This window comes from Anomaloglossus baeobatrachus, chromosome 5 (assembly GCF_048569485.1).
Source record: "Anomaloglossus baeobatrachus isolate aAnoBae1 chromosome 5, aAnoBae1.hap1, whole genome shotgun sequence".
Taxonomy (NCBI): domain Eukaryota; kingdom Metazoa; phylum Chordata; class Amphibia; order Anura; family Aromobatidae; genus Anomaloglossus; species Anomaloglossus baeobatrachus.
Genome location: NC_134357.1, coordinates 332,371,739 through 332,515,917, shown reverse-complemented (window position 1 = coordinate 332,515,917; position 144,179 = coordinate 332,371,739). Strand labels below are relative to the sequence as shown.

The 144,179-nt window shown below is 47.7% G+C and overlaps 2 protein-coding genes across 4 annotated transcripts; one reads left to right on the top strand and one right to left on the bottom strand.

The window, feature by feature from the left end:
* Window positions 1-39,047: 39,047 nt before the first annotated feature.
* SRC (SRC proto-oncogene, non-receptor tyrosine kinase) lies at window positions 39,048-101,255 on the top strand. Of its 2 annotated transcripts, XM_075349812.1 has the most exons (13): window positions 39,048-39,430; window positions 64,010-64,247; window positions 71,245-71,344; window positions 84,147-84,161; window positions 84,263-84,361; window positions 85,706-85,809; window positions 91,147-91,296; window positions 94,470-94,625; window positions 95,050-95,229; window positions 95,317-95,393; window positions 95,497-95,650; window positions 97,683-97,814; window positions 97,891-101,255. In XM_075349812.1, the coding sequence occupies exons 2-13, from the start codon at window positions 64,010-64,012 to the stop codon at window positions 98,097-98,099; spliced, it is 1,614 nt and encodes a 537-aa protein (XP_075205927.1). In that variant the 5' UTR covers window positions 39,048-39,430; the 3' UTR covers window positions 98,100-101,255. The 2 variants fall into 2 exon arrangements, with proteins under 2 accessions (XP_075205927.1, XP_075205929.1); XM_075349814.1 differs by lacking the exon at window positions 84,147-84,161 and having other exon boundaries at window positions 39,051-39,430.
* Window positions 101,256-118,396: 17,141 nt separating this feature from the next.
* BLCAP (BLCAP apoptosis inducing factor) lies at window positions 118,397-123,352 on the bottom strand. 2 transcript variants are annotated; one of them, XM_075347545.1, is made up of 2 exons: window positions 123,252-123,352; window positions 118,397-119,389 (listed from the first exon to the last, which is right to left on the bottom strand). In XM_075347545.1, exon 2 carries the CDS (start codon window positions 119,360-119,362, stop codon window positions 119,099-119,101), a length of 264 nt encoding a protein of 87 aa, XP_075203660.1. In that variant the 5' UTR covers window positions 119,363-119,389; window positions 123,252-123,352; the 3' UTR covers window positions 118,397-119,098. The 2 variants fall into 2 exon arrangements, with proteins under 2 accessions (XP_075203660.1, XP_075203661.1); XM_075347546.1 differs by having other exon boundaries at window positions 123,265-123,340.
* Window positions 123,353-144,179: the final 20,827 nt, after the last annotated feature.

The window sequence follows — 144,179 nt, the reverse complement described above, 5'->3', positions numbered from 1 at the left end:
AAAGTTTAAACAGTCAAACATAATGAAAAGAGAGAAAAAAAGGGTCACATATAATTTATGAAAAAATAAAGAAAATAGTTATATTTCATATAATTATAGCTTTTTTTTACTATTTAGCGGTAAAATAGCAATAAATTAATATTTTTCATTAATTTAATTGTCGGACTATGTGTGTGTGTAAAGGGACATATCAAATCTTTGTTTTGATGTCCAAAAAGCATGCGTTTAGTTAGTCCAAAACGCTTGTTTTCTGCACATAAAAAGCATGTAAAACGCTGGCATTTTGATATTTCTTGCGTTTTGATACTTCTCATTGACTTCAATGTTATCAAAACGCTGCAGAAATGGCAAAAACAATTGACATGCTGCTTATTTGAACACATGGTTTTTGCCGCAAAATATGCAAATTAAACGCAGCGTTTTGAAACGCAAAGTGCGGACGGAAAATCATCCTTTTCCATAGACTATTATAGAAAATCAAAACGCATGCTTTTTGGCATGAAAACGCTGCAGATCAAAACGGACCTTAAAAGCACCTGAAACGCAGGTGGAAACGCAAAGTGCGGTAGAGTCATCAGATTGTGCATGTAGAGTAATTCACTTTGGGGATATCTTACTGGGGGCAAATTTGTTGGCATCATACTTTATAAGGCTATGAAAGGTGTACCTTAGTGTGTGGGAACACAAAGGGGCTTCAATACGGGCAAAATTACTTTGTCAGGACTGCAAAGTTGTTGGATATGCTCTTCTGTAACTCCACCATACGTAATTTTTTATTTTTTTGTATTGGGGAACAATGATTTCTATGTACGCACCTGGTGAGAACGTATGCTAAGGAGGATGTTGGCGAGGACCTGTTCCAAAACACTCCTCAAAAAGCTGAGTGAACATAACTACAGCCACTTTCACCCAACAGTAGTTTGTGAGGGACAACCAGGAGTGTGTCCAAAATACAGAAGAGAGGGCAATCTATCCATTATAATTTCTTTGTTTATGTCACTGCTGGTTTTGGGTAACAAATATTAAAGTAAAATAGTGAGCACAATATGTCCATGCCAAACTGTCCCTGAAGATTACTTTTCAAAGCTCATTGTCTCTGGACCACAGATACTAGATTTGCATTTGTCAATTAATGCTCCTTCAATCTATTAGCAGTTATGGTGCATTTGTGCCGCCCCCGTGCCAGCAGCCGGCGCTGCTCGGATCCGGGCCTTCTGGGGTGGTGGCTCGAGGGTCTCCGGACCCGGGGATCTCGCGGACACGCCGAATAAATGGGGGGACGTAGATGTACGGGCTAGCCCGTATTAAGTTCGTGACGCCACCCACGGTGCGTGGTGAGTTGGGACACCACCGCTGCTGTTATGGGGCACCCGGGGAAGATGTAGTGGCAGATAAATGTTAACCCCTCCGTGGGTAGGGATGGTTGCCCCGGGACCCAGTGTCTTGTGCAAGGTATAGCGACGGCAAGGGGATGCTTGATTTCTCACAGTCAATAAATCACACGAGTCTCTGGTAAACCAAGGTGCTGGTGGCCGGCGCCGCGGCCGGTTGCATTCGGATTCCCCACCCGGGCTGGTGGTCTCTATCCTTTTCCTCTACACTGACTTTGTGTAAGATGGACTTCCTAGTCTGGAACTCAGGAGTCCGCTCCCGGCTGGATGTGGCCTAAGGAGCTGTGCCCGCAGACGCTGGCCCGTGGGATCTATGGGCCCTGGCGGTGACCTCTTATCCCTATCGGTGGGCTGTTGTCTTCTATGAGGGACTTTGGGTGGGACAGGACCTATAATCTTAGCCTCAATCGGTTAATTAACCAGGTCGCTTGTTTCCGGTCCATGCTTCAGGGTCCGGTACCCCCCTTGTGCTCCGGTTTCCGGGTCAGTTCCCTGTGTCGGTACCGGCGGGCTACAACCCTGTCCTGGTCCACCTCGGTTCTGCCGAGCCGTCTTCCCGTCTCCTGCTGACGGAGACCACCATCTGCCACCTAGCAAAGGCACAAGGGCTTCTACCCTGGCACCGTTCAACTTGAACCTCCTCTGCTGGAGCTACACCTAGCTCCAGCCCACACTCCTCTCAACTTGAACTCTAGATTAGACTGCTTGTTTTCCCGCCCCGGGCTGTCTATACCCCTGGGTGGGCGTGTCCAACCACCTGGTCCCGCCCACTGGTGTGTCTATCTTTCCCTAAGGGGGGTGACTAGGGTTTCAGACCGGCTGTGTGTTTCCTAAGTGAGGGAAGGTGTTATGCAGGGGCCTATCTGTGACTACCTGGTTTTGCCAGGGCATCACACATTTACAGTGTTTTTGCAGTTGGAGGTATACATTGAAAAAAAATTCTACATGTAGAATAAACCTTGATGTATACTTAGGATACAATGTAATGGTGTCCAATGTCGATAGACTTCCATTGTAACAAAAAAAAAAAAGTATACTTCATAGTGATTGGGGTTTTTTTTGTACTAAATACCCATGTGTAAAATTGGGCAGAAATCTGAACAATTCAATACAACAGAAAAGAAAGTTACTTATATCTGCCTGCCTGAGTCCAAAATAACACTTTTTTGGCCATCACAAAACCCAATTTTTAGGTGCGGTTTATATAAACTCTGCCCTATATCTGCCTAGGTGTCCTGGGAAATCCAAGGCATTTGACAAGTGTGCTTAAACACTAGAACTGAGCGGACTCGCAAAAATACCTGCTCACTTTCTTAAAAAATCTGGATCCGGTCGGGAATCCGGTACCCATATAAGTCTATGGGAACCAGAATCCGGGGGATTAAAAATGTTTGTGGAAGGGATAGGGGGATAGGAGCGCATGCGGTGTAGTCACCCATGCTCCGTGTTAGGCAGCAAGCTGCTTCCAGATTCATACCTTCCAACTTTTGAAGAAAGGAGAGAGGGACAAAGTCTGCGATTTTTGACCACACCCATAGCCACACCCATTTAGCAGTAAGGGTCATTCAGCAGATGCCCCGGACTGTTCTTTCATAGTCATAGCAGCCACAATTTTCTTATATTTCTATGTGTCACTATATGACATGTTTCTTATTTGTGCTTATAAGGCCGTGGTGACACGCTGCATAAATTCTGTTTCTTTTTGTTTCTGCCACTGTCTGCACCAAACTACACAATAACAATCTTCTCTGTTTTTTCCATTTTTGCTGCATCTTTTCTGCCTTTTCTCCATTATTTAATGCGTTTTTCGTTCAGATGTGAATCTGCGTTTTTATTGTACAGAGAAGCTTTTTCCTGCGTTTTATTAAGCTCCACATAGAAACCTCCAGAAAAAAAAACCCCAAACTGCAGAGTTCAGCGGCGTCTTCTCATGGAATCACATCCACTTTGCTTGGACAATTAAACACAGCAGAATAAATGAGCAAAAAACAGCAGAAAAAAATGCAGCATTTACACTACATGTGAACATGGACTAAATTCCAAGCAAAGTGGATGAGACATAATGAAATCTCCGGCCCTTTTACGTCGAAAGACGCCGCTGAACTGTGCGCATTTGGTGTTTTTTTTCTTTATAAGCTTCAGGATTCACATCTGCCCCAAACCTGTATCAAATAAGGGGACAATGCATAAAAAATACCGCAGACACGCAATAATCAGAGAAGAATGTTATCGCGCTCGTGGTGCAGACACCTGCAGCAAAAACGTTTACACTATGTGTGAACACGGCCTCAGTGATACATTTTTATTACATTTTTTATGGGTTTTAATGATGAAAAATAATAAATTGCGCCTTTTTTTACGCCATTTACCGATCCCCATCAATAATCTGATCGCTGCGTTGTTCGGGTTGTTACGATTACAGGGACACCAGATATGTCCATGTTATTTGCGGATTTGTGATGTTTATTATTTTATTAAAAAAAAAAATGTGTTAAAATTATATTATTCTATTTTTTTTATTATTTTTAGTAATTTTATTAGAAGAAAAAAACACCTCTTTTCCTCTCCCTCTAGAATACAGGTCACAGAGACACTGCTCTGTACAATGGAGCTCTGTGTCCTGTGTGAGAGGCTGCATTGTAAGTCCATATATGTAAAATCCTCCCTCTGACATTGTCATTTTTAGTGGCTCAACAGCTTAGATCAGCTAGAAAAGCTAGGAGACTGCTGGACATGTTTGAAAATTGCTGGTTTGACTCCAAGGTGGTGAACATAAAAAACATTTTGTATATTTTTTTTCCCTCATTTCTTTATAGTAGTTTTATGGGAACAAATGAATATGACTCTTTCCTTCACCTACAAAGAGATGCAGTATTTATCTATCTATCCATCTATCTATCCCTCTATATTTTATATATTTATCATTTATCTATCTATCATGTTTGTATATATATATATATATATATATATATATATATATCCATCCCTCCCTCCCTCCATCCCTTCATCCCTCCCTCCATCCCTCCATCCATCCATCCCTCCATTCATGCCTCCATTCATCCATCCCTCCATCCATCCCTCCTTGGCTTCATCCATCCCTCCCTCCCTCACCTCCCTCCCTCCCTCCCTCCATCCCTTCATCCATCCCTTCGTCCTCCCTCCATCCCTCCGTCTTCCCTCCCTCCATCCCTCCCTCCATCCCTTCCTCCATCCCTTCCTCCATCCCTTCCTCCATCCCTTCCTCCATCCCTTCCCTCCATCCCTTCCCTCCATCCCTTCCCTCCATCCCTTCCCTCCATCCCTTCCTCCATCCCTTCCTCCATCCCTTCCTCCATCCATCTCTCCATTCATCCATCCATTCATCCATCCATTCATCCATCCATTCATCCATCCATTCATCCATTCCTCCATCCCTCCCTCTCTCCATCCATCCCTCCATTCATCCATCCATCCATCCCTCTCTCCATCCATCCCTCCCTCCATTCATCCATCCATCCCTTTATCCATCCATCCCTCCCTCTCTCCATCCATCCATCCCTCCCTCCATTCCTCCCTCCCTCCATTCATCCATCCCTCCATCCATCCATCCATTCATTCATCCATCCCTCCATCTATCCATGCCTCCATCCATCTTTGCAGCTGAATAATCTGCTTCTGGTTTCTCAACTGCAATATAGAGGTCAAGATAACCAAAACTTCCTATGCTTTTCAATACAGGCAGTGCCTCAGTGGTAGAGCTGCTTCCTATGGAACAATGAGCTTCACAGCTCCCAGGTTCGAGTCCCGGCCGCCCCGATAATACCGAGCCGATGAGAATTTAATTTAATTTATTCACTGCACTGAGGGGCGGGACCGTGACATCAGCTGTGAGCCCGCGGGACTGCGGGACAGACCTGAAAAATTGGGGCAATCCCGGAGAAACCGGGACGGTTGGGAGGTATGCAGATTGCGCATTCACTTTTGGAGCTGTGTGGGTCTAGATCGTGCACTAAAAGTGAAAGGTAGATGCTAGAATGTATGGGCTCCTTCCACATATGATGTAATTTGTCACATGATGGGGGGCATGTTCAAAATGCAGCCCTCGCGATGTGTCCTGCTCTGCTCAGCATGAGCGGCATGCTTCATAAAGCAGGCAGCCCAGGGTGAGCCACGCTGGCGATATTTCCTCCTCTGCGCAGCCTGGGCCTCCTGGTGCATGAATCATGCAGTTGGAGGCCCAGAATGAGCCGCGCCGGTGATAATTCCCCCTCTGCTCAGCCTGCACCTCCCGATGTATGAATCGTGCACTGGAAGGCCCAGGATGAGCTGCGCCAGCGATGACCCGCAGACAGCATCTGTGAGCATAAACAGACGCTGTCACAAAGGCTGGGGGTGCGTCTGACTGCACCAATCACAGACATCAGGCTGGCCGGTGAGTGAGGAAAGCCGTACATATGAAATGAGCGGCCCAGGGAGGAGCAGTGTACAGCCGGGCCAGAGCCTGGGTAAGAAGCTCTTGCTTTATTCTTATTTTCTTTATCTTTCCTTTATTTTTTTTTATTTTCTTGAGTGCCGTATCCGGATCAAACACCCGGAATCCCAGGCCTGGGCAGCCGGGCAACTTTGAAACCGCGCGGATCCGGACTTTTACAGTCCGGGTCCGCTCAGCCCTTATAAGGACGCATTTCTTGTTTTTTTATGTGTTTTCACTTTTTCTTCCTCTTTTTCCAAGAAGCATAACTTTTTTTATTTTTCATGTGTGGCGCCCTGGACTAGCCAGGTCGTCACAGGTACTACAACATACACCCTCATCCTGAGACAGGCACATCAGCCAGACACAAAATCCTTGTTGCCCCCCTCCAGGGGCTGATGTCCACACTAGTTGGGGTGGAGCCAGGTGGTTGGCCCCACCCACTGAGGAGTTCACAGTCCTGTAGGCGGGAGAAGGAAGGGAGTTCAGTTAGGGGAGTGGTAGGAGAGGAGCAAACTGACCGTGTCCGAGTGTGTGGCCCGGGCACTAAGAGCAAGGTTGGCAGACAGTGGTGGCCATCTGCAGGAGAGGCAGATCAACGCGGAACCGTAGGACCGGGGACGGGCGGTGGCCCGCCGGTACCGAATCGGGGAGCGAAGTGAAGCCAGCACACACAGGCAGGGCCTACGGACCCCGACCAGGCTTGGAGTCGCCATTAGAGGTCAAATCCGTCAGTGACCGGAACCTCAGGGGTTTCCTAACAGCCAAGACCCGATTGAAGGCAACCGTCCAACCAACAGAAGGAAATACAGCTACCGCCACAGCTAGAGTTCCAAGGGCCAGAGCCTGCGGGCAAAAGGGCTCCTCTGGCACATATATACGCTGGGGAGCGGGTTACCGGTGGGAATCCATCGGGACCGAACATACACAAAGGTGCAGGGAAAGGCAGCCACCACTAACCGTCCAGGAGAAGCCACAGCAGCCGGCTGCGGGACCCGTCCATCCAGCCGTTTGGTTTACCAGAGACTTTGCGTACCTTTGTGGCTGAGTGAGTACTACCGTGCCGTCTGGCACCGCGCTGCGCAGTCCAAGCGACCCTGCACCCATCCAACCCTGCCTCCCCGTCATCTCACCGGGCCCCGGGACCACCAACCCCTACCCACGGAGGGGGAAAACAACATCCCAGCTGCTCCCTGCCATCGCTCCCGGGATCCCCGTCACCAGCAGCGGTGGTGCCCAACCTCACCACAACCCATGGGTGGCGTCACGGACCAAATCCCCAAACCAAACTACCCCCCTTTCACTCACGGGCAAGGAGCGCCGCTCGAGTCCCCGGATCCGGCCCACCGCTCGAGCCACCGAGCAGCCATCGCATCAGTGCCGGAACCGAGCGTTAGCGAGCGCAGCACAGCGCAGCGGCGTCCTTCCCCGCCCGCGACACATGGTTGTTTGAGGGCTTGTTTTATTCATGACACAAGATCTAGCTTTGAAGCCTAGCATTCATTTTACCATATAATGCACTGATGAAGAAGAAAAAATTAAAAATATAGTCTAATGGTAACAAAATCCCACAATTCTGCTATTGTTTTTTATATTATTATTATTTCGGCATTCATTGTGCAGTACAAATGACCTGACAACATTTTACAGGTCAGTACGATTACGGCAATATTAAACATATACAATTTTTATTTTTTTTGTACAGTTCAGAACTTTAAGGGTATGCTAACACGAGCATACAGAAAAAAAAATGGTCAAATTTTCATGCAGAAAAGTAAGATGATTTTTTCTTACTTGTCATGAGTGTACTGTCCGTATGCAGTCTGTTTTTTTCTCAGCAACTATTATTCATTTGCAATCATTTACAGGATCAGTAAAAGTTTTCTTTGCTACAGAAGGTATGGTATCCGTAAAAAATGAATGCCACTAGGATGGTCCATGTGTGACATCCAAATTTTTTCTCGCACCCAGTTTTAAGCTGGCTTTACACGCTCCGACATAGCTAGCATCGGCTAGCGATGTCGAGCGCAATAGCACCCGCCCCCGTTGTACGTGCGATATTGTGTGATCGCTGCCGTAGCGAACATTATAGCTACGGCAGCGTCACACGCACATACCTGTGCAGCGACTTCGTTATGACCGCCGAACAATACCTCCCTCAAGGGGGCGGTGTGTTTGGCGTCATAGCGACGTCACTGCGGCGTCACTAAGCGGCGGGCCAATGGAAGCGGAGGGGCGGAGATGACCAGTATGTAACATCCCACCCACCTCCTTCCTTCCGCATTGCCGGTGGACGGAGGTTAGGAGATGTTCACCGCTCCTGCGGTGTCACACACAGCAATGTGTGCTGCCGCAGGAACGACGAACAACATTGCTAATAAGCAATTAACAATTTTTTGATTGAGGACGACCTCTCCGTGGCGAACGATTTTGGCCACTTTTGCGATCGACTAAGGTCGCTCGTACGTGTCACATGCTGCGATGTTGTTAACGTCACCGGATGTGCGTCACAAACACTGTGACCCCGACGTTAACGATATTGTAGCATGTAAAGCCGGCTTTAGTCCATTCATCCTAATAGAGCTTCAATGAATAAAAAGGATAAGTCCTTAAATTTGAAGTATTTGTTCTTAAATACCAAATCCTAAGCAAAAAAAAAAACACATATAAAGCATATAAAGTGTTTCAAAACCAGGGTAAAGCAAATGTCCAAAAAAGTGATGCCGATCACTCATCAACAGATCTCAATTCAGAAAATAGCATATCAATGTGACTTGAGCCATTTTCATAGATCTCTTGTCCAAGTTTAACCATAGTTAAGCCTCGGTCACACAAGCGTATGTATTGGACAAGTGCAATGCGAGAAAATAAAGCCTCGCATTACATTCCATCCAATGTTACTCAATGAGGCAGAACAGATCTGCAGTTCTTTTTTCATGCCGAATCAGCATGATAGAAATATCGCAGCATGCTGCGATTGGCAGTGTATCTTTCCTCACATGCATCCATACAAACCTATGAGTGCATGGAGATCATCAAACCGCCCTCGGATGACATCCGAGTGCAGTCCGAAATATGCAGAGACAAACAATGGAGAAAATGGAGAAATTAATCACTCCTTCTCCACACCAATGATTCGATTTTCATATGCGATCCATTCTAACGGATGATTACAGGACATCATCAGCTTCATCACACAGATACGACTCCACCATTCAATTCCAAACCAAGCAATCAAGCGGCTTCATGCACTGTACTCTGTAATCTGTCTGGATGCTAACTTGACTCAACAGTATCCCATGCACAACTCCAGCACTCGAGCTGCTTGGTGCAGCTCTCCACCAGCTGCAACTTTGTAAAGGGCCTTTTTCAAGCCATAAAGGGTCTTTGTCGGCCGAAACGTTGTTTTTTTTGCACTTTTTCCTTCTGTATGATGGAACAAATAAAGATTTATAAACAGAGAAGAGCTTCTCGGTACCTTGGAAATTTTTGGATTCTGTCTGGATGCTAAGACATATAGTGCAGAATAACTAGATTATATACACAGTATATAATATATATATTATATACTAGAAGGTGGCCCGATTCTACGCATCGGGTATTCTAGAATTTACGTATTGTGTAGTTCATGTATGATTTTTGTTATATATATATATATATATATAGATGTTGTTGTGTGTAGTTACCAAGTGTTTGTGTAGGGCGCTGTACATGTTCTGGGTGTGGAGGGGGGTGAGAGCGGTGTTGTGCGTGTGTTGCGTTGTTTGTGGAGCGCTGTGTGTCTGTAGCGTTGTGTGTGTTGTGCGGTTTGTGTGTGTGTGGTGTGTTTTGGGGGGAGGTATGTTTTGAGCAATGTGTGTGTTGTGCGGTATGTGTGTATATTTGTGTGTGCTGCGGTGTTTGTGTGTTGGGTGTTGTGTGTGTGCAGCGTTGTCTGTGTGTGTGGGTGTCTGTGTAGGGCGTTGTTTGTGGTTCCCAGTGTGTGTGTGTTGTGCAGTGCGCGTGTTTGTGTTGGGGGGAGGTGTGCACCCCCCATCGTGCTCCATCCCCCATGCAGCGCACTCCCCATCGTGCTGCATCCCCCATGCTGCGCACTCCCAAACGTGCTCCATCCGCCATGCTGCGCACTCCCAAACGTGGTCCATCCGCCATGCTGCGCACTCCCAAACGTGCTCCATCCGCCATACTGCGCACTCCCCATCGTGCTGCATCCCCCATGCTGCGCACTCCCAAACGTGCTCCATCCGCCATACTGCGCACTCCCCATCGTGCTGCATCCCCCATGCTGCGCACTCCCAAACGTGGTCCATCCGCCATGCTGCGCACTCCCAAACGTGGTCCATCCGCCATGCTGCGCACTCCCAAACGTGCTCCATCCGCCATGCTGCGCACTCCCAAACGTGCTCCATCCGCCATGCTGCGCACTCCCAAACGTGCTCCATCCGCCATGCTGCGCACTCCCAAACGTGCTCCATCCGCCATGCTGCTCACTCCCAAACGTGCTCCATCCGCCATGCTGCGCACTCCCAAACGTGCTCCATCCTCCATGCTGCGCACTCCCAAACGTGGTCCATCCGCCATGCTGCGCACTCCCAAACGTGCTCCATCCCCCATGCTGCGCACTCCCCATCGTGCTCCATCCCCCATGCTGCGCACCCCCCATCGTGCTCCATTCCCCATGCTGCACCAGCATCAGCCTCTCTGCCCGCAGCATCAGCCTCTCTGCCCGCAGCATTAGCCTCTCTGCACACAGCATCAGCCTCTCTCCACACAGCATCAGCCTCTCTCCACACAGCATCAGCCTCTCTCCTCCCAGCATCAGCCTCTCTCCTCCCAGCATCAGCCTTTTCTGTCCCTAGCATCAGCCTCTCTCCTCCCAGCCTACTCCAGCCTCAGCCTCCCTCAGCATCAGCCTCTCTTCTCTCAGCCTCCCCCTCCCAGCCTTCCCCAGGATCAGCCTCTCTCATCCCAGCATCAGCCTCTCTCCTCCCAGCATCAGCCTCTCCTCTCTGTCCCCAGCATCAGCCTCTCTCCTCCCAGCCTTCCCCAGCATCAGCCTCTCTCCTCCCAGCCTCTCTCTCTTCCCAGCCTCCCCCAGCATCAGCCTCCCTCTCCCAGCCTTCCCCAGGATCAGCCTCTCTCCTCCCAGCCTCCCCCAGCATCAGCCTCCCCCAGCATCACCCTCTCTCCTTCCAGCCTCCCCCAGCATCAGCCTCCCTCTCCCAGCCTTCCCCAGGATCAGCCTCTCTCCTCCCAGCCTCCGTCCTCCCAGCCTTCCCCAGCATCAGCTTTCCCCTCCCAGCCTCCCTCAGCATCAGCCTTCCCTAGCATCAGCCTCTCTCCTCCCAGCCTCAGCCTCTCTCCTTCCAGCCTTCCCCAGCATCAGCCTCTCTCCTCCCAGCCTCAGCCTCTCTCCTTCCAGCCTCCCTCAGCATCAGCCTCCCCTTCCCAGCCTTCCCCAGGATCAGCCTCTCTCCTCCCAGCCTCCTTCAGCATCAGCCTTCCCCTCCCAGTCTCCCCCAGCATCAGCCTCCCCCTCCCAGCCTTCCCCAAGATCAGCCTCTCTGCTCCCAGCCTCCTCCAGCACGCCGTGCTCCTCTGCCGACACTCACACACACAACCGATCGCATACACTCACCCACACCCGATCGCATACACTCACACACACCCGATCGCATACACTCACACACACAGACACTGACGAAATCGCACATACGCGCTGATACTCACAACATCCGGAGATACCATATGCTTCTGGCCATGTGATCCTCCGTCAGGTCCTGGAAGCTCACAGCACAGTATCGCCGCCGAGAAGCAAGCGATATCCCAGGATGTTGTGAGTATGTGGATGCGATGTGATGTGTGTGTGATGTGTGTGTGTGATGTGTGTGTGAGGGTGAGTGTGATCTGATTTGTGTGTATGTGTGTGTGTGTGCATGTGTGTATGTTCCGCCGCTGCAAGACCTTGATGTGTGGATGCGATGTGATGTGTGTGTGATGTGTGTGTGAGAGTGAGTGTGAGCCGGTGTACACTGGTAACTATGATACACATCGGGTAACTAAGGGACCTTAGTTACCCGATGTGTATAATGGTTACCAGCTTTCACGGCCTCCTTCAAGATCCCAGCATCGCAAGGTTATGTCTGGCGCTGCTGGGATCCTGACGGAGGCGGTGTAGAAGCAAGCGATATCCCAGGATGTTGTGATGTGTGAGAGTGAGTGTGATCTGATGTGTGTGTGTGTACTCACCTGGGAATCGGAGCTCCGTGTCAGTTGGGCCAGAGCGAGCGTGCATTGCGTGAGGGGGGCGGGGCCTGCAGAGAGTCGGGGCGAGAGGCCAATCAGTGTGGGGGGGCGGGGCCATGGCAAGCCCAGCGGCCAATCAGCTTTGTGTCACCGTAAGGACACAATTTTGAAGCATGACAGACAGACAGACAGACAGACAGACAGAATAAGGCAATTATATATATAGATAGCAGTGATTTATTAGCTATATTTATAAAAGTACATTAAAAAATCCTTCAATAAAAGCAATGCTTAGCCCGACCAAGGGTTTCACCCACAATACTGGCCATTTCTGGGGCATGATCAGGTTTTGGATAATACTCTATCCATTCACAGCATTTTTAATGTTAGGGGTACTTTGCACGTTGCGACATCGCTACTGCGATCTCGTCAGAGTCAAATCAAAAGTGACGCACATCCGGTGCCGGTAACGACGTCACAACGTGTAAAGCCTAGAAGCTCCAATAAACGATCGCAAAAGCGTCGAAAATCGGTGATCTGTGTAGTGTCGGTTACTTACATAATTTCGCTGCAGCGACAGGTACGATTTTGCTCCTCGTTCCTGCGGCAGCACACATCGCTGAGCATGAAGCCGCAGGAGCGAGGAACATCTCCTAACCTGCGTCCCGCCGGCAATGAGGAAGGAAGGAGGTGGGCGGAATGTTTACGTCCCGCTCATCTCCGCCCCTCCGCTTCTATTGGCCGCCTGCCGTGTGACGTCGCTGTGACGCCGCATGACCCGCTCCCTTAGGAAGGAGGTGGGTCGCCGGCCAGAGCGACGTCGCACGGCAGGTAAGTCCGTGTGAAGCTGCCGTAGCAATAATGTTCGCTACGGCAGCTATCCCAAGATATCGCATCTGCGACGGGGGCGGGGACTATCGCGCTCGGCATCGCTACAATTGGCTAGCGATGTCGCAGTGTGCAAAGTACCCCTTAGTTTCAAATACACATAAAATGCCTCTTAGGCCTCATTCAGACATCTGTGTTTGTTCACGTCTGCAAAAAATAATATGAATGTCAGATCTGAATGTTTTGGATCTTAGTGTCAGCAGTGTTTTGTCAGTGCCAGTTTTTTTCATGAGTGATTAAATTGTATAAAATTATTAAATAAATGAAAAAGCTTCTCCTATACATTGCACTGTTGGGCCGGGGCCACATGGGGACTACTGCGATCCTCGCAGGACACTCAGCTCACACTGGCAGCACAGCAGGAGCTGAGAGTCATGGGAGTGTCATTACGACTGACGACCAATCCTGCGATCGGACCACAGCTGCAGGCTGACACTGAGGAGGGGTGGGCCGGCACTGAGGAGGGGAGAGCTGGCGCTGAGGAGGGGGGGAGGGACTTATCTCCCTCTCTCCTCCGTTGCTGGCTATTGCCAGTCTTGTTCTGCACTCGCATTACACCAGTGTAATGCGAGTGCAGTGCGATGTTTCTTTCGCCACATAGACTTGCATGGGTGCGAGAGAAACAGGATCGCATTGCACCAGCAGCATGCTGCGACTGTTTTCTAGGTCCAATTAGGGCTGAGATAATAGTCGCTCATGTGTGCTGGCACATAGGTTAATATTGGTCCGAGTGGAATGCGATATTTTATCGCATTCCACTCGCTCCGATTTTCACGCTGTGGGTCTCAGGCCTTAATCACAGACTGTACACTGATGCCATCCATGATTTTCACATTTAGACTTGTATTGGCACTTACATACGTGATGAAAAACATATAAAAAACGGACACATCTCTGTAATTTTTGCACAGACACACAGCCAGCATAAAAACACAGATATGTGAACAGTTCCATAGACAATAATGGGCATGTGTTCTATCTGTGAAAATCACAGACAGAACATGTACATGAAACACAGAGGTCTGAATGAGGCCCTATACTGTCTTAAAACTTATAAAAAATACAATTCATAAATCTAAAACTTTCAATTCCCCAATATATGGCCACAAATCCTGCTGGAGTAAGAATTGTGCTATAGTGAACGCTGCCGCTAGTCATGAATCTGACGAGTGACAGTCCCCACGCATCGCCTAAGCTCCACCTGCCCTGCCTGAGCTGGGCAATAATACTGTGAGAATGGCAAAAGATGCAAAATTTTAGAGTAGCCTTCAATGAGAACAAAATTAAGTAAGAGTCTAAGCTGAACAGGTTAAGCAGAGAACCGCATAACAGTGATTGGGCCATGAGTAAAATGGATGAGGATTGGTGGTTATAGGGTTAGTCACAAAGTTGGGGGGGGGGGCAAGTAAGATGAGGTATTTAAGGGAAAAGCATGGGAAAGGGGGCCATTTTAGGGAGACTTTAAAGTGAAGTGGCCCATCTGCCTACCCTATTTGCAATTTGCCATTCAGTATAGTGTGGCGCCCTGGACAAGCCAGGACGTCACAGGTACTACAACAACACACCCCACACCCCGGCTAGGCACACCGAAGCCAAACACAAATCCTTGTTGCCTCCCTCCAGGGGCTGATGTCCACAGCAGGCGGTGGGCCAAGCGGTTGGCCCCGCCCACCGAGGAGTTCACAGTCCTGGAGGCGGGAAAAGGAGTCAGATTAGTTTTGGAGTTGGAGAAGTGAAGTGGTAGAGGAGCGGCCTGACTGTGTCCGTGTGTGTGGCCCGGGCACATACAGCAAAGTTGGCAGACGGTGGTGACTGTCTGCAGGAGAGGCTGATTGGAGTGAACCGTAAGGACCGGGGACGGGCGGTGGCCCGCCGGTACCGGATCGGGGAGTGAAGAGAAGCCAGCACCATTCGGCAGGGCCTACGGACCCTGACCACGCTAGGAGTCGACATAAAACTGGTTAAATCCGTTAGCGAAGGGAACCTCCGGGGTTTCCCAGCAGTCAAGACCCGATTGAAGGCAACAGCTCACACCGTAAAGGAAAACACAGTCACCGCCAAGGCTACAGTTCCCAGGGCCAGAGCCTGCGGGCAAAAGGGGCTCCCTCAGCATCCATCCAAGCTGGGGAGCGGGTTACCGGTGGGAAGCCATTGGAACCGTAAACACAACACAGGTGCAGGGAAAGGCAGTCACCATCAACCTACCAGGAGGAGAACAACCGCAGCCGTCTGTGGGACCCGTCCATCTTGCCGTTTGTTTGACCAGAGACTCTGTGTAAATTACTGGCTGAGTGAGTACCACCGTGCCGTGCGGCACAGTGCTGCCCCCGCGACCCTGCACCTCACCAGGCCCCGTAACCCGCCTGTCATCCCTAACCCTCACCGGGGCCCCTGGACAACTAACCCCCCTACCCACGGAGGGGAGAAACAACATCCAAGCTGCTCCCTGTCATCGCTCCCGGGATCCCCGTCCAGAGCAGCAGTGGTGTCACAACTTCACCACAACCGTGGGTGGCGTCACGGACAATATCCCCAAAACCACACACCACCCCCCCCTTTCACTCACGGGCGAGGAACGCCACTCGAGTCCCCAGGATCCGGCCCACCGCTCGAGCCACCACCGAGCAGCAGCAGCCGGACCCGAGCAGTGGGTGAGCGCAGCGTACCCTCCTCCGCCCGCGACAATAGCATAATTTAAAATTTGGTGTTGTGCTTTCAAATTTAATTGGTAATGTGGTGTTGTGTTTTGGTGACCGAACAGTGTCGGAGGGGGTCCTTGGAGTTGGACAATTTTGTGGTGGAGTGAATGATATGGATGGTTCCCTTCAGGAGGGAATTATGATTTGTTGATCTGGCAGTTATTTTGGCTCTGGACAAGGGGTGCACCCTTGGGAACCGGTGGTGGTGTTCATTTTACCACTAATGGTGGTGTGGTGCCCTTGAGCTTGGGATCACGGCTGGGGGTAAAATAATGGTGTGTTAGAATATTTTTGGTTACATGTGCCAAGTCTAGGAGCTCCAAGAACCTCTTCCAACTTTTCAGTAAAACATAACATAGAGTTATATATATTTCCTATTATTGTTGTATGTTAATAAAGTTACCATGTGGCCAATTATATAAAAAAAGTAGTCCGAGTTTTAATAGGATTGAAGAAGACGATATTGTGGGATAAGAAATGGAAAGGTGAATGCAACAAACTGGGTCATAGGCTGTCATGCGATTTTTCAAAACTGTTTATTCCAAAATACTACCGTAAAATCTTTGATGAATTGGGCCCTGTGTCTGTATAACACTACACAATAAACAGCTACATCAACTATAATGTGGCCATGAATCAGTAAGGGACAGAAATTCCATACCTAATTGTAGCCACCATTCCGTCAACAGATCTGTGCTGTGCAGCTCTGCAACTGAATAATTCTGGCCAGCGGTGGCAGCACCAGCAATAGCTAATTGGTGAGTGAGTTGCACCCTCACCGATCAGACATTGATGACCTATCCTAACATCAATACTGTTGAGCAAGCGTGCTCGCCACTGTTCGGTACTTGATCGAGCATCGGGGTGCTTGGGTACTTGCAGTGCTCGGCCGAGTATCACGGGTGCTTGGATGTGTCGACCATGAAACAACATCCACAGAGCAGAGGCTTGGTTTATTGCATGATGTGTGCAGGCACCCCAGTGAGAGCCATTTGTTGTCTCTGAATGGCTCTCACTGGGGTTGAAACAATGGTTTCGGATGTGGCATATCAAAGGGAAATTAAAAAAAAAAAATCCCTCATCATCCCTCTCGCCGGATATGCTCTTTTTATGGCTGCCTGGATGTATGAAGAGCGAAGTGCCCAATCAGTGATTTCCATTATACTTGTTACACAAATTGATCACATTAAGATGACTTTATGGCTAGCTGTATGTGCGCGGAGAGCTGAACTGTCCAATCAGTGACTTCCATTATACTCATTAGTCGAGGTTGAGCACTTTCAGAGCATCTGACCTGCTTGATTCAAGGATCGAGCATTTTAGTGTTCGTCCATGAATAGTCATCAATGTTAAAGTCCTGGACAAACCCTTTAAATGGTCAATTTCAGACATGACCCTGGAATTGTAGATCCCGGAATTTTTCCCAACGACATCCCACACCTATCTAGTAATAACTACTCCGAGACCATTTCTTTTGGATAATTTTGGCCATAGCAGCCATTTTATTAAACAAATACATAACACAAAAAATACAGTGAAAAACTAGGTAAGGTCCTTGAAACTATAAAACCCTGGTGATTCACATAACCAAACCGTAAACCAACGTGCTAGAAGCCGTTACCCACACAGGCTCGGGAGCACCAAAACAGTGTTATTTTCTCTATTAACCAAAACACACACAGGGGCCTGACAGACTCCGTCGGCATCCCTCCCAAAATCACCAAGTGACCAACCATTCTTTGCCAATGAGGGGATCCATATCTGGATGGATCCACTGAACTAATTTAAACAACTTCAAGGTCCCACCAAAAAACCAGCTCAAAGCCACTACAACCCGATAACCACCCCCACCCAAAACTTGACAGCCCATTGCAAATAAGATTTTTTTCGAGAGGACGGGTGGGACTTTCACACTGTGCCAAAAGAGCGGGAATGGTACCGCTCCACCCCCGTTTCACCCTTTTAAAAACCCTGCACGGGGCCCACTCCTCCCCCCACGAGAGATGGGCCTGACCTCTCCTCCAATCCGGGTCATGCCAGCCTCCGCCCATGGCCTGGAGGATAGTGCCACGGCCTGGTTTGACCTTAGAATTGTAGATTCCGGAATTTTTCCCAATGACATCCCGCCCCTCTGTTCCCATTTTATCTAGTAATAACTACTTCGACACCATTTCTTCTTGATAATTTTGGCCACAGCAGCCATTTTATTAAACAAGTGCATAACAGAAAAAATATACAGTGAAAAACTAGGTAAGGTCCTTGAAGCTATAAAACCCTGGTAATTCACAGCTCCCAGCCGGTACCCATACAGGCTCGGGAGCACCAAAACAGTAAAGTGCACCTTACACACTGCGATATCGCTATCGATATCGCTAGCGAGCGTACCCGCCCCCATCGGTTGTGCGTCACGGGCAAATCGCTGCCCGTGGCGTACAACATCGCTTACACCTGTCACACATACTTACCTGCCTAGTGACGTCGCTGTGGCCGGTGAACCGCCTCCTTTCTAAGGGGGTGGTCCGTTCGGCGTCACAGCGACGTCACTAAGTGGCCGCCCAATAGAAGCGGAGGGGCGGAGATGAGCGGGCGGAACATCCCGTCCACCTCCTTCCTTCCTCATTGCCGCGACCACAGGTAAGGTGATGTTCCTAGTTCTTGCGGTGTCACACATAGCAATGTGTGCTGCCGCAGGAACGACGAACAACCTGCGTCCTGCAACAGCAACGATAATTGGGAATAGAACAACGCGTCAACGATCAACGATAAGGTAAGTAATTTTGATCGTTAACGGTCGTTCGTGCGTGTCACACGCAACGACGTCACTAACGAGGCCGGATGTGTGTCACGAATTCCGTGTCCCCAACGACATGTTAGCGATGTCGTTGCGTGTAAAGCGGCCTTAAGTGTTATTTTCTCCAGTAAGCAAAACACACACGGAGGCCCGTCAGACTTCGTCGGGATCCCCTGCAAAATCACCATTCTTTGCCAATGAGGGGATCCATACCCGGATGGATCCACCGAACCAGTTTACACAACTTCACGGACCCACCCAAAACCTGCCACAACAAGGGCACCTTGATAACCTTCAAGTGCCCAAGACCCCCCCGCAACAGCAAAGCCCGCTCAATACCTCCTTGCAATCCAAGTGGCCACAAATCAATCCCCATTGCATTCAGATGTACCCCATCCGCCAAGCAAAATTCTTCATCCCTCCGCTTTAGCTCAAAATGTCGGACTGCAACCCCGCCGTTATGGCTAAGAAATTTTAATATAGCACTGTTGATTCTCACCCGCGCCTTATTCAACTTCTCCACAGATTGCGCTTTCTGCCAAGTTCTCTTCAGAACCATTTCTGACCAGACTGTTATCATACCTGGGGAAAAAAAAAAACACAATCCCAACAAACCGTGCTTGATATCTTTGACCAAAATGTGAAAAAGATGCTCACCTAAGTCGCTTCCACCAATGTGCAACACAAGAATGTCAGGGGGCCTGCTAAATGGATATACCTATTAAATTCTTGCAGCACCCTATTCCACCCCATACCCCTGATCCCGAGCCACCTGATTAGGATCGCTTCCCTCGCGAAGCCGAGCTGTCTACCACTCCTTCTAGCATCTGCTCAAATCACTCCCCGATAAACATAGGAATGGGCCAAGATCCAAACTAGACAAGGGGGGGGGGGGTTCTGTAATACAAAACACACAAATTAGTTCCAGGACTAAAAAGGAGGTGAAACTCCCTCCCCTTCTTCCCCCCATCCATTTCGACTGGCACCAATTAGTTGCCCACCACTGCCTGAGGGCGAACAAAAGACTTAAAATGCTGAGACTTATGCGGGCGTGACAGGGGACGATAAATCGTCAACTAGTTGCCCGTGGCGCACAAAGTCGTTAACCCCCGTCACACACACTTACCTCCCGGGCGACGTCACTGTGGGCGGCGAACATCCTCTTCCTGAAGGGGGAAGAGACGTTCGGCACCACAGCGACATCACATGGCAGCCGCGCAATAGAAGCGGAGATGAGCGGGACGTAAACATCCCGCCCACCTCCTTCCTTCCGCATTGCCGGCGGGACGCAGGTAAGCTGTGTTCGTCGTTCCCGGGGTGTCACACTGAGCGATGTGTGCTGCCTCGGGAACGACGAACAATCGGCGCACAGAAGGAAGAACGACATTATGAAAATGAACGACGTGTCAACGAGCAACGATAAGGTGAGTATTTTTGCTCGTTCACAGTCATTCAGAGGTGTCACACGGTACGACATCTCTGACAATGCCGGATGTGCGTCACGGAATCCGTGACCCCGACGAAATATCGCCAGATATATCGTACCGTGTGACGCCCGCATTACACCATCCAATACACCGAACTGCATCCACAGGAAAACTACACATTGAAGAGTCTGTCGCAGCCCAGATGCGGAAAGAGTGAGAAGCAAAACTTCCCAGATGCAAACCCAGCAAACACAGACATGCCCGAAAAACGCTAAGGAATTGATATGTGGTCAAAAAGGAATGTCTTCATGAAATAACAAGGGGCCGTCCCGACTTGGGCGAACCATGCCAAAATGCAAAAAACACTTTAACGGGCATATACCCTTTGAAGAAACGGCACCTAAATGGACTCACCTTCCTGAGCCAACTTGATCAGTTTATGATATCAAGATCCAAAATTCTATTCCATCATCCAAAGCGATAATGTCGCCATGTCCTAAGCCCCTGGGAGACGTCTTGCTGGGGGACACTAATTCGCTGACCCGCAATATCCCCAAAAAAGCCAGCGAAAAGCTAGACGAAACAATAATGCCTCGAAAGTTGATGTACAAACTGACCCCAACTCCCTACCCAAACATTCCAACAAGCTGAAAGACACAGGCCGTCTCTCATCAATCGACCTATGGCCCTTGTGGAAACCCTTCAACGCTTGTTTTACCCAAAAATTCTTTGACAAGTCTCGCAAACCTCAAAACCTGAAACCAAATGCCAAACCTGCAATAAAACGACTCACTTTTGAGGAAGACCAACCTGCAACCGCCACCTCGTCCAATTTCACTAGCAATATTCCTACCTGCTCTTCCTCGGGCAACAACTGGCCAGCTGCCAGAACCCATGTTGAATGATATGCAGTCCACGTGTTACCAGCCAAAGAAGCCCGAATCAGCGGTCCTGCTGCTTGAAGACACCGTTCCAGAGCTGTGTGGGGCACTCCAAGCCGTTGGCATCTGCCTCCAGGGCGAAAACCGAAAACGATCCCACTGAAAATGAGAGAGGGAATCGGCAATTAAGTTCTCCACTCCTGGCACCTGAGCAGCCGTCACACACGCATTGATCGCCAAGCAAATCAACACAAGTTGCCACAACACCCGAACAACTGGCGGGGATGATGCCGAGACATTATTAATCAACACCACCACCCCCATGTTGTCATAATTAAAATTAATTCTCTTGTTCACCAGTTGATCCTTCCACAGAAGCAGCGCAACCAAGATTGGAAAAATTTCCAGCAAGGCCACATTCTTGGTAAGGCCCCCCTAACCCACCTCTCTGGCCACCGAGCAGCACACCACTGATCCTGAAGTAGGCCCTAAAACCTGAGCTGCATGCAGCATCCATGTATAATTCCAGCTCAAAATTGTCCACTACTCCGTTCATCAGCAGCGAACGACTGTTGTACCGCTTCAGACCGATAAGTCCACACTATGTTCCTCAGGCAAACGTACCCCTGCCGTGGCACAAGCTAAACTCCGAGAGAAAACCTTGCCCATGGATATTACCTGACATGCAAAATTGAGTTTTCTTAAGAGAGATTGAACTTCCCTCCCTCAACTGCAGTGCCTTCACACAGCATGCCCTAGCCACTTTCAACAAAGCAACCTTATCATCCAATTGAGCCAATCACGATGCCCAAAAAACAGATACAAGTAGTCGGGCGCAAAAGGAACCCCAAAACACCTCGATACCCACTCCATGGCTCCAAGAATGCTAGAGCATTGCGTCAAATCAGCATGTCCCACACACAAAAAATCATCCAAGTAGTGCACAAGTGAGTCCAGACCAGAAATGTCCCAAACCGCCCATTCCAAAAAGGAACTAAACATTTCAAAGAATGAGCACAATATCGAACAACCCATGGGCAGGCAAAGATCCACAAATAATTCCCCCTCCCATAAACGTAACTTAACGCTGTCCGGATGCACCAGCAAGAGCTGAAAGACTGACTCAATATCGGTCTTTGCAATCAACATATCCCTGCCACTTTTTGTACCCACTTTGTGGCCTCGTTAAATGACATATAGACCACCAAACAAAGCTCTGGTGGTATACTGTCATTGACTGACCTGCTCGAGGGTAAGACAAACGGTGAATCAGCTGGAACTTCCCCGGCTGCTTCTTAGGCATGACTCCCAAAAGGTGTAATCACCAAGTCAGGAAAAGGAAGGACCCAAAATGGGCCCGCTATTCTTCAAAAAGCTACCTTCTCCAGTTTTTCATTCACGACTGCTTTGTGTTGATACGCTGAGTGGAGGTTTTTAGTTGTCCTCGGAACCACAAAAATGAGAGCAGGAATCCTGAAACTGTGGGTCACTTGCATACTAACTCAGTCCAATAACGCTGACACAGACAACTTTAGTAAACCAAAGTTCTGGACACTGCTGCCGCTGAGGGGGAGCACGTTTGGGTCCCGTTTCTGCTGGTGTTGCCTATTGATCTGTGACCTTTCCCTTGGCACTTTGTTTCCTTCTAGTTGGTCCATGTAGCTTGAAACTAGTCGGGTCCCGCTCCCCAGTATGGCTAACTGAGGGAGCTTGCTCACAGGGTTCATGCTTGTGATTTCCTGGACCGTATGTGTGAAAAGTCCTATCCCCCTCATTGCTCTAGTACCCCGATTTTGGAGCGGGTGGAGAGTGGATCTTGAAGGCTCCGTTCTCGTCGGGCGAATTGTCAGGTTGCTTGAAGCTACTCCCTGACCTAGGGTCCACATACCCAGTCGTGCCCTTGTTCCAGCCCGGGTGATGGTACAAGGCCGCCGGCTGTCCTCCACGACAATGCCGTGCCCCTTGTCACGATCCCCTGCGACCGGGGGTCCAGCTCCTACCAGGCCCAGACAAATGTCTGCTACCTAGTAGTTCCAAGGGGCCCAGCTCCTGACCTCCTCTCTCTTTCACCTCCAACACTACACTCTCCCTTCCTCTGACTGACTCCTGACACTCCTGACCTTCCCTTAACCAACCCCCAAGTGGGCGACCCTATTCCACTCAGGCTGTCCACTGGTGTGTCTGGTGGGTGTTGTGCAGAGTGTTCCTAGGATTTTGATTAGCTGGTTTTGGCAACACCATTGGTTAGGGACCCGTAACCAAGGAGAAGGTGGATACTGCACAGAAGGGCAGATTGCACAATACCCGGTGATGACCTGATAGGCCAGGGTGTCACATTCCCCCTTGGTTAAACGTAGCTCGTCCCCGAGCTACAGGACATCAGAGGTTTATTTATTTATTTATTTATTTATTTAAAGAACATTTTTATTTACACAGGTTCATCCCACAATAGGGAGGCTTGTCACTTAAACGTTACTTAACACTTTATGAGTTCATCTTTCCAACGGTGGAACGCCACCGGTTTCAGTAGTAGCGGAGGCTCAACCTGTCCCAATGTCCCGGATCCCATTAACTCGCCACCCAAACAACCTGACCCCCTGCAAACCTATGGTGGGTCCGTGACCAGGTTAAGGTCCCGGGCGTTGTGATAGATGACTCTTGTGGGCACAGGAGGTGCAACTATTTACAAAACACAAGTTCGTGTTGATCACAACCAGTCCTGTGACCGTGGTCCATTATTTACTTATATATAACTAACACAGTCCATGTACCGGGGTACACATTATAACAAATCTTCTCGTAAATCTGGTAATTTTCACTCTTTCATTCAGACCCAGTTGATTAGGTGCTTATCTTCTAACATTTTCTTTATGAAAATTAATAAACTTAGAAAAACAATAAACAAAGGCACAGATACCTAACACTTTCTGCTAAAATACTGGTTCCCATAGCCACGCTTCCTTGCGGCTACGTATTATCAATGCCGGCACAGACTCTTCTTCCGGCATACAATGCTTGGTCACCTCTAGGGCATACCAACCCCGCTCTCCACAATGCCGGGTGTAGGTGACCATATCTTCTGGTTGCAGATTTCGCTCAGGGTGTCCCTTGGGGAGGTGCTGCGCCACATCCAGTCGTGACACGAACACGCTAGCTGTGAGGCCTGCCTCCCGAAAGAACCCCCATCCCTGTACGGGGTCAAAACGGTCTAACAGACCACGGCACTGTGGCCCTCGGACTCGTGAAGCAGCACTCCTCACCTGCTCCTTCTCCTCACGGTTGCGGGTGGCAAGCTTCCGTCATCGCCGGTTTCGTGTCGTAATCTCCGCTTGTAATTGTTCATGATGTCATTCCTAGTAGGGGGTGTCGGCATCCGGCCTCATCTCCGTAGCTGGCTCTGGCTTCAGGTACGCTCTTGCGGCCCTAACAGCCGTTGGGATGCTGCGCTTCTGTGGAACCGGCAGCTCTCCAGGCTCCACTTCTGCCTTGGGTAACAAAAGGACCGACTGCTCCGCAGCCGGGGTTGCAGAGTCCGGGTGTTCCGCCTCTGAGGACGGGCCCGGTGATGCGGCCGGGTCTGGTCTGGCCGGTGTCGGGGTGACCGCTCACGTGACTGGGTCGAGGGACAGAACCGGGGTTTCTGCAGCTGGAGCTTCACACAGACACCGAAGGTTCCGCTGCCAGGGTAGAAGTGGGCAGCTCGGCGTCCGCCGAGGACAGGGTTGGTGGCGGTGGAGTGCTCACCGGGAGCGGGAGCGGTCCAGATCCCACAGCCGCATTGGCCGGAATAGTTAATCAATAGGGACTGGGTAACCGCTTACCCTCTCTTCTCATGAGATCTCTATCTCATGGGCTCGCACCACCATCGCCAGGCTCATCTCTTCCCTCCAGTGATCCAGGATGAATAGGAACTGCGTCCGCATCCTCCCACACAGCTGCTCTGTCTCCTCCTCAATCCAGGTCCCGGGAACAGCACGTTCCTGTGACCAGCTCAGCTCCGCCATCTTGCTTCTGCGCTGTCCAGGAACGTTTATGGCAGAGTCTTGGAGTCTCTGCTTCTGTTCCACTGTAGTTACATTCCGGCACGCCCCCTCATTTTTCACTCTCCACTCCTCTTGATGCTCTGGCCCTCTGGGAACTTCCGGTTCCGGCCTCACGCTCAGGATTAAGGGCGGGGCTTCTGCTTCGCGCGCTTTCGCAGGGAAGATGGCGTTTTTGGCACGAGAAGATGGCGGAATTGGCGGGAACGGGATTTTGACTCGCGGTCTTCGGTCTTCAAGCCGCACGTCACCCAGGTAAGTGGGTCCTGCTCGTATCCTGTTCGTGACGCCAAGTTTTTCAAGGATGTGCCGCCCCCGTGTCAACAACCGAGCTGCTTGGATTCGGATCCGTGGTGGCTCGAGGGGCGTCCGGATCCAGGGGTCTCGCGGCCACTTGAAAGAAGCTGGTATTTACAGGGGATGGTGTATTTAAAGTTCGTGACGCCACCCGTGGTGTGTGGTAAGGTGGAGTACCATCGCTGCGGCTGGGAGTACCCGGTGGCGATGGAGTGGGCAGCCAGATGTTTAACCCCTCCACGGGTAGGGGAAATGCCCCGGGACTCAGTGGCGGTGACAGGGAGATGCCGTTGGGGAGGAAAGGGTCACTTGCGTACTCACTCAGTCCAATAACGCTGACACAGACAACTTTAGTAAACCAAAGTTCTGGACACTGCTGCCGCTGAGGGGGAGCACGTTTCGGTCCCCTTTCTGCTGGTGTTGCCTATTGATCTGTGACCTTTCCCTTGGCACTTTGTTTCCTTCTAGTTGGTCCCTGTAGCTTGAAACTAGTCGGGTCCCGCTCCCCAGTATGGCTAACTGAGGGAGCTTGCTCACAGGGTTCATGCTTGTGATTTCCTGGACCGTATGTGTGAAAAGTCCTATCCCCCTTGTTGCGCTAGTACCCCGATTTTGGAGTGGGTGGAGAGTGGATCTTGAAGGCTCCGTTCTCATCGGGCGAATTGTCAGGTTGCTTGAAGCTACTCCCTGACCTAGGGTCCACATACCCAGTCGTGCCCTGGTCCAGCCCGGGTGATGGTACAAGGCCGCCGGCTGTCCTCCACGACAATGCCGTGCCCTTTGTCACAATCCCCTGCGACCGGGGGTCCAGCTCCTACCAGGCCCAGACAAATGTCTGCTACCTAGTAGTTCCAAGGGGCCAAGCTCCTGACCTCCTCTCTCTTTCACCTCCAACACTACACTCTCCCTTTCTCTGACTGACTCCTGACCTTCCCTTAACCAACCCCCAAGTGGGCGCCCCTATTCCACTCAGGCTGTCCACTGGTGTGTTTGGTGGGTGTGGTGCAGAGTGTTCCTAGGATTTTGATTAGCTGGTTTTGGCAACACCATTGATTAGGGACCCGTAACCAAGGAGGAGATGGATACTGCACAGAAGGGCAAATTGCACAATACCCTGTGACGACCTGATGGGTTTTGAGAAAGTCCAGGGCGTCACAAAACCTAACTTCAAAAACTTCAGCTTTTCCCCTTATTAGGGTACCTATTTAGGTACGGAAGCATCGTGGTTAATCTCACCGGCGTCTGACCCTTGGGTATTAAGAGGCCGCAGGCTTGGGCTTACCCTTCTTAAAATACCGGGACACCCCAACGGAAGCTCCGTTGCAATGTGAGCAGAGATGTTTGAAGTGGCAAGTGGTGCCGAACTTGCATTGGCCTTTATTAAACTGCCAACACAAACCGGGCTTCTGGGAAACTACCTACCGCCCGGAAAGGACTGCCCATACCTGGCCGGTGCCATCACCTGCAACCACAACGCTATGCCTTTTTGATCCCATCTAATGGAAGGACGAATAGCCTTATGTTGATGAAATTGTTCGTCATAGCGGAGCCAGGTCTGCCCCCATAAACTCTATAGACCTCACCAATCGAGTTCATGTAACAGAACAATTATTCACCAATTACACTAGCTAATATCTTGAATGCATGCAACCGATTTGCAAATGTCTGAGGAATCAAGCGCCACCGGCGCTTCTCCCCATCCTCCTTCTTGCTGTCCTCCTTTTCCTTATCCATATTTAACTTGCCAGTGGGAGGAGGGAAAAAAATCTCAACGTATTTGTCTTTCCATATCTTTTCCCTCACTACCTTCTTGAGATGGGAACCCAGGAGGCCCTAAAAACACATGTAAACTTCGCCATGCGCCCGATCATCCAAATGAATGCTATCCTCCTTAGCTTTTTCTGTCTGGACCGACACCGGAGAAGAGACATTATAGTAACCAGGGCCTTGTTCGCCGCATCGACGTTCGTATTAACCCAAGCTGCCAACTCCCTAGGCCCCCCAATACGGGCCAGCAAATCTCGAATGCTACCCAGAAGCTCCACTAACCCCCCATCTGCGCCTAGCGGGAGCTTCCCTAGACCCGTCTACACCCTTGGCTCTGACCCAAACTGTCTGCCCCCTCCCCCACACTGTGTGCCCAACTAGCCTGTTAAGCCAAACATGACATAGACCTATACTCACCAGGCTGCGCAAGGGCAGAAACCCCGCCAGCTGGAGCTCCCGTATCCTGTTGTCCATCTTGCCGATCCGTCCCAACATGGCTTCTCAAGACTGGCTCCCCGATGGGAATCACTGATGCTGTAAAGCTGGAGGACCCTTCAGGCTGCAAATCCCACTCCTGCCACCAATCCACGGAGCTGGCAGGACCAGAATGCTGCACACTTTGTCCAGGACTTCTCTAGCGCAGCCATCTGTCTGCTCCCCACGAAGCCCCAGGCCCAGGCACGGCCTCAGATACCGGTGAAGAGGTGCGCACTCTTTGATGACGTCATCACGCTGCGCGCGCCTGTGTCATTTCAAAAGTACCCGGGAGCTGGGAAGTGAAGAGACGGCACGGAGTTTTTTTTTGTTTTTTTTTTATTTTTTTGTTTTGTAATTAGACTGAGGAGGGGATAATAGGGAGGGGGCGGATCGGGATTCGTAGAGGGATTAAGGGACCTCCAGCAGCATTCACACACACACACAGTCATATGAAAAAGTTTGGGCACCCCTATTAATGTTAACCTTTTTTCTTTATAACAATTTGGGTTTTTGCAACAGCTATTTCAGTTTCATATATGTAATAAGTGATGGACTGAGTAATATTTCTGGATTGAAATGAGGTTTATTGTACTAACAGAAAATGTGCAATCCGCATTTAAACAAAATTTGACCAGTGCAAAAGTATGGGCACCTCAACATAAAAGTGACATTAATATTTTGTAGATCCTCCTTTTGCAAAACTAACAGCCTCTAGTCACTTCCTGTAGCTTTTAATGAGTTACTGGATCCTGGATGAAGGTGTATTTGACCATTACGGTTTACAAAACAATTCCAGTTGAATAAAGTTTGATGGTCGCCGAGCATGGACAGCACGCTACAAATCATCCCACAGATTTTCAATGATATTCAGGTCTGGGGACTGGGATGGCCATTCCAGAACATTGTAATTGTTCCTCTGCATGAATGCCTGAGTAGATTTGGAGCGGTGTTTTGGATCATTGCCATGCTAAAATATCCATCCCCTGCGTAATTTCAACTTCGTCACTGAGTCTTGCACATTATTGTCTAGAATCTGCTGATACTGAGTTGAATCCATGCGACCCTCAACTTTAACAAGATTCCCGGTGCCGGCATTGGCCACACAGCCCCAAAGCATGATGGAACCTCCACCAAATTTTACTGTGGGTAGCAAGTGCTTTTCTTGAAATGCCGTGTTTTTTGCCTCCATGCATAACACCTTTTTGTATGACCAAACAACTCAATCTTTGTTTCATCAGTCCACAGGAGCTTCTTCCAAAATGTAACTGGCTTGTCCAAATGTGTTTTTGCAAACCTCAGGCGACTCTTTTTGTGGCGTGCTTGCAGAAACGGCTTCTTTCACATCACTCTCTCATACAGCTTCTCCTTGTGCAACATGCGCTGTATTGTTGACCGATGCACATTGACACCATCTGCAGCAAGATGATGCTGCAGGTCTTTGGAGGTGGTCTGTGGATTGTCCTTGACTGTTCTCACCATTCTTCTTCTCTGCCTTTCTGATATTTTTCTTGGCCTGCCAATTCTGGGCTTATCAAGAACTGTACCTGTGTTCTTCCATTTCCTTACTATGTTCCTCACAGTGGAAACTGACAGTTTAAATCTCTGAGACAACTTTTTGTATCCTTCCCCTGAACAACTATGTTGAATAATCTTTGTTTTCAGATCATTTGAGAGTTGTTTTGAGGAGCCCATGATGCCACTTTTCATAGGAGATTCAAATAGGAGAACAACTTGCAAGTGGCCACCTTAAATACCTTTTCTCATGATTGAATACACCTGCCTATGAAGTTCAACGCTCTATGAGGTTCCAAAACCAATTTAGTGCTTCAATAAGTCAGTAAAAAGTAGTTAGGAGTGATCAAATCAAGAAATTGATAAAGGTGCCTATACTTTTCCACTAGTCAAATTTAGTTTAAATGCGGCTTACACATTTTCTGTTGGTACAATAAACCTCATTTCAATCCAGAAATATTACTCAGTCCATCAGTTATTAGATATATGAAACTGAAATAGCTGTTGCAAAACCCAAATTGTTATAAAGAAAAAAGGTTAACATTAATAGGGGTGCCCAAACTTTTTCATATGACTGTATAATGGTATAATATATATATATATAGATCTCAGAATTCCCTGCCTCATCAGCTTTGATAGCAGCTGTTTCTGCGCTAATTAGGCCTTTGACTAGTTGCAGGGGCCATTGTTTCCCCAGACTAGTTGGCCATCTTTCCATGCTATACCACCTCTGTGGGCATAATAGCATGATTTCCACAAGTCGGCGTCACCGCTGTCTCCTGGAAATTTTGCACATGCCCGCCGCTGTGCTCACTCACCCACACGTCCCGGCTACAGAGAGGCGCACTGAGCATGGTCAGAGGTGCAGAAGCTGTTCCTCCGATCATGTGCAGTGCGCCTCTCTGTAGCCGGGACGTGTACACCCAACTTCAGATGAGGCTCAATGTGAGAGAACACAGCGGCGCATGCGCAAAATTTCCAGGGGCTGACGATGACCCAGGCTTGTGGAAATCATGTTATTATGTCCACAGGGGTGTGATAGTATGGAAAGAGGGCCAACTAGTCTAAAGGCCCCTTTACACACTGCAACATCGCTAACGACATCGCTGTAACGTCACCAGTTTTCTGATGATGTGATGATCACCAGCGTCATTCAAGTACCCGCCCATAATCTCACGCCTGCGCAATACGATCACCGGCGCTAGCAATTTGAAGTGTGCTCAGTCCCGCGATGCTGCCACTGGGCCTGTGCCAGACTTCAGGAGCACTGAGTAACAGGAGAGCGGCGGCGTCATCTGTCAATCAACACTGGGGGACGGCGAACAGCGGCAGGAGGGGGGGAATAACGGACACAATACAGCCCGCCCCCGTGGCCATAAAACATCATTAGCATACCAAAAGGTAAGATTTTATAGTGTTTATTTAGGTCTGAAAGGGGGGCCAGTAGGAAGAGGAACCTTTCTAGAATGCAGCCCAGGAGCTGAAGAAGGGGATTATTTTAGTTTAATAGGGAAATGTCAGGTGACAGGTTCCCTTTAAAACGGTTTGAGTAATTGTTAGGGAGCGGCAAAAGAAAGCAAAATGGGGGTAAGATCAGGACAATTACCCTACAAACAAATGTGGATAGGGAAATTACTTAAAGGGGATCTGTCACCCTAGCAATCATGGTTAAATAGGAAGTAAATTAAAAAAAAAATGTTAAGAGTGCCCCCACAGACCCTGTTTTCAGTTCTTCAATGGAGCCCAAATTATAAGAGTGCCACCCCAGAGCCTTTTTCAGAGTTACCCCACAGAGTCAAAATTTTAAGAGTGATGCCACAGAGCCTTTTTTTCAAGAGTACCCCCTTTTTAAAGGAAACCTGTCAGGTGCAATTTACACACACAGTTCAGGGTGCATATTGCTAATCCCTGCCTAACCGTCCCTGTATACACTAGCATAGATAAAGGGATCTATAGAAAAAGTATTTCTAAAGATCTGATATCGTATGCTAATGAGCGCAGGGACTAGTCATGAGGGCGTTACTTCCCCCGATTAGCCATCCTCTTAGCATATTAGTATGCCAACGGGTGCGCTACTAACATGCTATTCAATGCAACATCACCAGCGTTGCCGCGAGTACCGGTGTGCGCTGTGCCCGCTGATCTGAATGCCCGGCTCTTCTGGTCATGAGCAGTATGAAATTGAGTGTACGTGTCCCGGCTTCAGACAGGTCTAGTGCGCATGACCAGAAGTGCTGGACATTCAGCTCAGCAGTCACCACGGACATAGGTAAGCACATCACTACTGGAGACGCTGCAGTGAATATGTGGCGCCCCTGACCTGGTCAGGCACCACTGAGTACTGCACCCATGCTGGGGACAGTACAACACAGGTAATCCAGAAGGCTGACTGGGGTGTGGAACACAGGCGCATAGTGACCAGGTCTCACACATGTACCTTTGAGAGGACCCCTGGGGATTCCAGGAGGGGGCAAAGCCTTGACCTTCACTGGAATAGTGGAGGGGGCCAAAAGCCTCCATCTCCTCTCAAGGGGTGTGGTGGAGAGTCTGGTTGCTAGGTGGCGTAGGCAAGAACAGGAGAGGAGGAGCAGTGAGTCAGTTAGAGGAGAACTCCAGAGGGCTCAGTGAGGAGCAGACCTGTGGGGTTGATGCTGTCTAACAGCGCCCGCGCAGTGGCTACTGACGGGGGAGAACGGTCAACTAGGAGTGCTACCTGAAAGCCAGCTTCAGCTAGAGAGAAAGCACGGAGTGGGAAGTAAGGAGACTGCTAGAGAGCACCAGGCCCAACCGGGCGGCAGATCCCGAAGCGAAGATAGATCCAGCTTTCTTCTGCTAAACCTGCCGGTGTGGGGCTCTCAAAGCCCACACCACAACACCACAAAAGCCGCAGCCACGTAACCGCAGTGAGGGCCCATAGGTCACAGGAGGCAAGCAGCTGGAGTGGCCTGGTCCGGGGAACAAGCAAACGGCAAACCAACAGGGGGAGAGAGGCTGCAGCATCTTCCCTGGGCGACCCCCATAGGGACTCAAAGTCGGGGTCACCCCAAACCACCAAGGGCTAAGGAAGGCGAGTCAGTAGTCCCCCTCATAAAGTCAGCCTGAAGGATACCTGGTTCCCATCTGGTTCATCCCAGCTACGCCCGGGCTACTCACCCTGCCATCAAATGTGAGTAAAGCCCTTGAAAGACATTTCTGACTGTGTTGAGTTATTCTGCGACTTGTGGTACTACCAACCCACACCGGGCCCTGGGGCTTGCCTCACTCTCTACTACATCCGACTGCACCCACCATCAGCCCCAGGCGTCCCCTAACCTGCAGTGGCGGTCCCCACTGACCGCAATACTGAGAGTGGCGTCACGATCAAAACCGAAGATTCCCTACCTGTGACCAGCACCAGCTACGTGGAGTCCCGGAAGGTATGCACCGATACAGCACCTGTGGGGCTTCACATCTGGCGTCACGAACAGGATAAGGACTAGACCTGTTCAGACAGGTGACCATGTGCCTAGGCGGTCCGCTTGAAAAATTGGAAGCGCCGCCATATTGCCACCATGAAAAGCGCGCTGAAAAACAACAGCAGCCCGCGCTGGAAGAAGTTACCGCCCACGAAGAGGTGTGGCTACCCAGAGATCCCCCGGAGAGTTCTGACCTTGCCAGCTATGAGAGTGGAAGCGTCCAGAGACGGCGGGAAGGAAAGGAAGCCACAAGCCTGCTGCTGGGAGAAGAGCTGCTGAAAAAAGCAGAGCAAAAACTGCGCAGCTTGTTATCAGAGGCAACGGCGAGTCCACAGCTGGAGAGTCGTGCAGAAGAGGGCGCAGAAGAAATGGCGTCTGACCGCAGAAATCCAGAACCGGGCTCCGCTGCCTGGTGGTATCGGGAGCTGGCCCAGTTCTGTGACCGACTGGAGACCCGGGTTGTGGAGCAGATCCGGGAAGAACGAATGGAAATGCTGGAGATGACCGCGGCGGTTCGGGCCTATGAAAGGAGAGCCGCGCGCCGAGTGCCAGACAGGACGGCGACGACGCAGACCCCGATGCTGCCACCGGTGGGTGAGTCGAGTGATGCCCCGGCCAGCGCAAGTGCCCCGACCCCTGCTGCCACGCCCGCGGTCCCCGAGGAGGCGTCCGGTGCGGCGACGCTGAAGCAGGCCGCAGCCACGCCAGGTACGGCCTTCCAAGCTCCAGCGGCCGCAGCGATGCCCTGCTCGGCCCACCAAGACCCGGTCCCTGCAGCAACGCCCAGTCCGGCCCGCAAAGAACCGGCTGCCACCGCGACCCTCATCCGCGTCGCAGGCGTAACGCTGACCCAGGCCGCCGCCCTGCTAGGCCCGGCCCGCCGAGACCCCACCGCCGCAGCAACGCTCGTCCGCGCCGCAAGTGAGGTGCTGAACCAGGCCGCAGCCACGCCAGGCGCGGCCCGCCAAGCCCAGACTGCTGCAGCGACGTCCAGCCCAGCCTGCACAGATTCCATCACAGCTGCGACGCCGATCCAGGCCGCCGCCATGCCGGGCGCGGCCCGCCAAGACCAGGCCGCCGCCATGCCGGGCGCGGCCCGCCAAGACCAGGCCGCCGCCATGCCGGGCGCGGCCCGCCAAGACCAGGCCGCCGCCATGCCGGGCGCGGCCCGCCAAGACCAGGCCGCCGCCATGCCGGGCGCGGCCCGCCAAGACCAGGCCGCCGCCATGCCGGGCGCGGCCCGCCAAGACCAGGCCGCCGCCAAACAGGGCGTGGCCCGCCAAGACCAGGCCGCCGCCATGCCAGGCGCGGCCCGCCAAGAAGAGATTACCTCATCATTTACCCCGGCCTGCAAGGCCAGAGCAGACACCGCTCCCCAGTCCAAAGAGGTCCCTGCTAGGAAGACCCTGATAGGAGAGGACCCCGAATACTGGAAGCTGAAGGCTGACCTAGAGGCCCAGTTCCCACAAGAGATGGTGGATCGGTATCTGCTCCCTCCGCATACCCCCAAGGAGATTCAGGCAACCCCTGCAGCCGCGCCAGAGAGTCCACCGCCCAGACCAGCTGAGGACCACTCATCTCCAGCGCTACCACAACCAGAGTGCAGCGAAGAACTAAGGGGGAGAGGAGGCCAGAAAGCTGAGGAGCTGACTCCGGAGCCACCGGCAGTGGAGCAATACTCAGAGCCGGAGATGTTACCCTATTCCCGTTGGGATGAGGAGGACTTGACACCGTCTGCAGATGAAGATCAGCCCAGAAACCTCACCTGGGGCCCTGCAGGTATTGAGGTAACAGCCCAGCAGAACCCAGCCCGCAAGACAAGGCGTCGCAACAGAGCAACACTGTCCCCTGCACCACAGTCTCCAGAGCAGAGAGAGGTCACAGCCAGAGACCTGCAGGAGAAAAGATTACTGAGAAGGTCTAGAGCCCAGGTCAGAGGACCCTTTTGCAGAGGAGTAGTAGAGGACTTTAACTTGAAAAGCGGATATGGATTCATTGTAGCCCCTGGCATCAAAGAAGGGATATTTGTCAACAGAAGAGATGTGAACGCTCATCTGCCTAGAGGACACCCTGGCAGAAATCTAAAGATGGGAGATACAGTACAATTCACTATGCATGAAGGCGAACGAGGATTGTATGCGCTTGATGTACCACCATGTCCCAAAGAAGAAAGAAAATACAGAGATAAAGAAACAGATGAAGATCAAGAAAGAAAAGACAAGGAACCTACAGATGAAACTACCACCGACGACGACAAAGAGCCAGAAAGCAACAGGTGCCGCAGCCCAGCAGGCCCAAGCCCTGGTAAAGAGTAAAGTAAAGTAAAGAAAGAAGTTATCAGTTAAAGTTTTGAAAAAGTTTGTTTTGCAACGTTCTCAAGTTCAAGCATGTGCCCACAAAAACTATTGTGAGAAAACCATAAACCTTAAGGCTATGAACTGGCTATAGCCACAAACTCTCGCAGTGTAAATAGTTACACCAGAGGGCACCACCACCACCAGAGTCAGCCTGTTTAGGGGCTTGGCTCGCCTGCAACCAGAGAGCACGCCTGTTTATGGGGCCTTGGCTCACCACCACAAAGAGGGTACCTGGTCAGCACCAACTGTGGAGGCCGCCTCTGCATCCTGCCAGAAGAGGCTGAAGGCGCGGATCCACCAGGCCAGGTATACCCTGAAGACCACCAGCCCATGAAAGCCGCCTCTACATCCTGCCAGAAGTGGCTGAAGTCGCGGCCAACGTGAAAGGGTTTTGGGTGGGTTAACGGACTTGTGGGTGGAGGGTGGTGATGTATGGTACCTGGTGCTTTTGAAAATGTTTTACATGTTTTACTGTTTTATGCATTTTAAAATGTTGTCTTGCAGCCCGAGGACGTGCTGGTGATAACTAAGGGGGAATGTGGCGCCCCTGACCTGGTCAGGCACCACTGAGTACTGCACCCATGCTGGGGACAGTACAACACAGGTAATCCAGAAGGCTGACTGGGGTGTGGAACACAGGCGCATAGTGACCAGGTCTCACACATGTACCTTTGAGAGGACCCCTGGGGATTCCAGGAGGGGGCAAAGCCTTGACCTTCACTGGAATAGTGGAGGGGGCCAAAAGCCTCCATCTCCTCTCAAGGGGTGTGGTGGAGAGTCTGGTTGCTAGGTGGCGTAGGCAAGAACAGGAGAGGAGGAGCAGTGAGTCAGTTAGAGGAGAACTCCAGAGGGCTCAGTGAGGAGCAGACCTGTGGGGTTGATGCTGTCTAACAGCGCCCGCGCAGTGGCTACTGACGGGGGAGAACGGTCAACTAGGAGTGCTACCTGAAAGCCAGCTTCAGCTAGAGAGAAAGCACGGAGTGGGAAGTAAGGAGACTGCTAGAGAGCACCAGGCCCAACCGGGCGGCAGATCCCGAAGCGAAGATAGATCCAGCTTTCTTCTGCTAAACCTGCCGGTGTGGGGCTCTCAAAGCCCACACCACAACACCACAAAAGCCGCAGCCACGTAACCGCAGTGAGGGCCCATAGGTCACAGGAGGCAAGCAGCTGGAGTGGCCTGGTCCGGGGAACAAGCAAACGGCAAACCAACAGGGGGAGAGAGGCTGCAGCATCTTCCCTGGGCGACCCCCATAGGGACTCAAAGTCGGGGTCACCCCAAACCACCAAGGGCTAAGGAAGGCGAGTCAGTAGTCACCCTCATAAAGTCAGCCTGAAGGATACCTGGTTCCCATCTGGTTCATCCCAGCTACGCCCGGGCTACTCACCCTGCCATCAAATGTGAGTAAAGCCCTTGAAAGACATTTCTGACTGTGTTGAGTTATTCTGCGACTTGTGGTACTACCAACCCACACCGGGCCCTGGGGCTTGCCTCACTCTCAGGAGGCTACTACATCCGACTGCACCCACCATCAGCCCCAGGCGTCCCCTAACCTGCAGTGGCGGTCCCCACTGACCGCAATACTGAGAGTGGCGTCACGATCAAAACCGAAGATTCCCTACCTGTGACCAGCACCAGCTACGTGGAGTCCCGGAAGGTATGCACCGATACAGCACCTGTGGGGCTTCACAAATACCATGTTAGCACGCCCCTAACATGCTAAGAGGGCAACTACCTTGGGGAAGTAACGACCTTGCGGCTAGTCCCCTGCGCTCATTAGCATATCATAAATGATCTTTAGAAATACTTTTTCTAAAGACCTCTTTATCTATGCTAGTGTATACAGGGACGGTTAGGCAGGGATTAGCAATATACACCCAGAACTGCTCATGGTTCTAAGTGCATATTGCACCTGACAGGTTCCCTTTAAGAGTATTCCCACAGAGACTTTTTAAGAGTATCACCAAAGAGCCTTTTTTTAACAGTACCTTCACATAGTCTGGAACAGAGTGCCCACGTTGAAAAAAAGGCTCTAGGTACCCCAGAACCTTTTTAGGAGGACCATCACAAAGCATTTTTTAAGAGTACCCCCACAGAGCCTGGTACAGAGTGGCCACATGTACCCTTTTTTTTTCCAGAGTACCCCCACAGAGCCTGGCAGAGTGGCCACATCGACCCTTTTTTCAGAGGACCCCCACAGAGCCTGGCGCAGAGTGGTCACACAGAGCCTATATTCAGAGGACCCCCACAGAGTCTGAGGCAGAGTGGTCACACAGAGCCTATATTCAGAGGACCCCCACAGAGTCTGGGGCAGAGTGGTCACACAGAGCCGATATTCAGAGGACCCCCACAGAGCCTGGTAGAGTGGTCACACAGAGCTGATATTCAGAGTACCCCCACAGAGCCTGGTAGAGTGGTCACACAGAGCTGATATTCAGAGGACCCCCACAGAGCCTGGTAGAGTGGTCACACAGAGGTGATATTCAGAGGACCCCCACAGAGCCTGGTAGAGTGGTCACACAGAGCCCATATTCAGAGGACCCCCACAGAGCCTGGTAGAGTGGTCACACAGAGCCCATATTCAGAGGACCCCCACAGAGCCTGGTAGAGTGGTCACACAGAGCTGATATTCAGAGGACCCCCATAGAGCCTGGTAGAGTGGTCACACAGAGCTGATATTCAGAGGACCCCCACAGAGCCTGGTGCAGAGTGGTCACACAGAGCTGATATTCAGAGTACCCCCACAGAGCCTGGCGCAGAGTGGTCACACAGAGCCCATATTCAGAGGACCCCCACAGAGGCTGGTAGAGTGGTCACACAGAGCTGATATTCAGAGGACCCCCACAGAGCCTGGCGCAGAGTGGTCACACAGAGCCCATATTCAGAGGACCCCCACAGAGCCTGGTGCAGAGTGGTCACACAGAGCCCATATTCAGAGGACCCCCACAGAGCCTGGCGCAGAGTGGTCACACAGAGCTGATATTCAGAGGACCCCCACAGAGCCTGGCGCAGAGTGGTCACACAGAGCCCATATTCAGAGGACCCCCACAGAGCCTGGTGCAGAGTGGTCACACAGAGCCCATATTCAGAGGACCCCCACAGAGCCTGGTAGAGTGGTCACACAGAGCTGATATTCAGAGGACCCCCATAGAGCCTGGTAGAGTGGTCACACAGAGCTGATATTCAGAGGACCCCCACAGAGCCTGGTGCAGAGTGGTCACACAGAGCTGATATTCAGAGTACCCCCACAGAGCCTGGCGCAGAGTGGTCACACAGAGCCCATATTCAGAGGACCCCCACAGAGCCTGGTAGAGTGGTCACACAGAGCTGATATTCAGAGGACCCCCACAGAGCCTGGCGCAGAGTGGTCACACAGAGCCCATATTCAGAGGACCCCCACAGAGCCTGGTGCAGAGTGGTCACACAGAGCCCATATTCAGAGGACCCCCACAGAGCCTGGCGCAGAGTGGTCACACAGAGCTGATATTCAGAGGACCCCCACAGAGCCTGGTGCAGAGTGGTCACACAGAGCCCATATTCAGAGGACCCCCACAGAGCCTGGTGCAGAGTGGTCACACAGAGCCCATATTCAGAGGACCCCCACAGAGCCTGGTAGAGTGGTCACACAGAGCTGATATTCAGAGTACCCCCACAGAGCCTGGCGCAGAGTGGTCACACAGAGCCCATATTCAGAGGACCCCCACAGAGCCTGGTGCAGAGTGGTCACACAGAGCCCATATTCAGAGGACCCCCACAAAGTTTCTTCAGCTATAAATAAAAAAAAATAGATCCCTTAAAAAAAATTTACAGACGGCAAAAAAAAGTGCCCTATTATTACGGACTGTCCTGATATTTCTGAATGATTGGCAACCTACGGTAAATGATGGAGCAATATAAGGAAGAGGAGGGATATAAATGTGCACTTGTGACGTGTCCATGGTCTGGATACCTGCATGAGTCTACCTTAGGATTGCACTTCCTCTATGCCATGTGTCAGCACTGCCCATGTGTGCATCCATACTGGGGGGATGTGTCACACTCAATGAATCAACACTCCTATTCATTAGGAAAGAATGAGAGAGCAGGAAAAAGAGGCTCAGGCTGGAAGGGAGGAGGAGAAGGAGGGCTGTACCCCAGGGAGGAGAAAGAGGGCTACACCCCAGGGAGGAGGAGGAGGAGGAGGGCTGCACTACAGCGAGGAGAAGGAGGGCTACACCCCAGGGAGGAGGAGAAGGAGGGCTACACCCCAGGGAGGAGGAGAAGGAGGGCTACACCCCAGGGAGGAGGAGAAGGAGGGCTACACCCCAGGGAGGAGGAGAAGGAGGGCTACACACTAGGGAGGAGCAGAACATGAAGAAAGGACAAGGGGAGGCTGGCAGGGGGCGGGACATATGCTGAGTGACACACGGTGCAGCCGCCTGTATGTTATTGCGTACAGAGCGAGCGATGGCCAGCAGGGGGCGCAGGAGACACGGAGTCATACACACATGGAGGGACGGACTGGCTCATCTCCGCCTCCCGGGGGTGGCTTGAATGCAGTCGGTCGGTAGGAGGGAGTCATCACCGGCCGGGCGTGAACCTCAATCCAAGGAGAGACACAAACTTCTCGGCCAGAGCATCAGGGGCTCAATGGGAAAGTGATAGGAACGCAGGCGGAGGCTGAGTCCGTGGAAGCGCTCCTCACCCCCCTCTGATTGAGGGGGGTCCCCGGAGACTACAACACCCAGCACTACCCCCTTGTGGGACACAACAAGGTGAGCATTGGGGATCGGTGGTGGGCGGCTCTGGGTGGGGGCTGTAATCTGGGCATGCTTGTGTGCGGTGCATTGTACTCATTCATGAGGGGCTCAGGGCAGGGTGGGCTTGTCAGGCTCCTGTACACTTGTGTCAGCAGGGGATAATCATGTCCTTACCTATATACACCTGGATGTACACATGGGCACAAGATGTCAGGAACTTCATGCCATTGTATGGCCATGGCAGCCTCAGCCCGGACCCCGGGTCCATTGTATGGCCATGCCAGCCTCAGCCCGGACCCCGGGTCCATTGTATGGCCATGCCAGCCTCAGCCCGGACCCCGGGTCCATTGTATGGCCATGGCAGCCTCAGCCCGGACCCCGGGTCCATTGTATGGCCATGCCAGCCTCAGCCCGGACCCCGGGTCCATTGTATGGCCATGGCAGCCTCAGCCCGGACCCCGGGTCCATTGTATGGCCATGGCAGCCTCAGCCCGGACCCCGGGTCCATTGTATGGCCATGCCAGCCTCAGCCCGGACCCCGGGTCCATTGTATGGCCATGCCAGCCTCAGCCCGGACCCCGGGTCCATTGTATGGCCATGCCAGCCTCAGCCCGGACCCCGGGTCCATTGTATGGCCATGCCAGCCTCAGCCCGGACCCCGGGTCCATTGTATGGCCATGCCAGCCTCAGCCCGGACCCCGGGTCCATTGTATGGCCATGCCAGCCTCAGCCCGGACCCCGGGTCCATTGTATGGCCATGCCAGCCTCAGCCCGGACCCCGGGTCCATTGTATGGCCATGCCAGCCTCAGCCCGGACCCCGGGTCCATTGTATGGCCATGGCAGCCTCAGCCCGGACCCCGGGTCCATTGTATGGCCATGCCAGCCTCAGCCCGGACCCCGGGTCCATTGTATGGCCATGCCAGCCTCAGCCCGGACCCCGGGTCCATTGTATGGCCATGCCAGCCTCAGCCCGGACCCCGGGTCCATTGTATGGCCATGCCAGCCTCAGCCCGGACCCCGGGTCCATTGTATGGCTATGCCAGCCTCAGCCCGGACCCCGGGTCCATTGTATGGCCATGGCAGCCTCAGCCCGGACCCCGGGTCCATTGTATGGCCATGCCAGCCTCTGGCTAGACCCCAGGCCGTGTGGAGGTCATATGTGAGCCCTATGGGTGTGTAAGCCGCCATGTGCTCATATAGGGCTAGGCACATGCCGACTTTGGCCATTTAGTCCCCTCTCCTAGTATAATGGACGCTCTGGCAAGCTGAGCGTCCATGTGTATGTGTAAATAGTGGTGCAGTCCCCGCAGCAAAATAGGTGAGATTTTACCGTTAACCACACACTGCCGACCAGTATCCTCGGTAGTTAGCGTGCGGTGATGATTTTTGAGCTACCTGCAAGAGTGAAATCTGCAACAGAATCTGCATGGGTTTACAGCGAAATCCGCAACAGATTTGTCTCTTGTGGTTGCCCCCTTAAGTTTCCATAGAAGAGAAAGTACAAATGTTTTTGTTTTGTTTTTAATCCAAAATTGCACTTGCGCTCGTCTGACAAGCTGCACGCAATTTTTTTCTCCCGCAAAACGGAAATGCGCTACCTGAGGCACCTATGGGCGCACAATAGCGCAGTCTTACACACCGTACTGTGGGATACACCGCGCTGTGATCCCGACTGTTAGTAGTGCCGCCATTCACTGCTCTCATCGCCATTTATCACTCACTTCCATTTCGTCACATTCTCCATCCCTGTAAAAGAGCTGACAATCAGATTAGAGGTTTTCCTCCATTTTCCTGTTAATCTTCAGGTCATATTTCTGCCAAACTTTTTAATATTTAGGTCTATGGTTATTATCTAGGCCAAAATATTCCGTGTCCCACCTCCCCCTCAGCGGCGTGTTCCCGGCAGGTTGCGGCTTGTCTTCTCTCTGGAAGTATTGCACATAGCTCTCCTGTTCTCCAGCTGCAGGGCACCGGGGGATTGCTCTCATACGGCCCTGGAATCTCTGAGAAGACGGAATAGTGACGCGTATGAGTATATGGTATACAGAGAAGGGCAGTATATATTACGGTATACGGGCTGCAGCAGTGTATCATATGTGTATTATTCTTTGGTTCTGTTGGGTATTACCCAGCACCATATTACGGTCACACATTGTAATGACACGGGTGCAGACAGATTTGCTAGTCCTATAAATCTATCTATATCCATACTGTCCTGGTCACCATCTTATTTCATTACACTAGGAAAAGAACATTTTTTGTTTTTTCATGCTTTTTTCCCCCATCGATACAGTTTGGCAACATCCAGAACTGAAATTTTCTGTGTACTCATTCTTAGGCCGTTGTGCACATGTTGCGCTTTTTTTCCCGTGTTTTTTGGGTGCAGTTTTGGTGGCAACTGCATGCATTTCCTTCCCCAGCAAAGTCTGAGTTTTTATTTTTGATGTGCATACATTGCAGTTTGTTGTTGTGTTTTTTTTTTTTTTTTGGCTGGATCTTTGTGGTGACCAGAATTTGGTGGAAAGGGGTAGCAGCAAGTGCTTCATACTTACCGAGTCTCTGGGGCGGCTGTCATACTGTTCCCAGGGCCTCTCATTCTTCCCAGGCCGCTCAGTAGGCTCATAAATATTCACTGCTTCCCCCGCCCACCGGTGTCTGTGGTTGGTTGCAGTCAAACGAACCCCCATGCTGGGTGATGGCGTGTCTGAGGCTTCCATTCATAGACGCCGGTGGGCTGGTCTTTATCGTACTCTAAAATAAATAAATAAAAAAAATTGGCATAGGGTCCCCCATACTTTGATTCCAGCACAAATAAAGGCCGACAGTTGGGGGCTGGTATTCTCAGGCTGGGGATACCCATGATTATTGGGCACCCCCCAGCCTAAAAATATCAGCCAACAGCGACCCTTAATTGCCGCATTCATTAGATGCGACAGTCCCAGCACTTTACCCGACTCTTTCCAATTTGCCATAGTGTGGTTGCAATTGGGGTAATAAGGGAGTTAATGGCTACTGGATTAGTAATGGCAGGCGTCTATCACTAAACTGTAAGTGAAAGTAAAAATGTATTATTATTATTATTATTATTATTATTATTATTATTATTATTATTATTATTATTAATGCGCCATTAATTCCATGGTGCTTTACAAGTGAAATAAGGTATACGTAAAAACTAGTACAGCAATCATTAACAGTACAAAACAGACTGGTACAGGAGGAGAGAGGACCCTGCCCGCGAGGGCTTACAGTAAATAAACACAAACGCCGAAAAAATCCTTTATTTGAGATAAAGGACAAAAAACGCACCATCTTTCACCCCTTTATTAACACCCCTGCAGTTCTGACGCAAGTCACACGAGGTCCCACAATGCTTCCACCACTGCTACATCTGAAGCTCACAGCGAGCACCATAGAACATGACTGCCCGCTGTGAGCGCCACGCAGCGACTGAAGTGAGCCGCGCGATCAGCGGTGATGTCACTCAGGTTAGCCGCGGTCAAAGCTGGAGTCCTCCACCTGTGACCTCAAGTCACCTGACCTGTGACCGCAAATCACCTGAGTGACGTCACCGCTGATTGTGTGGCTCACTTCAGTTGTGTTCTGTGGTGCTCGCTGTAAGCTTCAGATGTAGTGTTTTTGCCATGGGTGCAAATCCTGTAGAAATACCATAAATGTCTGTCATGAGAAAACCCCTTTTAAGCTGATTTGTCACACTATTTCTTAAACTACATGTTATCAGATGGATCTTTTAGATCTGAGGAGACCGGTGTGTTTACTTTGAAACTCCATGTTGGCTGTGTAATCATTTTGGAAGTATGCTGGAGGAGATAAGAGGTTGAAGTCAGTCAGCCGGTGGTGGTGTTCTCTTCAGCTGGTGTCACACTAAACGACAGCGACAACGACGTCGCTGTTACGTCACCATTTTCGGTGACGTAGCAGCGACCTTGTAAGTCGCTGTTATGATCGCTGCTTAGCTGTCAAACACAGCAGAAGCAGCGATCATAACGTCGCTGTGCTACATGTGCAGAGAGCAGGGAGCCGCGCTTAGCGCTGGCTCTTTGCTCTCCTGCAGCACACATCGGGTTAATTAACCCGATGTGTGCTGCAGCTACATGTCACAGTTCAGAGAGCAGGGAGCCGCGCTTAGCGCTGGCTCCTTGCTCTCCTGCAGCACACATCGGGTTAATTAACCCGATGTGTGCTGCAGCTACATGTCACAGTGCAGAGAGCAGGGAGCCGCGCGCACTGCTTAGCGCTGGCTCCTTGCTCTCCTGCAGCACACATCGGGTTAATTAACCCGATGTGTGCTGCAGCTACATGTCACAGTGCAGAGAGCAGGGAGCCGCGCGCACTGCTTAGCGCTGGCTCCTTGCTCTCCTTGCTACAGCACACATCGGGTTAATTACCCGATGCGTACTGCAGCCACATGTCACAGTGCAGGAGCCGGCGCTGGCAGCAAGAGCGGAGGCTGGTAACCAGCGTAAACATCGGGTAACCAGGGAAAGGTCTTCCCTTGGTTACCCGATGTTTACGCTGGTTACAGCTTACCGCAGCTGCCAGTGCCGGCTCCTGATCGCTTCATTTCGTCGCTCTCTCGCTGTCACACACAGCGATGTGTGTGTCACAGCGGGAGAGTGACGACCAAAAAATGAAGCTGGACATTCAGCAACGACCGGCGACCTCACAGCAGGGGCCAGGTCGTTGCTGGATGTCACACACAGCGACAGCGACGGGACGTCGCTGCAACGTCACAGAAAATGGTGACGTAGCAGCGACGTCGTTGTCGTCGTCGTTATGTGTGACACCAGCTTTATCCTTTGACCATGTCTGCCGTTAGTCTTTAGACATACAGCAGATTGTGTCTGATGTATTGATTATGAAATTGTTTTTGTTTATAAAGGAAATATTGTTATTGAAGGGGTCATCCACTAGTCAGAAAACCCACTCTCGATTATCAAATGTCCCCATGTTAAATTAAAACAGCCTGTACCTGCCTCAGGTGCTTGCGCTATTCCAGCAATGTTGGTGCTTGGGTCTCCTGGGGCTCAAGTGACATTTTGTGACGTGAGACCTGCAGCCAATCGGAAACCGCTTAGGCTGCTTTTACACTGTTTTTTTAGCATGCGTCATGACCGTTTTTTTTTTTTTTTTTGCTGCAAAAGCAGATCCTGTTTTTGCAGAGAAAAACGCATGTGTTATTTCCCAGGATCCTGTCACTTGACGTTTATGGGCGGGCATTGGAGTAATGTGATCGGGAGTGAGGGGAACTGAACGTGAGACTGGGAGTCGGCATCTGACAGCTGCGGTAAGCTGTAACCAAGGTGAATATCGGGTAACTAAGTGAAGTGCTTTGCTTGAATACCCGATATTTACCTTGGTTACGAGCGTCCGCAGCTGCTAGGAGCCGGTTCCCTGCACACGTAACCAAGGTAAACATCCGGTAACTAAGAAGCGCTTTGCTTGGTTACCCGATATTTACCTTGGTTACGAGCGTCCGCCGCTCTCAGGCGAGCGAGGGAGGGAGGGGGAGAGAGACTGATCACGCCAGGCTGGTTTCTGGGCATGCTCAGTAGAGCAAGCAGGATCCTGTCTATCAGTATGTCACAGTTCACATGCGTCTGCATGCTTTTTAGTCAGGATCCAGCAATTTGCAGTATTTGGATGCAGCTCAAAAACGCTACAAGTAGCGTTTTTGAAAAAACTTAAAAAACTGCATGTCGCTGGATCCTCACTATAACGCACGCAAACGCATGTGAACGCATATTGACGCGAGTCCATTGCAAATGCATTGAAATTAAAACGCATTTGCACTGGATCCGTTTTTGCTTTAAAAAAACGTTCATGACGCATGTTAAAAAAACGTAGTGTGAAAGCAGCCTTAACTTGCGATTCGTTCAGACAAAGCGAATGCCTGCAGAAAGTCAGAACTACTACTGGTCTCACTTCCTCCGGATGTCAGTTTTTGACGAAGGAAGTGAGCAAAGCAGCCATTGATTGGCTGCAGGACTCACGTGATGTATCACGTGAGCCCCAGGAGACCAAGTGCCAACATTGCTTGAATGGTGGCAACATCAGGCAGTTTTAATTTGATATGGGAGGAATATGGTATTTGAGAAGCGATTTTCTGAGTAGTGGATAACCCCCTTTAAATAAAGTATATTAGTGAACTCTTACATATGTGGATTGCAGTACACTTCTCCTATGTGGAGCTACACTGAGAAGTCCTGACTTGTACAGAATATACTAATGTAGATTCAGTATGGATCTGCAGTAATTGGGAAGTCTGTATACAGTCATGGGCAAACATTTAGAGGCTGTCACAAATTTTCATTAAATTTGTTGCTTAAAGGGGTTTTCTGGTCTAAAATGACAACTCTGCATTGACAAAAAGCTGTGAGTATTCTCTGGTGTCAGAACAGCGCGGTCATATGGCCACAAGTAATTGACATGCATATCCCACCAACATCCCAACTAGATGGGCACATCCTCAATCAATGCAAGTGTATTGTGCAAGTTTGCGCCCATCTAGTTGGATTCTGGCCGGGAGTAAGCATATTGCATACTCTCAGCCATGTGACCGCCATTCCCAGCACTGACACCAGCGAATCTTCACAGCGCACTGTGTTCAATGTGAGGATTCACAAGTCTACAGACACATAGTGACTGCAATCTTGTTGTGTTGGATCAGACAACCCCTTTAAGTGTTTCCAGATTTACTTTATATTTTTTTTTAGGCAAGGTTCACATCTGGTGATGAGCGAGCACTACCATGTTCAGGTGCTTGGTACTCGTTAAGAGCAGTTGGATGCTCGGATGGGCGTGAATCAAGTGCCAGAGTATAATGGAAGTCTTCCAGAAAAATGCTAGAGTCCCCCTTGGTCTTCCATTATACCTGGGTACTCAAGTCACGCCCATGCGACGTCCAACTGCTGTTAATGAGCATAGTAGTGCTCGCTCATCACTATTCACATCACCAAATAAAATAGCAACGTATAGGAGCATGTTCACACTGTGGCCATTTATCAGACAAAACCTACCTAAGCTAGAAACAAAATGAGTAAGTAAATAGTAATAGTATATATAAATAAGATAGGGTACTTGGTAAAACTGTTTTTGACCGCAAAAGCATAAAAGCCATCCCACCAAAACAAGGTGTACCTCAATTAGTTCTACTCTCGTATTAAACCCATTACCGTGTGTCAACCGACCTCAATGTAGATGTTGGCAGAGCAGGACCGGGTCCTGTATAAACAGAGGCATGGCCCCATTTTTGAGCTTGGCATTTTATTTATATAGCTTTCCATGGGCAGGTGTCTGAACTAGTTGGGGCAGGAGCTCTGCCCCCATCTACATCGGCATAGTCAAGTATGACGCAGTAGCTGTGGACATCGCGTCATACCTGACTACGCCAGTTGCCAAGTTGCTATACGTTCTGAGGACCCTCTGCACACACTGATGTAGGTCTTTGATCGAAACGTCTGTGCTTGTGCTGGTCCTACAAGTTCTTCTCAAAGACCACTATTCACATTTTTATCTCGACAGGTTTGGACCCTACTTGAGCACCGCCCCAGAAGTGTCGTGTGTATCAACTCACTGGCAGCTAGATGTAGACCATTACATTTTGCTGCCCACCTGAACTAAACATATACAGCTGAAAATGATGTAAGACCAAGCACACTGTGACTGTGTCCTCATCATTAGTCAATGACCCCGCCGGCGCACACACTCAAATCTCATTTTGTGAGGCTTCGGACTTTAGTCCTGATGTGGGCCACTGAACGTAGGGACACATGCTTTTTGATCGTAACCTTAGTCAGATGTTTCTATGGTTACTTAAGTACAATTATAAACATTTTAATACATTTTTAAACTTTTATCGACAAGTACATCAAGTTTATACAAAGACTTGACCCTTCTTATTCAGGACTTCTGCCCTTCAGTCTATCATGCAGAATATCCACTTCTGGGCCAAATCCTGGCTGATGACCACCCATTTTTGCCTATCGGTGCTTGGTGCTTATCACAAATTTCGTGTCTTTGTTTGACCAGCCACTTTTTGTGGATTGACCAATGAGACTGAGATCTGGGGAATTTCCTGGACATGGATCCAAAACATAAATGTTTTGTTCACTGAGTCATTTAATTGTCACTTTGCCTTGTGACATGGCCTCAATCATGCTGGATAAAGAAATGTTCATAACCAAATTGCTCCTAGTAGAAATTTCTCTTGGAGGATAATTAGATGCCATTCTTTATTCATTGCAGTGTTCTTAGTAGAGATGAGGAGACCCGTGGATATTCGGGTCTGACGAATTTGTATGGACTTGACATAAAAAAAGGTTTGGCTCTGGAGCTGAACTTCACCCAGTACGACAAACCCTATACAAGTCAATGGGGATCCTATATTTTTTGCTGAAAAATGGTTGTAAAATGGTCGTTGTAAGGGCTAGGGGGATGCAAAAGGAAGCAAAATGTGGGTAAGAGAAGGACAGTTATACATACCATGTTTCCAGGAAGATAACACAGCATTCACTTTTTCTGGGCCCATATTCACTGCTTCCACCACCCAACCTCTTTGGCAGCATCTGTGATTGGTTGCAGACCAGTTTGCTGTACTGTAGTGTAAAAATAAAATAATAAAAAAAAGGCGTGTGCTCCCACCCTATTTGTGATAACAAGTGCAAGTAAAACACAGCAGTGGGCTGCAACCCCCAGCTGTCAGCTTTTACCTTGGCTGGTTATCTCAAACAAAGGGGTTCCCACTGCATTTATTTTTAAATAATAAAAAAAAAAAAGAGGTAAAGCGGACCATTGAGGGTTGGTATTATCAGGCTGGGGAGAGCCATGGTTATTGGCCCATCCCAGCCTAAAATAGCAGCTCACAGTCGCTTCAGAATTGGTGCACCCATTAAATGTGCCAATTCTGATGCTTTACGTGGCTCATCCTGATTGCCCTGGTGAGATGACAATTGGGATAATATATTGGGTTGATGATAGCTGTGATTAGTCAAAATTCACAGCTGCCTGCAATCCCTAGGTTAGTAATGGGGAGGGGGCGGGGCCCCTCCCACTACTAACCTGTAAGTCCAAAGAAATACACAGAAAAATCGTTTATTTGAAATAAAGACACCCTCTTTCACCCCTTTATTAATTCCCAAAATGCCCCCTCAGGTCTGACGTGATCCACACGACTTCCTACGACGCTCCTCTGCTCTGCTACATCCAGTGGCTGCAGTGACTGTACCGGTCCCTGCAACCTCAGAGACACACTGAGTGCAGCAGGTTAGTTAGGTCACAGCTGGGGGTTCCCATACTACCCTCTGTGACTTCATCTGATCTCACTGCCGTATTGCCGGACTGCTCTGCCGCCATGTCACGCAATCCAGCAGCAAGTTCAGCTGAGGTCACAATTGGCGATTCACACTGCACTGAGGGTAGCATTAGAGCCACCAGCTTTGACCTCAGTTGAACTCTGTTGGATTGCATGACACGGTGACAGAGTAGTCCGGCAATCCGTCAGCAGCTTCAGCTGAGGTAATAGCTGTTAGTTCCCACGTCACCCTCTGTAACCTCAATTGAACTCTTTGCTGGACTATGCTGCCATGTCACGCAATACAACAATCTGGCAGCGAGTTCAACTCAGGTCACTGTTGGCAGCTCAGACAGCACAAACTGTAGTGTGGGAACACCTGCTGTGACCGGAGTTGAACTCGTTACCAGACTGTTGGAATGCATGACACAGCGGCAGAGCAATCCGGTAGCACTTTCACCAGTGGTCACAGTTCGTACCATAGGAGTTTTCGGCTATTGATTCTGGTGACCTGACGTCACCGCTTCTCACAGCCGGGGGGGTCCATCGCTGCCCTCAGTTTGTACCAGAGGCTGCAGTGACCGGTAACGTTTCCTGTCACTGCAGCCTCTGAATGTAGGAAAGCAGAGGATCGTTGTGGGTCGTTGTGTGGCTTACATCTGACCTGCAGGGTTGTTTTTTGGGTTAATAAAGGCATGAAAGACAGTCTCTGTCTGTATTTTTAGTTTCAAATAAAGGATTTTTTTTTTTGACTTACAAGGTAAGAGGGGTGTTTCGTAGACACCTCCCCATTACAAACCTATGGGATTTTTGACAAGTCACAGCTATCAGCCCCATATATTACCCTGATTACCACCACACCAGGGCAATCTGTATGAGCCGGGTAAAGTGCCAGAATTGGCGCATCTAATGGATACCCCAATTCTGGGGTGGCTGCGGGCTACAATATTTAGGCTGGGACAATCAATAACCATGGCCCTTCTCACCTCATAATACCAGCCCCTAGCTTTATCTTGGATGATTAAAAAAAAAAAAAAAAAAATAGGGGGGACCCCATGTCATTTTTTTTTTTTTTTTAATTTATTTAAATAACAAAAATACAGCATGGCATCCCCTCTATTTTTGATAGCCAGTCAAGGTAAAACTGGCAGCTGGTTGGTTGCAGCCTGTAGTTGTCTGTTTTACTTACAGTGGTTATCAATAATTGTTGAATTTTGGTTTTATATTTATGATTATATATTATGATTTTTTTTTTTTTTAAATTTACAGTGGTGCGCCGGCCAATCACAGCCATGCCAATACGTGACATGGCTGTGATGGGGCTGGAAGTGCCCACATCGGAAAAGCTTGTCGATTGGCTGCTCTACAACTTTTCGACTAGCCAAAATTGTGAGTGAGCCCACTCCGTTGGTTGAAAAGCAACCCCACACATTAATGGCCTCAGGATGCTTTACTTTTGGCATGACACAGGATGGTAGTGCTCACCTTTTCTTTTCTGAAGAGTCATTCTTCTAGTTGTCCCAAACCGTCTGAAGGGGGCTTCATCACAGAAAATAATCCTACTCCAGTCCCTGCCCTTCCTGCAAAATTTCAGTTTCTGTCCCTGACAGAAGTGACAAGTGACTTCTTTGCCTCCCTTCTTGACACTAGGCCAGCTTCCTAAAAGGCTTTGCCTCTTTGCGCGTGCAGATGCGCTGACTGCCTGCTGCCATTCCAGGGCAAGTTCTGCATTGTGAGGAACTGATCCCATAGATGAATGCTCTTCAGGATACAGTCCTAGCACTTGCTGACCTTCTTTGAGCAACCTCTTTTTCACAGTAATTGAACCTCTTTGAAGTTCTTAATGATCTAATAAATGGTTGCTAGTTGTAAAAATTGCCCCTAAATCAATATCCTTGCCTGTAAAGCCCTTTTGATGCAAAGTAATAACTGCATGTTTCCTTGGAGGTAATGATGAAAATGGTTTCAAGCACCAGCCTCATTTATAAAGCAACCAGTGTTTACATCCATGACATTTACAGAAATGGTTGCACTACATAGTTTAACTCTCGTACACAAAATGATGATTAATATATTAGTGGGCTGCTGATATATGGCTCATTGTCAGATGACTGCAAAAAGAAATATTTTATTTTAAGTATTCCATTCTTATGTTTAAAGAAGGCAGGATTCGTATGCACCACATGTCCTATCCTTTGCGTGGAAGTGTCTTGCACATATTAGTTGCTCATACATGATCTGAGTGATGTGGTAGTGCGCACAGCTGAGGATGCAGAACAGTGTGCTTCTTAGCCATGCAGCACAGTATCACCCTGCGTCGTCCTTATGTATGCGCACCCCAATGAAGTACAATCTAAAGTAATGCATAGCACTAGTGGATCGTAAACTTTTCCTGCTCCCTAGGATATGTTCACATGTTAAATCACCACTTCAGTATTTTTTTTTTAAGTGGTGCTCTACATCTAAGGTCCTTCCATTCAACCTTTATAATCCATCCTCCGGCATTTTTACGTTTTTTTTGGCTTCACTATGGTCCAGCGGGGTAACCTTTGACTGGTTGGAAGTTTCCTCACAAGCTGTCAATGCTAGTCTATGAGAGCCAGAATGTGGATCTCATAGACTTACTCACTTCTTAAACACTGGAGCAATCAGCAGGTCACAAACTGCTGAAGACCGGCAGGAGTGACACGGATAACTGATAAAGACGCCATTGGGCGAGTATAAAGGTCCAGTCACACTAAGCAACTTACCAGCGATCCCAACAACGATAGGGATCGCTGGTAAGTTGCTAGGAGGTTGCTGGTGAGATGTCACACTGCGACGCTCCAGCGATCCCACCAGCAACCTGACCTGGCAGGGATCGCTGGAGCGTGGCTACACGAGTTGCTGGTGAGCTCACCAGCAACCAGTGACCAGCCCCCAGTCTCCTAGTTACAGCACACATCAGGTTAATTAACCCGATGTGTGCTGCAGCTAAATGTGCACAGAGCAGGGAGCAGCGCACAATGCTTAGCGCTGGCTCCTTGCTCTCCTAGTTACAGCACACATCGGGTTAATTGCCTGATGTGTGCTGCAGCTACATGTGCACAGAGCAGGGAGCAGCGCACAATGCTTAGCGCTGGCTCCTTGCTCTCCTAGTTACAGCACACATCGGGTTAATTGCCTGATGTGTGCTGCAGCTACATGTGCACAGAGCAGGGAGCAGCGCACAATGCTTAGCGCTGGCTCCTTGCTCTTCACTGCACATTAGTTGTTGCTGTCTCGCTGTCACACACAGCGATCTGTGCTTCACAGCGGGACAGCAACAACTTAAAAAATGGCCCAGGACATTCAGCAACAACCAACGACCTCACAGCAGGGGCCAGGTTGTTGCTGGATGTCCCACACAGCGACATCACTAGCAACGTCACAAAAGTTGTTCGTTACCAGCGATGTTGCTAGCGATGTTGCTTAGTGTGACGGGGCCTTAAGGCCCCCCTCACATGTCAGTGTTTACAGTATGTGTGGTATCTGTTCTCACACATACTGGAAACCCATTCACATGCACCCCCAATAAAATCTACGGTGATTGTCCCACATCCGTGCTTTCACATGGATCTATACAAGTCAGTGGGTACATTAAAAACGCCTATAGCACATGACGGGCATCATGTCTGTCTGCCTTAGCACATCTTTAACATGCAAAAACCAATCATTTCAGTGGTATGTGTTACACGGTCAACACACGGATGGTCAAAATGGAATGTGCACATGAGTGGTTTTTTTTTTTTTATGCCCATATGTGAAGGGGGACCTAAGACAGGGCAAGGGGGTTTAGATTTACAGAACCACTCCAGTGGTGAAATTTAAAAACGCAAAACAAAGAGTGGTGCTTTTAAGTATTTAATACAGACATGTCTGCATTCAAAAAATGTAAAGAAAACAAACAAACAAACAAACCCCCCCCCCCCCCAACCCGCATTAAATAAGCAGGTTTTCTCTAGTCCCTTCCACGACAGCATAGGAGGTTGTCTCTCCACGCCCTAATTGGGACAGGAAGTTCAAGAGGTTTAAAAGGACCCTCCCACCTCCCACAGCCAGTGTCTTTCCTGTCCCCATGGGGCATGGAGAGGTTTTGTTTTTCTCCTATGCTGTGGTGGCCGGCGAACTACAGTATATTTTATTTTTTTTTTTTGTTTCCTTCTTCCCCTGTTACCTGAAGCCGGACAGCATCGGTCGGGCCTTCACCGCACCTCCCTTGCTGTTCCCTCACGCTGTGGGGGACCGCTGCTCCAGCCTTCCGGATCCTCCTGAGGGGTGATGCAGGCTGTTGAGCTCCCCGGCCGGCGTCCTCCCTGAGCCGCCGGCCGCTTCCCGCATGCACGCTGCCGGAGCGATCCGGAAGTGCTCCCGGGGGCGGGACTTCCGGTCTTGCGGACTTCCGGTCGAGCGCTTCCGGTTTTGCGGAGGCAGCGTGGAGGCACGCCGACGGTGACACGGCCTGCCCAGGACCGGATGCGGGAGGCGGGGAACGTGCACCGTCACTGGGGGGGCAGGCCCTTTTGCATAAGGGCTGCCACGAAGACATCAGATCATGGTCATGTCTTCCGCTGCAGCTGCATCTGCAGAACCCAGTGTGCCCCCTGCTACTGTGAGTATGGAGGGGAATGGTCCCTCGGACATAGGTCTCATCAGGTGATTTATGGCTCTATGGTCTGTGTTTTCTAGGAGGACAGGGCCACCAAGAAAACTGACAGAAATGAAAAATCAGAGAAGCCTGAGAAGTCAGAAAAAGCTGACAAGTCCGATAAGCCTGATAGACCTGACAGAGTGGAAAAAATTAAAAAATGTCCTATCTGTATAAAAAAGCTCCCTGCAGTATGGGATAAAAAGCTTTGCCAGCAATGTACGGACCAGATTATTAGGGCCGAACAACCATCTCTGATAGATGAGTTGCGGTCCATGATGAAACAGGAGATTAGGGCCTCTCTGGCCTCCCTTCCTGCTCCTGGCCCTGCTCCTGGACCCTCTCCTCCAAAAAAGAGGAGACTCCAGTCGACCCCATCTTATCAGGAGGACGCTGATTCCACCTCTGAGGGTCCTGATGAAGGATTTCCATCTGGGGGGTCTGACCAGTCCTTTCTATTTCACTCAGAAGAGTTGGGGGATCTTATTGGGGCAGTTCGGAGCACTATGGGTTTAGAGGAAGTGCAGTCTCTTCCTTCAATCCAGGACGAAATGTTTGCTGGCCTGAAGTCAGTCAAACAGTTGGGATTCCCAGTTCATGCCAATGTTTTGGATATTGTCTCTCAGGAATGGGAATTTCCTGAGAGGCGGGTACGGAGTGACCTTAGACGCCGGTTTCCTCTGGAACCTTCGGGACTACATTGGGAGGTCCCAAGAGTAGACGTTCAGGTGGCTAGGGTAGCTAAGCAAACGGCTCTTCCCTTTGAGGATACTTCCCAACTGAAGGATCAGATGGATAGGAAGGTAGAGGGCCTGATGAAGCGGTCCTGGGAGGCATCGTCTTCCTCTATTCAAGCCAACATTGCCTCCACCTGCGTATCCAGGTCCCTAATTAGGTGGTTAGACCAGTTGGAGGCTCATATTTCCCAAGGGACCCCTAGGGAGGAATTACTGGAATCCCTTCCCTTGCTTAGGAAGGCTACCTGTTTTCTGGCAGATACCTCAGTGGAATCTGTCCGCCTGGCAGCCAGGACCTCGGTGCTTTCTAACTCTGCCCGACGTGCCCTCTGGCTTAAGGCCTGGAGCGGAGACTCCACCTCCAAAATGAGGCTTTGTTCGCTTCCGTTTAAAGGGGATTTAGTGTTTGGGCCTGCCCTGGATGATATCCTGGACAAGGCGACCGATCGTAAGGCCTTGCCCGATCCTAGACCTAACAGGAAGCGGCCCTTTCGTCCCTCGATGCCTCAGGCCTCCCAGCCCAGAGGGAAAGGGAAGGCTGGCATGTGGAGCTATCCCAAAGGTAGAGGGAGAAACATCCTCATCCCTCCCCATCAGCAACGTCCTCAGCAGGACAAACAGTGACTCGGCCCGGGTGGGGGGAAGACTCTCAGCGTTTCTTCCCCAGTGGCAGTCCATAACCACTTGCCAATGGGTTCTGAAGATCATCTCGGACGGTCTTCTCATAGAATTCCTTTCCCCCCCTCTTCCGGGTCTCCGAGTCACCGCGCTGGCGTCACCGGGGTCACAGGCTCTGTTGTACACAAAGATTATAGAGCTAGTGCACTCGGGGGTCGTTTCCCCTGTCCCGAGTCAGGAAGAAGGGGTAGGACACTACTCCCGTCTCTTCCTGGTCAAGAAGCCATCCGGCGACGTCCGTATAATTATCAATTTAAAACGTCTAAACCGTCAGGTCAGGTACCGGCGGTTCAAGATGGAGTCGGTGAAATCAGCTATTCCCCTGATAGGTCTACACCATCAGATGGCCTCTATAGATCTGAAAGACGCCTACTTCCATGTACCCGTCCATCCGGGACACAGGCAATACCTCAGGTTTGTGGTGCTTCACGGGGAGGACGTACTTCATTTCCAATTCAATGTACTTCCCTTCGGAATCTCCTCAGCTCCAAGGATCTTTTCCAAGATCATGGCAGAGGTGGTCGCCTTCATAAGATTGCAGGGTATCTGTCTGGTTCCATATTTGGACGACTTTCTTCTCATGGCTCCATCTGCTCCAACCCTCCGGAGCCATGTGGAAAGGTCTTTGGGAATCCTTCGGTCTCTGGGATGGATTCCCAATCTCAAAAAATCACAGTTAACCCCCTCCTCCACTCGGCAGTTTCTCGGAGTGCTGCTGGACTCCGACAGACAGGCATCTTTTCTCCCGGAGGGCCACAAGGTAGCTCTGTTAGCCAAAATATCAAAGCTTCGCAGGCAGGCTCGCCCGACGCTTCGAGCAGCTATGTCAGCTCTGGGTTCCATGACATCCTGCATTCCTTCAGTCAGGTGGGCTCAGGCCCATTCTCGGTGTCTCCAGGATCATATCCTGGCACATTGGGACAGACTCCCGTCATCCCTAAACAGACAGTTTCGCCTCTCGGAGTCCGTCTCCTCTTCCCTTCTCTGGTGCCTGAGTCCCGCCAACCTGCAGGTGGGGGTTGCCTGGACTCAGAAACCCCTGGTTACATTGACCACAGATGCCAGCCTACGAGGATGGGGGGCAATGGTGGCAAATTCCCCATTTCAAGGGGTCTGGAGTCCTTACGTCAGCTCCCAATCCTCCAACTACCGGGAGCTCAGGGCAGTCAGGGAAGCCCTCCTTGCGGCTCAGGACCTCGTCCGGGACTCTCACGTCCTGGTATATTCAGACAATGTCACAACAGTGGCACATCTCCGCCATCAGGGCAGTACACGCTCAGGCGCCCTGAAGTCAGTATCCTCCCGAATCTTTCAATGGGCAGAACAATCTCTGCTCTCCCTTTCTGCTGTCCATCTGAAGGGCTCCCTCAATCTTCAGGCGGATTTCCTGAGTCGTCGGGATGTTCATCCAGGGGAATGGAGCCTGGATCAGGCGGTGTTCTGCTCTCTAGTGGCAAGGTGGGGTGCACCAGAGGTGGACCTCTTTGCCTCGGCAGGGAATCGCAAGGTCGCAACATATTTCTCCCTGAACCCAAGGGACGAGGCGTTAGGGGTAGACGCTTTCTGCCACAGATGGTCCTTTCGCCTCGCTTACGCATTCCCCCCTCTTCCTCTTCTTGCACGGGCCCTGAGGAAGATCAGAGACGAGGGGGTCCCAACCATACTGGTAGCCCCTCTGTGGCCCCGGAGGAGTTGGTACAGCCTGGTCATGACGCTAGGAATCGACGGCCCAGTCCTCTTAGGTTCGGACCCCAGCTTACTGTCACAGGGTCCGATTTTCCATCCGGCTCCCCAGAAACTCAACTTGGCTGCCTGGCTTCTGAAGCCCGGGCACTGAAGGCCCAAGGGCTTTCTGACAAAGTTGTGGCTACACTACAGAAGAACCGTAAACCTGTGACTAATAGTATATACAACAAAATCTGGAAGAGATTTTCCTCCTGGTGTGGTTCTCGGCCTCCTGACCCTCTTCGGCCTAATATTGCGCAGATTCTGGACTTTCTCCAGAGTGGGTTAGACTTAGGTCTTAGGCCTAGCACCCTGAAAGTTCAGGTGTCAGCACTCAGTGCAGTCTTTGACACGGCTCTGGCAGATCATCGTTGGATCCGTCGGTTCTTTGTGTCCGCTAGTAGACTCTGTCCACGTCAGAGGGTCCTGACGCCTCGCTGGGATCTCAATGCGGTCCTTACAGGACTATCTCAGTCTCCGTTTGAACCTCTGTGCTCTTGTAACATTCGTTCCCTTTCTCACAAGACTGCTTTTCTTGTGGCTATTACATCGGCTCGCAGAGTCGGCGAACTTCAGGCTTTGTCTGTTAGGGAACCTTACCTGACCATCAGAGAGGACAGCATTGTGTTTCAGCTGGATCCTTCCTTCCTTCCCAAGGTGGTTTCGGATTTTCACCGTTCGCAGTCCATCGTCCTGCCTTCCTTCTGTCAGAATCCTCGGACTCCGGGTGAGGAAGTGTTTCATTCTTTGGATGTCCGTCGGATAGTGTTGCACTACCTAGAGGTTACTGCTTCTTGGCGCCTTGATTCTAACCTGTTCATCCAGCCCTTTGGCCGCAATAAGGGCAAGAAGGTGGCTAAGAGTACCGTCGCCAACTGGATTGTGCGGGCAACTAGAGATGCATACCTCGCTCAGCATCTCTCTCCACCTACTGGATTCACGGCGCACTCCACCAGGGCTACCTCTGCCTCCTGGGCCGAACGGGCAGGGGCTTCTCCTGAGCAGATCTGCAAGGCGGCTACGTGGTCTTCCCTCCATACTTTCACGAAGCATTATCGTCTGGATCTGGATTCCAACAGGGATTTGGCCTTTGGCAGGAAAGTCCTGCAGGCTGTGGTCCCCCCCTAGGTATCAATTCTTTGGTATTCCTCCTATGCTGTCGTGGAAGGGACTAGAGAAATAAGAATTATTCTTACCGATAATTCGGTTTCTAGGACCTTCCACGACAGCAGGTAATTCCCTCCCCTATGTATTCATATATTCCTGAATGTGTAGTAATTCTCATATGCTATGGATTCTTTGTAAGACACTGGCTGTGGGAGGTGGGAGGGTCCTTTTAAACCTCTTGAACTTCCTGTCCCAATTAGGGCGTGGAGAGACAACCTCCTATGCTGTCGTGGAAGGTCCTAGAAACCGAATTATCGGTAAGAATAATTCTTATTTTCTATGCAGCATTTTTCCATTTTCGAAAACACACACACACACACACACACACACACACACACACACACACACACACACACACACACACACACACACACACACACACACACACACACACACATATCTATATCTATATATATATATATATATATATATATATATATATATATATATATATATACATACATACATACACACACACTGTAAAGGCACATGTGAGCATACCCTTCAGATGAGATGTGTTGTTTGTTTTTTGTTTTTTCCTTGCCTTACACTGGCAAATACCAAAGTAGGATATGTCTGCTTTTTTTTTTTTTTTTTGCAAAGACCTATCAAAAGTCACTGATTGTAATGGGTCTGTAATCTATCTGTAAAAAGAATGTATGGCATCTTTAGAAGAAAAGAAGCAGACTTGTGAAACCGACCTCGGAATCTGATTCAGATGGCAGATTTGCACTGATTGAACTCACAGCTATATGGTTTATGGGCAGTTCCCATGCCCAAATTTATTTATTTTTCTCCCGACATTGATCAATATCAACCATGCACGTTTGAGTGAGTGATAAACACGCACACTGGCATAAGAAGCTGGAGAAACTGGGTGGTCACATAAAGTATGAGGCTAGATCTACATATCCGTATTTTACAGCCCCTGTATGGGCCGGTGGTAATGACCCAAGCACAGGTTTCATGTCACAGCCTCATAGGGTCATTCCAGACTGTGGATGTGGCCTTTATTGTGTAATGTGTCATTTTGGCATATTTATGGCAGGTTTCTATCTGAATCAAAGTCTATATTCTCTTCCTCATTCCTGTAGTCTTTTTTTGGTGTGGTTTACAGTTGCAGAAATGATCCCTTTTTTTTTTTTTTTTCTTTCATATATGACAAATCTTGTTGTAAAATAATGTGACAATCTGATTTATGGCGGCTGTTAAGGGACTTAAACTTCCTAAGGTTACCTTCCACCAGCTGCTTTATGTAGTGGTTCCCAAATTACGGCAATTTGGCAGAATCTTTTAAGGCTGAGTTCACACAATTGAGTGAAGTTTTGGGCCAGTCTTCAGGTTTTATGGACGTGACTGCAGTCCGTGCACTGTTCTGTGGGCCATTGGCATAATTCTGATACCAGACTTGCTTCCACAATTCACCTGCATTGTGGTGTCTGGTGTGAACAGTGACTTTTATCAGTCTGGGTGCTGCCCAAGTGCCGTAACTCAGCCTAAGCAGAGGGGACAGAGGAGTGGTCCCACCAATGGTGCCATCAGGAGATCCTTCCATCACATCTACGCAGCCTGAGAGGTATGGTCAACTGGATCAGTGGCCTTGTTCCTCTTCTGGAAAGTGGTGACCAGAAGGAAACTGTCTGGAAACTAATTTGACCTTGTGTTGATGAGTATCGCTTTGGGGAATTTCCTCCAACTATATATAAAGTCAGGTGACTGCTGCTTCCTTGTGTCTTTATAAAAAAAGCAGAATTTGGGAAGCGATCACCACTTCACTCTTGGCGTATGGGCACAACCCCTTTTAGACACTGATGTGCCCATTGAGCCTTTGAAGCAGAAGATGCTTCAGAAGACCTCTGGTGGTGCTTTCCTGAATGTCTTATTTTTTTTTTTGTATATAAACTAGTGACTGTCATCCAAACGGCCTGAAGAGTGGTCAGGTCATTTGTTTTAGCCACTTCACAGCTCTCGAAGCCTGAGGCCAAGAAGATCATAAAGATGGAGCATAGGAACAAGTCATTAGACATTGAGATGTTCATTCCTTTTAACGGTTTCAAAACTTTTTGACTAATTTCTTGCAGAATCGTCAACTTAAATGTCGCGAGCACATACCTTAAAGATTTGAGGCGACTTAAAGATTCGATACCTTAAAGATTTACCCATTTGATGTGGCCAATGGTCACACGATTGGTGGCATAATCATGTGGCCATGGGCTGATGCAGATGAGCAGAGCTTCAGCCTCTAGACCCCTCACATGGGCAGTAGTTTGTGGATAATCATTTATATGATCACTGATCCAAGCACAGTCAGTGTGCTCCGCGTATGGGGACAGAACAAGCTTTTTTTTAACAATTCTGTCGCCATATAGTTTGTTTTGGCCTAAACAAATCACATTATGGGCAGAAATGTGTCTATGTAGTGGAGAGTGTCGAATGGCTTGTGTACCCGGGTGGGACCCTCTTGCTCCCTCTCGGAGTCTGTAGGAGTGAGTTATTGAAAAACTACCCCATAGGCACCAAATCCTCCCTCTGGCTCTGTCTCCTAGTATTAGCTGTGGGGCTGACGGAGGGGCACAGTCGTGCAGATGTTGAAGAACACATGTTGCTTTCTATTCTAGGAGGTGCTCTGCTATGTGCACGTGTATCCTCACTGCCGGGAGGGCAAAATGTCTGTGTACTACTGCTCTTCATAGTGTGACTCCATAATTCCCAGTCTGGCCAGTGCAGTCGTTTATGACTTATCCCATGATGCTCTAGGAGCCCCTATTCGGGTTGATTTCAGCATTGTGCATGTGTGTGCTGTGACAGTAAGGATTGTCTATTGACGTGCCCACACCTCGGCGTGACAAAGAGTGGTGTCACCGGGTGCTGATGAATCACTGTGCAGTGTTTAGAAGGATTTATTATATTGATGTGGAAATGCATTTTATGTTTACACTAAAGATAAAGTAATATATAGCCCTGTTGTAAAGCAAGGCTTTCTATAGATTAACCGATAAAGGAGATGAAAATGTCAGGACTGGGCATCGTCTGACTGCTGGATGCAGTCCTGGCAATGGGGCTCTGCAGAGCCTTGTCCGAATGGAGCGAGGTATAGCATACTTGCCTCACTTCATTCATTGTCCATAGGACAAGATGCATACCTGACTCACTTCATTCATTGTCCATAGGACCAGATGCATACCCGCCTCACTTCATTCATTGTCTATAGGACAAGATGCATACCCGTCTCACTTCATTCATTGTCCATAGGACCAGATGCATGCCTGCCTCACTTCATTCATTGTCTATAGGACAAGATGCATACCCGTCTCACTTCATTCATTGTCCATAGGACCAGATGCATACCCGCCTCACTTCATTCATTGTCTATAGGACAAGATGCATACCCGTCTCACTTCATTCATTGTCCATAGGACCAGATGCATACCCGCCTCACTTCATTCATTGTCTATAGGACAAGATGCATACCCGTCTCACTTCATTCATTGTCCATAGGACCAGATGCATACCCGCCTCACTTCATTCATTGTCCATAGGACCAGATGCATACCCGCCTCACTTCATTCATTGTTTATAGGACCAGATGCATACCCGCCTCACTTCATTCATTGTTTATAGGACAAGATGCATACCCGCCTCACTTCATTCATTGCCTATAGGACAAGATGCATACCTGACTCCATTCATTGCCTATGGGACAAGATACATGCCCACCTCACTTCATTCATTGTCTATCGGACAAGATGCATACCCGACTCACTTCATTCAATGCCTATGGGACAAGATACATGCCCACCTCACTTCATTCATTGTCCATAGGACCAGATGCATGCCTGCCTCACTTCCTTCATTGTCTGTGGGGCAAAATTCCCGAGATAGATGAGCATGGATTTGGGGAAAATTTGCCCTCTTTATACAAAAAACACTGGGATTTCACACGTAAAAGCATAACTGAGTTTTTTTGCGTGTTTCTTCAGGCTCTCAATGAAGCAAAGTTAACACACATCAGGTTCTGTATTAGTTTCCATGACTAGTGTTGAGCAGATCCGGATCGGCAAAATCCGGATCCGCACGGTTTGAGTACCCGATCAGAGTCCGACCCGGATGCGGGATTCCGGGTGCACAATCCGGATCCTTTGTGTGTGTGTGGTGGTTTTTTTTTTGTTTTTTCGCTCTCTTTCGCTCTCTTTCGCCCTCTTTCGCTCTCTTTCGCTCTCTTTCGCTCTCTTTCGCTCTCTTTCGCTCTCTTTCGCTCTCTTTCGCTCTCTTTCGCTCTCTTTCGCTCTTTCGCTCTCTTTCGCTCTCTTTCGCTCTCTTTCGCTCTCTTTCGCTCTCTTTCGCTCTCTTTCGCTCTCTCTCAGCAATCCGCTCAACTCTATTCATGACGTCACATCCACTTTGACCTGTTTAGTTTTGATGTGTTGACACTAAGGCCTCAGTCAGATATCCATACGTTTGATCATTGTTTTTCACAGAACGCACAACCATTCTAGCCTGGGAAGCTGTTCACGTGTCTGGCTTTTTCTTTTCTATCCCCCCCCCCCCCCCCCCAAGTCATGTCCATTTTTGCTCTCGAACATGAATCACTTTCAAACATTGCGCACAGTGGTGGCAACCTGTATCATTCATATATATATTATAGAGGGAGAGATAAAGCGGGTGTATATATGTAACATATATACCGTGTGTGTGTATAATAATATTTATTTTTATTTTTTTTTTCCTCCATACGAGAGAACTTGACTAGAGACTGATGGTAAAAGTGACACTTTGACCAATTTCCATCGGTTTTTAGATCAATGCCTGTTCAGTTTTCACTTGTCCTATCATGACCCCGCACGTGTTGATGTCAGGTTACTGGGCTGAGCAGCTGGTTCAAGCATTTATTTTCAGCCATTCATATAGTCACAAACTGTAATATCGTGATAAAACCTTTTCAATGGTAGACCTTCAGTATGACGGGTGCAAAAGAGTAGAGACCAGTAAATGGAGGGTCTCCGAGACAGTCTCTAATATGACTCTATAGGCAAATACTCTTTGGAAAAATCTAGACTGGTAGGGAACCCGGTGAGCAATGCTTTCCGTGCGGCTCATATAGCAGAGGTATTATTTCTCCATGTTTCAGCATTAAAGCTACAGTGTGCTAATCCTGGAACTGCGATGTCTGCTTCCTCACGGCAGTTATCACACGTGCCAGGCTTTCCGACTGCTGCCAAATTTAGCAGTGGCTGGTATACTAGTGGTGTGTTGGATGTCCACCATGGAGGTGTATATACATTTGTCAGTAACACCCATGACCTGGTGAGTGATGTCACGCCTGCATGTATATGAGCATACAGCACCCCACAGCGCTTCCTGGAGTCTCGGAGGCAGCAGCGAGACCGTACCTGCCCGGAATGTTCTTCATGTTTGTGTCATTCCTTAGGCCCATATACCGTAACCTTTGTGAATGTGATAGCTCGTGTTTGCACATATTATGTCAGCATATATTATATATAATATAAATCGTCAACTTCCCCATTTCTGTGGCTTTCTTCGTAACCACCAACTAGTTTGATTGACATCTAACAAAGAAGTTTTTGGGAAGCTAGACGTCCACGGCACTGCTGGGGCTTGTGGTGTTATTGGTCATCGCTGATGCAGATGGATGATGGCATGGTTGGTCGGGCACGATGAGCTGGTACAGTGTCACATTAGATTTGCTCCAGTGTATCTCCACAGGGACAGGAACTGATGTGAATGAATAAATCAATTCTCTAGTTCTGTATAGTGGATTTCTTTATGCCCTCTGTGTTGTCACCCTTGATCTCTCCCAGACGTCTTCTCCTTTCACTCTTCTCGTTACTTCTTGCGTTCGCTATCAATCAATAACTCACTGTTCATCGCCATTCTGCTTGCTGATCACGTCCATTTTACCACCTGTTGTTCCTTCATTCCTCCTCTCACCCTTCTTCTTCCCATGCCAACCTCCCCCTTTTTTTTTTCTTCTCTTTCTTCCTCTGGTTTTGCCGTCACAGCACATTCCAAGACTTTCAATTAACTCTCCCCCCCACATTCACATTTCTGCTTTGAGGGGTGGGAGGTAAAGGATCACATTTAGCATGTTCACAAGGTGGGTCATGACCTCATTTAGGGGTACAAGAGACACCCATCTACTTTACATTAATTGTATTTCAATCAAGAAAATATATCCTACGGTCTCCTGAGCTGTCAATGTTCTCTTCTGCAGGCACGTGACGCATTCTTGGGTAGATTGTAGTATCTTGTCATAATACTTACACACTACTCTTTATCCATGTAACAGATGGGCGGTACGAAAAGTAAGCCACGGGAAGGTGGGCCACGGAGCCGAAGTCTGGATATTGCCGAAGGATCACATACACCTTTCCCTTCTCTCTCGGCGTCTCAGACTCCCAGCAAGAGCCTCGACTCACATCGTCCTTCTAACCAACCGTTTGGGGGCAACTGTGATCTTACACCATTTGGAGGGGTCAACTTCTCAGACACCATCACTTCACCCCAAAGGACTGGACCATTATCAGGTGTGTACATGGGATTGAGTATGAACTACAACATCTGGAGCTGCAAGATGTGATGACAGGTGTCTTGGTATTCCCCTCTAAGTATTTTGCTAAGATTTCCTCTTGTATTGGGAATAAAGGGGTTCTCTGTTTTGGTTAATCTTGCATTTTAGATGAGCCCCTACACAATAAATTACTAACAATGTGTCAGCCTGTTGGGGTGTCAAGCCATCAGTTTTGATCTGTGGGTAAACTGGATAGTAAAGGTCTGTTTACATGGTCCAACATGGGGCCCTAAGCGACCAATGATCAGCTGCTTGTTTGCCGATCATTAGTGATGAGAGGTCACCACCATGCGCTGTTATCTTCCGGAAAAATGCTCAAGTTCCCTGTTGACTTCCATTATACTCAGTACTTAAGTCTCGCCAGTCCAAGCATCCATCTGCTCGTTACGAGTACTGAGCTCCCGAGTATGGTAGTGCCCGCTCATCACTACTTGTTACAAGTACCGAGCACCTGAGCATGGTAGTGCTTGCTCATCACTACTGATCATTCATTTAGTAGCCGAAATACACAGGTTGACCCAGCTCCAGAGGAACATTGAATGGTCTGTAATAAGATGTCATTGTTCTTGACAGTGCTAGACCTATTGACACAATATGCTGCCGAGAATGTAACCTGACGAATGAGTATTTTCCTAGTTCGTTAGTTGATTAACAACTTAGTAAGCTCATTTATGATAATCTTGCAGTGTAAGTGCACCTTAAAGAGAACCAGTCACCATCTGAAACGTGCACTTATTTTCATGGTCTTTACCAAGGGGGTCTTGCTAATGAAGTAATAATATTGAGCAGCCTAAATCCCCCTGTCCCCTCCAAGAAAACCATAAGTCACATATACTTGGTAAAGAACCATACAAAATTCGCAGCGACAACAAGACCGAAAACTGGTCACTTCTGACTTGGTGACAGGTCCTCTTTAAGTGTTTAATTACTCTTTAGCACCACAACAGGGGAAAGTAAATATTACACAGTGGCCATTCAGGTGAACAGATTGTCTGTGTAGTGCAGGAGATGGCCACCAGAGTGGAAGAAGTTCTTTTTAGACCATCCCCACTTTGGACAAGAGATTAGGATCCTACATATGATATCTCTATTAGCTCAGTTCCCAAGGAGGGTATATAGAAAGCCCCTTATAAAAGAATTTGTCTCAAAGGCAGTCTCTATGAACTTCAATGAGTAGTTGTAGTCTTTAGGGTGCCTTCACACTTTAGCGATGCAGCAGCGATCCGACCAGCGATCTGACCTGTCAGGATCGCTGCTGCATCGCTACATGGTCGCTGGTGAGCTGTCAAACAGGCAGATCTCACCAGCGACCAGTGACCAGCCCCCAGCCAGCAGCGACGTGCAAGCGACGCTGCGCTTGCACGGAGTCGGCGTCTGGAAGCTGCGGACACTGGTAACTAAGGTAAACATCGGGTATGGTTACCCGATGTTTACCTTAGTTACCAGCGCACACCGCTTAGCTTAGCGTGTGCAGGGAGCAGGAGCCGGCACTGGTAGCGTGAGAGCTGCGGAGGCTGGTAACGAAGGTAAATATCGGGTAACCACCTTGGTTACCCGATGTTTACCTTGGTTACAGCTTACCGCAGGCTGTCAGACGCCGGCTCCTGCTCCCTGCACATTCAGGATTGTTGCTCTCTCGCTGTCACACACAGCGATGTGTGCTTATCAGCGGGAGAGCAACAATAAAAAAACGAACCAGGGCTGTGTGTAACGAGCAGCGATCTAGCAGCAGGGGCCAGATCGCTGCTCAGTGTCACACACAGCGAGATCACTAATGAGGTCACAAAAACCGTGACTCAGCAGCGATCTCAGTAGTGATCTCGCTGTGTGTGAAGTACCCCTTAGTCGGGTACTTCCTAACCTGAAGGTCTGAACAGGTGCATACTGAACAATAACATATACGATCACAATTGCACTCAAGCAAGAGGGGAAAAAAGGCTGAAGGATAGAAACTGAACACAGGAATGTGAACATGCATTACTGTTTAGAAAAATCATGAAAAAAAGTATTTTTGAAAATAATAAGATGCTTAACAGATAATCTTTTCAAAATGGATGTTCACATTCCTGTGTTCCCTGATTCCATCCTTCAGCTTTTTTCCCTCTTGCTTGAGTGCAACTGTAAGGCCCTGTGCCCACGCTGCGGATTTTGACGTGTATTTTCAGACATTTGCAGCAAAATCTGCATGTCCATTGTGAAGCCAGCAAAGTATGAGAATTAAGAGTGATGTGCCCACGTTGAGTATTTTTCCTTTGCGTATTTGGTGCAGATTTCTTTTTTTCTGCACTAAATACGCAAGGGAAAAATAAGCAACGTGGGCATAGCACTGCTGAATTCTCATAGACTTTGCTGGCTTCACAATGAACATGCAGCTTTCTGAAAATACGCGTCAAAACTACACAGCATGGACACTGGGCCTTATAGAGAAGCAAACTATAGACTGATGGAAACCACTAAAATTTAAAAGGGGTTAAACTTGTTTCCAAATTATAGCACTTAATAGTATTAAATGGATCCGGGTGGTAACCATGCAGTTTTTTTCATTTTATGATGCAGTGGAGCTGTATGGCCTCTGCTGTCTTTCCTGGATCTGTACACAGATACTTTGCTTGATATGCACTGTATACATTGTGTGATACCTCATATTGGTGCAGGAAATTATTTAGGAAGGCATATTATCTAATAAAATAAAGCCCAAAAATGTAATCAACTGCTTATTCCATATTGTTTGAAAGAAAATACTCGATGGATGCAGAGGTTGTGGGGAGAAGGTAGTCCGCCCCTGCTACTACATATGCTGGCAGTCCTGGTCCGCTCATCAGCTCAGTAAAGGGGAAAACAAGTAGCTGATTATGGGGATGTCTTTACAAATGGGCACAAAGCACCTATTAATGATTCACTGGTGTGTTATTTGCCATTCATTATGTCTGTAGGATTTTTTTTTTTTTGGGATAATCCCCCTCCAAAACTGAATGCATTATATTACAATCAGTTCCACTGTGAAGAAGAGCAGTTTTGTTAAGTGTTTCAGATCACTAAAAGTGTATTTAAAGAAGAACCTTAACACTTTTTTTTTTACTTTTTTATTTTATTTTAATAGAGTAGATAATTCCTTTTAGCTCCTCCGACTCCGAAGCGCCATCTTCTGGCGCTGTATCCAACTCTTCCAGCTACCCTGGTGACTGTGGCTCGCTGGGTAATAATGGAGTTAGGGCTAGCTGTATATTATCAGCTGGCCCTAAGCCCGAAATTCATGGTGTCACGCCAATATTAGACATGGCCACCATGAATTTCTAGTAAAGCTAAAAAAAAACACAACACAGAAAAATATTTTTATTAGAAATAAAACACAACACAATTAGTGACTCCATCTTTATTGAAATAAACCCCCCTCCGCAGTAATCCTGGGTCAAGGGTCCCGTGCCGTCCAATCCGGATCCAATATCATCTGATCGGTTTGCTGGAAGGCAAAGCGATCAGATGATGTGTCAGGTTCTAGGGGCTGAAGCACATCACACATCAGCTGATTGTATAAAAGCCGATTATACAATCAGATGATGCATCGGTGCAAAAAAAAAAAATAAAAAAAAAAAATACTCACGTCTGTGCCGATTACCGGCAGCTCCTGGAGCGATCGGATAAGAGTCTGATCCTGTCCCATCGCTGCAGGAGCTGCCCGGTAATCAGCTAATGAAGTCTCCTGACGGCAGGATCAGCTGATAGCCGGCCGGGTGCGAAAAAGCCAGCGACACCGCGAGAATTACGATCAGCTGATGCGTCAGGTGACTGCATCAGGTGATCCACCGCCAGGTCCTGCAAGCTTCGTACGTGCCCCGGGGAGACTGCACACAGCCAAAGCGGCGGTACCGGGACAGGAGCTGGGAGCGGGCATGGCACGGGGACCCTGCAGACAGGTGAGTATATATGACATATATTTTTTTTTTTTTCTACTGTTCACTTTTGTTTTCGCCGCTGCCTCCACCTCCCGCCCAGACATGGCGCCGCACGGAGCTGACATGGCAACGGGCGGGTTGTGGACGCAGCGGTGACGGTATCGGGAGGATTCATGCTTCTGTGTTTACCAACAGAAAGAATCCTCTTCCTGTACACGTCACTATACTGCCCACCCCTTGCGTTTATAGCTGCGTTTTTAGTCATAGAAACGAAGCTATATGTGTTTTTCATTGCGTTGTTGAACATCTCATTGAACTCAATGGGTGAAAAACGCAGTGAAAAACTCAGAAATAATTGACATGCTGCATTTTTGTGGTCACCACAAAAACGCAGCTAAAAAAAACGCTGTGTGCGGACAGCACTTCTGAAAACCCATAGACATTGCTGGGGAAGCAATTTCACTGCGTTTTCAGCACAAAAACGCGGTAAAAAACGCCGCTAAAAACGCCTAGTGCGCACAAGGCCTTAATCTATACAAACCTAGTGCAGCTGTGCTGTTCCCGGCTGGTCACCTGATAGTGTTGGCACTACCAGTTCAGCGAGGGTAAGGGTGGTGTCACACACAGCGACGACCACAACAACGTCGCTGCTACGTCACCATTTTCTGTGACGTTGCAGCGACGTCGCTGTGTGTGACATCCAGCAACGACCTGGCCCCTGCTGTGAGGTCGTTGCTCGTTGCTGAATGTCCAGCTTCATTTTTTGGTCGCCGCTCTCCCGCTGTGACGCACACATCGCTGTGTGTGACAGCGAGAGAGCGACGAAATGAAGCGAGCAGGGCGCAAGAGCCGGCATCTGGCAGCTGCGGTAAGCTGTAACCAGGGTAAACATCGGGTAACCAAGGGAAGACCTTTCCCTGGTTACCCGATATTTACCTTCGTTACCAGCGTCCGCCGCTCTCGCTGCCAGTGCCAGCTCCTGCTCTGTGCACATGTAGCTGCAGTACACATCGGGTAATTAACCCGATGTGTACTGTAGCTAGGAGTGCAGGGAGCCAGCGCTAAGCAGTATGCGCGGCTCCCTGCACATGTAGCTGCAGTACACATCGGGTAATTAACCCGATGTGTACTGTAGCTAGGAGTGCAGGGAGCCAGCGCTAAGCAGTGTGTGCGGCTCCCTGCTCTCTGCACATGTAGCACAGCGACGCTTGACGTTATGATCGCTGCTGCGTCGCTGTGTTTGACAGCTAAGCAGCGATCATAACAGTGACTTACAAGGTCGCTGTTGCATCACAGAAAATGGTGACGTAACAGCAACGTCGCTGTCGCTGTGTGTGACCCCAGCTTAAGAATGGTCAGCAATCTGGAGGTAAGCTCCCTCATACAGACAGGCCTTGACCTAGGTCCACAGATGACCAAAACGTTGGCTATTTTACATATTGGATCCTAATGCTGGCTCTTCAATAAAGTTGCATTTGATTTTCTGATTGCATCTGTTGGGGTGCTGGGGTTATTTACTCCCTGACGTGTGACAATACAGGAATTGCGCTACTATGGGAAGTGAGTATAGGTTAGGCTTATAGTGAGCATAGGTTGTTTTTATTTTTCGGGGGAGGGGTGAACAGTTTAGTGGGTACATCAGTGATATATCGTTTTTCTAGATCTTAGGGGGGGCTTTACACGTTGCGACATCGCTACCGATATATTGTCGGGGTCACGTCGTTAGTGACGCACATCCCGCGCTGTTAGCAACATCACAACGTGTAAATCCTAGGTGCGACGATGAACGAGCACAGAAGCGTACAATATCGCTGATAGGTGTAGCGTCGTTCATTTCCATAATGTTGGTTCGACCACAGGTACAATGTTCGTCGCTCCTGCGGCAGCACACATCGCTGTGTGTAAACCTGCAGGAGCGACTAACATCTCCTTACCTGCGTCCACCGGCAATGCGGAAGGGAGAAGGTGGGTGGGATGTTATGTCCCACTCATCTCTGCCACTCCGCTTATATTGGCCGGCCGATTGGTGATGTCGCTGTGATGCCAAACACACCTCCCCCTTGAAGGAGGGATTGTTCGGCAGTCACTGTGACGTCGCCGAGCAGGTATGTGCGTGTGACGCTGCTGTAGCGATAATGTTTGCTACGGCTGCAATCACCACATATCGCATGTGTTACGGGGGCAGGTGTTATCGCGCTGGACATCGCTAGCAATTGCTAGGGATGTCGCAACGTGTAAAGCCCGCCTTAGGCATGAAGACTTTTTTGTTTATTTTCATATCTTTAGGCTTCTCACCAAGACTAGCTGCAGCAGGAGCCTCCCCCCTCCCCCCTCCGCCCTCTTTGTTACAGAACACACAATTACAAAGCTTGGTCCTTAGCTAAACCCCACATCTTAACTTTTGTTAAAAAACGGAACAGGTTTAACATAACCTTTTGTATGCGCTGCAGACTATTTTAAAGGTTTTTATTCCCTTAAAGGGAATCTGTCACCAGGTTTTTGTCACCTAATCTAAGAGCAGCATAATGTAGAGACAAAGACTCTGATTCCAGCGATGTGTCACTTACTGGGCTGCTAAGTATAGATTTGATAAAATCACTGATTTTAACCAGCAGTAATTATCATTAGAGAGCTACTTTGCCTGCTGCCAGGTAGTCCAGCATATTCATGAGCTCTGTATAACTGCTAGATCTGCAGCAGAGAAAACATTGAGTTTATGAAAATGACATCAAACAGCTTAGTAAATGACACATTGCTGGAATCAGGGTCTCTGTCTCTATATTATGCTGTTCTCAGATGGGGGAGCAAAAACTGGTGACAGATTCCCTTTAACTGCACTGAAACCTGAATTTTCAGGTTTTTACTGGACTTAAGTTGGGTTTAGATATAACCATAAAAGTTAATCATCTAACTTTACTTTAGAAACACAATTGTCTTTATAGTCATAGGACTGAAATGATTGGTCCCAACCACTAGAAATCTCCTCCATCTGTTATAACCAGGTTATGTCTTGTACAAATATATGTATATTTTGACCCTCCGTTCTTTTCTTCTCTATAGGGGGCGTCACCACCTTTGTGGCCCTTTATGATTACGAGTCTCGTACAGAAACTGACTTATCTTTCAAAAAAGGAGACAGATTACAAATCGTCAACAACACGTGAGTGGCTTGTGTAAGACCTCATAAATGATCAGACCTCTAGGCAAAGGGGGTGATTGAGACTCCTATAGGGAGTGGAAGCATTAACATTTTGTGGCTTCTTTGTATTTTTCTGATGTCCTTTGTCTGCTTTTCATCCAGGTTCCATAGATCCTCAGTAACTTCATTCCTTGCAGCTTCCCCCAGTGGTGTACTCACATGGTCCTGCCCTAATAGGCTACTTTCACACTTGCGTTGAACGGTATCCGTTGCATTGCGTTGTGTGACGGATACAACGGATGTGTTGCATTTAATGGCATAATGGATGCAACGGATCGTACAAAACAACGGAATCTTTATTATTTTTTTCTTTTTTTTTGTTTTTTCTTTTTTCGTTTTACTGGCGGCAGACTATTGTGAACGATCAGCTGATCGCTCACAGCAGCCAGTCGCCGGGTGATCATCTGATCGCTCACAGCAGCCAGTCGCCGGGTGATCAGCTGATCGCTCACAGCAGCCGGTCGCCGGGTGATCAGCTGATCGCTCACAGCAGCCGGTCGCCGGGTGATCAGCTGATCGCTCACAGCAGCCGGTCGCCGGGTGATCAGCTGATCGCTCACAGCAGCCGGTCGCCGGGTGATCAGCTGATCGTTCGCCCGCCGAGAATGTGTGAGGGGGGCTGAGTGCGGTGTTTGTGGAGCCGAGCGGGACCATGGCACTGAGGACGTCAGTTCAGCGAGGAATGCAAGGCTGGGGACAGGTGAGTGTGTGTGTGCGTGCGTACACGTGAAGTGCGGGAGGGGGCGGAGCAGAGCGGGAAAGTGTCGGGCTTCCTGCATCCGTAGCCAGGGTAAATATCGGATAACTAGGGAAAGCGCACTGTTTAGTAACCCGATGTTTACCCTGGTTACGAGTGCAGGGAGCCAGAGAGATCATGCGCAGCGAAATCCTATGGATTGCGCTGCTCAAAAAACGTTACAAGCAGCGTTCCATCCGCCCGACGCAGCGTCAAAATAACGACGCTGCGTCGTGCAGCGGATGCAACGCAAGACCATCTGTTTCTATCCGTAGCTAATAGAAGTCTATGAGGAATATAACGGTTTCCTGCAACGGTTACCATAATTCCTCAAGGTTGCGGATAGCAACGGAAGCCGTCCAACGCAAGTGTGAAAGTAGCCTTAGTTGCATCTCTGACACATTGATAATATAGTGATATCATCGTGTCCTCTAGCAGCTGACTGATACTGATAAGCAAGAGCTCATATTTTCCGCACAGCCTATAATGTGTTTACGTTCCAAAAATGAGACACTGCATCGAGCAGTACCATGATAGAAAAAAATAATTTGACTTCTCACGTGGTTGAAAATATTTTCGAAAGAGTGATGTTAAGAGCCTTGCCTACGTGTATCAAAGCGTAAGGTTCTAACTCCTAGCAACGTCACAAGCCTATTTAACCTTTTCATCACCTGATATTTTCCATTTTTTTTTTCTTTTTTCTGTCCTCCCCTTCTTGCAAGAGCCGTAACATTTTTTTTTTTAAATTATCATTTTCCTTCTACGTAAGTGTATTAGGCCTTTTTGTGGGACAAGTTGTACTTTTGAATGACCGCATCCATCTTCTCATGTAATGCACTGGAAAGCAAGAAATTATTTCAAAGTGCGTTGAAGTAGCGCAAAAAAGTGTAATTTCACAATTTTGTTGTTTTTTGGTTTTTTTTTTTTTTTTTTTTAAAATTTACTATGCTCACTATACGGTTAAACGGACCTGGCAGTATGATTCTTTAGGTCCGTACCATTATGCAGATACCAAACGTACAGGTTTTTATTCCCTCCACCACTTTAAACTAGTGAATTAGTGAAAATGGCACTACTGTGTATAGCAAGTGTCACGGTCTCCCATGAACGCCAGCTAAACGCTTGCTTTCACAAGAGACTTGGCGTGACAAGAATGTGGTTCTTCAGCAGACCCCCATTGACGTGATCATGGGGCTTCATTGACGCGCCTATGGGCTCATAGTATGTCACGCACTCCTGCCGGTGTGTGTTAAATCACAATCTCAGAGATTGCCAGCAGCATTTAACATGTGAACAGCCACTAGCCGAGCGCCCCTTCACTTGCAGCTGATAAAGGCAGATGATGGTTGAATGATTCAGCCATCATCTGTTGGGAAAGATGCGGGCTCAGCATGCGAGCCCGCATCAAAAGCAGGTACACAACTTATGACGTAACTGTGCATCATATGTTATTAAGGGGTTAATGGAGTCTTTGTTTGAGACATTGCTTTAAAAATCTTATGGTGTGAAATGCATAAGTATCATCAATGTCCTTTCCAGCTAGTGCAATGTCTGACTTTACATCAATATATTGTAGTTGCATAGAAACAATTTAACAAAAACTAAAGAAGCATATACATACCTACCACCTCATACACAACACACAATCCTATCAGTTCCATTGCCAGTAATCCCCCTCCCCTGTAGCCATACCATACTAAATATACAGAGGGCTTGCATGGGAGCCTTATTGGGCAGTGTCTGCTACTGCGAACCACCATCTACAAGCACATCTCCTATTCATATAGTGGAATATATTTGACTAAAGGCAACCAAAGGAGCTCACAGAGGGCTTCCATGGATTTCCTTGCCATTATAATTAATCTATCACAGAAAAACAGAAATAAAAAAAAAGTCTTAGGACCCATCAATGAACTTGTCTATAATACCCAGCAGGCACACTTTATGGGACAGCACCCTAGGGGATTCTAAGTGTTCATGAAGAAACAGAAGTAGCTCAGCCCAGAATGGAAGAATTTTCAGCAAATTGGACTCAGAAGGAGCCCACCGACTCTAAAAGCACAAATCGTTCGGGGCTATCCCAAACCTCCACAACCTGTCTGGTTTGGAATTTTTTTTTTCTAGATCAAAAAGTCCCTAGCATTCACCACTGAGGAATAAAATGCATCTTCCATTATTCTCCATTCCTCTTTAGTTTGGTATATCTGCCACCCATTTCTCATAAGGCTGGAGAAGACCATATGATTGTGTGAGAGTTTAGGTAAATCCCATATGCCTGAGCCCCTCCAATTTTTACAAGGCTTGGGACACTGACGCTACTCCATACTGAGTACGCATTGCGTGACGGAGTTGAATGTATAGGTACTTAGCAGTATCAGGAACCCCATATTTAGCTTGGAAATCCTCAAAGGTAAGCAATTTGGAGGTTTTTTTGATAAAATATGAAAGGTAAATTTGACATTGTGCCTCACTCAGAAGACCACATCAGGCAGAGCACATAAATGTGAATGGTGAGGGTTAAACCAGAGTGGCACCCTTGGAGACATTAGTGGTGTATCCGAGCCCCTCAATATATTCTGTGCTATTGCCAACAAATCAGCTACTGCCCTTAAGAGGGATTGGCTTTGAGGCCACATTATTTTAGTATGGTTAAACCTTCATAAGAAGCCATCAAAACTTCTGCTAGGGCCTTGGCGGCATGGCTCATGTCAATATCTATCCACCAATGGGGGTACAATCACTGAGCAACCACAAAGTAAAAGAATATCAGGATCCGCCAGACCTCCATGATGTTTTGGTGCTTGCAAAGTAGATAAGCTGATTTAAGGGGAACCTCCTTGCCACTAGTATTCATAACCAAGAAGGCATTAAATAACTATTAAGAATTTGGGCAAATAATTTTAAAAAGATTTATGCGCCCAATAAGGGTTAGAGGGAGATGTTAAGGTGCCTACCTGTCTAATGGAGGATCAATGTTTATTGCAATAAATCTTTCTAGCTTTTGAGAAACTATAACCCCCAAATACGTAAAATTAGTAGCAACTGGTTGACCAGCATTTCTGCCAATTAACCTGCAAACCAGAAAATTACCCCAAATCATCCATTAACCTGAGGCGGGAAGTCAGGGGAGGACTGACGTCCACCAGAGGTGCTAAGGTATCATCTGCATATAAGGAGACTTTTCTGTTAAGCATCCTCGGATTAAACCCTTAATATTCTGAGCCATTTGAATAGCCAGGGCCAGTGGCCACTGTGAAAAGCAGAAGACACCCCTGTCTAGTCCCTCTTTGTAAGAAAAAAGGTTGTGACAAACCCAAGTTAGGCTGTATGCGCACGTTGCGTCGTGTCCCTGCAGAGGTTTCTGCAGGGATTTGACAGCTCATGTGCGCGTCAAATCACTGCAGAAACACCGCATAATGAATGCAGTGTTTCTGCAGAAAAAAAAGCAGATTTCATGCGCTCTGGATGCTGCCTCTCCCATAGACAGAGCTGGGGCTGCATCCAAAGCGCACGGAATAATTGACATGTTGCTTCTTAGAACGCAGCGATTTGGGAAAAAAATTTTGCCATCCAAATCGCTGCGCTCTCAAACGCAACGTGCACATGGATTAAGCACAATCTACATAAATTGTGCTGGGGATGCAGGTCGCATGCATTTACGCTGCGGTGCAATATGCAGCGTAAATGCATGAAATTCAGCAATGTGCGCATGAGCCCTTAATCTGAATTTTTACTCTGAGAATCATGTAGGAGTTTTTAACTCGAGTACAAAAACAAAGGGATAAAATGTGACATACAATAATAGTGAATGCAAATATTGCCATTCAACAGAATTAAATGCTTTACATACTTCCAAGGACATAACCAAACTGGGAGCAGGATCATCACGTGCAGCTGCTGTTTTTAAAATAACCGTTGAATCCAGTTTGGTCAGGGTGTGTTAATATTGACAGTACCCGACTCAATGTTAAAGGGGTTGTCCACTACTTGGACAACCCCTTCTCATTCACCATGTGTGCCCCAATAAAAAAAAAAAGCCTTCATCTCCCTCCATTGCCAGCGTGGTTCCAGCGATCTCTACATCCAAAGACCGGGACAGACATGCCGGTGGTAATTGGTAGCGGGTCTCGCGTGTGTCACATGGGCCCCAGGAATGAGAGTCCCAATGTCGCTGAAACTGCGTCGATAGCAGAGGTGACTATACACTTTATTTTTATGGGGGCAGACATAGCGAATGAGAACAGGTTGCCCAAGTAGTGCACAATCCCTTTAAAGGGAACCTGTCACCAGATTTGGGGCCTATAAGGTGTGGCCACCACCAGTGGGCTCTTATCTACAGCATTCTAACATGCTGTATATAAAAACCCAGGCCGCTGCGTAAAATGTAAAAATCACTTTATAATACTCACCTGGGTCCGGCGTGTCCTCTTTCGGCCATCTTTATCATTGTTCTTCTGAAGCCTGGGTGCATGACGCGTCGTACGTCATGCACAAAGGCCAAATCAAAAAAGGTCAGTGGAGCCTCTGTTAGGCGTCTCGACACAGAAAAATAGCCAGATATCCCTCCGGGAAGGACCTAGCCAAGGAATGGCTCTTTTTAAGGAGACCACCATATTAAGTGGCCCTTTTAGTCAATATCCAACTCTTTGACAATTTTAAAAATATGACAAGGGAAATACCAATGCCAGGTATCCATCCACAGACAGCTGTTTCGGGTTATTGCCCCTCATCAGTGTGGAGTATGATTCTGGCCAGGCGGGAGCAATGCCTAGTAGACCAGCAAGACAAAACAATCACTGATCTCAGTCAGACCAGCCAGAGAAAACACTTCCCGCAGCCAGCAAAGGCTCTCAACACAGTGAAATCCTAGGTACATTGCCCCATGGGAAGTATGCAAATCAAAAAAGGTCAGTGGAGCCTCTGTTAGGAGTCTCAACACAGAACAATAGCCAGATATTCCTCCGGGAAGGACCTAGCCAAGGAGTGGGGCACTGATGAGGGGCAATACCCCGAAACAGCTGTCTGTGGATGGATACCTGGCCTTGGTATATCCCTTGTCATATCTGTAAACTTGTCAAAGAGTTGGATATTGACTAAAAGGACCACTTTAATATGGTGGTCTCCTTACAAAGAGCAACTCCTTGGCTAGGTCCTACTCCTAACAGAGGCTCCACGGACCTTTTTTGATTGGCATACTTCCCAGGGGGCAATGCACCTAGGATTTCACTGTGTTGAGCGCCTTTGCTGGCTGCCGGCAGTGTTTTTTATGGCTGGTCTCCCCGAGATCAGTGATTGTATTGGCATGCACAAGGGCCGACATTGAGGTCCTGTGCAGGTGCACTTTGATCTGCTCTGAGCAGGGCAGATCAAAGTATTGTAGTGCGCATGTGTAGGACCTCAATGCCGGCCTGTGTGCATGACGTAGGATGCGTCATGCACCCAGGCTTCAGAAGAACAAAGACGGCCGAAAGAGGAGGTGCCGGAGAACGGAGACACCCATCCGACCAGTCTGGGCATGTTAAAATGCTGTATATAGGAGATCACTAGTGGTGGCCGCAGCTATTAGGCCCCAAATCTGGTGACCGGTTCCCTTTTAAAGCAAGAATGTTAGTTAGAATGTCAATGTGTTAATGAAATGGGGCGAAGCGAATCTGGAGACATGGGGTTTGTCCCTGACTTCTGTTATAAACTGTTTTTAACCATGTGAAATACCGCACTATTTTTTTTTCTTACTCTTTTATATTGATGTGCTGCTGCATACAAATTCTATTCTTTATTTCTTACTTTTCTTTCTGGAGTTTTCTTCCTGTGCACCATTTATAGATGTGAGGTCTACTGTTAATAAATATATAGAGTATATAAAATATGTATTCTGCACAGAATTGCGCATTTTGATTTTATGCTGTGTGAATAGGTTACAGTTTATAGGCACTGACAGACATGTGATGCCCCCTGCCGCATTAGGTTAGTGATCCTGCTGCTAAAGCAGTGTTTCCTAGAATAGCCCTATGGAAGTGCATTGCTATTTAAAACCATGCCTAGTATATTCCTGCAAGCACATGTAAGGCGGGTGTAGTGTTCAGACAGTAGTGCCCTTCTGTGACGCCAAATGGCACAAAAAGTATTGTACAGTTTCAACTTTTATATTTTTACTGTAATCATGGATAACCCACATTACTTCAGTCATTGACAGACCAACATGGAACGGTTTACCAGAATGGATTTAAAGTTGCCTATAGACAGGAAACAAACTGGGCTGAATTTGGCGAATAGTTTGATGTGAGGGGAGTGAAGGATTGGGCATGTTGGATGTGAACATGCCCAATTATTTGTTACTATTGCCATCTCTCTGTGTTAGAAATAAACATATTTGCTTGGTCAGGCTGAGCCCAGAAAGGGAAGAAATATGCATGAACAGTCATAGAATGTTTGTCTTGAGAAACCTTTTCTATAATACATTGCTCTTTAATCTACAACCATTTTTGTAAAAAAAAAAACCTGCTCAGAATGGGTTAAAATAATAAATCGTACTCTTTGCCTATTGTCTGCTGCTCCCAGTATAATGCTTCCTAACTCCCCACCTTTCCCTGTACTTCCTGCCACAGCGATTAAGTTTTGTAATTACATCTGACTTTGTGATGTTTGATGCCCTTGCTAAGACTTTATACTAAAGTTAAATCTAAAAATTACATACAGCTTATAGCTTAGTGGCTATTTTCTATTCTGTGCTTCCATAGTATGTAGCATAGTAGAAGCTCATCAAGGTTGCATTATTAGGGAATGACTGCTGGAGACTAGGGTTCCTCAAATGGAGCTTCTCCAGACCTGAATCCCATAGAAAACCTATGGGATCAGCTGAGTCCGTCATGTAGAGGCTCGTAACTCTGTACTCCATAACCTCAATGACCTGAGGGCCACCCTTCAAAAGGAGCGGGATACCATGCCTCAGCAGACAACAACTTGACGTCATCGTCAAGCTGTAATTGATGCTCAAGGTCATTGACATTAAAAAATTCAACTCGTAAGATGAATGTAATAAAGAAAAAAAAATCAAACTGCCAGTTTTTTGGGGTTTTTTTGTTTGCAACTATCCCCCCAAAATAAAAAGCAATTAATACATTGTGTGGACCACAAAATAATGTAAATACAGATTCCAGCTCCATTGAGATAGATAGATATATATATATCTCTATCTCTATGTGTGTGGACAGTAGCGACACAAACTATTTTTATTTCTGACAGAGTTCAGAATTTTTTTCACAACTTTTTAAACGTTTTATTTATTTTAAAGGGAACCAACATCAGGATTTTCCCATATAAAGTAAAGGCAGTGCCATACTGGAGCTAGCATGGTGAATCAAATCATACCTTTTAGTTTCCAGATTTGTTTTTTTTCTGAAATCAAACATCCATTCTCAAAGGTCCAGAAAGGAGTTGCATGACTTGCGTGTGCAGCAGGGCGGGACTATGTGGGTCGGGTCATTGGGAGGCGGTATCTCTGAACATATTATTGTAATGGTGGATCAAGTGTTCTGTATTGAGGCACTGCTTGTGCTCATCACATTGCCTGTGATTGAGACTGCCGAGCAGGAAGTGAGTCTTGTACTAGGCTTAGTGGTTATTGCAAAAATGTAAAGGTGACATTTAAAAAAAAAAAAAAAAAAAAAAAAGCAAATCAAAACTCAAAACTTTTTATATAAAGTATATTTCACATAAAAATGCAATTTAAGCAGCAGGTCATTCTCTTTAAAGTGGGTTGGTGGTTATTCCTGACCACCAATCTGAATCTTTCTCAGATTATGATCATTTATGCTGTTGTGGGTTTTGTTTTGTTTTTTTTCTCTTTCCTCTCTTTTCTATGTTTTTGTATAATCCAATAGAAGAACAAATTGTGTCTAAGCCGCACTAATACTCAATTTGATATTAAAGGGACCACTTTTTGGCCTATAAGCTGCGGCCACCACCACCAGGCTGTTCTATACATCATTCTAACATGCTGTATATAAGAGCCCAGGCCGGGGGTATAACAAAAAACACTTTAATACTTTCCTAATGGTCGCGTGGTGGGCCTTATGGGCGTCTCCGTTGTCTGGTGTCGGCGCCGCCTCTTTTGTCCATCTTTGTGCTCCTTCTGCTCTAGCTGCGGTGCATGACTGGTCTGACGTCATCCACACTCGCTGGCATTCAGGCCCTGAGCAGGGCAGATCAAAGTAATGTAGTGCGCCTGCGCAGGAACGGCGAGTGTGTATGACGTAGCTGTGTCATGCACCCAGGCTTCAGAAAGAGGACAAAGATGGACGAAAGAGGAGGCGCCGCTACCGGACAACGGAGACACCCATAAGGCTCACCGTGAGACCATTAGGTAAGTATTATAAAGTGTTTATGTTATACCCCCGGCCTGGGCTCTTATATACAGCATTTTAACATGCTGTATATAAGAACCCGGTGATGGTGGCCGCAGCTTATAGGCCAAAAACGCTCCAGAGAAGCCTCCCTATGTACAAGTGAAGTGCCACGTATGTATATAGGAAGGCTTCTCTGGAGTTGATGACATATTGTTCCTTTGATGAAGGAGACAGATGTCTCTGAAACGCGTCAACCTGTATGAACAATAAAGGAATTACATTAATATCAAATTGAGTATTAGCGCGGCTTAGATCCGATTTTCTTCTATTGATTATATGTCTTACACCTTGGGGCTGCAGCTGATACCATTATTGTATGTGCTTCATAAGGGTTGTGACTTTGCACAACCTGAAAAGGTGAGTGTACCTTATCCCTTGCCTTTTTAATTTCTCTACCAGGTAAGACCCTATTGCGCTTTTCTACTCCACAGTATCATTACCTGGATTCCACGTTTTTGTAGCACCTTAAAGGGAACCTGTCACCAGTTTTTTGTCCTATAAGCTGCGGCCACCACCAGTGGGCTCTTATATACATCATTCTAACATGCTGTATATAAGAGCCCAGGCCGCTGTGACAAAATAAAAAACACTTTATCTTACTCACCTAAACCGGTCGCTGCGGTGGATGTGGGTCATATGGGCGTTCTTGTCCTCCGGGGCCGGCACCGCCTCCGTCGTCCTTCTTGTCTAGCCGCGGTACATGACACGTTGACGTCATAGACACTCGCCGGCATTCAGGTCTTGAGCAGGCGCACTTTGATTTGCCCTGAGGGCAGATCAAAGTATTATAGTGCTACTGCGCAGGACCGGCGTGTGTGTGTGTGTGACGTAGACGCGTCATGCACACAGGATTCAGAAGGAGGACGAAAACGGCTGAAAGAGCAGGCGCCGGCACCGGACAACTGAGACGCCCTTCTGAGCCACATCCCCCGCAGCGACCGGTTTAGGTGAGTATTATAAAGTGTTTATGTTCTACACAGTGGTCTGGGCTCTTATGTACAGCATGTTAGAATGCTGTATATAAGAGCCCACTGGTGGTGGCCACAGTTTATGGGGCAAGAAACTGGTGACAGGTCCCCTTTAACTACTTAATACCATTTATAAAATATTATTTTTATATAATATATATTATATATTATATAAATATCGCTCTCCACCTTCACAATATATTTTCTCTGTTAGATTACATCTAAAATAAAACATTTTGCAAATATTTTTCATCAAAACCCTAAAAAACATATGGAGTGGCACATGCCTCCAGAATCTGATCAGAGTTTCTTTGTAGGGTGTCCTCTTGGAGGCACACATATATGCAAAAAACAAAGACCAGGACAACTGGACCTCATGATGGTGAAAGGATGCATGTACCCCAAGGCATAATGAAGTGAACAACAGAGAACAGAAGGGGCTATACCATGCTAGTACGAAATAAATAATAGACCACTGTTTGAAAAAAGTATATCAATTTTATTGTAGAAAAAGTGCAACACTAATTTTATAAAAGTGAGAATATCACAGTACATGATTAATCAATACTAATATAAAAACCAGAAAAAGAGGTAGTTGGAGCAGAGGAGAACAATCCCACAGAAAGGACGGGAAACTGTGACCCCCCCTACCATAGCAACAAGTCAGACAGGAGGCCAAGTGTATAAATAGCCACCAATGTAAAAATATATACATATATAGGAAAAGTTGGACCCCTAAAACATTGGTGGTGGTTAACATCCAAAAAGCCTACCTGTATATAAGTAAAAGAGGGCTGTAAGGGAAAGACTGCCGTCCATGGTGTGGGACCAGTCTCGACACGTGTTTCTCTAACTGCTTCAGGAGACCGTAGCGGCTGCAGTGTGAGCAGGGTATATATAAGGAGCCGGCCGAGGTGGAGCAGAGGCTGATAGGGTAATGCTGTGACTGGAATCACCTGAGCGTATAGCTCACTCCGGACCCAGGCACTCGATATGACTTCCGGGTTCGGGAAGATCCCCCGATGACGTCATACCCAGAAGTCATAGTGCTGAGGCCGGGCCAGAGTGCGCGCGCACCAGTGCTCCTTTGCAGCGTCAATCAGCGACGGCCATCTTACTGGCACAGATAAGGACAGAATTCTAGGAATACGGCATATGTAAATCAAGTATAATAAGAAAATATTAATAACTAATTCTCCAAAGCATCAATATTAGATATTAACACAAATATTCCTAGATCGTATGTTCCAGCTGTTTATCACTGCCGAAAACCGCTATATAATATATATATACACACCCAAGCAGAAATGTGAAAAATTGTAGAGGCATATCTGAAAAAGAATAAACAACAAAAAACAAAATTAGAAAAACACTGCTAAAAAGTAATAAAAACATTAAAACAGAGGTGGGTGAGAGACGGTGCAACAATTCACAAAATAGAGCAAATAATCAAATATACTGATATAGACATGTAAAAAAGACACGATTAGCGAGCGGATACAAGGATAAAGGACCCCCAAAAATCATATCAGGGCAGATGAGGCATACAGAAACAGAGGAGCGTAAGTCAGTCTGTGGAAGAGAACGCTTGACTCCTCCAAATCAAAGGAATGGTGTGAATGAAATTCTCTCATTCAGTCCATCCGGGGACACTGTACCGAGGCAGAAGATCCACTGGCATTCCCGTTGTGCCAGCCTTTTCTTAAGATCACCGCCCCGTGTCCCCCAGATGTACTTTATCAATTCCACAGACTACGAGACTAGACGGATCACAATTATGTTTGAGTTTAAAATGACGTGGTAACGTTTTCAACGTCTCCACAGATTGGATTTCTGCCGCAGCTAGAATGTCACGGACATGTTCACGTGTTCTCCGGCGAAGTTGGCGCGAAGTCAATCCAATATAAATGAGGCCACATCCACAAGTGGCATGGTAGATGACCCCCAGTAGTATTGCAAGATCTGTAATGACGGATTTGATATTGTCTGTTGGAGTTGGCAGCTTGAAAAGTAGTCGTCCAAATGATGTTATGGCAGGCGAGGCAAGAGCCACAAGGGAAACAGCCCTACTTTGGCTGACCCGTAAAAAAAGGCAAACCAGCCTTGGTGATATAATGGCTGTGTACCAATAGGTCATTGAGGCTCCTGCCACGCCTAGCCGTCATCAGAGGACGATCAGAGATGAAACTTTTCAGGCCTGGATCAGTCTTTAAAACATTCCAGTGTTTAGTAAGGATCCATCGAATGTCCTGCCACTGGTTGTTAAAGGGTGAGATGAAGCTTGTAGTCCCTAAGGAGGAAGAGGAAGAAGAGCCACGGCCCAAAGTGGTTCGGGATAGCAAATTTATATATATGCGTAGCAGTTGTAGTTGAAAATTCATGATGATTACTTGGAAAGTTACTTAATATTTATTTAAATTGGAGCAAGTATAAATTGTTGCAAGCTGACATTGCTTTTAACATTTGCTTGTGAAGTATTAGGCTTTGTAGTGTAATATTGATGTCTCTGGCCAAATTCCAGTTTTATCTGTTGGTGTTGGTCTTGTAATCAGTTGTGCTGTGTGTCGCTCATGTGCTGGGCTCTTTCTCACTCCTGCACTGCTTCTGTCACATGTATGATCCCGTGTTTCTTTCTCTCACATGCTGCCCCATAGGAGACCGGACATCAGGTATGTGGCTGGATAGGTTCTGCATGATCCCTTCTGTTCATTGTATGGCATGTATCCATATTTGAAAGCGGTGTATAGAAGTAAAGTTTTGTCTCCTGCAGGGAAGGAGATTGGTGGCTGGCTCGATCACTCAGCTCAGGCCAGACGGGCTATATTCCCAGCAACTATGTGGCTCCTTCTGACTCCATTCAGGCAGAAGAGTGAGTATGTGAAAAATACATAACGGTCTCTGCTGTCTACGCCCTTCCTTACATGTATGCTCAACACTCTTACCGTTCTTTGCATCCTTTTCAAGCTAAGCATCTTTTCAGGTTATTTTCAGTATGGTGGTAATGGTAGAATTTGCCATTCCTTAATATGCTGCTATTGGAGACGTTCAGATTCTCAGTGGAGGCATGTCATAGAGAGTATTACGTTCTCCTTAGTTGTCTGTTTTATTACTATGGGTCAGTAGGACCAGCAGAGGCCATGTGGTGGCATTATCAGTCAGTGCAAAAGGGATTATTTTTAGAACCTTGGAGAATAGTCATTTCAACCATTTAAAGGAGCAGTCTATGCAAAATGTATACATTGTTATATTAGTAGGGCCTGAGGGGACATTACACAATATAACTGTCTAAGAAATTTTCATAAAAGAATTTCTCCTTCCAAAAAATCGATAGGCACTAAATATAACTTCTTGGATACCCAAAAAGTGGTGGTCCCCATTCCAGAAGAGTCCATATAGATATTGAATGGACTGACGGTGCATCTTTTTTTTTTTTTTTTTTTTAACCACTGCTCCATTTAAACTCCGGAATGTTAGCTCGGGACCTCTGTTTAGTGTTTGGTGGGGGTTATTGGATCATACATTTATCACTTGTACCATGAATAGGAGATAAGTTTTATTTGGCATCCACATTTTAATGAATTTTGTATACTTTATTACATTTTAAGGGGTTTACAATAACACGGGAGGGGGTAATTGAAGTATTTTTTAAAATGGCAGCCACATTTTATACTTCAGGAAGGAGCTTCACTTTACCCTCTTGCATCCCACCCTTTTATCTGCTTTTTCTCTACTCTAGAATTCTCCTAAAATTTGGTATGCATTAAAGAGGTTGTCCACTACTTTAACTTTGGCCTACCCTTAGGCTAGGTCATCAATGTCTGATCAGTCGGGGTCTGACACCCAGTACCCCCGCTGATCAGCTGTTCTCTGTGCCGGCAGCAGGTGGCCGGAAATGCTCAGTTCCGGAACTGCCCAATCTTCTGATACTGCACATCCACCTCCTTTTCAAAGCAGTAGCAGGCAGATGTGCAGTACCCAGCTGTGGCCACTATTAGAAGATGGGGCAATTACGGAACTGAGCATTTTTGGCCATGTGCTACCGCCACAGAGCACAGCTGATCAATGGGGGTGTAGGGTGTCGGACCCCGACCAATTAGACATTGGTGACCTATTCTAAGGATAAGCCATCAATGTAAAAGTAGTGGACAACCCCTTTTAATCTCTCTAGTTAAGTCCTGCAAAATGTATTGACGTTGATTATACTCTTCTGCAGGTGGTACTTGGGCAAGATTACTCGTAGGGAGTCTGAACGTCTGCTGCTGAACCAAGAGAATCCACGAGGAACGTTCCTTGTGCGGGAGAGTGAGACCACCAAAGGTGAAGTGCATCACTGTATATGTAGTGGGAACATGGTGAAGGACTCAAATTCCTTAAACTGAGTCACAAAAAATGTTTGCGCCAGTTTCTAATAGGTGATGTGAACAATAGGTAACACCTGTGGATATGGACATGACAAAGGGGTTGCCAGTGTGTATTTTTAAAGTCTGGTTACATGGCCTGACCAATAACACTATATGACCACCAGTCTCTTACGTTTTACCAATCGATGGTCGTTTGGTCTGCCTTGGCAAATAGACTAACAGATCTCTCAGTGCACATAGACCGCCATTGTTCTCGGCAGCGCAGCATCCTCTATATACAGGTTGATGTACCCCCAAGAACGGAGATCTTTTCCGCTACCAAAAGATCACTTCACACAGTGAAACAGTGTTTTACTCGCTCATTGGGTGATCGGTAGCCTGCTTACAAGGAAAGATTGTGAAACGAGCGTTCTCACACAATAGCGCAAATGCTCCTTCTGCCTTTTCATCTGTGATAAGGACTGTGACTGAACCCCAGTGTTACTTGTACTATAGGACAAGTAGCACTATATATTTTGTTTTTTTATATTGTTAAATTGGAACAGAGCAGGTTGTGTGTGAGGTAAGGGGTAGAGAAGGAGCGGGGTTGGGGAAGAGATGGGTCAGCTGTGATAAATGCATGGAGTAATGTGTAGAACTGGTGATGTGTAATCTCTGGTTCCTCCTTCACTCCTTTACACATCTCCTCCTCGGCTTCTCTCTCCTCACCACCCTTCTGTCAGGTCTGCCTCTGGCAGAGCGGGGTGGGGGCACATTTCGTATAGGAGGGGGGGAGCTGCAGTAAGTGGGTCAGTGAGATGAATATCCATGTTACCCGTAGCAACTAGAAGCGATGTGTTTGCTTGCGGCCTCAGGGCTCCACTTTCCCTTTTCCCTCTTGTGCATGGAGCTAGGGGGAGATGCTGTGTAGTTTCAGCCCTAATATATTTCTTTTCATGGTGCAGTTACGGGAGGCTGAGGCTGACATGAAGCCACCGGCTATTTCCTCAAATCCTCGCACAACCGTTTGTTTGGTCTGATTCTTCAGTAGTCTCGGCACTGTCTCACGCTGTTACCCTATTTTACTTTGATGTCTCCTCTTAGAAGGGCAGTAGATCTGACAGTGCGCACCCAACATCTCTGTCCCTCCTGAGTATCTATGTGGGCCGTTCTTCACTACATACCATTTTACTGCATTTGTCACAATACATTTTTATTCTGCTTTTCACACGCACTAAATCTTTCTGACTCTCGCTCTCACTGTGTGGGAACATCACAATAACAAAAAACCTCATAAATAATCGGAGTAATAGCCCAAAAATCCGGGCCATGTGAGCAACAGATGAACACATTTTGGAAAGCAATTAAGGAGTGAAAATGGCTGTAATGAATGAGATGCGTGTAGACATTCCACTCTTATAATATAGATAATATATCCAGTGTATTATTATTATATAGATGGAAATGCATCAGTGAGGAGAGATGCACAGCGTTTCCTTTAGTTCTAGCCATATGATTCTAAAGAAAATTCCATAACCCTGTTACAGCAAGCACGTTATGAGGGGCAATGCACAATGCAATGGGCAGTATGGGGGCTCAGTGTGGTCCTGGGCTTAAATCCCACCAAGGAAATATCAGCAAGGAGTTTTTATGTTCTCCCCATATTTATGTTGGTTACCTCTAGTATTCAGACTCCCTACGTCTTATAAGGAAATTTTAGGCTGCTTTCACGCATCCGTTTTTCGCCGTCAGGCACAGTCGGGCAAATTGCAGATAAAACGGATCCGGCGTCGGATCTGATTTATTCCCCATAGACTCGTATTCGCGCCGGATGGCCTTGCGTTGCATGCAGTGTCCGCCGGAAATTTTTGTCCGGCTGCCGGAAAGGACGCAGCCTTTAACGTTTTTTTTTTATCTCCGGCAAAAAACCAGACACCACCGGATCCGGCGCTGTCCGCATGTTGTATAACGGAATCATATATGCGCCGGATCCGTTATCCAGCATATGACGGAATCCAATGACTGATCTGTTTTTTTTAACTGAACATGCGCAGTATCGCAACAAATCCGTCAAAAAAAACAGAAGGAATGCATGGAAAAAAAACTGATGCGACGGGTACAGTTTTTCACCGGATCGTGCCGGACTGCAAAAACCGGATGTGTGAAAGAGCCATTAGATGGGGAGCCCCAATAATCCAAAAACCTATGTGTTCATGTTATTATATTGCAGCAAGTAACAATGTGTGAATGACAATATAAAATCTGCTCGGTTTCTGATGACTTTATTGATATTATGTTTTGGAGGTGTGTGTGTGTGTGTGTGTGTGTGTGTGTGTGTGTGTGTGTGTGTGTGTGTGTGTGTGTGTGTGTGTGTGTGTGTGTGTGTGTGTGTGTGTGTGTGTGTGTGTGTGTGTGTGTGTGTGTGCGCGCGCGCATGAGTTTCACATATCATTTGAGGTTAATGGTTTGTGAGGGAGAAAAAGTGAACCCAGTCTAAAATCCCACAATGTCCATAAGACACTGTTAAGGTCCAGTCACACTAAGCAACTTACCAGCGATCCCAACAACGATAGGGAACGCTGGTAAGTTGCTAGGAGGTTGCTGGTGAGATGTCACACTGCGACGCTCCAGCGATCCCACCAGCAACCTGACCTGGCAGGGATCGCTGGAGCGTGGCTACACGAGTTGCTGGTGAGCTCACCAGCAACCAGTGACCAGCCCCCAGCCAGTAGCGCCGCGTGGAAGATGCTGCGCTTGGTAACTAAGGTAAATATCAGGTAACCAACCCGATATTTACCTTGGTTACCACTGCACGGAGCTACACGTGCAGGGAGCAGCGCACACTGAGCGCTGGCTCCCTGCTCTCCTAGTTACAGCACACATCGGGTTAATTACCCGATGTGTGCTGCAGCTACATGTGCAGAGAGCAGGGAGCAGCGCACACCGCTTAGCGCTGGCTCCTTGCTCTCCTAGTTACAGCACACATCGGGTTAATTAACCCGATGTGTGCTGCAGCTAAATGTGCACAGAGCAGGGAGCAGCGCACAATGCTTAGCGCTGGCTCCTTGCTCTCCTAGTTACAGCACACATCGGGTTAATTAACCCGATGTGTGCTGCAGCTAAATGTGCACAGAGCAGGGAGCAGCGCACAATGCTTAGCGCTGGCTCCTTGCTCTCCTAGTTACAGCACACATCGGGTTAATTAACCCGATGTGTGCTGCAGCTACATGTGCACAGAGCAGGAGCCGGCACTGACAGTGAGAGCGGAGGAGGCTAGTATCAAAGGTAAATATCGGGTAACCAAGGACAGGGCTTCTTGGTTACCCGATGTTTACATTGGTTACCAGCCTCCGCAGAAGCCGGCTCCTGCTGCCTGCACATTTAGTTGTTGCTCTGTCGCTGTCACACACAGCGATCTGTGCTTCACAGCAGGACAGCAACAACTAAAAAATGGCCCAGGACATTCAGCAACAACCAACGACCTCACAGCAGGGGCCAGGTTGTTGCTGGATGTCACACACAGCAACATCGCTAGCAACGTCACAAAAGTTGTTCGTTAGCAGCGATGTTGCTAGCGATGTTGCTTAGTGTGACGGGGCCTTTAATGGGGTTTTCTTCTTTACATAAGATAAGGGATAATTCTTCCTGATTTGTGGAGGTTCCAACCACTGGGACCCCGGTGATCTCAAGAACGGTATTTTGTAGAGTCCCATCTTGAATATAGATTGTTCAGCTTGTTCCGCCTCTCCTCCATTAATTGTCTGTTTGAGTATCTGAGAATGTGGAGTAGAGCATTGCGCTATTTCCAGTTGTCCCAGTGATCATGAATGGCGTGAAGACCGGGTATGCGAACTTCTGTTTTTTGAAAACTGGTAGAGGATAGCTTGCTATTAGACAACCCCTTAAAATTAAGTTCCTGAAAACAACATACTAAAAATTCATGTAATCCGCACATAACTGTGTCAATTAAGTTTTGTCAAAGCCAAATACTAGGAAGTATCAAAAACCAAAAAGAAAACCAAAAAACAAAGCTGCTTTATTTATGATACAGCAGATCAAAGAGACAAAAACTGCAGTGTCACACATGTCATAAAAATGGATGTAAAAAATAAACGCAATGAAAAAACTCAACCTAAATGATGACAAAATCCTGCAGAAAATCTGCATATCAAAAACTCACCACATATTCCTTGTGGGAACGTAGCCTAAGGGGTACTTTGCACACTACGCCATCGCAAGCCGATGCTGCGATGCCGAGCGCGATATTCCCCGCCCCCGTCGCAGCAGCGATATCTTGTGATAGCTGGCGTAGCGAACATTATCGCTACGGCAGCTTCACATGCACTTACCTGCCCTGCGACGTCGCTCTGGCCGGTGACCCGCCTCCTTCCTAAGGGGGCGGGTCGTGCGACGTCACACGGCAGGCGGCCAATAGAAGCGGAGGGGCGGAGATAAACGGGACGTAAACATCCCACCCACCTTCTTCCTTCCGCATTGCAGCCGGGACGCAGGTAAGGCGATGTTCCTCACTCCTGCGGCTTCATACACAGCAATGTGTGCTGCCGGAGGAACTACATCGTACCATCGCTGCTGCGAAATTATGCAAATGTCGGACCCTACATCGATCATACGATAACGACAATTTTGCGCTCGTTAATTGTTTGTAAAAGGATTCACATACTGCGATATCGACGACGCCGGATGTGCGTCACTTTCGATATGACCCCACCGACATTGCACCTGCGATGTCGTAGTGTGCAAAGTACTCCTAAGAGAATACCTGTCACAAGGTAGAAAGTGGCCAGATTATGCTTATTTTAATCAGTAAAACAAGAATATACATTAGATTTTGCGGCAGCGGTGGAACTTTTCCCTGTGTGAGGATGAGACGTATACAAATAGTGACTCTTAGCTGGATTGCAAACTGCTTGAACTTTGTAAGTCAGGGGTGGGTTCCCACTATCGGGGTCCCAGTGCTCACAGACAATGTATTTGGCCGAGGTCCCAGTTATGTTGGCCTCTCCTCGGAGTAATGCTGAAGCAGAGTTTCTGATTGAAGCTCTTAAAACAAGTGGTTTGTTATTATTTTCTTTTGTGGTGTGAGGAGGCGAGTGCTGAAGACTATATGTATGCTCTGTGCCTTGATTACATAGTGTGACTGGTGATGACGAGGTGACAACCCAATGGTTAAAAAAATAAGTGTGATACTTGGGATGTTTTGTTATGTCACAATCTCTGAGCACTTATCTTCTGTATTGACCTGTCCGATTTATACTTTTTTGTTTTCACATGTGGCATATTCTTGTATCTGCAGGTGCCTACTGCCTCTCTGTCTCCGACTATGATCCCAACCGTGGTCTAAACGTGAAACATTACAAGATCCGGAAACTGGACAGTGGTGGTTTCTATATTACGTCTCGAACGCAGTTCAGCAATCTTCAGCAACTGGTGGCTTATTACAGCAGTAAGACCAGCATGGCAACTTGGGGCATAAGTGGGAACAGAGGGTAGAAAAGCAGATTGCCTAATATGTAGGCTAGAAAAACACATTGGGGAAGATGTACTAAATGTGCAAGAATTCTGGTGCGATTTGTAGTCATATAAATGATCAAAATGGTCACTAACCAACTTGAAGACATCCCATCTCCAAGATCCTATCCCAATATATAGTAGGTATAATAATAATACTAATAATTAATAATAGCAAATGCCTTCAATGTAGTATAGTTCTCTTGATATAGCCATGTCTCTTACCTCATGTGCAAGGTATTGCAGCTTGGGTATCCATGGTTACTACCACATGGTTACTACCACAAGTAACTAACTGCCATGAGTGCCATGTAACTAACTGCCAATATGAGTGCATGTAACCATGGATACCTAAGCTGCAATGCCCTGCACATGAGGTAAGAGACATTGCTATATCAGGAGAACTATTCTGCATTTATAACTGGAGGTTTTTGCTGATATTCTCATTACACCTATTACATATTGGAATAGGATCTTGAAGATGGGAATACCCCTTTTAAAGGGAATGTGTCATAATGAAAATCTATTGCTTAAATCACGTTTTTGTTTTTGAATTTTTGGGTATTCTGTTAAATTTTACATATAACCGTCTCCATTTGGGGGAAAAAAATGAGAAGTTCTAAAACTTTTCAGCAGTCTCGTTATTATCACAGAAATGATTACAATGAAAGGTAACACTTGTATATACAGGTGATAGTACAGTATCCACCATTCACACCAGGTGATGGTCACTGCTTAACTACTTTCTTCAGTGACCTTTGCCCTGAGCACATTGAGCCCAGAAAGCTGTCCTGTAGAAATCCATGAGTTAGTCTTGTATAGCCCTTGTGCTGAAAACAGGAAGTGTGAGACTAGTTTTGGGTTTAGTGGCCAATGTGAACATTGCAAGATTTATTTAGTATAGGTCATGATGTAAAAAATATCATGTTTCTCTGAAAATAAGCCCTAGCAGGGATTTTCGGCATAAGCCTTAAATATAAGCCCTACCCAGAAACTAAGTTCTAGTCACGGTTCAATAATGAAGTGGCCATGCAGCTAAAAAAGATACAGCTACTGCAGGACACTTCATGGTAGAAAGCAGACACCCCCAAAAGAGAGAAGACAGAAGACCCTGCAGTCATACTCACCAGACATCGAACGGGAGGACCTGGAGTGGAATGCATCAAGGACCTGCGGTGGAACGCACACCCACACACAACAGATCTCACAACCACATCAGATCGCACACACAATTGCACATCAGTTCGCGGGTGTACACTCACTCACACACACGATACTGATTGCTTGCGGCCGACAGGAGAAGTTTGGATGCAGTGTAGTGGAGCGCGAGGACCTGCATTCCACCGCATAGTGTCTGCCCATTTTGACATCTTATCCAGATCGGTTTGTAACATAATACTATGAAGGCACATTTTTAATATCCTACATAGCTGTTTTTGTGTTTTGTTATGTTTTTTTTTTTTTAACTAACCTTGCTAGTACAATATTACAAAACGATCTAGATAAGATGTCAGAATGTGCAGACACTTTTAAAATGAGATTTAATGTTGATAAATGTAGAGTATTGTACCTAGGACGGAGTAATCCTATAACTATGTATACATTAAATGGAAGTAAACTCGGGACTACAGAACAGGAGAAGGACTTGGGTATTCTCATTACAAATAAGCTGAGCAGCAGCACTCAATGTCAAGCAGCAGCTGCTAAAGCAAACAAGATTTTAGGGTGTATAAAAAGAGAGATTAGATCCCGTGATCCCAATGTATTGTTACCCCTCTATAAATCACTTGTAAGGCCACATCTGGAATATGGGATCCAGTTTTGCGCTCCATATTTTAAAAAGGACATTCAGAAGTTAGAGTCAGTTCAAAGGCGGGCAACTAGATTACTACAGGGGATGGAAGGCCTCCCATATGATGATAGGTTGAAAACTTTGTTCTTGTGTTAGGGAGAAGATGACATTCAGCATGAACACGTCTGGTGGGTTGTCATGGTTTAGCTATTTTCCCCTATTGTCTTTTATGTGTGCTCATTGCTATTTCACATCTAAAGGGAAGTTCCTCCACCGCACCATTTGGTCTTCTGTGGTTTTTGAAGGGGACATAAAGACATTTTTGTTCCTCCATCCCCATAGCTCCAGACACAATAAAAGTAAATGCCGTAAGGCGGTAATTGCTTCATACTTTTGTGATGTTTTTTTCCCTTTTTGTGTTTTTGTAATTTGATCACTTGGTGTTTGTTTATGTCTCAACACCATTATGACAGAAGGGATGTCATCCGATGCTTGCCACTTCCTTTATATGCTTTACGTTTCGATTACCCACTGACAACCGCTGGTAAAACTACTCGCAACCTATGCCATGGAAAAGTTATGGTAGATTATGGCATAGCTACGGACGTCTCTACACAGGTCTTGTGGAGTTGCGTTAATTGCCATATTACATTGAAAAAGTGAAAATGAAGTTTCAACATTGCAAGCGCTGCATGCATATCTGCAGGCAATCGTCAGTGATGGGTTCCTGAAACCCGCAAGTCTCCTACAGTAAAGTTGCTCTAATGCCTACCTTACGCCATTAATTGGATTGGCTGGGTGTGTGCAGCAGCAATGTGCCCTTCATTATGGAGCCAGGATTTGCATTGTCAATCAATGGATGAGGGGTAATAGCGGCCATACACCAGAATGGTCCCACACGTCAGGGTCTCAGGAATTTTCAGTGAGCACCTGTCTGATAATTTGCATGTGGCACATTTGGATTTTTTTTTTTTTTGAGTGCTTCTAGATACATTAAAACTAGGTGTAAATTCATTTTCTTTTACCATGATGTTCCAAAATTGCAGCATAGAACGACCAAAATTTGTGAACCTAGCCTTGAAATAGACTTTATAGGACCTAAATAGCTTTATCAGCAGTTTGGAGGGCTCTGATCTGCTGCAAGATTCCTTTTAGGTCTTAGTAGGCTTTGATAACTAGTCCATTTGGGATGACCTACTGAGACATATAATAACCTATTGTGTTATCAGGTAGATGATAGGATGGAAGGTTTGTGTGTTAGAGTGGTATAAAGAACATGTTATGCTTACCTTTCTTTCTTTCTTCTTGCCTTTTAGAACATGCAGATGGCTTGTGTCATCGACTGACTAATGTGTGTCCCACATCAAAGCCCCAGACTCAGGGTCTCGCTAAGGATGCATGGGAAATTCCAAGGGATTCTTTACGTCTTGAGCTAAAACTGGGGCAGGGATGCTTTGGAGAAGTATGGATGGGTGAGTACTGGGTTTCATGCATGCATATATAGTGTGTCATAAGTGGACTGCCAGGACCCTCACGATCCTGAGCATATTTCCTTGCATACCGCGCTTGCAGATCTGACTCTGAGCAGGAATTGTCTTGCCGCAGGTCATGGCTAAGTGGTTGATTAGGATCCTTAATGTGCAGGAAAAATGCTGAAGAGGCCTGGTTAGTTCATTCTAGTGACTGGTTAGGGTTCAGACTTGGAGCCCCTATTAATCAGTATGTAGTAGCAAGTCTTAGCTATACGCCATCATCTATGGGAACCACCTTTTAAGCTATGGCATGCAAAATCTTTGTGTCGAAACATTGGGTTTCTCTGCCTTCTACTCGATGTGATGTGGATTGATGTTTAATCTAGTGCTATCATTTGAACCACTAGATTTGTATTATTCTTAGGTACTTGGAATGGAACCACTCGGGTGGCAATAAAGACGCTCAAGCCTGGTACTATGTCCCCTGAGGCGTTCCTACAAGAGGCCCAAGTTATGAAAAAACTACGGCATGAGAAGCTTGTACAGCTCTATGCGGTAGTGTCGGAAGAGCCTATCTATATTGTTACAGAGTACATGAGTAAAGGTTGGTATTGACTGATTACATAATGTTGGCCAGTGGTGTGTGGTAGAGCATTTATCCATTGTCATACCTCAATGTCTGTGCTTTCAGGCAGCCTCTTAGACTTCCTGAAGAGTGAGATGGGCAGCTACCTCAGGCTGCCGCAGCTTGTAGACATGTCTGCACAGGTACGTCTGGTAGCTTCACATTAGCCAATCAATATCTTCTGTTTGCCTCTGCTTCATATTATTTTTTTTTTCTTCTTCTTCTCCCCTTCCCCCTTTGTATTAGATTGCATCTGGCATGGCCTATGTAGAGCGGATGAACTACGTGCATCGTGACCTCCGAGCTGCCAACATCCTAGTAGGAGAAAACCTTGTGTGTAAAGTGGCTGACTTTGGGCTGGCACGGCTAATTGAAGATAACGAATACACAGCCCGGCAAGGTATCTCCAAATACCCAGAATCACCACTTACTGCATTCTTCTCGTAATTATATACACACTGTGTGTAATTGCATAGGACGGCTTGTTTATCTGCAGTGGCGGGTTATTCTTTATTATTATACCGTGCCCGCTGTTTTCTGTTTAGTCAACGCTGTAAGTGAGTGTAAGACTAAGACAAACAGATTGGATGCACACTGCCGACTGATCAGGGGTTCATTGCCATAGGTCTTTAATTAATCCATAGATGTATGTAAACATCAAAGTCTGATTAATTTCTATGTAAGTTATAGGATCACGATTATCAGCTAGTTTTGAAGGTCGTTATTGAAAAAGATCAATCTTGTGTGTCTGATCCATTGTTGGTGTTGATATTTCTATTCTATATTTTCATTGTGTCTGAAATCTTCCCCATACATGTAAGCTATGTAGAATTGCCAAACTGTCACTTTCAAACAGACATACTACCAGTGATTATGGGCAGAGCTGGTCTGCCTCAATTCAATAAATAAGTTAAAGGGGTTGTCCATTACAGGACTACCCCTTCTGAATGGCACCAGGGTGCTCCATAAAGATTTATTTATTTATTTATTTTATTTATTTTTTTTAAAAGGGGTTGTCTACTACCTCAACAACCCTTACTCATTCCCCTTGTTTGTCCCTCGGAAAAATAAATAAGCCTATACTTATCTCTAGTGCGGCCGCAGTTCCAGTGATGTCTGAAGCCGCGTTCCCGGGGCCCATGTGACATTATCACATGAGGGTCCTGCGACCAGTGTCGTTGTCCGTCACCCCGCCTTTGGACATTTGAGCAGGAAGTCAGCACAGCACTTAGATCCTGCTCAAATGTCCACAGGCAGGGAGACAGACCGGGCACTGATTAGTCGCGGGACCTGGGTGTCATAACAATATCAAACGGTCTCCAGGAACGCGACTTCAGACGTTGCTGGAACCGTGGCCGTATTGGAGGGGAGTATAGGCTTCTTTATTTTTATGGGGGAGAACAAGGGGGATGAGTAGGGGTTGTCCAAGTAGTGGACATCCTCTTTAACCTATATTTTCCTCCTGGACTTGCATTGCTCTCAGTCCTGTGTTAGCCACCATTTTCCTGACATAAACAAGGTGATGGGACCAATACAAACAAAGAGCGGTTACTGATTGATTCAGGAGCTGTGGTATGATCAGACCATGTTCCTGTACGGTCAGACACGGCCATTACACAGTACACAGCAGGGGCACATATATAAGATTATCTCACCACAGGAAATAAAATGTAAACACGTTCAACTGTGAAAATTATTTTTATTCCAAAATCTATTGACTAAAATGAAATTTGTTAGTGGGACAACCCCTTTAAGTTAGCCATTGGTAAAAAAAAAAAATGTAGCTCATTCTAAAAATACATTACTCTGATATGTGCACACACCCTTACCTGGGCTATGTATTTGCAGCAGACATGTTTTTTGGTTTTATTTTTTCCTTATTTGTTTGGGTGAAACCGCTGAAAGAATTAACATGCTACAGATTGGAAACTGTTTTAAATCTACAAGGAAAAAATAAGCCACTTAAGAAATCTCATTACCTTTTCTGGGACTAAAAAAAAAACAAACACTGTTTTTGCTGTATATTTTTATTACAAAAAAAAAAAATGTGTGAACCAGCACTGGAGATGGGGGAAAAAACATTGAAGCAGTACTAATTATGTTCCTTTTTTAAATGACTCAGGTGACATGAGTCAGTAATGTGTTTGTTCCAGATGCATGTTACATATGCCAAGGAATAGCAGAAATAAGCCAGATATGCTGGTTGCAGTATAAGGATCTGACTTTAGTGTACAGTTACATCATACATGGTGCAGGAGACTTATAAGTCTTTCTTACTAAATATGGGAAGTATGTTTGTGGTGTATATGAAGAGGACCGGTTGTGGTGATCGATGTGTTGTCTTCATTCTAGGACCTCTATCCGTAATACAGGTGTATAGATGAATATGTCCTGATTCTGAACAACTACATATATATGATTCTGTCTGATAGGTGCCAAGTTTCCCATTAAGTGGACGGCCCCAGAAGCTGCATTATATGGGCGATTCACCATTAAATCTGACGTCTGGTCTTTTGGAATCCTCCTAACTGAGCTCACCACAAAAGGAAGAGTTCCATACCCTGGTGAGTATGAGCACACATATGTTGCTCCGTTCTCTCTTTAGTCTCTGATATCTAATCTATTGATTCTTGTCATCAGGAATGGTGAACCGAGAGGTACTAGATCAAGTAGAGCGTGGGTATCGAATGCCATGTCCTCCAGACTGTCCAGAGTCCCTCCATGATCTGATGTTGCAGTGCTGGAGAAAAGACCCAGAGGAGCGCCCAACATTTGAATACTTGCAGGCCTTCTTGGAAGACTATTTCACTGCCACTGAACCCCAGTACCAACCAGGGGACAACCTTTAGGAGAGATGGGGCTTGTCCTGAAGTCATGATCATTTTCTATCAAGTTATGGTAGACCAACCTCTTCAAGATGCAGATGCAATACTACCCAGACCTGAAGTTCGTTTTCTTGTCAGGGATCTAATGACACTAAATGGACAGTACAGAAGACGGAGCGCTCTCTGCTCGGATAATATTCGAGGTCCATCTTGTATCTGTTGCAGAGGGCCTTGCGATCTCCATTGCTTTCTGGTCATGTATACAAAACTCGGCTGCTTCTGACATGTTGCCTACTGATACATTTATCTATTTCTTCCATATAAGACAGAGACTTGAGCAGATCTTGGGTCAGCCACCCGATGTATACGGAGATAATTCCTCAACTGCTCGTCTTGTCACTGAAGATTTAGACATTGTAAATAATTTGCTGAGGAGGGCACACCACTCCCCTACCATCTACTCATCAAAGAGCAAGATTTTTGATCTCTATTACTACAGATTCCATGTTTTTTGTATACTCAGTTGTGGGAGGGTTATGGGGTCTTCCAAAATACTAAAAACTCATCTCGAGGACCAAAGTCCCACTTCTGTCTTCCACCCTTCACATACATCCTTAAGATTGGGAGAGACTGTTGTGCTACGTTTTTGATAATAAAGTGACTACAAGACCTCCATAATTACTGTATCGTAACTAACCCTGTAAAAGGGGCAAATTCATAACAGGCCTGGACTGCTTACTCGCTTGCAATTCCAATTTCTATACAGCATTTCTATCATGGCAGCCATTTTTATTCCTTTTTTTTTTTCCTTGTAGGTGTTTTGGTTTTTCTTTGTGTGAGACTCTCAGAAAAGAAATGGTGTGGAATCACCCAGCTGTCCTTTATGTAACTGTTAGATTAGTAGATCGGCTTTTATGGATCTTGTAGAATTACTTTGTGGAGTGTACCTTTTGCGCTCTAATCCATGTTGTACCTCACGCAGGGTCTGACACAGGCGTTCTTTTGGCCTTTTGAACCCCTGGATCATGCACTGCCCCTCAGGCCCAGCGTTTGGCATACATGGATGTTTCTTCACTTTATTGGGAGCAGAACCCTGAATCCTTTTATTTAATTTTATTTTTGGTCGTAAATTCAAGCATAACCTTTATAATCCTCCCCTAATCTAAACCGGACTTTTGATTCTAGTACGGATGCATTTCGGTATGGTTGTATGGGCGCTTCATGACTGACCCGGTGTTATATCACTGTCAACACTGTGGACGATGCCAGTATTTTATGGGTTGGTCCTTCAATTTCTCAGGGATGGGAAAGGTATGGGATTTTTATTGCCAATCATGGAGGGAGATAGGCGAATGTGACAGCATTACACGTACCTGCTCTGGCTTTTCCATAATCCTGCCTTGAGCAGGTCAAAAGATGGTATAGGGTTCCCTCCTCCAAGGTGCCAATCTAATAGCTCTGCCTACATTATTGATAAATATGTGTGTATATACATGTTTTTTAATGGTTATATACCACTTGAGTGCAAGGGGAGAGCTTTGTATAGTGAATACTAGCCCGGATACACTGTATGTAGATCTGTTTGTAGTATTGGAGTGTTTTTTTTTCCTTATTTTAGTGTCATTTGCTGAGAAAGGGAAGGGTTATTCTATATGGGGACCAGGCTTTCCCTTACATGCAGAACATGTTTAAACCTAGATAAAGGATGCCATGGAATCACTCAACGTCTAGAATTAAAGGGAACGTCTGTCTGACACGTTCTCACTGCCGCTCTTATGTTTCAGTTGTCAGCTCCACTTTAGGTCAATACAACTGGCAGCTGTACCACACTGGCATGGCTTTGTCGGGGACAGAACCTGGTCCGTTTACTTTATTAACACTGGCACTACTGCTTTTATGTCCATAGCAATAATATGCTTAATAATGGTACGGTAAATAAAGATGAAAGGAGGACACGTGGCTCCTGGTTTTTATTTCTAGCCATGCAAACTCTTTGAAATTGGGTAACACTATAAAATTTTACATTTACGGCAGGAGCTAGTCTGTATTATTGGATACTTGCTGTATGCTTTACAGCAGGGGTGCACAACTTGCGGCCGCGATGCCATGCTGTGTGGCCCCCAGCCATCCTCTGTGTTCAGTATCTCAAACTATTGTAAGAGCTGCACATTGTATAGTCATCTTGACTCCTTCTTTTTTTTTTCCCCAACTGCTAATTATTGGAACAGAGGACAGGACCTTCTTTGTCTACAATATTGAAAGTTCAAGAAAAGCAACCCCCATTAAAAGGATTATGGCATATTTCTACCTTTTGTTTGTACCTCCTTCAAATTTTAGGAGGTCTTTGGGAGAGTGGCACAATCACAAAATTTGGCACTCGAACAAAAAAGGTTGTGCATACTTGCTCTAGGCACCTCTGCAATAATGGGATGGAAAAGCTGGTCTTTGTCTCCACCTTCTGGCAGAAGATGAAAGTGCACTTGGTCTGAGTACATTTGACACTGCTGTGTTTTTCTTTCAAAATCTGGAACAATAGAAAAGAAAAACTCCACTTGGGTTCTTCTACCTTCTTGTTAAATGTAATGCTGTAACATGGACCTCAAATAACTGCTCTACGTCATAAGACTGCAGCTGCCTAAGAACGTCTTAATTATAATGGTAAATCCTTGCTCCACCAGTAACTTTCTTTCAGAATGCAGGCTGTAGTGGATATAATGTATTGGGGGCCCTCATAACATATATGAAGAGCTGTGGTGGTGACCATACTGGATAGGGGGCTGTGGTGGACATTATACTGGTGGCTATGGTGCCCATACTGGATAGGGGGCTGTAGTGGATATAATGTATTGGGGGCCCTCATAACATATATGAAGAGCTGTGGTGGTGACCATACTGGATAGGGGGCTGTGGGGGACATTATACTGGTGGCTATGGTGACTTACAAGGCACTGTATGTCTCTTATCGGATAACTTGTTGTGGACATATCTTTTATCATTTTATGTAAATGAGCTCTTCCAGGCTATGGGGCGGATGCTGCCTGGAAGATAACTCCACATCCAGAAATTATTTTTAAGGGGCGTTACCAGTGTGAACCAAATGACTAACACAGAACAGGAGAAATTAACTTGGTCTTCTTGCAAACACTTGCTGCAGCTCTCACAGCTCTGCTGCATTGCAACAACATTGCAACTCTGGCTGTGAGATTGAAGCTGACAGGAGCCTGCAAATGTCAGTTAGGCCGGTGTCCAACTTGCGATTGCCTTGCGTGTATCTCGCGGTGCATCACCCATCACGGACTCACACTTTCCTCACAGGAGCGGGTCAGGTGCATGCATCTCTGCAGCCGAACTGCTCCTGTGAGGAGAGTGAGAGTCCGTGACGGGTGATGCACCGCGAGATACACGCAAGGCAATCGCAAGTTGGACACCGGCCTTATAATCACACGTACTGAGCTCAGAGAGTGATCATCACACTGGTAAACCTTTTATTTTAAATGACATCTTGCAGGCTATGGAGCTTATTTACATAAAGTGATAAAAGATGATTTATCCACAACAAGCCATCTGATATGAGACATACAGGTATGGATTTTTTTTAGCATTCTATAACCTGTATGCTCATACAAATAGTGTAACTATGTCAAATGTGATGAAAAATAGCAAATAAATTTAAAGGAGATCTGTGACTATACCAACACCAAGTAGCATTTGTGAAGAAATGATACATGATTTTCTAAATATTTTTTAAAAGTTAATTCTGAAAATTATGATGTGTAGTATTTGTATTCAGCCCCATGTACTCTGAAACTTAAAGTATATCTGTTCCTGAGTGACCAATTGCATCCAGAAGTCACCTAATTAGTAAATTGAGTCCTCCCGTGTGCAAGTTATTTTCAGTATAACTACCACTGTTCTGTGAAGGCCTCAGAGGTTTCTTTGAAAGCATTTGGGATCAAACAGCAACATGAAAACCAAGCAACACACCAGACAGGGCAGGGATAAAGTTGTGGAGAAGAGTAAACCAGGGTTCGATTCTAAAAGAGAGAAAAAAAAAAAAAACAGCCAACCTCTGAATATCTTACGGAGTACTGTTCAATCCATCATCCACAAATGGAAGAAGTATGGCAGAACTGCAAACTTGCCAAGATAGGGCTGTCCACCAACGGATATCCCAAGCAAGGAAAGCACTAATTAGTGAAGCAACCAAGAGGCCGATGGGCTGGAGGAGCGGCAGAGATCAGGTGGGAGAATGTGTCCACAGCACAACTATAGCCTACCTCACACGAGCATATAAATCATATTAATGCAATCCAATTAAAAAAAAAAAAAAAAAAAAAAAGCTTTGCACTTGGACTAACAATGGGAGGGAAAAAAAAAATCAAATGGCATACAGACCAGCAGAATGGCATCTGAGTTTTACAAATAAATTACAATTCTGTAAGATGTTAAATGGTCCTATAAAAGATCAATAGCTGCTGAATAAATAAAAAAAATTTGCATACAGACTGCTCACATAAGTGAGAAGAAATTGTCCCACTTTTCTGGCTGAGAATTAGCCGGATTTTTTATATGCTTGTGACCCCAGCCTTAGTGGTATATTCCACAAACATGGTCTTTATTGAGTGGCAGGAAGAAAGACATTTTTGAAAGCAAGCCATAAAAAGTTACGTTTGCAATTAGCAAAAAGACATGAAGGGGATATACGGTAGCTAAAATGTGAAATAAGGTGGTCTGGTCAGATGAGACCAAACTAAAACTACTGTTTTTGGGCTAAATGCAAAATGCTATGTGTGGTTGAAAACTAAAACTGAACATCAACCTGACAACACCATCCCCACCGGGAAGTGTGTTGGAAGCATCATGCTGTGGGCAGGCTTTTTTTCAGCAAGGACAGGGTTAGCAGGTCAGAGTTGGTGGGATAATGGATGGAGCTAAATACAGGACAATCCTGGATGAAAACGTTAGAGACTTACAGTGGTTTTCATAAGTCCTGCATAGGATAAATTGATTTTTCAGGTTTTAAACGTTTTCTGTCGAATATCTTCGATGCTAATATGACCTATTATATATGGTTTTGTTCAGAAAACAATTTTGCATTCTCTCTCTGTAATATTTTTAGCTTTTGAAGCAGTTTTGCATGAAATTATAGCAACAATATGGGAATTGAAAGCACAACTAAATATTGTACAGCTTCTGATCCAAAATTAGCCAATCACAGATGAGGTTCTTGTGACCAATCATAACCTGGATATGGCAGCCAATCACATTCCATTACATTGCATCTGCTGCTTAGTTTGTTTATCTGTAGGTCTATCTAGTGAATCATACTGTAGAGCTTTATGATGGGAGCCTTCAGATTTTTGTCAGTGGAGGATCGTGTGCGAGTTGTGGTGCCACATGAAGAGGGTTATACTGGCCTCCAGATCGCAAGGAAGGTCAGCTGTAATCAGAGGACAGTTGTAAGAATTTTGCAGAAACAAAAGCAGCTTGGAATTACCCAGGACAGGCCCAGAAAGCCAACTAAAAGGGAGGATAGAGTACTGATAAGAACATCCCTTGCCAATGGAAAGCTCACCGCTCCTCAGCTTCTGCGAGAATGGCAAGAAAAGTGCAATATTGAGGTAGCAACATCAACTGTTAGGAAGAGATGTTTGGAAGCAGGATTGAGAGGGTGCAAGGCCCGAAAGAAGCCATTGATGGTAGCCATACAAAGACAAAGGCGAAAACTGTGGGCATTGAAATATTCAAAATGGAGGAAGGAGGAGTGGGAAAAAGTGCTGTTTAGTGATGAAAGCCCTTTTTACATTTTAGGAAATGATGGCAAGTCTTGTGTGAGGTTTCCACATGAAGAGTACAAGCCAGAGTGTTTGAGCTTCTCTGTGAAACATCCGATGAAAGTAATGGTCTGGGGCTGTATGGCAGCCAATGGTGTTGGAAGGCTTCATATTGTGGAGGGTATGGTTAATGCAAAAAAAAACATAGACATCCTTAATAAGATGCTGCCTTCTGCTCAACACCTGTTTTCAGGGGATTATATCTTCCAGGATGATAATGCTCCTTGTCACAGAACTAAGACAGCAACGGAATGGAAAAAAAAGAACAAGGTGGCTACTATTGACTGGCCAGCCCAGTCCCCAGACCTCAATCCAATTGAAAATTTGTGGCACAAGGTATCAATAGAGATATCTAAAAAACAGCCAAGGACCAAGAGAGAGTTGATTGAAGCTCTGATACAGGCCTGGAACCACATTATCACTCATAAACATCTGCAGAAGCTTGTTCACTCAATGCCACAGAGATGCAAGTTGGTGCTCAAGAGCAAAGGCTGACAAAGTATTAGAAGCTAAAGATGCACTCAAAAGGCCCTTTTCAGGACTCTGAATTACATAATAAATCTTAAAAAGTAAAATTTAAGCCTGTGTGAACTTGCATTGGATGTTAATGAACTTAGAAACCTGTTCACCATTCTACACACTGTACTGGTGTAGGTATGGTTATGCTGTAAAAAAAATATCAAAAATGCACATATCATAACAATCTATACACTTGGGACATTTAAAAATGAGTATGGCATACAATGCGGGATTACAAAAACATATATGTTCCATATGTTCCACCAAGTTTCACTGTATAGATGCAGAAGTATGAAATATGTAGTTTTCTTTATGTCTATGCAGGACTTATGAACACCACTGTAAGAGGGGGGGGGGAGCGTAGGTTCACCTTCCAGCAGGCAACTCTAAAATACTGCCAGAGCTGCAATGAAATGGCTTAGGTCAGGTGTCCCCAATATGTGGCTCTTGGGCCCATGATATGTGACTCGTGACTTGTCTGCCAGCTCATTGCATTAGCACCAGGTCTAGCAAACCGCTATGAAGAGCAGGTCTCCAGGTGGTGAATTGTGTAAGTAGTTCCCGCACAGAGGAGCAGATCTGAATGCTTATATACTAGCTTTGGCAGCAAAATTTCAAATAGAAGTGGACTCCCGCGCTGTCATAAGAAGATGGTCAGCAGTAATGGTTAAACGTGATTTATTACGCGTTTCAGAGATCACACCTCCTTCCTCAGATAAATCACACATGTACATGGTTACATTAAACAATGGAGGCAATATATTGCCTTGTGGATTTAAAAAATAAAGCATGTAACAAATTCATCCGACATAGTAATTTGAAATTCAAAAATATACATGCATAAAATTGGACAGAAATTAGGTAGTATCAAAAGACAATACAAAATAGAAATTATTCTGCAAAGACAATGATCCCACCATCTGTGGTTTGGTGGTCATAGACACCTATCTCGATATGTATTTTTTACACACCATCACATGTTTGCTTCCCATTTATTTCATTTCCTTATTGCTCTTTTACACTTTAATATACCATTTTACTACCCAAAATACAGAACAGTTCACTTTGAGTTCATAGTTGCCAATGGCTCCATGGGTTTACACATCTTTCTTTTAGGTCCTTAACACACCTATCTCATGAGTTTGCATCCAGATGAAACTATATTTTCATATAACTTTTTAATAGAACACTTTTTTTGTTTTATTAATATTTCATTGTATTTGCAGAAGAATTTCTATTTTATATTAATGTGTTTTGGTACTACCTAATTTCTGTCCATCTGCACAGCATACTATATCTTGCTGCACGTTGTGCAATATGGTAGGTGACACGTTTGCACAAGCATCTGTAATACGTCGTCGTAGGTCCTGTAATGTTGGTGGAGGAATCGCATACACCTGCTGTTTGATGTGACCTCACAGAAAGAAGTCCAATGGGGTCAGGTCAGGTGAGCATGGAGGCCACTCCACACAGCCACCATACCCAATGACTTGTAGGAAGGTCTCCATGAGGTATCGCTTCACGTCCACAGCCTTGTGAGGTTTACACGTTCTAATCATAGCATTTCTGTATGCAAGGCATCGATTTCTATTAAATTAATGAAGTCCTACAACTTTGTAATTTACTTTTTTTCCTCTATCTCATTCCATTTTCGAGATAAAAATGCTAACTCCGTTGTTTTCCACCAGGTGGCGCTATAGGTGGTTTCATTGCGTAGCGCATGGTTACTTTACCACTTCTATGCCTTTAGCTGCTGCCATTCTCAAGTTAATGGCGGTGGGTAGGATATGGGTGGATACACTGTATATACATGTTATAATCAGTCATGGTCTTGAGAGATGTCAATAACGCCTCAGATTGTGGGCCAGTTTTAAATACAATAGTGTTATGATACAGAAATTGTATTGGAAAATCAGGACTTCGGAGTCTGAGTCGGAGCTCATTTCGGTGGAGTTGGAGTCGGTATAAAATGCACCGACTCCGACAATATATAATAAATTGGGGACAGTAGTGCAATGCAGAATGTGCTGAATATTTTACTAAATACCGTAATAACATTTAGAATAATGCTTATATTTAAGTGAAAAATGTATTGTAGTACAATATGAACATTAGACATTTAATAATTTTTATGATACAATAAGGCTGCTTTCACACTACGTTTTTTTAACATGTGTCATGAACGTTTTTTTGCTGCAAAAGCGGATCCTGCTTTTACAGCAAAAAAACGCATGCAAACGCATGGGTTATTTTGCAGGATCCTGTCACTTTAAGTTTATGGGCGGGCATTGGAGTCATGTGATCGGGAGTGAGGGGAATTGAACGTGACAGACTGGAAGCCGGCATCTAACAGCTGTGGAGGCTTGTAACCAAGGTAAGCATTGGGTAACTTGCTTGGATACGCGATATTCACATTGGTTACGAGCGTCTGCAGCTGCTAGGAGCCACCTCCCTGCACACGTTACCAAACGTAAACATCGGGTAACTAAGACCACGGTTACCCGATGTTTACCTTGGTTACGAGCGTCCTCCGCTCTCAGGCAGGGGAGAGTGGAGAGAGAGGGAGGGGGAGGCAGGGAGGTGAAGAGAGAGAGAGGGAGGAAGGAAGGGAGGAAGGAAGGGAGAGAGGGAGGGGGAGAAAGGGAGGGAGGTGGAGAGAGAGACTGATCACCCGATGCTGGTTTCTGGGCATGCTCAGTAGAGCAAGCAGGATCCTGCCTATCAGCATGCCAGTGTTCACATGCGTTTGCGTGCTGTTTAGTCAGGATCCAGCAATTTGCAGTATTTGGACGCAGCTCAAAAACGCTACAAGTAGCGTTTTTGAAATAAGTTAAAAAACTGCAAGTCGCTGGATCCTCACTATAACGCACGCAAACGCATGTTGACGCGAGTCCATTGCAAATGCATTGAAATGAAAACGCATTTGCACTGGATCCGTTTTTGCGTTAAAAAACGTTCATGACGGATGTTAAAAAAACGTAGTGTGAAAGCAGCCTAATCAAGATATTTAGAACATAAAATATATTTATTGGATACAACTTTACAACACAAACTGTAATAAATTGTAAATATGTAATACAATATGTAATTATACACATACACACGATATATATGTAATCTATGGTATATTACATAGTGTATTACATATTTACAATTTATTACAGTTTGTGTTGTAAAGTTGTATCCAATAAATATATTTTCTGTTCTAAATATCTTGATTATTGTATCATAAAAATTATTAAATGTCTGATGTTCACATACACATGTTCATGTACTACAATAAATTTTTCACCTCACTATAAGCAATATATGTAGGAGTCAGAGTCGGTGCAAGAGAAATTGAGCAGTCGGAGTCGAAGGTTTGGTTTACCGACTCCACAGCCCTGTGGAAAATTATGACACTTTTTTTATACTAAATATAATCATTGATGAAACTGCTTAGCATACCTCATTAAGGGTATGTGCATATGTGAGTATTTGGTTGACAAATTTCTGCATCTTTTGCCAGGAGAAACGCAGCAGCGAAACACACTTCAAGATTCTCATTGACTTTGCTGGCATCAGGATATGCTTGCAGTTTTGTTATAAATGTGCACTCAAAAATGCAACGTGTGCACACAGCCTAAGGGTTCATTCATGCACATAAGTGTGACGTATGGACAATCTGCACAGCTGTCATCCACTATCAATCTAAGGCCTAGGACACACGGCATGAAAGTCGGAGTGAGTGGAATGCGATGTTTTATCACGTTCCACTCGGACCAATATTAGCCTGTGTGTCAGCACACATGAGCCATTATTTTCTCAGCCCTAATTGGACCAAGAAAACAATCGCAGCATGCTGCGACTGTAATGCGATCCTAGATTCTCTCGCACCCATTCAAGTCTATGGGGTGAGAGAAAAATCGCAGCGGTATACCGCGAGTGCAGGGTGAGAATGGCAATAGCCGGAAATGGAGGAGAGAGGGAGATAAATCCCTCCCCTCCGCAGCTCCAGCCCTCCCCTCCTCAGTGCTGGCACACCCCTCACAGCTGTAGTCCGATCGCATGATCAGACCTCAGTTGCAGTGACACTTGCATGACACTCAACTCCTGCTGTGCGGCCAGCGTGAGCCGAGTGTCATGCGAGGGGATCGCAGTAGTGCCACATGACGTGTGTCCCCGGCCTAATACAGTAAGGCGTTGATGGCTAACGTATGACATGCGTGCCAGAGGTGACACACTGAGCCACTTTTGTTGACACGTGTGGCAGGAGCAGACGGCCGCATCCCAATCTATAAGACGAGTCACGGCCACCGGTGATTTAACTAGACTGCATGTGCGCCAAAACTGTTCTGAAATGACCGACTGATGGGGGGAGCGCACACGCAGTTCTAGTTAAATTACCGGAGGCTGTGGCTTGTCTTATAGATCGGGATGCGGCAGCCGGTGATTTGTGTTCTGTACCTTTAATCAGGTCCTGAATGAGTCATGCTTACGTACCACGCAGTACGTAACACACCACTATCTAACCCAGGGGTCTCAAACACGCGATCCTTGGGCCGCATGCAGCCCGAGACACCTTCTTGCGACTCGCAGGCCCCTTGACAATCATTGCCCTATGCCGGGGGCTGTAGCCATCTGCGCTTTACTTCACATGATTTTCGCTGGTGCACAGAGGAACTCTCTGCAGAATTCACCAAAGGCAGCTGCCGGCTAATCAGAGGCCAGCAGGTGACGTCGTTGTATGATGTCACCTGCTGGTCTCTGAGTGGCTGGCGTCTGCCATTGGTAACGGACCACAAGAAGCAGGAAAGAGGACACTGAGGGAACGGAGGACAGGTGAGAATTTTATTTTATGTGTATATATAGGGGACAATACTAAATGAAGGTGACAAGGATGGGCACATTACTACAGGAGACAAGGGTGGGTACATTATCATGACTGCTGGGAGGGGGAGAGGAGATAATGACTGCTGGGGCGGGGAATGGGAGAGGAAATAATGATTAGATCCTCTCCCCCTCCCACGGCTGTAATGTAATACATAATCATGACTGCTGGTTAGCCATCACTGCATTAGGCCTGTTTCACCTAACCCTGTTACCATATATTCACAGATTTTTATGTGATCTCTTCTGGCTGAAAAAGCTACATCTAAATCAAAGATTTGGAGTTCTTTTGGGCATGTTTTTAATTATAATATGGGATGTATCAATATGGTGTGCGTTTTGGAGCATTCTCACTGCAAAAACCTTACCCCGCCCAAAAAAAAAAAAACCTACAAGATAGATGTGCATTTTTTCGCAATTTACAAGCAGAAAAATTGATATAATTCATTTAATGCACTACATTGCTCTGCAAAAAGATGCAATGTGCACTATAGCTGCATTTTCTCTTCAAATGAATGGGAAGCTTGTTATAAGCACATTACATTAGTTTTTGTGATGTGGATTTTGGAATCAATACCGAAAAAAAAAAAAAAATCTATGAACATAACCTTGAGTTTGATGTTGAGTTTGCGGGTTTTTTATCCAGCAAATGCTGGGAAGTGTGAATTTACAACGTCACCTAAGGCTTTCTCTCTCCCAGTACCTACAACAGTGGTCTTCCACCAGTGCTGGGCGGAATAGAAGGCATCTCCATCCACTTATCCCATAACTGCAGCCATACCGGCAGTACATCATTTCCTATTCATTGCATCAGCAGGCGTGAAAGGGCCACACAGACTGCAGGCAAGGTGAGGTCTACAGTCAGGTGATGGGAGTGTCTGGGAGCAGGGTGGGGTCTAGTAAATGGGTAACTCCATGCTTTATATTCACTTATGTAAACCTGGTGTGTAATTCTGGCACAGAAGTGAACTTTGATAAGAGAGGGCAAGTGTTATCTACAATGTGAAAGTATATACAGAGTTTAGTAAGTGTAGTGATAACTGCAGCAACAGCATACTTCATCGGTCATGCAACCATGTCTAAAATGATGTCAAAATGTGAGAGGGATAGAACAACACAAACAAAAACAAAAGATCTTATGACTTTTACGCTGCACACATACATAGAAAAGGAAAGTAGCAGATAGTCATAACTAATGAAAAAGTGGTGAATAGTGATCAGTGAGCACTACCATGCTTGGTACTCGTAACGAGCAGTTGGATGGGCGCAACTCAAGTATAATAGTATACTCAATGGGATAGAGATATATAGATATATATAGATATATATATATATATATATATATATACACACAAAAAGTATAGTCAATGGGAAACCCAAACAATTTTCCAGAAAATCTCGTGTTCTCCTTTGACTTCCATTATACTTGAGTATTTTAGTCGAGCCCATCTGAGCATCCAACCGCTTGTTACGAGTACAGAGCACCCGATCATGGTAACACCCGCTCATCACTAGTTATAAACCTTGTGCACCTGTCCAGCCTCTACAGAAGGGTTTCCCCAAACTCCAGTCCTCATGGCCCCCAACAGGTCATGTTTTTAGGATTTCCTTACTATTGAACAGGTGATGGAATCATTATCAAGGCATCACCTGTATTAAGGAAATCCTGAAAACATGACCTGTTTGGGGTCGTGAGGAATGGAGTTTGGGAACCACTGCTCTACAGTCAGATTTGAGGAAATGTCTAATATCCTCACCCAGTGTCCCCAAAAGTCAAAAACTCCTGAAATGCCACCAACAGATCATGTTCTCAGGTTTCCTTAGTATTGCCCAAGTGAAAATACCAATACCATAATACCATTATTAAAGAAATCCTGAAAACATGCAGTGTTGGTGACTCTTGAGTACTGGAGTTTGGGGAACACTGTCCAAGCTGATGCTACTTGACAGAAAACAGAGTCCGTAGAGAGCTATAGAATGAGTTCTGGGTCATTTGTTTTGGTCCTCATTCCAAATCAGGGCACATTCAGACGACCATTCTTTCAGTCTAGGTCAGTATTTCCCAAACTCCAGTCCTCATGGCCCCCCAACAAGTCATGTTTTCAGGATTTCCTTACTATTGAACAGCTGATGGAATCATTATCAAGGCATCACCTGTGCTATATTAAGGAAATCCTGAAAACATGATCTGTTGGGAGTCGTGAGGACTGGAGTTTGGGAACCACTGCTCTAGGTGCTGTCCCAGTTCACAACTGCCAGCACACAGACCCAAAGTACTAAATGGTCCAATTCATAGACTGACAAGAGTTGGATGGGTTGATTGGAGGCAAATGAAACACATGGAGTCTATCTGCATATCTGCCACAAGTATTAATCCACATTGAGAGATGCCCCTGATGAACCCTTGAGTGATTTCCTGGGGGGGAAAACACGTAGTGCTTTGGGCTACAGCATATGAGCCAAGTACTGGCCATTAGGCAAATGATTATTACTTTATTCTGTGGCTTAATAATGATGCTGATGTTATTAGAACACTTTTGAACAGGTACTTTCAGTATTGAACTCCGCCCTATACCTATTATACTATGAGCCTTGTGTTTAATAGTGTCCAGCAGTGTCTGGGCACTGCTGAATTTGTGTTGGGTATACTGGTGGCCCCCCTTTTACCTACTTTGCTCCGGACCTCCACACTTGTCCAATTGACCTCCACACAATACATCCAATTGTGCACAGGGACAATTGGATGTATTATCTGTTATAGAGAGACTGTATACATGCAGTCCAGAGAAATCAGCATACAGAAAGGCTCTCAATTATATACATGTGCCCATTGTTAAATAACTGGAAGCATGTCCTAGTGGCTCGGGAGGGGAAGGGGGGGGGGGGGGGTCCTCTGGAATTTGTCCTTTGACTATCCCCGGTCAATATGGTGATTAATGATTCTAGGATCTGATATATTTGTACCATATGTGGGGCAGTATAACCATTTATATGGGTTTTGGGTTAGGGCTGTTTCACATATCCAGCATTTTGCAGGATCCGGCACACTCCAGTACAGTGTTAATACTGTACAATGGCATCACGGCAAGCTCCGGTCACATGACAGCATGAAACCGGAGGTTGCTGCAATGCCATTGTACTGTACTACACTGTACTGGAGTGTGCCGGATCCGGTGAAATGACGGATGTGTGAAACAGCCCTTAGCTGCCATTGAGCGGGGACGCCAGATTGCTTCATTAGGTTGCTAACCTCCGTGGATAGGAAGGGAAAAAAAATAGGGATTCTGCCGTGGGCCCCTTCCATTATTGTGTGCAATATCATGGTTTTAGTATACACTGGTTTTTAAGATGTGAGTTTGTAGGTATTAATAAAGATATTTTCTTTTAAAGGTTTTTTTTCTTTGTTTAAAGGTGCTTAATACTCGCGTTATTTTCCTTTAGTTTGACCGGTTCACAACTGCCAGCAGACAGACCCAAAGTACTAAAAGGTCCAAATCATATCAGACTGACAAAAGTTAGGCTGCTTTCATACTACGTTTTTTTTTAACATCCGTCATGAACGTTTTTTTAACGCAAAAACTGATCCAGTGCAAATGCGTTTTCATTTCAATGCATTTGCAATGGACTCGCGTCAACATGCGTTTTCGTGTGCGTTATAGTGAGGATCCAGCGACTTGCAGTTTAACATTTTTCAAAAACGCTACTTGTAGCGTTTTTTGAGCTGCGTCCAAATACTGCAAATTGCTGGATCCTGACTAAACAGCACGCAAACGCATGTGAACGCTGGCATGCTGATAGACAAGATCCTGCTTGCTCTACTGAGCATGCCCAGAAACCAGCCTCTCAGGATCGATCAGTCCCTCTCCCTCTCTCCCCACTCACCCCCGCCTGAGAGTGGAGGACGCTCGTAACCAAGGTAAACATCGGGTAACCGCGGTCTGAGTTACCCGAGGTTTATCTTGGTTACGTGTGCAGGGAGCCGGGCTCCTTGCAGCTGTAGACACTCAACCAATGTAAATATCGGGTATCCAAGCAAGTTACCCGATGTTTACCTTGGTTACGAGCCTCCACAGCTGTTAGATGTCGGCTCCCAGTTTTTCACTTTCAGTTCCCCTCACTCCCGATCACATGACTCCAATGCCCGCCCATAAACTTAAAGTGACAGGATCCTGCAAAATAACATGTGTTTGCATGCGTTTTTTTGCTGTAAAAGCAGGATCTGCTTTTGCAGCAAAAAAACGTTCATGACGCATGTTAAAAAAAAATGTAGTGTGAAAGCAGCCTTAGATGGGTTAATTGGGGGCAAATGAAACACATGAAACTCCTCCTAATGAAAACAGCCGATACTCAACAAGACTTTCCCAATATCCCCCTTTATCCCTCCCCCCAGCTTATCCAGTGTTTGGGGAGAAAAAAAAAACAAAACTACCCTGCAGAAAGAAGAGTGTCCCCAATGGTCGCATCGAGCACTACAATAGATTATATCAGACGCAGGAAACACCCCAGAAAGAATTGACATGCTGCAGATTTCTTCTGCACCAAGATCTGCAAGGAAAAAAAACCCAAAAAAACCCAAAAAAAACCAAAACCATGTGCACAGCAAGTCAGGATTTTCATAGACTTTGCTGGGATTAATTTTTTCTTGCAGCATTGATTAAAATCTGCAAGAAAAAAAACGCAGCGTGGGCACACAGCCTAAAGGGAGCTGGTCACGTCCGATAATGCCATTAGCCAGCAGATAGAGAATTAATCTTCAGGTTACCGTATATGCCGGCGTATAAGACGACTGGGCGTATAAGACGACCCCCAACTTCTGCCCTAAAAATATAGAATTTGGGATATACTCACTGTATAAGACTACCCCGCTCCCAAATGAAAAAAAGTCTGCTTTGATTGCAACATGTTAATTTTAATTCCGCGAGAGCCGTACAATATGTTTTTAAAGGGCCATTGACAGATCAATCGCTCCAATGTTCACTTAGTACAGCAAGGAATGCTCCTCCCTGCTGTATAAAGCCACAACTGGACTGAAACAATGGTACTACACTCTGCTACAAACAGACACACACAACTCTGCTACAAACAGACAAACACACACAACTCTGCTACAAACAGACAAACACACACAACTCTGCTACATGCAGACAAACACACACAACTCTGCTACATACAGACAAACACATACAACTCTGCTACATACAGACAAACACATACAACTCTGCTACATACAGACAAACACATACAACTCTGCTACATACAGACAAACACATACAACTCTGCTACATACAGACAAACACATACAACTCTGCTACAGACAAACACATACAACTCTGCTACATACAAACACATACAACTCTGCTACATACAGACAAACACATACAACTCTGCTACATACAAACAAACACATACAACTCTGCTACATACAAACACATACAACTCTGCTACATACAGACAAACACACACAACTCTGCTACATACAGACAAACACGTACAACTCTGCTACATACAGACAAACACATACAACTCTTCTACATACAGACAAACACATACAACTCTGCTACATACAGACAAATACACACAACTCTGCTGCTCTGTGGGGCCTGCACCTGCGGCTCGGCGGGTACAGCACCCGCGGCATCGGCGAGGGGGGGGATTGGCAGGGCATACATCTGGGGGGTTAGAAGCAGCTCACCGGGGCCCATAATGGGCACAAGTCCCCCTGTGTTAGATATCTCCCCCATAGTGCTGCCCATGGCCCCTATATAGATCGCACAAGTCCCCCTGTGTCAGATATCGCCCCCATAGTGCTGCCCATGGCCCCTATATAGATCGCACAAGTCCCCCTGTGTCAGATATCGCCCCCATAGTGCTGCCCATGGCCCCTATAGATCGCACAAGTCCCCCTGTGTCAGATATGGCCCCTAGGCTGCTGCCCAAAGTAAAATAAAACCCTCTTTCCTTATCTCCTCCAGCGCTGAGCTCCCTCCTGTCTGGCTCCGTGCTTCTGTTCTTCCACTTCCTGGTTCTCAGTGCGGTCATGTGATCGGCACAGCAGGCTGAGCTCTCTGCCTGATCACAGTGGAAGCAGGGACACGGGGAGAAACGCTGCAGGGGTAAGTAAAGCTTTTTTATTTTAGAATGAGCAGCAGCCTGGGGGCCAAATCTAACACAGGGGTGGGCATGTGCGATCACACTGGGACGCAGGCTCATATAATATGCACCGCTGCCCCAGCCCCTCACTGCGTGCGATTTCAGCACCATTGGAGATGGACAGCGGCTGTGCATATTATATGAGCGGGTGCAGGAGATCAAAGGATGCAGGCCGCAGCGTTCCCCTGTGCTCCAGAGCTGCTGCCCCCACCTCCCCTGGACGCTGCAGTGTACATACACCCCCCCCCCCCCCGTATATCCGGCGTATAAGACGACCCCCCACTGTAGCCATTATTTTAAGGGGGTAAAAAGTCGTCTTATACGCCAGCATTATGAAGGTTCTCAGCCACAGTTCTGAAAGTGTGGCGTTCAGGAGAAAATTAACTTTATTCCTCCTGGGAGCTGCAGGCTTTCAGTCATGCTTGAAGCTAAATCAGTAACCTCTCACAGCACAGAGCGACGGCTATAACCACGCCTTGGTACGGATAACCAGCTCTGTACTGATGCACCGTTGAGCCAGCTGTCAGTCAGTACCAGATCATGCTTACAGCCGTCGCTCACTGTATATTGAGTGGTGACAATCTGCTTCGGGCATGCCTGCATGACTAAAAGCCAGCAGAGAAATAAAGTTATGGTAATTTTCTCTCTGGTGCTGCATTTTCATCTAGGAACCTTCATGGAGGGTTAACCTGCATGTTAATAGCATTATCAGACTGAACATGCTCCCTTTAATACCATATACAGTGTGATGATGTGGCTCAAAAAAATGGACAGAAATGACCCCTGATCTGTTTTCCCCCCCTGATCTGTTCTCCCCCCCTGATCTGTTCTCCCCCCTTGATCTGTTCTTCCTCCAGGAAAATTTCAACATCAACAAAACGGTAACACCATTTAAAAGAAAACGAGAGTAGGAAGTGGCCATGTTCAGTGCAGTGTATGGAGGCAGGACAACAGTGTTTATGATGGTGTAAATTTTACAGAAAATTTCAAGACCACCGAAGCGCCTGCATAGGTACAGCTTTGGTGCATTTGGTCAACTCATTAGTAGAGGACCAGACCACCATACCACCTGCAGAACTTGTACACGTTCTGGCAGATAGGGGTTGTTTAGTGCCAGGAGATTTTTTTTTTTTTTTGTGGTGTGCAAACAGTTGGAAAAGATGCCCATAGCCAAATCATTATTTCAGGAGACCCCAATTTCTTTAACCCCTTCAGCCCCCGGGCACTTTCCGTTTTTGCGTTTTTGCTCCTTTTCTTCAAAGAGCCGTCACTTTTTTATTATTACGTCAATCTTGCCATATGAGGGCTTGTTTTTTGCGGGACGAGTTGTACTTTTAAATGAAATCATAAGTTTTACCATATAGTGTACTGGAAAACGGCAAAAAAATTCCAAGTGAGGAAAAATTGCAAAAAAAGTGGGATCGTACAATAGTTTTTGGGATATTTTATTCACGGTGTTCACTATATGGTAAAACTGATATCTGGGTGTGATGCCTCAGGTCGGTGCGAGTTTGTAGACACCAAACATGTATAGGTTTACTTGTATCTAAGGGGTTAAAAAAAATTCACAAGTTTGTCCAATAAAAGTGGCGCACGTTTTGCGCCATTTTCCGAAACACGTAGAGTTCTTATTTTTTGGGATCTATGGCTCAGTGATGGCTTATTTTTTGCGTCTCGAGCTGACGTTTATAATGGTACCATTTTTGCGCAGATGCTACGTTTTGATCGCCTGTTATTGCATTTTGCGCAAAACTTGCGGCGACCAAAAAACGTAATTTTGGCGTTTGGAATTTTTTTGCCACTACGCCGTTTACCAATCAGAATAATTGATTTTATATTTTGATAGATCGGGCATTTCTGAACGCGGCGATACCAAATATGTGTATATTTATTTATTTTTTAACCCTTTAATTTTCAATGGGGGGAAAGGGGGGTGATTTGAACTTTTAGGTTTTTTGTTTTTTTTTTTATTTTTTAAAACTTTTTTTTTTTATTTTACTAGTCCCCCTAGGGGGCTATAGCAATCAGCAATCCGATCGCTGATCGCTATCTGCTGATCACAGCAATACCGCTGTAATCAGCAGATTCACTCACTTTGGTTTTCCCTCTGCTCTCGGCCGAGGGAAAATGAAAGTGAAAGATCATAGCAGCAGGCGTCATCACATGACCCTGTGCTACGATGGCAACCACCGATAGTCACGTGATAACACACGTGACTTCCGGTGGGGGCGGCGGTAAGTAACAAACATGGCCGCGCGCATTTAAATCTTGCTGCCAGACTTTGGCAGCAAGATTTAAGGGGTTAATGGCCGCGGGTGGAAGCGATTCCACCCACGGCTAGCAGGCACACATGTCAGCTGTTGAAAACAGCTGATATGTGTGCCGATCCACGCCGCCTGCCCGCGGCAGGGGGCGGGGCTTAACGGGACACGATCCTGGACGGATAGATCCGTCCAAGGTCGTGAAGGGGTTAAAGTGGATCTGTCAGCAGATTTCCCAATAGAAAATGCACACATTACTAAATAGATCTTTTGACCCTGATGAGGCTGGTGTTGTTACTGTGAAAATCCATGTCCAAATGGTCATGTCAACATCACGTGATCACTGCAGAAAATCACTTAGCTCAGTGGTCTGGGGCGGTGTACAACGACATGACTGTGGATCTCAGCGATTGACTGTAGCGGTCACATGATGACAGTGTAACATCACTTCTGTAAGCCATATCAACAAAGACCGGGCAGCAGCACGGAGCAGCACAGGGTAGCTACATTGTTATTTTCTCATACAGCAAGGTCTATGAATTAAAGAGAGCTGAAGACGGACAAGGCACAATTACAGAAGCAGATATTCAGCCATTGATCATTCATAGGAGCGCTCTATCCCCTTCATTAGAGGAGCTGCTCCATTTCTCTCCCCCACAGCTAGAAGCGACTGAGGCACACATATCACTATAAGGATTAATAAAGCTTTATTCAGGTTTGTTTCGCCCCAACACAAACGGATAAAATCTCATGGTCCACACACAGGACTACAGCACCCCCAATTACAGTGTACTGGGAAAACACAAACAGCAGCGCCTTCCCAGCAAGCCGTAATCACCGTGTATGGGGGACGAGCAACGTCTTGTGTACCTGCAGTCCGCTAACACTCGAGGCAGCCATTTTGTGGACTGAACCGATATACACAAGTGTAAATCTATCAATTCACTACGAAATGTGCAACATCACTGACGCAGGAACCCACAAAAAGGCCAACTCCAAGACGCCAGTCAATATATACACTGGTTATATACTGCAGTCTTATCAGATGGGATGAGCAGGGCACACACTGTACCGAAGGGCAGTATCAGAAAATGACTGTCAGCAAAATGGACAGAAGAGACGTAAACATGACCAAGAGCTGGAGGAGTCCCCAAAATACGAGAAATTAAAAGTCTCCCCAGGAAGATAATACCGGGGGATGGTAATGCAAATGTCTCTGCCCACCTCCAAGTGCATGATAACAGGGAAAACGGGATTCATTGCACAAAAACCTTAATTTGACATGGTGTCCCTGTAGTCCCAGAATAGTCCTCAAGACACAATGGTGCAAGCTGTGTCATGTCCCTGGAAAAAAGCAGCAATCCGTGGGCAAAGGAACGGTACAGTCTTCTTAGGTGCCTACTACTGCCGGGTCGTGGGCCGATTCTGGGAGTTGGCTGTCAGTGCAATGATACAAAAAGCAATTGCCCCAACAGCTGTAGCAGATAAGGATGAGGGCTCCCAGGAAGACCAAGGCGCAGATGGTGCACGGCTTCCTCTCCAGTAAGAAGCTCAGAAGGTAGAAGCCCATGAACATCGAGTGACTGAACCAAAGTGCTGGATTCAGAGGCTTGGGGATCAGGAGAACGGGGAGCAGCCATTGTAAACAGTACATGATGGCGGAGGAGTCCCGAGCTACAACCTGAGGAGACAGAAGAATATCATGTCAGTCTGCAGATACTTGTACCATAGCTGACAGAAGATGGCCTGCACCAGACCTTTCAGAAGAATTCTTATAGGATACATTCATGGTATTTGTCAAATTCTGGTCCCACCGAACAGTTCTGTCCTCAGTAAAAGCCTAACTGAAAAGTACATCAACCATAAAACATACAACCTCTGCTCGCCTTCTCTCTAAAACAGACGGCCTCTGCTCGCCATCTCCCTAAAACATACAACCTCTGCTCGCCATCTCCCTAAAACATACAACCTCTGCTCGCCATCTCCCTAAAACATACAACCTCTGCTCGCCATCTCCCTAAAACATACAACCTCTGCTCGCCATCTCCCTAAAACATACAACCTCAGCTCGCCATCTCCCTAAAACAGACGGCCTCTGCTCGCCTTCTCTCTAAAACAGACGGCCTCTGCTCGCCATCTCCCTAAAACAGACGGCCTCTGCTCGCCATCTCCCTAAAACATACAACCTCTGCTCGCCTTCTCTCTAAAACATACAACCTCTGCTCGCCATCTCCCTAAAACATACAACCTCTGCTCGCCATCTCCCTAAAACATACAACCTCAGCTCGCCATCTCCCTAAAATAGACGGCCTCTGCTCGCCATCTCCCTAAAACAGACGGCCTCTGCTCGCCTTCTCTCTAAAACAGACGGCCTCTGCTCGCCATCTCCCTAAAACATACAACCTCTGCTCGCCATCTCCCTAAAATAGACGGCCTCTGCTCGCCATCTCCCTAAAACAGACGGCCTCTGCTCGCCTTCTCTCTAAAACAGACGGCCTCTGCTCGCCATCTCCCTAAAACAGACGGCCTCTGCTCGCCATCTCCCTAAAACAGACGGCCTCTGCTCGCCATCTCCCTAAAACAGACGGCCTCTGCTCGCCTTCTCTCTAAAATAGACGGCCTCTGCTCGCCATCTCCCTAAAATATACAACCTCTGCTCGCCATCTCCCTAAAATAGACGGCCTCTGCTCGCCATCTCCCTAAAATATACGGCCTCTGCTCGCCATCTCCCTAAAACAGACGGCCTCTGCTCGCCATCTCCCTAAAACAGACGGCCTCTGCTCGCCATCTCCCTAAAATATACGGCCTCTGCTTGCCAGCTTCCTAAAATGTATGGCCTTTGTTCCCCACCTCTTCTAATATAGGGTTTCTCATCCCCATATCCTTATAATGGTGGGCTTTTGGCCTCAATATAAGGAGACAGGGACCACCGACCACATATTATAATGTATTGGCCCTGCTCCCTATATCGTACAGCATGACTGCTCTGCCTCCCATATTGTACAGTATAGCTCCTGTGTACCTGCCCCTATAGCATACAGAACAGCCCACGAATATACACCCCCTATAATGTACGAAGAGCTCCTGGGTATCCGCCCCTATAGCGTAAAGGAAAGCCCCTGTGCATCTGCCCCCATAATGTCGTGTATATCCGCTGGAATAACGTACAGTACAGCCCCTGTGTATCCACCCCTAAAACGTACAGTATAGCCCTGGCATATCTGCCCCTATAGCGCACAGTACAGCCCGTGTATCTGACCCCATAATGTCTTGTACATCAAAGGCTATAACGTACAGTACAGCCCCTGTAAATCCGCCTCTATAACGTACAAACACAGCTCCATTATGTTGGTCACTAAAATCTACAGTACAGGTCCAGTATATCTGCCTATGTGTATTCACCCCTATACCATATAGTACAGTCCATGTATATCCGGCCCTATAATGTACAGTCCCCGTATACCCGCCCTTATATTGTACAGTCCCCATATACCCGCCCCTATACTGTACAGTACAATTCCATATACCCGCCCCTATACTGTACAGTACAGTCCCCATATATCCTACCCCTATATTGTACAGTATAGTCCCCATATATCCACATCTATATTATCCACCCCCACACCATACAGTGCAGCCCCTGTATATCTGCCCCCACACCATACAGTGCAGCCCCTGTATATCTGCCCCCACACCATACAGTCCAGCCCCTGTATATCTGCCCCCACACCATACAGTCCAGCCCCTGTATATCTGCCCCCACACCATACAGTGCAGCCCCTGTATATCTGCCCCCACACCATACAGTCCAGCCCCTGTATATCTGCCCCCACACCATACAGTGCAGCCCCTGTATATCTGCCCCCAAACCATACAGTACAGCCCCTGTATATCTGCCCCCACACCATACAGTGCAGCCCCTGTATATCTGCCCCCACACCATACAGTGCAGCCCCTGTATATCTGCCCCCACACCATACAGTGCAGCCCCTGTATATCTGCCCCCACACCATACAGTCCAGCCCCTGTATATCTGCCCCCACACCATACAGTACAGCCCCTGTATATCTGCCCCCACACCATACAGTACAGCCCCTGTATATCTGCCCCCACACCATACAGTGCAGCCCCTGTATATCTGCCCCCACACCATACAGTCCAGCCCCTGTATATCTGCCCCCACACCATACAGTCCAGCCCCTGTATATCTGCCCCCACACCATACAGTCCAGCCCCTGTATATCTGGCCCCACACCATACAGCGCAGCCCCTGTATATCTGGCCCCACACCATACAGCGCAGCCCCTGTATATCTGCCCCCACACCATACAGCGCAGCCCCTGTATATCTGCCCCCACACCATACAGCGCAGCCCCTGTATATCTGCCCCCACACCATACAGCGCAGCCCCTGTATATCTGCCCCCAAACCATACAGCACAGCCCCTGTATATCTGCCCCACACCATACAGCGCAGCCCCTGTATATCTGCCCCCACACCATACAGCGCAGCCCCTGTATATCTGCCCCCACACCATACAGCGCAGCCCCTGTATATCTGCCCCCACACCATACAGCGCAGCCCCTGTATATCTGCCCCCACACCATACAGCGCAGCCCCTGTATATCTGCCCCCACACCATACAGCGCAGCCCCTGTATATCTGCCCCCACACCATACAGCGCAGCCCCTGTATATCTGCCCCACACCATACAGTGCAGCCCCTGTATATCTGCCCCCACACCATACAGTGCAGCCCCTGTATATCTGCCCCCACACCATACAGTGCAGCCCCTGTATATCTGCCCCCACACCATACAGCGCAGCCCCTGTATATCTGCCCCCACACCATACAGCGCAGCCCCTGTATATCTGCCCCCACACCATACAGCGCAGCCCCTGTATATCTGCCCCCACACCATACAGCGCAGCCCCTGTATATCTGCCCCCACACCATACAGCGCAGCCCCTGTATATCTGCCCCACACCATACAGTGCAGCCCCTGTATATCTGCCCCCACACCATACAGTGCAGCCCCTGTATATCTGCCCCCACACCATACAGTGCAGCCCCTGTATATCTGCCCCCACACCATACAGTGCAGCCCCTGTATATCTGCCCCCACACCATACAGTGCAGCCCCTGTATATCTGCCCCCACACCATACAGTCCAGCCCCTGTATATCTGCCCCCACACCATACAGTGCAGCCCCTGTATATCTGCCCCCACACCATACAGTCCAGCCCCTGTATATCTGCCCCCACACCATACAGTCCAGCCCCTGTATATCCATTTCTGCCCCCAATAATTACAGCCTTTCCTCTTTCATGCACATAGCTTTAGTTCCCCCATCACAAGCTGCTGTCACGTCCTCCATCACTGTCACATCCTGTCACCTGGGCTTCTCTGTGGCAGCTCTCACCTTGTGTCTCCCCTCACATAACTTTCCATGCTATCTCCCACTACCTGCAGCCCCCACAGAGGACCCCCGCAGCCTTCTTTCAGCGCCCCCAGAACAGCACTGTATTAACCCTATAATTACCGCTCGCTCTTACTGTACTCCAGGCCGAGGCTCCCACACACACGCAGCTGACGGAACGCTAAGAGTTCACGTCATACGTCTTTCTACGTCACGACGTCACAGGCCTCGTCGCTTCATAACATGGGCGACTTCGCCCCCTGGTGTTCAGACACAGGAACTTGCAATAAGTTATTATTCAGACACAACATATCCCGTATTCAGCCACAAGGCGGCGAGCTGCTAGTGTGACAATGGCGAACTGCTGAGAGCTCCTGTATGTCTGCTATTAGGGAAGGAATCATTGTGACACCTCAGGACGCTGTGCATGGGCGCTGCACATTAGGAATCAGCCTAGAGCTTAAAGAGGTGCAGTCCACCAATAAAACCAGACTCTCCATCATCCCAATATCAGGAATAGCTACAAACACCCCTCATAGCCATCACAATCATTGCAGGAATGGGGGAACATGTGGATGAGGCAAGGGGCTGTGGCTTCAGTCACCCCACCATGACCAAAAATGGCCATAAAAATCAAATAATCATACGTACTATCAAAATGGTAACAATAGAAGCGACAGATCATCAGGGAAGAAACAAGCGGTCACATAGAAACACAGACTGAAAAATATAAAAGGTACAGGTCTAAGAAAATGCCACCCAAAATGCCACAAACTGAATGTATTCATTTATTTCTTCACTGCGATTAATGAATACATGAGCTCCACTATTGCTATATCACCTTTAAAAACATAAGGTACTTAGTATTTTTGATCAAAAAGCATGAAACCACCCAACCAGGCCAGGGCTTTTATGGACTTATGTTTTAAAGAAACGCTAAAAACGTTCCGCTTTTAATGTTTGCAGCAAAAGTGGAGTTCATGTATTCATTAATTGCAGCGTGCTACCACATTGTGTGTGTGTATATATATATATATATATATATATATATATATATATATATATATATATATATATATGTGTGCCGCCCCCGTGCCAGCAGCCGAGCTGCTCGGATCCGGATCCGCGGTGGCTTGAGGGGTCTCCGGACCCGGGGGTCATGCGGCCACTCAAATGAAGAGGTATTTACAGGGGGATGTATCAGAGTTCGTGATGCCACCTGTGGTATATGGTAATTAGGAGTACCACCGCAGCAGTTGGGAGTACCAGAGGATGATGGAATGGGGCAGCCAGGTGTTGTGACCCTCCACGGGTAGGGGGAATACCCCGGGGCTCAATGATGGTGGGGGAGAGTGCCGTAGGATACAAAGGGGTCACTTGCGTACTCACTCAGTCCATTAAGCTGATGTGACGCCCGGGCCTATCAGGTCGTCACAGGGTATTGTGCAATCTGCCCTTCTGTGCAATATCCACCTCCTCCTTGGTTACGGGTCCCTAACCATTGGTTTTGCCAAAACCAGCTAATGAATATCCTAGAAACACTCTGCACCACACCCACCAGACACACCAGTGGATGGCCTGAGTGTAATAGGGTTGCCCACTTGGGGGGTTGGTTAAGGGGAGGTCAGTAGTGTCAGGAGTCAGTCAGAGAAAGGGAGAGTGTTGTGTTGGAGGTGAAAGTGAGAGGAGGTCAGGAGCTGGGCTCCTTGGAACTACTAGGTAGCAGACGTTGGTCTGGGCTTGGTGGGAGCTGGACCCCCGGTCGCAGGGGATCGTGACAAGGCGCATGGCATTGTCGTGGAGGACAGCCGGCGGCCTTGTACTATCACCGGGCTGGGACCAGGGCACGACGGGGTACGTGGACCCTAGGTCAGGGAGTAGCTCCAGGCAACCTAACAATTTACCCGACGAGAATGGAGACTTCAAGATCCACTCTCCACCCGCTCCAAAATCGGGGTACTAGCGCAACGAGAGGGATAGGACTTTTCACAAATACGGTCCAGGAAATCCCCAGTGTGAACCCTGAGAGCAAGCTCCCTCAGTTAGCCACACTGGGGAGCGGGACCCGACTAGTTTCAAGCTACAGGGACCAACTAGAAGGAAACAAGGTGCCAAGGGAAAGGTCACAGATCAACAGGCAACACCAGTAGAAACGGGACAGCGGCAGCGGTGTCCAGAACTTTGGTTTACTAAAGTTGTCGGTGTCAGCGTTATTGGACTGAGTGAGTACGCAAGTGACCCTTACCTCCCCAACGGCACATGTCTGTCACCATCACCGAGTCCTGGGGCATTCCCCCCTACCCGTGGAGGGGTTAAACACCTTGCTGCCCACTCCATCGCCACCGGATACTCCCAGCTGCAGCGGTGATACTCCACCTTACCACACACCACGGGTGGCGTCACGAACTCTAAATATAATCCCTTGTAAATAACCCCCTTCATTCGAGTGGCCACGAGACACCCCCCTCCTGGTCCATATGCCCCTCGAGCCACCGCGGATCCTTATCCGAGCAGCTCGGCTACTGACACGGGGGGGCGGCACACTGACACCGACAACTGGATAAACCAAAGTTCTGGATACCGCTGCCGCTGAGGGGAGCTAGTTCAGGTCCCATCCCAAATGGTGCTGCCTGGTGATCTGTGACCTGCCTCCTGGCACTAAGTTTACTTCTCTGTTGGTCTTGGTAGTATGGAACTTTCCGGGTCCCGCTCCCCACTATGGCTAAGTGTGGGAGCTTGCTCTCAGGGTTCACGCTTGGGATTTTTTTTTGGACCGTTTTGAGTGGAAAGTCCTATCCCCCTCGTTGCGCTAGTACGCTGATTTAGCAGCGGGTGGAGAGTTGTTCTTGAAGGCTCCGTTCTCTAGGGTCCACATACCCCGTCGTGCCCTGGTCCTAGCCCGGTGATAGTGCAAGGCCGCCGGCTGTCCTCCTCGACAGTTCCGTGCCCCTTGCCACGATCCTTTGCAACCGGAGGTCCAGCTCCTCTAGGCCCAGACCACTGTCTGTCACCTAGATGGCTTCCTAGGAGCCCTGCTTCTGACCTCCTCTCTCTTTCACTTCTAAACTACAACTCCTCACTTCTGACAATCCTGACTTCCCCTCTCTAATTTACCAATTTACAATACACAACTCTGTATTGGTCACAACCAGTCCCATGACCATGGTCCATTTTTACTACTACAAAATATTGGTGCATAAATAAAACGAAGTCCATGCACCTGGTGCACACACTATAAAATCTTCTTTGCAATCAGGTAACTTTCTTTGCTGATTTAAACCTTGTTGATTAAAACACTGTCCTAACATTTTTCTATATGAAAAATAACAAACTTTGTAAAACAATAAAAGAAACAGAGATACCTTACAGTTTAGACTTTTCATATTACACGACCAGGTCCCGTAGCCACGCTTCCTTGCGACTACGCACCACTGACGCCGGTACAAATTCTTCCTCCATCATCACTTGTTTGAGCACATCTAGGCCATACCAGCCCCGCTCTCCACAATGCCGAGTATAGGTAACCATATCTTCTGGCACTAGGTTTCGCTTGGGGTGTCCCCTGGGGAGGTGCTGTGCACATCCCGTCGGGACACAAATACCCCGGCTGTGAGGCCTGCCTCCCGGATGAACCCCCATCCTTGTACAGGGTCAAAACGATCCACCAGATCACGGCACCGTGGCCCTCGGACTTGGGAAGCAGCACTCCTCACCTGTTCTTTTTCTTCTCGGTTGCAGGCGGCAAGTTTCCGTCGTCGCCGGTCTTGTGCTGTCATCTCCATCTGCAGCTTCTCTTGATGTCATTCCCAGTAGGGGGTGTCAGCGTCTGGCCTCGGCTCCCAAGCTGGCATAGGTTTTAATTGTACTCTTGCGGCACCAACAGCTGTCGGGATGCTGCGCGGTGGCGGAACCGGCAGCTCTTCAGGCTCCACCTCTGCCATTGTGGGCAAAGGAACCGACTGCTCTGCAGCCGGGGTTTCAGGGTCCGGGTGCTCCGCCTCTAAGGACGGGCCCGGTGATGCGGCCTGGTCTGGTCGGGCTGGTGTCGGGGTGACCGTGGTCGTGACGGAATCGGGAGTTCTGCAGCTGTGTCTTCATAAACGGAGGCTGAAGGTTCCGCTGCCATGGTGGGAGCAGGCAGCTCGGCGTCCGCCGAGGACGGGGTTAGGGCCGCTTTACACACTGAGACATCGCTAGCATTTGCTGGCGATGTCGAGCGCGATAGCACCTGCCCCCATCGTACTGCCGATATGTGGTGATCGCTGCCGTAGCGAACATTATCGCTACGGCAGCGTCACACGCACATACCTGTTCAGCGACATCGCTGTGACTGCCGAACAATCTCTCCCTCAAGGGGGAGGTGCGTTCGGCATCACCGCGACGTCACCGCGATGTCACTAAGCGGACGGCCAATAGAAGCGGAGGGGCGGAGATGAGCGGGATGTAACATCCCGCCCACCTCCTTCATTCCTCATTGCCGGCGGACGCAGGTAAGGTGAGGTTCCTCGTTCCTGCGGTGTCACACATAGCGATGTGATGCCGCAGGAACTACGAACAACATCGTACCTGCAGCTGCAACAATAATTGGGAATGGACCCTCATGTCACCAATTAGCGATTTTGAACGTTTTTTCAACGATTCAAAATCGCTCATAGGTGTCACATGCAACGACATCGTTAACGTGGCCGGATGTGCGTCACAAATTCCGTGACCCCAACAACATCGCTTTAGCGATGTCGTAGCGTGTAAAGCGGCCCTTAGTGGCGGCGGAGTGCTTGCCAGGAGCGAGGGCGGTCCGGATCCCTCAGCCTTATCGGCCGGATTAGGTTTTAAAGAAACCTTATGTTTTAAAGAAATGCTAAAAACCTTCCGCTTTTAATGTTTGCAGTAAAAGTGGAGTTCATGTATTCATTAATTGCAGCGTGCTGACACATTGTGTATATATATTTATGTGCGGCCCCACTGCCAGAAGCCGAGCTGCTCGGATCCGGATCCACGGTGGTTCAAGGGGTCTCTCAAATGAAGGGGGTATTTACAGGGGGATGTATCAGAGTTCGAGACGCCACCCGTGGTATGTGGTAATTAGAAGTACCACCGCTGCAGTTGGGAGTACCCGGGGATGATGGAATGGGGCAGCCAGGTGTTGTGCCCCTCCACGGGTAGGGGGAATACCCCGGGGCTCGGTGATGGTGGGGGAGAGTGCCATAGGATGTAAAGGGGTCACTTATGTACTCACTCAGTCCATTAAGCTGACACCGACAACTGGATAAGCCAAAGTTCTGGATACCGCTGCCGCTGAGGGGAGCTAGTTCGGGTCCCGTCCCCAATGGTGCTGCCTGGTGATTCGTGACCTGCCTCCTGGCACTAAGTTTACTTCTCTGTTGGTCCCAGTAGTATGAAACTTGCCGGGTCCCGCTCCCCACTATGGCTAAGTGTGGTAGCTTGCTCTCAGGGTTCACGCTTGGGATTTTCTGGACCGTTTTGAGTGGAAAGTCCTATCCCCCTTGTTGCGCTAGTACCACGATTTTGGAGCGGGTGGAGAGCGAACCTTGATGGTTCCGTTTTCGTCGGGTGAATTGTCAGGTTGCCTGAAGCTACTCCCTGACCTAGGGTCCACGTACCCCGTCGTGCCCTGGTCCCAGCCCGATGATGGTGCAAGGCCACCGGCTGTCCTCCTGGACAGTTCTGTGCCCCTTGCCACGATCACCTGCAACCAGAGGTCCAACTCTTCTAGGCCCAGACCACTGTCTGCCACCTAGCTAGCTTCCTAGGAGCCCTGCTCCTGACCTCCTCTCTTTTTCACTTCTAAACTACAACTCCTCACTTCTGACACTCCTGACCTCCCCTCTCCAACCCCCCAGGTGGGCGACTCTATTCCACTCAAACCGTCCACTGGTGTGTTTGGTGGGTGTGGTGCAGAGAGTACCTAGGATTTTGATTAGCTGATATAGGCAACACCATATAGTTGGGGACCCATAACCAAGGAGGAGGTGGATACTGCACGGGAGGGCAGATTGTGCAATACCCTGTGACGACCTGATAGTCCAGGGGCGTCACATATATACCTTATATATGTTCAAAATTACAACTCATCCCACAAAAAACAAGATCTCATATGTCTATATATGAGAAAATAGAAAAGTTATGGCTCTTTGGAAAAGCAGAGGAATATACAAAAAAGCAAAAAATATAAATTGTAGTCATGAAGGGGTTAGTATACAATAACCCAAATCAGGGGTGTACATAGAAATCTGTATGTATATTTGTCTGGGTCACTAAAGAACATATGTCACAGCTTTGCAGCCCTTATAAAGTATTTTTCCTCCTATTGAGCCTCTAGATTCCCCTTTCAGTGGACCCATAAAATATGATGCCAACAACAGTTCCCCCAACTGTGACCTTCACATAGCCCTCCATGAAGTGTATCGGTATTACAACAGCATAATGGCCCCCACACCTCTTCACACTATACTGTAAAATGGCCCCCAAAATGCAGTATGATGGCCCCCAAATAGACCTCCATAAAGTATAAGGGCTCCTAAATAACCCTTCAAATATTAAAAAGGCTCCCATATACCCCTCCAAATAGTATATTGGCCTCCCCACAGTCCTCCATATAGCATATGCACTCCATAGTTCTCCCTATAGTATTATGCACTCCATAGTCATAGTCCTCCATATAGTATAATGCACCCACATAGTCCTCCATATAGTATAATTCACACCACATAGTCTTCCATACATTATATTGAACACCCCATAATCCTCCATACAGTATAATGTCCCCCCTTGTCCTTCATATAGTATAATGTACACTCTATAGTGTTCCATATATTATAATGCACCCACAAGGTTCTCCATATAGTTTAATACGCTTCCCATAGTCCTCCATTTAATATAATGCACCCACATAGTCCTCCGTATATTGTAATGCACCCACATAGTCTTTCAAATATTATAATGCACTGTCATAGTTCTCCATATTTTATAATGCAGCCTGTAACATGGCAGAGGGTATGTATCATAGAAGTGATGTAAACCTGTATCACCTTGAACCTGTGCAGTCTTTTCCGATTCCATGTCCGGTTTCATGTCTTTTTAATCACTCTGTCAGTGTCCATTTACTAGAGACAGACTAAGAACAAACTCTGTTCGAAACGCGTCCTCTCACCTGTATTCCTATGAATTCATGATGGAAATTTTTTTAACTTGAACATGAAATGAAGAAAGAATGAATTTTTAACCTATTTTGGACCAGATTGCTGGATATCTACCCTATTCATGCTGCTGCTGAGGTCTGCCTACCTCTCTCTTTCCGTGCACGGTCTGGATTGGATCTCGGGTACAGGTAAGCGGGGTCACCCCCTTTCTCCTCCTTTCATGTGTGTATTTCAGGTATCACAATGGAGACTGAAAGTTTGACACATGGTCAGTGTGGGGAAACTGTGTTGTTGCTAGGAAGAAATTCTCTGAGAGAGAGAGATCTATGACCTGACCGGAACCATGTATGGAGGTTGTGACAACTCTGGAGGGGCCCACTGAAGGAAAGAGAGGGTTCGCTTCGTCTGACCGGTGTCAGTGTATGTAGGTTTGTGAAACATAGAGAAGGAACATCTGGATAGGGGTGTGTTCACTGACCGTAGTTAGTGAGTGGAGACTGAAATAGCTCCACTGGAATACTTCTGCAGAGAAGTTGTATCCAAATTTGTGCGGGCGTATTACAAGTTAAACAGACTGAAAACAGTGTTATGTTTTCCTGTAAAGCCAAAGGAAAGCTTGTGTTATGTAACCAGGAGTGTTGTTTATGTATTGTTGAATAAACCAAATGATCTTTTAAATGAAAAGTGTTCTACCTTGAGAAGTAAGCAGAGGGAGTAATCCCATCACATTTGGTGCTAGAGTGCGGGCAGCATTCAAGGAGGGACGGATAACAGCCGCAGAGTGTTGTTTGCCTGTGAATGGGTGGGTCCACGAAGATTTTGTTCTACTCTTACATGTTGCAAGGAGCTGTTGCCGATGGACCGGTGGGTTCACGAAGACTCCTGGAGCGGAGCAGTGGACATGGGTGGAGCAGTGCATTTGGATGAAATGAAGGAGGTGTTAAAGCACCTGATTCAGGTTGTTGTGCAGCAGCAGCGGGAGCAGCAGCAGCAGGGGACCGGCAGCCAGAGGTGCCAGGAGGTATGTGTTATGTCACCACTGGAGTCCACTCCATCGACTTCTGCTCCGATCTCCAGGCGACGCCGTGTTCCTGCCGTAGATTGGTGCTGGTGATCGGAGAGGAGTCGATGCCAGCGGCGCCAGTGGGCGCAGGCTCCGCTCATTCACTAGCCTGGGTTTCTTGGGGATCTGCAGTGTCACTGGCTGACTGTAGGTGGCGGGTGTCTCCCAGCTGAAGGAACATCATTCAGCTACAGCCTATGGGAAGACACCACACCCTTTTTAATGCCCCTCCTGTCTGCTGACCTCTGCCAGAGATAGTTCTGGAAATTCTGGCTCCTGTTTCGTCCTGTTCTGTGATTTCGTGTGCTGATTACCGCTTGTTTCCTGACTACCCTTCTGCCTGCTGTTTTTGTACCTCGCTGCCCAATCCAGTTTTGACCTCTGCTTGTTTCCGATTACGTCCTTGCCTGCCGATTCTGTCCCTGTTCTGCAATTCCTGGTTTGACCCTGCCTGACGACTACTCTCTCGGACTGCAGCCTTCCACAGGTAGTGATCTCCAGGGCCCTGTGTAATTCCAAATCCCTGTATAGGGGTTAAAGGGTTTCAGGGTTCTGGGGGTCCTGCTTGGTGAGTGGCTTCCCTCTAGCCTTTCCAGTACAGCCCATCTGAGTCTGTGGATCCAGGCAGGCGTTACAGGATGGCGACAGAAGCAGGAGCTGCGGCAGCAACAGCAAGATCTGTTAGAGTGTCTCAATGAGGTGGCAATGGATCAGTTCATACAGTCTCTTGTGTGTCCAGTACAGACACAGGGTGCCCAGGGAGATGCCCAGAGCACTGAGGGACTGTATTGGACTGGTGCTTGATAATTTCCTGGGGAGGCCACAGAATGTTACCCCCTATAATGGGGTGCCCAAGAGAGGGTGGTTGCCCAAAAGGGGGAGGAGCATTCTAACTCCAAATCAGCGACGGTGGAGCGGATGGGTTGTAGCCGGGTAAAACCGGTTTCGTGCTACGCTTGGGCGGCATGCGGTATAGACTCCTTATCCGATCGATGACGCACCACAGAGGTATTCTCTGGTAGTACATGGACAAAGTGTGACTAGTCTTTTAGAATGGGGGAGCTCAGTGACCCTGGTGAGGGCTACACCTGATGTCTACTTGATACCCGGAATGAATATCGGAGTCAGCTGTAGTCATGGAGACAATAAAAAACATTAATTGACCAGAGTGGTTATTTGCACGGTCAAGGAGATGAAGTGCCAGTACGTTGGTGTAGTTCCAGACTAAAGGGGGCTTTACACGCTGCGATATCGCTAACGATTTATCGTCGGGGTCACGGTGTTTGTGACGCACATCCGGCGTCTTTAGTGACATCACAGCGTGTAACACATACGAGCGACCTTAAACGATCTCAAAACAGACAAAAATCGTTGGTTTTGGATAGGTCGTTCAAACACCAAAAATTGTTGTCTCGTACGTAGCAATGTTGTTCCTCGTTCCTGCGGCAGCACACATCGCTGTGTGTGACACCGCAGGAACGACGGCCATCTCCTTACCTTCCTCCACCAGGAATGCGGAAGGAAGGAGGTGGGCGGGATGTTACGTCCCGCTTATCTCCGCCCCTCCGCTTCTATTGGCCGGCCGCTTAGTGACGCCGCAGTGACGTCGCTATGACGCCGAACGCACCTCCCCCTTGAAGGATGGAAAGTTCGGCGGTCACAGTGACGTCGCTGACAAGGTATGTGCGTGTGATCACCAAATGTCGCACAAACGATGGGGGCAGGTGCTATCGCGCACGACATTGCTAGCTATTGCTAGCGATGTTGCAGCGTGTAAAGCACCCTTAACCGTATCCCATTATAATAGGCCGAGACTTTGGATTATTTCAGGACTTGAGGGGGAAGGGGGAAGTGTCCGTTGGCTTAGATAACAACCGAAACGGACAGAAAGCCACACCACAGAAGGAGGTGGAAGGGGTTCATTTTGGTATGTTGGTGTGTAATGAGGAGGAGCTAAGGCCTCCTTATATTGACAGTCCTGAGTTAGGGGTGGCCAAGGAAAATTATGGGTCTGCACAACTTAGGGAACTGACTTTTACAGGAAAAAACAGTACTCGTATGTGCTGCAAGAGGAATTGGAATTGTAGAAGAAGCATTGTGACAATGGAAATCAGCAGAATTAAATCATGGAAAAGGAGCCAACCGAGGAATCAGTGTTGGTTCCCTCTATCATTTCTGAGCATAAAGCTGATAATGTGTTGGGCGAGAGCACTGTAGGAGATGAAACCCTGGAAAGCACTGTAGGAGATGAAGTCCTGGAGGGCATTGGTGGATAAAAAACAAAAAACAAAAATCAAAGACAGGAGACCAGTGATATACCCATTTCAGCGGTAGCTGAAAGTGAAAACAGCACCAAAACTTTTGAAGGAAAAGAGAACTGTGTTGAGTTGTGTGATACCATGGCAGAAAAGCGTGAAATGTCTGAGAATGTTGATGTCGCGGGCGGAGGAGGGGATGCTGCGCTCACCCACTGCTCGGGTCCGGCTACTGCTGCTGCTCGATGGTGGCTCGAGCGGTGAGCCGGATCCCGGGGACTCGAGCGGTGTTCCTCGCCCGTGAGTGAAAGGGGGGTGGTGTGTGGTTTGGGGATATTGTCTGTGACGCCACCCACGGTTGTGGTGAAGTTGTGACACCACCGCTGCTCTGGACGGGGATCCCGGGAGCGATGACAGGGAGCAGCTTGGATGTTGGTTCTCCCCTCCGTGGGTAGGGGGTTGGTTGTCCCGGGGCCCCGGTGATGGTTTGGGGATGACAGGCGGGTTACAGGGCCTGGTGAGGTGCAGGGTCGCGGGGGCAGCGCTTTGCCGCACGGCACAGTGGTACTCACTCAGCCAATGATGAATGCAAAGTCTCAGGTAAAACAAACGGCTGGATGGACGGGTCCCACAGACGGCTGCAGTGTTTTTCCTCCCGGCAGGTTGATGGTGACTGCCTTTCCCTGCACCTGTGTTGTGTTACGGTTCCAATGGCTTCCCACCGGTAACCCGCTCCCCAGCTTGGATGGATGCTGAGGGAGCCCCTTTTGCCCGCAGGCTCTGGCCCTGGGAACTGTAGCCTTGGCGGTGACTGTGTTTCCCTTTACGGTTTGAGCGGTTGCCTTCAATCGGGACTTGAGTGCTGGGAAACCCCGGAGGTTCCCTTTGCTAACGGATTTGACAAATTCAACGGCGACTCCTAGCCTTGTCGGGGTCCATAAGCCCTGCCGGATGGTGCTGGCTTCTCTTTGCTCGCCGATCCAGTACCGCCGGGCCACCGCCCGTCCACCGTCCTTACGGTTCGCTCCAATTAGCCTCTCCTGCAGATGGTCACCACCGTCTGCCAACCTTGCTGTTCCGTCCGGGCCACACACCCGGACCACCTTCAGACTGCTCCTCTACCACTTTCCTTCCTCTCACTTCCACTTCAAACTCTAATCTCCACTAAAAACTGACTCCTTTTCCCGCCTCCAGGACTGTGAACTCCTCGGTGGGCAGGACCAACCGCCTGGCCCACCCCCTGGTGTGGACATCAGCCCCTGGAGGAAGGCAACAAGGATTTTGTGTTTGGCTTTGGTGTGCCTAACCGGGGTGTGGGGTGTGTTGGTGTAGTTCTGTGACGACCTGGCTTGTCCAGGGCACCACATTCCCCCTTAGCAAAATGCAGACCGTCCGCGGGCTGCCCGTCCATCATCGGTTTTATTTTAACTGCAAAAGATAAAACGGTAAAAACATTTAAAACACAAGCATTTTTCATTCTTCCCACATCGGGAGGCACATTTCTTAAATGTTACTAAACGGTTGTCTTTATTAACGGTTACGGCTTCCGCTCTTCTCCCACCCAAGCAACCTGGCCCTGATGCTGCCCCTAAGCAAATGGGCAGCACCCCTTGACCCCAGTCCAGCACCAAGTTGCTCGAGCGGGTTCTGTCCCTTTCAGGGGACCCGCGTCCATGGGGACCCCTGAACCCCCGGAGGATCGCCACCGGTTACGGTAGTGGCGGGCCTGGGCCATCACTTTCCTCCAGGCCCATCCTCCCAAATCAGCCTCTCCGGAGGCGGTCACGGTTTCAAGCCAACATTTTTATTTACATACCACAAGTTCGTGGTTGCCTTGCTAGTTCTCGGGCTCGTCCGTAGCAGTTTCTACGCATTGGTTTGCAGACAGTCCCCACGGGGACAACAGTTGCCGGCAACGACCGGTTCAATCAAGGTAGTTAATCAGGTGAACTTCCGTCTAATCATTTTTTTTTTACTTATCATTCAGAAAACTTTTAAACGGTACTGGTGGTCCCAACGGGGACAACTTGCAGCAGAGCTCCGCTGCCATCACTGCTCACCTTCCGCTGAGGTGGCCTCATCCTCTGCAACCAACATATCGAACATGCAGTGACAGGCCTGTTGGGAGAGGGGTGCCTGGTATCCGTTCCCACCAGTGCGCGGGATGTAATAAACTATCGGCTCTCCCTCGTAGCGAAGACGCTCACTCGCCTTCTCGAATTCAGAGGTGGGCTCGGCGCCGGAGCTGCAGTCACTATCACTTGTCTCTGCGCCAGGCGGGTTGCCGCCAGCTGCCGCAGCCTCCAGGCTTCCAGCACCCAGCACATCAGATCCTTCTGTAGTAGCACAGGGTAGCAGGTCAGGTTGGTTAACGCTGAGGCACCCCATAAGTAATGGCAGGGACGATACGAGGGCCGAGACCGGGCCGGGCCCCCCAGCCGCAGTGGCCGGTCCTGATAGGACATGGGGACGTGGGTTACCTGTCGGCTCCATCACATTGGCTTCCATCCCATACATCGGGGCAGTCGCAACTAGCATTTCCACCTCATTGGTCCACTGCTCCATCATGAGGTATATCTGATTTTGTTGGCGTTGGTTGAATTCAATTACTCTGGCTTTCATCCACGCCACGCTCCCGGGCTCGGGCACAGCGCCTGGTGCTATCCTTGCCGGGGCCTCTGATACATCTTCGTCAAGGGGCCATGGTCTCGGCGGCTCCCACCAGTGCGGTTCAGGGCGGCCCTGAGCGTCTGCAGCCGGTCGGTCCGCCGGGGCGGGTTGGTAGGGTATCGCTACCGGTTGGACGGGTAGCGGGCCTAGTGGCGGGGCAGCAGCGGCTAACACGGGTAGCGGGGGAAGGGGCAGGGTGAGCGGGTGCAGGCCGGGCCCCCCAGCCGCAGTGGCCGATCCCTCAGCAACGACAAGCGATCTCACAGCAGGGGCCTGATCGCTGGTAGGTGTCACACATATCGAGATCACTGCTGCGAAAAAGGTGACGTAGCAACAATCTCGTTAGCGATCTCGTTAACGATCTCTTTGTGTGTGAAGGGGCCTTAAGTCTGGACTAGAATTGTCATCAGGAGCTGAGAGCTGCTGATAAAGACAAGACTGAGGATATAGAGATTGACTAGGCTCAGAAGTCTGAGAAACCAGAGGTCAAAGATAATGAGAAACCCAAAGGCCCTGAAGCTGTGACTAAATCTTAAGGCCCCTTTACACACTGAGACTTTCTAGCGATCCCACCAGTGATCTCGACCTGGCCGGGATCGCTGGAAAGTCTCTAACAGTCGCTGCTGAGCTGTCAAACAGGCAGATCTGGCCAACGATGCAACTGTCGCGGTCAGGGAGGACCCCGCTGCCGCGCTCGCTAACGCTCGGGTCTAGAGCTGCTGCTGCCGCTCGGTGACTCGAGCGGTGGGCCGGATCCGGGGACTCGAGCGGCGCTCCTCGCCCGTGAGTGAAAGGGGTGGTTGGTTTGGGGGACTTAGTCCGTGACGCCGCCCACGGGTTGTGGTGAAGATAGGCACCACCGCTGCTGGTGACGGGGATCCCGGGAGTGATGGTAGGGAGCAGCTGAGATGTTGTTTTCCCCCTCTGTGAGTAGGGGTTCGGTGGTCCCTGGGCCCGGTGGTGTGACAGGGAGGCAGGGTAGGTCAGGTGCAGGGTTGCAGGGACAGCGCGGTGCGGTGCCGGATGGCACGGGTGTACTCACTCGGTAAGAGATGCACAAAGTCCTCGGTAAACCAAACGGCTGGATGGACGGGTCCCGCAGCCAGCTGCATTGTCTCTCCCCGGACAGGTGATGGCGGCTGTCTTTCCCTGCACCTTTGTGTACTTGTTTGACTATGGTGGTCCCCAACGGTAGTCCGCTCCCCAGTGTATGGATGCCGGAGGAGCCCGTTTGCCCGCAGGCGCTGGCCCTTGGGTCTCTAGCTTTAGGCGGTAGCTGTATACCCTCACGGTGTGGGCGGTTGCCTTCTGACGGGTCTTTGGCTGTAAAGAAACCCCTGGGGTTCTTGTCACACTCGGATTTGACTGTTGACGGTGACTCCAAGCCTAGTCGGGGTCCGATGGCCCTGCCTGTGTGTGCTGGCTTCACTTCGCTCCCCGGTCGGTACCGGCGGGCCAACGCCCGACCCCGGTCCTACGGTTCCGTGTCGATTCACCACTCCTGCAGACTGCCACCACCGTCTGCCAACCTTGTTGTCAGTGCCTGGGCCCCAAACCCAGACACTCTTCACTTCAACCTCCTCCACTGAACTCCTGAACTCAACTCCACTGTCACTTTTCCCGCCTCCAGGCCTGTGAACTCCTCGGTGGGTGGGGCCAACCGCTTGACTCCGCCCCACCTGGTGTGGACATCAGACCCTGGAGGGAGGCAACAAGGATTTCGTGTTTGGCTAATGTTACTGTCTAATGGGGGTGGGGGTGTTTGTGTGTTACCTGTGATGACCTGGCTAGTCCAGGGCGCCAAACAACAGCGATACGGACCTGCAGAACGACCTCGCTGGAAAAAGAACGCTAGCACGCCTATGGGCTGGGTCGGTAACGATGTCGTTGTAACGGTGTCAAACACACCGATACATGCGGCGCAGCAGGAGACAAAGGACTAAAGAATGGTCCTGAACGACTTGTAGCGATCAGCGACCTCACAGCAGGGGCCAGGTCGCTCATGAGTGTCACACCCTGCAATGTCGCTGGGGAGGTCGCTATTACATCACAGAACCGGTGGCTTTACAGCGATATCGCTAGCAATGTTGCAGTGTGTAAAGGGGCCTTAATGAGACTGCAATTAGGCTGCTTTCACACTACGTTTTTTTAACATGTGTCCTGAACGTTTTTTTGCTGCAAAAGCGGATCCAGTGCAAATACTTTTTAATTTCAGTGCATTTGCAATGGACACGCATCTACATGCGTTGACATGCATTTGCGTGCAGTTTAGTGAGGTTCCAGCAAGTTGCAGTATTTTAACATTTTTTAAAAACGCTACTTGTAGCGTTTTTGAGCTGCATCCAAATACTGTTTATCACTGGATCCTGACTATACTGCACGCAAACGCATGTGAACGCTGGTATGCTGATAGACAGGATCCTGTCTGGCGTGATCACAGAGTCTCTCTCTCTCGGTCTCTATCTCTTTCTGTTGGTCTCTCCCTCTCTCTGTCGGTCTCTCCCTCTCTTTGTCGGTCTCTCCCTCTGTCAGTCTGTTGGTCGGTCTCTCTCTCTCTCTCAGTCTCTATCTCTCTCTGTCTGTTTGTTGGTCAGTCTCTCCCTCTCCCCCTCTCTCTCATACTCACCGATCACGAGCACGGCGCTACACGGCTGTCACACTGCTGTAACGGCTTCTCCTGTTTTGAAAATGCCAGCCGCTCATTATTCCATCTCGTATTCCCTGTTTCCCCCGCCCACCGGCGCCTATGACTGGCTGCAGTCAGACACACCCCCACGCTGAATGACAGCTGTCTCACTGCAACCATTCACAGCCGCCAGTGGGCGGGTCTATATCGTGCAGTACAATAAACAAATTATTAAAAAAATACCTGCTTGCGAGCCCCCCAATTTTGATACCAGCTAAGCTAAAGCCACATGGCTGAAGGCTGGTATCTTCAGGATGGAGAGCCCCACGTTATGGGGAGCCCCCCAGCCTCAAAATATCAACCAGCAGCCTCCCGGAATTGCCGCATCCATTAGATGCGACAGTCCCGGGACTCTACCTTGCTCATCCCGAATTGCCCTGGTGCTGTGGCGGTGCGGTGCGGTGCCCATAGCTGTCATTAAGTCCTAGGTTAATCATGACAGGCGTCTATGAGACACCTTCCATGATTAACCTGTAAGTGAAAGTAAATAAACACATATCACTGAAAAAATCCTTTATTTGAAATAAAAGACAAAAAAACACCCTCTTTCACCACTTTATTAAAATCCCTAAATACCCCTCCAGGTCCAACGTAATTCACACGAGGTCTCACGACGCTTTCAACTCTGCTACATCGGAAGCTGACAGGAGCGGCAGTAGAACACTATCGCTCCTGTGAGCTCCGCACAGAAACTGAAGTGGCGTCAGCGGTGACGTCATTCAGGTAGTGCCGGTGTGTGTATGGTGATGGGAGCGGTAGTGCCTGTGTGTGTGGTGATGATGGGGGCGGTAGTGCCGGTGTGTGTGGTGATGATGAGGGCGGTAGTGCCGGTGTGTGTGGTGATGATGGGGGTGGTAGTGCCTGCATCTCTCTCTCTCTCTCTCTCTCTCTCTCGCTCGCTCTCGCTCTCTCTCTCCTCCAATACCTATCATTTCAAGTGACAGGATCCTGTAAAATAACACATGCGTATGCATGTGTTTCTCTTTGGAAAAACAGGATCCTCTTTTGCAGCAAAAAAACATTCAGGACACATGTTGAAAAAACGTAGTGTGAAAGCAGCCTAAGACCAAAGAGCGTCGATTACCCAGACATAAAACCAGCACCTGCACACTACAATACTTTGCTCTTCCCAATGGCAATGGTGATTGCAGAAAGAGAAGAGGCGCCGAATCAAGATCAGAGACGCCAATCGGACCGGACCGGGTATAATAAAATCTCTTTTTTGTACTATGCAGAGGGGCTTAGGAAATACATACAGTTTACTAGAGTACTGTAAAATAAGCTTTAAAGGTGGAGGCTGTACTTTATATCGGTAAAATCTGATGACAGGTTCCTTTAAGTATGGGCCGCTACTCACGGGCCATTCCTGTGTGCTTGCCCTGGGCCAAAATTTGACAGCCAGCCCTGACTATGACTGTCTTTGTGTTGAAGAGATTGAATAAGGTTGGATAAATTCCAAGGCGTCCTCAGCAAATTTATTCACTGCAAATAAGACTTGAGGAAATATTTGATAAAGCTGCCAAATTAGAATATCATAAGATTCAATCACCATTATTGGCTACTGAAGTCCAGGAAAATTCTCTTTGATGCCATCATTTCTGAGACATTTAAGGTACCTTCACACATAGCGAGATCGCTGCTGAGTCACAGATTCTGTAACGTAACAATGACCTTGCCAGCGATCTCGCTACGTTTGACACATAGCAGTGACCAGGCCCCTGCTGTGAGATTGCTGGTCGTGTCAGAATGGCCTGGACCATTTTTTGATCATCGAGGTCCTGCTGGGCAGGATGCATTAGTGTGTTTGATGCCTTACCAACGACCTCATTGACGACTCAGAGCTCAGACACGTACAGCCACGTAGGTGTGCATTTGCGTTGCCTTTTCCACGCCTGTTAGCAACAATTTGTGGCCGCTACTAGATTTTGATTGGCCAGTAGTGCTTACGTCCTTTGTTGCTGATTTGCAGATCATAGCACTCCGGGCTGCGTCTCCACGCCGATTCACAATGCCTACCATGTACACGGCGAATAGCTGTCAGAAGAACCAGTGAAGAACAGATAAATCGGCGTGGAGTCGCAGCTACGATCCGCAAAGCAGCATGCAATCAGGAACAAGGACGTAAGCTCTACTATGTTGCTTTCTTTAAAGGCAAGGCCGCCCAATCAGAACGCAGTAGCGGCCACCAATCGGAGCTGAGGGGCGCGGAAAAGGCAACACAAATGCATGCCTACGTGGCTACAGCGTCAAACACTACGCCCCTAATCGAGGTCTGAATCATCACACTAGCTGCCGTGTGGCAGGGTCCCAACTACCACTGAGATCGTTATACAGGTCACTACTAGAGATGAGCGAACTGGTCCCGGTTCGGCTCGAGGCCGGTTCGCCGAACGGGGGTCCCGTTCGAGTTCGGTTTGTCGAACGTTCGACGAACCGAACTCGAACGTATAGGCTATAATGGGAGGCAATCACAAACACATAAAAATGCATGATAAATGTACACAAACAGTTCATAAACATTGCCATAACACTTACCGGTCCTCGCGATCCCTTCTGCACTCTGTCTCCTGCCGCTATTCCATCCGATGATCGCTGAATCCTCCCGGTGACCTGCACTGCCAGCAGAGATGCAGGACCTATCGTGACGTCAAAATAGCCATGATTACCCAACAAGCCACCCGGCTCCAGGGCTGTTGGAAGAGTTGGATACAGCGCCAGATGATGGCGCTTCTATGAGAGCGCCATTTTCTGGGACGGCTGCGGACTGAAATCCGCAGCAGAGGCGCCCACAAACCTCGGGCTAACCTGTGCTGCAGATTCCAATCCCCAGCTGCCTAGTTGTACCCGGCTGGACACAAAAATGGGGCGAAGCCCACGTCATTTGTTTTTTAATTATTTCATGAAATAAGTGAAATAATTAAAAAAAACGGGCTTCCCTATATTTTTGGTTCCCAGCCGGGTACAAATAGGCAACTGGGGGTTGGAGGCAGCCCGTGGCTGCCAGCTGTACCTGGCTAGCATACAAAAATATGGCGAAGCCCACGTCATTTTTTTGGTGGGCAAAAAACTTCTGCATACAGTCCTGGATGGAGTATGCTGAGCCTTGTAGTTCTGCAGCTGCTGTCTGCTCTTCTCCATACAGACAGACAGCAGCTGCAGAACTACAAGGCTCAGCATACTCCATCCAGGACTGTATGCAGAAGTTTTTTGCCCCCTGAAAAAATTATGTGGGCTTCGCCATATTTTTGTATGCTAGCCAGGTACAGCAGGCAGGTACGGCTGCCCCCAACCCCCAGTTGCCTATTTGTACCCGGCTGGGAACCAAAAATAAAGGGAATCCCTTTTTTTATTATTTCATGAATTTCATGAAATAATTAGAAAACAAATGACGTAGGCTTTGCCCCATTTTTGTGTCCAGCTTGGATTACCCTTAGCTAGCAATACAAAAAATGCAGCGGGAGCCCATATATATTTTTTTTAATTATTTATTTAAATAACTAAAAATAAAATGGGCTTCCCTGTATTTTGATTGCTGGACATCACAGTGCTGTAAAAATAAGTCTTTAAAAAAATGACGTAGCGCTCCGCGGTATTTTTGATTCTCAGCGCAGATAAAGCAGACAGCTATGGGTTGCCACCCCCATCTGCCTGCCGTTACCTTGGTTGGCAATCAAAATACAGGGAAGCCCATTAATTTTTTCTATTTAAAAAATAGTTAAAAAAAAAAAATTACGTTGGGTCCCCCCATTTTTGATAGCCAGCTAGGGTAAAGCAGATGGCTGTAGCCTGAAAACCACAGCTGGCAGCTTTACCGTGGTTGGGGATCCAATGTGGAGGTCCCCTCAGGCTCTTTTTTATAATTATTTTATAAATATTAATAATTACACAATAAAAGTAGGGTCCCCCCCAAATTGGATCACCAGCCAAGGTAAAGCGGACAGCTGTGGTCTGGTATTCTCAGGGTGGGAAGATCCATAGTTATTGGGCCTTCACAGCCTAAAAATAGCAGGCCGCAGGCACCCCAGACGTGGCGCATCCACTAGATGCGCCAATCCTGGCGCTTCACCCCAGCTCATCCCGTGCCCTGGTGCAGTGGCAAACGGGGTAATAAATCGGGTTGATACTAGCTGTAAAGTCACCTGAGATCAAGCCCAGCAGTTTGTGATGTCATGGCGTCTATTAGATACCCAACATCATAAACTGTCAGTACTAACAAAAACAAAAAATCGACAAAAGAAATTTATTTGAAAAAACAGTCCCCAAAACATTTCCTCTTTCACCAATTTATTGTAAGAAAAAAAATAAAGGGGTCCCACGACGACTCTGGACCGTCTAGAATATGGGGGGGAGACACTCAGGGAATGTATCCCCCATTTTCTAGGAGTGCGGACCCTTCATGTGAGGAGTGTGGGTGCAATGAATCTGCACTCACTCTCCCCGGATCCACAGCAGCAGAGTCCATGTCGTAATGGTTGCTACCAAAGCTGCAATGCCCTGCTCATGAGGTAAGGGCATGCCTAATCAGGAGAACTACTGTAGAGGAAGCTCTGCTCACTGGTATATAGGTGCTCAGAGGTAATAATAGATAAAATTAGTGAGTAACCTCGGCACTCTATATCTCCCAGAACTAAGTCAGTAAGTCACAATGGATAGTAATGCAAAATCACTCTTTATTGGTCCGTATTAAGAAATTTTTTTTTTCATAAGCATATATGTTTTTGTCCAAAACAAGTTACAAATGACGTTTCGGCCTGAGCCTTCGTCAGATTGGACTTATCTGCATGTAATCATGAAAAATGACAATAATCAGTATCACATAAGAGTGAGAGAACAATAACATAAACTCGAACAATGTAGAGGTACAATTGGGATGCAGCAAAAAAATTGCAACACAGCAAGAAATGAAACACATGATACAAATGTCATAATACAGTACAAGGACAATATAGTAATGACAAATATGGGGTCAGAGTAGGCTTAGACAGCTCTGGTACGAAAGAGATGTCAATCATAAAGTAACATGTGCAGTAGGTGTAGAGCTACAGTATGCATGGCAGAGCTAATGGGTAGACCGACCATAGAAAAAGGACGGAGAAAAAATGGAGAAAAAGTGGAGAAAAAGTGGAGAAAAAGTGGAGAAAAAGTGGAGAAAAAGTGGAGAAAAAAATGGAGAAAAAGTGGAGAAAAAGTGGAGAAAAAGTGGAGAAAAAGTGGAGA

Bases quoted from the DNA above. Each gene is read 5' to 3' on its own strand.
- SRC (XM_075349812.1), top strand. From the start codon at position 64,010: ATGGGCGGTACGAAAAGTAAGCCACGGGAAGGTGGGCCACGGAGCCGA. The intron at 84,362-85,705 runs GTGAGTATGTGA...ACTCTTCTGCAG, and splicing joins GACTCCATTCAGGCAGAAGA to GTGGTACTTGGGCAAGATTA. The intron at 97,815-97,890 runs GTGAGTATGAGC...TCTTGTCATCAG, and splicing joins AGGAAGAGTTCCATACCCTG to GAATGGTGAACCGAGAGGTA.
- BLCAP (XM_075347545.1), bottom strand. From the start codon at position 119,362: ATGTACTGTTTACAATGGCTGCTCCCCGTTCTCCTGATCCCCAAGCCT.